This window comes from Mesocricetus auratus, unplaced genomic scaffold (genome assembly GCF_017639785.1).
Source record: "Mesocricetus auratus isolate SY011 unplaced genomic scaffold, BCM_Maur_2.0 Super-Scaffold_100022, whole genome shotgun sequence".
Classification (NCBI taxonomy): domain Eukaryota; kingdom Metazoa; phylum Chordata; class Mammalia; order Rodentia; family Cricetidae; genus Mesocricetus; species Mesocricetus auratus.
In genome coordinates, this window is record NW_024429203.1 from 35,801,998 (window position 1) to 35,908,562 (window position 106,565).

Consider the following 106,565-nt stretch of genomic DNA (forward strand, 5'->3'; position numbering starts at 1 on the left):
CAAGGAACAAAAGAATGACATGATTAGACATATAAACAAATTTCACAAACATATAAAATGTAAACATTGTGTTATACCATAATTTAAATAATAACTGCAGCAGCTTTGGCCTGAGGATATTTCTTGGGCATTCTGACCATTAAAAGTTGATAATACACTGCTTGTGACACCAATCTGCCTGAGTTGGCTTGGAGATTTTGTTTTGGTCTATTGTCCTTGTAGCCACAAAAGCTACTAGCCTAAGAACAGGTTGTCATATGCCTCTAGATTCTTAAAAATTGGGTTATGGGGTTAATGAGTAAAAATGGTTATAAAAGATAACTGTTTATCAATGATGTCAAAACTTGAGGAAAAATGATTGTAAAAGATAAGTTTATCAATGATAACTAAAAGATAAAGAAGAGAAAATGTCCACCAACGAAAATGTTGTGACCTATGTTGGAACAATAACAATGAATGTGTCCCTGCTTACTAAACTCTGTATAAGTAAGAGAAGCACTCTGGCCACTCGTCAGTCAGGCTGTAAGATTCTCCCGACCACCATGCCTGGCTCACTCCTCCCTCGCCTTTTCCTTCCATCTTCTCTGGACCTGTCTACCTCCAGCGCTGGCTCACTGCACATTACACATGCACATCACATATGCCTTATACACTCACACGCATAATCATACATACACACGCATATGCAGACCTCACACACATACACAGCACATACACATACATACACACATCAAACACGTGTACACACATCACACACATACACATCACACACAGCATAGACACAGACACACATGCACGTCACACACAGCATGCACACACAGACACACATACACATCACACACACATACACATCACACACAGCATGCACACACAGACACACATCACAATTTAAAGAAGCAGGAAGAAGAGAAGGGATGGATGATAAGGAAGCAACAGAGCCAGCAGTCCTCATCTGCGTATGGTCCAATCTGTCATTGACCCATCGTTGACTTAACTCCGGTGTGACAAGTTGCCAGACTGTGTGAAATCTCTTCGAGTTAGAGAAGTTCCCTCCTTTGACTGGCCTCAGACTTCAGTCTTTCCTTCTCCCAGCCTGGAGCTCCTAGAGCAATAACAATTCTGCGGGGTCTATTGTTTCAATAGTTGAATAGCATAATCGCGAAACCCAAGTGTCTCTTTAAAATATTCCTGCCAGCATGATAAAGGGCCTGCAAGGGAAGGAAGGTTCCTGCTTTTAGAAGTGACCAGCCTGCCTAGCGCACCTCATACTGTTGGGGTACCCCGAATTGAGGAGGGGTCCCCAAGCTGGATTTGTCACCCCAAGAATCAAGAGTCCACAAACCAATTGATGCAACACACAAGAGGATTTAATTAGGCTTCTGCAGATGGGCCTCTCAGTCAGCTTTTAGACCGATTGGCCCTGAGGTTCAGTTACAATCAGCTTTTAAAGACAAAAAACACAAGCTTTTGGGAGGGGTCCCTATCTTGTGATGGGGGGAGGGGGGTACATGACTCCTGACCCAGGGAAGTAGATGTCTTCCTGACATACATGTTGTAAATTCCTCAAACCTTGGTATGAGTTAATTATCTCTCCCTAAGTAAATAGTGTTATCTCCTTGTTTCCCACTAATCTTGTTTGCCCATCTCTGATGCCCTGGTCAGTTCTTCACAGGTGGTCGGCAGCCCGGAATTGGCCTTTTGTGGGTTTACAGCCCTTCTGCAATTAAGGTTGCTAAACCATACATTCCATTCTGTGGTTTGGCCAGTTCCTGAGATGGGGTCCTTTGTTCACTTCCCAAGTTCTCTAGTGGGGTGCCCTCCCTGTTTAAGCTTATATTTTATTTCTATAAATTCGGGGTCTTTCAATACCAGTACAACAGTCTGAGATCTTCACTTCAGAGATTCATAATAAGGGTTGATCATGTTTCTCCAGTCATTAAAAGATTTTAAATCAATAAGCTATTTTGGAGCAGTATTTTTGTATTTAAGTGTATTACACCAAGTCCAGGCAGCTCATAGCCCTCTTATTTTTACACACATGTGTAAGCTCTATATACGCATGAATTTTTCAAACTCTGTGTTCTAGACTTGGCTCTGGACCAAGGCCCAGCATTGCCTCAAGCATTTTCAGCTCAGTGAAGTAGACATGCCAGCCAGGGGCAGTGGGATGTGGGGGGTATTCTTGGACAGAGGTGAGTGAGCCCAGGCTGCCAAGGCCTGCAGGGCACTCCCTGAGGGAGGGTGCTCTGGTTGGTCGGATTTTTGTCCTAGCTTGCTTTCTGTCACTATGATAAACACCATTATCAAAAGCAACTGGGGGAGGAAAGGGTTTATGTCATCTTACTTACACTTTCGGGTCATAGGCCATCACTGAGAGAAGTCGGGGCAGAAACTCACGGCAGCAACGTGGAGCAGAGACCTTGGAAGAACATGGCTTACTGACTAGCTCCCTCTGGCTCTTGTTCATCCAGCTTTGTTATACTACCCAGGACAGCAGCCCAGGGGTGGCACCATGCAGATCCAGTGTCCTCCTACTGGCTCAAACGTCACTGGAAGGGGTCCTTCTACACCAATCAATGTACATGGCCATTGGCCAATCCCTCAACTGAGGCTTCCTCTTCCCAGATAATCTTTGTTGTCTCTAGTTGACAATAAAAACTAACTAGGACAATTCTGAAGGAGCTATAGATGTTAGCTAAGAACAATGAAGGCAGAAAGGTGCTCTGTGTGTGTGTGTGTGTGTGTGTGTGTGTGTGTGTGTGTGTGTGTGTGTGTGTGTGTGTGTGTTGAGGACTGGCCAAATAGCATGTTACACACAAGATCTCTGTCTGGTTTAAGACTGAACTTTAGCAAGTGACCTCACCCCTACCAGCTTCAGTTTACTCGCTGGGGAAAGTGCCTGTAACTGGTCGCCTCACAGAGTGACAGGTGAACTGTACCTCCATGTGTGAAACAGAAGGTGAGCCAGAACATTCCCAGTCAGTGCTGTGCTATGTGCAGAGAGAGGGAGGGCTAGCTGGAGGGCCTGAGGGAAAAGCTAGGAGCAGAGCAGAGCACAGTGGGTGAGGAAGACACGGTGGACACAAGCCCAGTAAGGCAAGGACTGGGGGCTGTGGAGAAACCCAAGAACCCATGAGAGCATCTCCCCCTCCCGCCAAGAAACCAATGAGAGCATCTCCCCCTCCCGCCAAGAAACCAATGAGAGCATCTCCCCCTCCCGCCAAGAAACCAATGAGAGCATCTCCCCCTCCCGCCAAGAACCCATGAGAGCATCTCCCCCTCCCGCCAAGAACCCATGAGAGCATCTCCTCCTCCCGTGAACTCAAGGAGAGCCACACAGGATGTAAGTTTCTAATACCTCTGGGTACATTAGCAGTACCATAACTTCCAGGTAATGGGAGGTGATTGTCCCCCCACTGGCTCAGACTTCACTGGAAGGACTGTGATTCTTTGGAGACCGTGCTGAAAGAAAGGAAACTCAGTGTGGTGGTGCACGCCAGTAGGACTTGCTGAAGGAGATGGAGGCAGGAGGATCCCAAGTTGGAGGCCAGCCTGGGCTAGATATTTAAAAAAAAATAGCCCAGCCGTGATGGTACATGTCTTTAATCCCAGTACTTGGGAGGCAGACACAAGTGGATCTCTGTGACTTGGAGGCCAGCCTGGTCTAGAGAGTGAGCTCAGGACAGGCTCCAAAGCTAACAAGAAACCCTGTCTTGAAAAACAAAACAACAAAAATCTGTGGGGCAGTCAAGAATTCAGGGATTCAGGGTGGTAGCAACATATGCACTAAACATAAAATAAATCTACTTTAAAATAAAGTAGAGGGCCAGTGAAGTGGCTTCCTGAGTAAAGGCACTCCCTGCTGAGGCTCAGTCTCAGTTCAGTAACTGGGACCCACCCATATGGCAGGAGGAAAGGACCTTCTTTCTCTGAGCTCCACACAGAGGCTGTGGCACACATACAACATACAGATTTAAAAAAAGCTTTTCTAAAAATCACTTTTGTTTTGCCCACATGTATGTATGTGCACCACAAGTGTGCAGTACACATAAAGGCCAGGAGAGGGCATCAGATCCTCTGGAACTGTAGCTATTAGATGGCGGTGGCCTGCCACGTGGATGCTGAAGTCAAATCCAGGAGCTCTGTAAGAGCAACAAGTGCTCTTAACCACTGAGTCAGCTCTCCAGTTTTTTTTTTAAGTGAAAATGTATTTTTTAAAAGAAATAAGGTAGAGAAAGATAGTGGAAAACACCCAATGTCCTAATCACTCTTCTATTGCTGTGAAGAGACACTAAGATCAAGGTAATTCTGTGGGAACAATAGACCTTGACCAGAGACCCACTTCCCCATCAGCCTGGGAGCAGGCAGCTGTAAGACAATGTTTACTAAAAACATGTTTACTGAAAACAATCCGGTGTCCATAAGAAATGTTTACCAGAGCTATAAGTTCCTGAAAAGGGCTCGTCCACAGGAACGCCCTGACCTCGACCTTTTCCAAAACTAACTGTCTCTTCCTGACTCACCTACCACTGCCTCTGGGGTCAGAGCAGAGCCAGCCAGGGGTAAGGAAGGGAGCAGAAGCTTTTCTTGAGGGAAGCCTTTCTTGAGCCTTCTTGTGGCCTGCTTAAAGTTTTCTTTGCACCACCAACTGGTCTCGTGTCATCAATCCCGACACCCTCCACACATTCTCAGATACAGGCAGCACAGTGGGCGAGGCAGTTGGAGGTCCCACCAAGATCATGATAGTGAGGTAAGTGGACAGGGTTGTCCCTTTTACCGGCCAGGGACAGATTGGGGAGAATAAGAAAAGAAACGATGGGGAATAGTCCCAGGAAGCTTGAATTACAGTATCAAGTAAAAAAGTTACTTGAAGGACAGGGGAATACAGTCAAGGCTAAAACCCTAGAAGGTTTTCTAAAATTGATGGAACGAGCGAGTCCATGGTTCATTACTGGGGGAAGCTTAAATATCCCAGATTGGGAGGAAGTTTGCTGTGATCTTCATCGACTTTTACGAAAAGAGGGATCTGAGTCCTTGCCCCCATCCACATTCTCCTTATGGAGATTAGTGAGGGGTGCACTTTTGACAGATAAGGTTCGTCACTGCCAGGTAGTTCAGGCCACAAAAGAGGCTTTTTCAGAGTTACAAGAGACTGAGACTCAAGCCTCCCTGAGTTCAGGGGCAGAGAGTGAGGATGAATCATCTGAAGATACCCTGCCCAAAACTAGAGGCTCCATTGTTAGTGAGGATGAGGAGGAGTCTGAGAAGGAACGGTTACTTGCTGAGATCATGACCCTTAAAAAAGCACTAAAAAAGACTTGAATTAAGAAAAAACAGGACAGGGAGAGAAACCCTTCTCCACACTCTGAAAAAAGGGACTCCTCCTATGATATGACCCAATCCTTCTTGGACCTTGAAGGAAGACTGTTGGGCCCCAACCCCATGGGGTCTCTGTGAGTTGCTGGTCAGCCTACAAGTGCAACTTGTTTTCCAGTCCAAGTGCTTCCTGTTTTCTAGTCCTGGCTTACTGCCCTGGCCTTGACCCTCTGACATCAACATCTAGCAGGAGGAAAACATGCTCTCTTCTACCTGGGGTTTTTCCGCTGTGCTGTAAGCCTGTATATAAAGCTCCTCCCTCCTACAAGAGAAAGACCTCTTAGCACTTGCAATGAAGACACACACACACATACACACACACACACACACACACACACACACACACACACACATTCTCCTGGCAATAAAGGCAACACACACATGCATTCTCTTAGTACAAACAAGTGGATGATTTGTCTCTCTTTTCTTGATACCTCAGAGTTGCTTGTGGCGCAGGTGCCACAGAAGACCCAAAGGAGGGGTCCAATACTGCCCGGTGGTGGTCCCGGTAATGGAAGCTCCAGACCCGAACAATTCCAGACAGGTCATTCGGCGTCATGACCTTTAAGTTTCAAAGACATAAAACAACTTAAAGAGGCAACTCTAAATTATGGAGCGCAAGCTCCCTTTACACTTTCCTTAATCGAATCTTTTGCGTCTCTTAACTTGACACCTAGTGATGGGCAGCAGCTTTGCCGAGCGACTCTCTCTGTGGGAGATTATTTGATTTGGAGAGGTGAGTTTCAAGAAAAATGCAGCCAGCAGCCCAAAGAAATGCACAGGCTGGACAGCCCCAGAGAAATGTGGAGATGCTTACTGGGAGTGGTCAATATGCCACCATTCAACAACAAATGCGATATGACATCGCAGTCTATGCCCAAGTGGCAGCAGCGGCCCAAGGGGCTTGGAAAGCATTGCCTTCCAAGGAAGGAGGGGATCACCTGTCCAAAGTCCTTCAAGGACCCTCCAAACCTTTTCAAGACTTCGTAGACCGCCTCAGTAGGTAGCAGAAAGAATATTTGGGGGCATTGGGCCTGTGATGCCAGTCATCAAGCAGATGGCTTTCGAAAATGCAAGTAAGTACTGTAAGGAAGCCTTTTGCCCCTATCGCAACAAAAGTCTAAACGACTACATCCGGATCTGTAGGGACATTGATGGTAACTTCATCCAGGGCCAAGTGTTAGCTGCTGCTATTCGACCCCAAGTGGGGAAAGAAAGACCTAATGTTTCAGCTGTGGTAGGGAGGGACACTTCCGTAGAGAGTGCCCTCAAAATAGTATTACCAGTCTCAAGAGACCTGGCTTATGCCCTCATTGCCGAAGGGGATATCATTGGGCCAATGACTGCCACTCTAAAACTGACCTGGAGGGCAATTTCCTTCCTGCTAATAATAATCAGGGAAACTGGAAGAGGGCCCACCCCAGGGCCCCAAAACCAATGTGTACGGGGCAATGGCAGGAATTGTTTTCTCCCCCAGAGCAACCCCTTCATATCTCAGACCTCCTTAGAGCCACCTCAGGGAGTGCAGGATTGGACCTCAGTCCCTCAACCCAGGCAATCCTAACACCCAAAATGGGGATCCAGGCCCTCCCTACTGGGGTGCATGGACCATTGCCCCCAGGCATGGTTGGACTACTCTTGGGACAGTCCAGTACTATCCTTCGAGGCATCCAAGTACACCCTGGTGTTATACACCAGGATATCGAGGGAGAGATTAAAATAATGACATCAGTGGCCAGTGGGGTTGTTGCCATCCCAGTAGGAGAATGGATTGCTCAATTGCTCCTCCTCCCTACAGCTCCTTGTGAGGCTCGAAAAATTAAAGAGAAAGGGGCAACCAAGGTTTTGCAAGTACTGGCCCAGCAGTATTTTGGGTAGCCACCATGGCGAACCAACCCAGCTTACATTAAGGATAGAAGGCAAGTCCTTCAAAGGCGTTTTAGATTCTGGGTAGGATGTTTCTGTCCTCTCAGACAAATTCTGGCCCCCTGCCTGGCCTAAACAGGAAGGGACAGCGACCCTCCAGGGAATAGGACAGGCTGTGCCACAAAAAAGTCTCAGAATTCTAAAGTGGCAAGACTCTGAGGGCCACACAGGGCTTTTTCAACCATATATTTTGTCTGGCCTCCCTATTAACCTCTGGGGACGGGACCTCCTGCAAGAAATGGGAGCAGTCCTCACCACCCAGGCACCCAAGTCCAAAAACAGGGGCCCCCAGATGATGCAAGGGATGGGCTGATGTCCAGGGAGGGGACTAGGTAAACTAGAACAGGGAGAGGTTCACCCGGTGGCATCCCTTCCTTTGGAGACCAGGGCTCTGGAGGATAGGAAGGGTTTTTGGTCATTTTTGATGAGGGTCACTGTTGCGCCGCCAGCCCCCATACCCATCACATGGCTATCAGATGATCCGATATGGGTGGAACAGTGGCCCTTACCAGTGGAGAAACTTTGGGCGGCTCACCAGCTAGTTCAAGAACAATTGGAGGTGAGTCATTTGGTCCCCTCCACATCCCCCTGGAATACCCCGATATTTGTAATTAAAAAATCTTCAGGGAAATGGAGGTTACTACAATGCAACCATGCAGCCTATGGGGGCTCTCCAGCCTGGCTTGCCCTCACCTGTGGCCATTCCTAAAGACTGGCATTTGATTGTCATTGATTTGGAGGAATTGCTTCTTTTCCATTCCCCTGCATTCTCAAGATAGTTCTCTGTTTGCATTTAGCCTTCCTGCGATTAACTTTAGGGAGCCTGCTCTTTACTTCCAATGGGTAGTGCTCCCCCAAGGGATGGCTAACAGTCCAACTATATGCCAGCTTTATGTAGCTGCCTGTTTAGATCCCCTCAGACGTAAGTTCCCTGCTCTTTACATTATCCACTACATGGATGATATTCTTTTGGCCGCAGCCGAAGAAAGACAATGTTACATAGCCTTTGCAGAGCTACAGGAGCTCCTGGAGGCCCGCAGATTTATTTTGATTCCCAAAAAGATCCAAAAGAGACTCCCTTATACTTATTTGGGTCATCAAATTCAACAAACTGGCCTCCGGCCACAAAGATTCCAAATTGATTGTTCAAATTTTAAAATGCTTCATGATTGGCAGAGATTTTTGGGAGAGGTACAGTGGATTCACCCTTCTTTTTCTATTAAAACAGCAGCTCTTAAACCCCTTTATGATATTCTTCCTGGGGATCCTGCTCCGACTTCCCCTAGACAAATTACCCCAGAGGCCAGGGATGCCCTACAATTGTTGTTAAAAAGTATAGAGCAAGTCCACCTTCGGTGCATAGATTATGGGCAGCCCCTTGTTCTGGCTGTATTTCATCTAGCTTTTCGCCCACTGCTGTGTTTTGGCAGACTGGTCCTATTTATTGGATACATTTGTCAGCCTCCCTTAAGAAGGTAGTGGCCCCCCACTATAATCTGATTTTGCGATTGTTGTGGAAGGCACACAAGTTTAGCATCCAAACCTTTGGAAAGAGTCCTGATAAAATTATCCTTCCTTATGATAAGGAGGAGGTGGAATATCTACATATCTTCCATGATGGGTGGACCCTGTTTATTACACCTACAGGCGCCAAGTTTGATTACCATTATCCCAATAGCCCCTTGATGTCTTTTTTTTAAACAACACCCTGTGATTTTTCCCAAGATTTTAAAGGAGAACCCTCTAGTTGGAGCTCGCTCAGTCTTTACAGACAGCTCCTCCAAGAGTTTCACAGTGGTGGTTTCTTCTCAGGTGCAGAAGAGGGTACCCATAGGGCAGATGTCATCACAAGCCGCTTGTTTGCTTGCTTGATGGCCTTCCAAATGTTTGAGGGGGAGCCCTTTAATTTATATACTGATAGCGTTTATGTTGCCAACATTGTTAGACCTTTAGAAACTTCTCCATATGTTCTTCCAACCTCTCAAGTTCATTCTTTATTAGTTCAGCTCCAACATCTTATTTGGCAGCCCATCTACCCTGCTTATGTGGGATTTGTTCGTGCGCATACTAACCTTCCAGGGCCCCTTGCCCAGGGCAATCAAATTGCTGACTCCTTGACCCGCCCTAGGGTCTTATTCACTCAGGAGCAGATTGCCCACCAGCTCCATGAGCAGTATCATCTAAATGCCCGCTCCATTAAATTTCATACTAGGTGCCCCTTATCCATGGCTACACAGATTACATCTCAGTGCCCTGATTGTGCCCCTTATCATAATTCTCCCAATGAGGGGTTAAATCCCCGGGGCCTCAGGGCCAACCATCTCTGGCAAATGGATGTAACTCACCTGCCGCAGGTAAGGAAATTAAAACACATGCATGTCTCAGTGGATACATATTCTAAACTGATTTTTGCCTCTCTCCACTCAGGAGAGAAAATTAAAGATGTTATTTCTCATTGCCTGCAGGCCTTTGCCTACATGGGTGTTCCCAATGCCCTAAAAATGGACAATGGCCCTGCCATGCCAGCAATCACTTTGCTGCCTTTTGCAGGGAACATCACATTGTCCATTCTTTTGGTATTCCTCACAACCCCACAGGACAGGCTATTGTGGAGCGCACCCATGCCACTCTCAAACAATATTTTAAGAAAATAAAAAAGGGGGACTATGTTACCTCGCCCAATATTCAATTTTAAATTTTTTGACCATAGACAGTAATAATTTGTCTGCTATGGAAAGGTCCTTCCATCTGACTGGGATGGGTCAGATGGAAGGACTTGATTACAGGAAAATGACAGCCACCCACTCCCCTACTAGCTACGGTTTGAGGGGCTGTTTGTATTTTCCCTCCAGGAAGTGGGAAGTCCATTTGAGTCCCCAAACGGTGTATCAGGCATGTCGGCCCCGATACTAGGAATGCTCACCATGATAAAGATGGTCCAACCATCGCCGAACACTCAAGTAAGGGAAGTATGGGCGCTGGTGAGGATCCCCCCATGTTGATGCCAGTTAGTCATTCCAGCTCCCTGTTCATCACTTTTTATAGCACCAATAACACATTGGGAGTTGCTGCTGCCAATGAGAGATTAAAAAGTCAGAAACTAAACATTCTGAGTTTCCCCCTCCTAAAGGGGAATCTCTGTTTTATTAAAAATATGCAATATCTCCTGGATTAAATCTCCAGGCCTCTGCCTGACACCAAGGCCAGGAAAGAAAGGGGAACCTGAGAGATCGCCCTCAGTTGGAGGGTTGATTGAGTAAATTTAAGGCTTTTGCCTGAGGGAGCACCCTCAGTTGGAGGATGGATTGAAAATGGGTGAATAAAAAAAATTGGTAACAGTAAACAAGGTACTGGTATTAAGTAAAGAAAAAGGAAAAGACAAAGGTATATGGAATGGAAAAAGTTTGTTTGCATTTCAGGTCAATTTTGTGAGTCATCTCTAAAAACTTTTGGCCAAAAGCCTGGCCTCTCCACTTTGCATCTACAGAATTACAAGGAGTAGGTATGGCTGTACCCCATGACTGTAGCTAAAATGGAGGAATGATGAAGGGCATACAGGACTTTTTAACCTTTTTAGTTCAAGGATTGGCTGGAGTTGTTCTTTTACATAGATTTTAATTAAGGAAGTTTCATTTCAACAGACTAATCATGACCTAGGGAAAAAGGATGACCAAAAGATGTATGTATGTTCTGAATGAATGGTGTGGCCACACTGGTATATATGAAATGTGATTGTGAATGCATGAGTGGGAACTGCTTATATGATTAAAAGGATACTTAAATCCCTTCAAAAATAGTTAAAAAGCTACCTAAATTGCTTTAGATATAGCCAAAAGGAACATCCAGCCAGTCGGTTAATGTCTTAACAGAAAAATTAAAAGATTAAGTCTTCAGAGCCAGTTGATTTTTTTCAGGCAACTGCTGCTTGGTCAGGCCCCACCCACGAGGTGTCTGTGTAGATGCAAATGAGGCCTTGGCAGCTAGTGAGAGCTCTACCGGTTAGATTGGGAAAGACTGCTCACAGACTTCAAATAGGCAGCTAGTGAGAGCTCTACCGGTTAGATTGGGAAAGACTGCTCACAGACTTCAAATAATTTTCAGAAGTTATTTGGGACACAGTATAGTTTACAGTCTTTGAGTGATTTTCAGAACTTTTTGGGAAATACTTAATGGAGATGTCCTTTATAAAGGGCATCTACTAATAATCTTGATAGTGATCCCAATTCACCTAGATAGTTAACTAAGGAGGTTAGACAAATCCTTCTACTGTTATAGTCCAGCATCAACAGATGTTTGTAAACAGTTTAAACAAAAAAATAATAAAATAAAAAGGGGGGAGTAATGTCCCCAGTCCCCACATGACTCATTAAATAATACACTCCTCATTTACAAATTTTTAAAATGTGAATGCCAGTGCGCAATCTGCTTCAGACAGATTCTGGCATGATGGAACTTGAGCGACTATTGCTCAGGTCAAATGGAGACACCCATGCACTAGACAGTGGAGAAGACCCTAATTTGGGGTCGAGGGCATGTTTGTGTTTGGTTGCAGGAAGAGAATAAAGTTCGGCAGTTGTCCAAACATTTGGTGAGATGCATGGAGCAGAGAAAAACTGGACCTGAGACCGTGGGAGCCTACCTAAGCCAGTTTGAGAGAGATATCCTAAATCAGTGTTCCTGACCCTTGATGTCATCGAATCTACAGCCTGACAAAGAAAGAATAGTCTGTTCGAGATATCCAGTTTCTCAACAGGCCTGCTGCATCAGCCTCCCGGACCCGTGAGTTTTCATCCCAAAGCCAACAGAGAACTGGAAGATTGACAGTCTGCCCTTGACACATCTTGAAACAACAGAATTCATTTTGCCAGTTTTCCCTTTGGGAAAAAAGGACCCATTTAAAACAATTGGACACTGGTATGTACCCTGATGAGTGGCAAAAGCCCCTTTTCAGTATTTGAACAGGACTTGGCCACTTAAAATATCAGCCTTGGGGTATCCTGTTTCTGGAATCGCGCCTATGCCAGTGTATTTTTCTGGAGAAATGCAACTTGTCCTAATGCGACAAAAAGGAGACTTTGGCTCAAGTCGCATATTCAGCTGAGGCTGCTGATGTTAAATCAATAAACTGCATCACCACAGGAACAAAGTGGTGCTCTGTGAATAGTGCAACAAGCCTCTTGTTCATATTTTTTATCATGCTACACGTGTAGCATCAATGAGTGTACCTAATGTATCTGTGCAAGTACACTTTCTAAATGCTTTCCTGAGTGGATCTTGAAACGATTGTAAACTTTATCACTGTCTTGACCATCAAATTGTAACTGTAAATCACATGAGGGTTACCCTTGTAACAGAGGAAGCCTGGTAGAATGCTATGGCCCAGATCAGGGGATGGGTACGGCGATGGAGAGGCACTACGTCAATGGGGGTCCTGGGAATGGTGGCAGTGGCAGTAGGCATTCTGGCTTTATGCTGAGTTCAAACGTGCCTTGTTCCATAGGCAACAGATCCATCACCAAGTATTGCTCATCTTAGCCCATGGCAATCCTGGTAGCCATGAAGTCTGGTTACAGATGATTCAAGGATGAGGTTCTCTGATGACGGACAACCTGTGGGGAAGAGACCTCCCGCCTAAGACAGGGGTCATCAGGTGCCCTAAAGACGGCTAAGGGAGGGTGACCCTACTTGACCTAAGACAGGAGTGCCTCATTAGAAAATAAAAAAAGGGGGAATTGTGGGAACAACAGACCTTGGCCGGAGACCCACTTCCCCATCAGCCTGGGAGCAGGCAGCTGTAAGACAATGTTTACTAAAAACATGTTTATTGAAAACAATCCGGTGTCCATAAGAAATGTTTACTGGAGCAATAAGTTCCTGAAAAGGGCTCGCCCACAGGAATGCCCTGACCTCAACCTTTTCCAAAGACTAACCATCTCTTCCTGACCCACCCACCGCCACCTCTGGGGTCAGAGCAGAGCCAGCCAGGGGTAAGGAAGGGAGTGGAAGCTTTTCTTGAGGGAAGCCTTTCTTGGGAAGTTTTCTTGAGCCTTCTTGCGGCCTGCTTAAAGTTTTCTTTGCACCGCCAACCAGTCTCTGTGTCATCAATCCCGACACCCTCCACACATTCTCGGATACAGGCTGCGCAGCAGGCACGACATAATTCTTATGAAAGAAAGCATTTAATTCGCATTACTTACAGTTTCAGAGGTTTAGTCCTTTATGATCATGGTAGGGGAGCATGGTGGCATGCAGGCAGGTGATAGAGCAGTAGCTGAGAGTTCTGCATTCTGATCCTGAGAGAGAGAGAGAGAGAGAGAGAGAGAGAGAGAGAGAGAGAGAGAGAGAGAGAGAGAGAGAGAGACTGGACCTGGCATAGCTTTTGAAACCTCAAAGCTCATCCCCAGTGACACACTTCCTCCAACAAGCCCACACCCACTCCAACAAAGCCATACTTCCTAATTCTTCTAATTCTTTTTAATAGGGCATCCTGGTGACTAAGCATTCAAGTATATGAGCCTATGGGGTCATTCTTAGTAAATCACCACACCCAATATTAACTGACCTCTGCCTCCAAATAAATATGCATATGAAGACTCTCTCTCTGTCTCTCTCTCTCAAACACACACACACACACACACACACACACACACACACAGAGGGAAGGATTTAGAGGGAGATGATCAAGGCAAAAGAGTTCCCTTTCTTAAATATTCAGCCTTTGATCATTGATTCCAGAAGCAGCGTGACAAGAGGATGGACAGCTTTGTTACTTAAAGCTAGCCATGGCAGCCACCCTTGTGGTCTGAGGGATGGAACACACTACCCTACCTCTGGTTTGGGAAGAGGGGCTGAAGGTGTGACTTGACTACACTGAGGGCCAATGATTTAATCAACATGTTTAGGTAATGGACTGCCATGCAACCCAAGAAGACCTTGTTGAGACAGGCATGGTGGCTCCCACTTGTAATTCCAGCACTTGGGATGCTGAAGCAGAATTGCTTGGAGTTGAGGCCAGGAAGGGCTACAGGGTGAAACCTGGACTCAAATAACAAAACAAATGGAAACCAAAGTAACCAATGTAACACCAAAACATGGAAAACAAGCAAACATCTGGTATCTTCAAGTGGATTAGGTGTTGAGGGATTTTATGGAACTATAAGTGGAAAAGGCATTCCCACACTGTGCTAAACTCGTGTCCTCAGAATTCAGTCTGTAGACTGCTCTTCCTCCCTTCCTCCCTCCCTCCTTCCTTCCTTCCTTGTTCCCTTCCCTCCTTTCTTCCCTCCATCCCTCCTTCTCTCCCCCCTCCCTTCTTTCCTTCCTTCTTGCTTCTTTTTTGAGACAGGGTCTCTCTATGTAGCCCTGGCTGATCTGAAACTCTCTGTGTAGATCAGGTTGGTCCCAAACTCACAGAGATCCCCTGAGAATAAAGGTGTGGACCATAATCCTTAGCCACTTTCTAAGTTTGCTGGATCAGAGCCTTTCTGGGATTTTTTTTCTTTGCAAGCCATGTTAAGCCAGTCTCCTGGGCTTAGACAAAGGGGAGAATCACAGGCAGAAGATGCAGAAGCTGGCACTTTGCTTACATTGCATATCAAAATGACTACAAGGGAAGTGGAACCGTTTTCCCTTCTCTGGCAAAAACCCTATTCTGATGGCTTTATTTCTTATAGACTAGTCAGAGTCATGCCATTTTGTAAAGTACCTCCATTTTGGCTGAACTGTGACAATTCCAGTTGCTACAGTAATTTGCTTTCTAGAACTAAAGTAATTTGTTCCTCTAGATTCGTGCCTTCCCCATTCCTCTGATCCCAAATAACCACCAGCCAGGAAAGATGTTATCAATCATCTAGCATTCTTTAACTGAGCATTTACTGGTTACACCTAGCAACGGCCAACAGCAAACCAGAAAAAGAAACTTCTCAATCTACTTCCCACCCCATCCTTCCTGGTGCTCCTACCCCTGTCTGCATGCGTCGATTCTCCCCACCATGATGATCATGGACTAAGTTTCTGAAACTGTAAGCAAGCCCCCAATGCTTTCTTTTCCAAGAGTTGCCTTGGTCATCGTGTCTCTTCACAGCAACAGAATAGCAGTTTAAGATCTCAGTTGGCCTTGCTTTGTTTTCTAGAAACAGTTGTCATTGTCATTCTATAACCACTTTGGTATAACTGGAGTCCTGCCACCCTTCAGCCCCAAATAAGCACACAGAGACATACATTAATCTAAAACTGTTGGGTAGGGCTTCTTATTGGCTAGCTCTGTCTTAAATATTAAACCATTTCTATAAATCTATGTATTTTCACGTGGTCTTGGCTTACCCAAGAATGCCCGGACCTGTTACTCCTTTCACGGCTACATGGCGTCTCTCTCTGCCTACCTTTCCCAGAATTCTCCTCATTTCCTGGTCCCACATATCTTCCTGTCTCTATTGATCAAGCAGTGTTTTATTCACCAACCAATAAGAGAAACATATATACAAAAGGATATACCCTACCAATTTGGTGGGAAGGATGGCATTTTAAAGAGAAACATTTATACCTTTCCCTTTGGCTATCAGACTACAGAAACAATGGATCTCCCCCAAGAAATTGGAACTGTCCAGGAGTCTAAGTTAAGAGATTTATTTGGGAAGGAATGGTCCAGGAGAGTGGCTGCCTCTGCCAGAGTAGGAAAAGACAGCCGGCAACTGAGCAGGCAGAGGGGCTTATATAGGACTTCTTTGGGGCAGAGTTTTCCCAGGGAGAAGAATTCACTCGTCGATTGATTGGTTTTCCTGCTCAAGGATTTGTTGGTTTCCTGTTCAGTTGGTCAGGGGCAGAGTTGGCTCCAGTTTCAGGGGCAAACTGTGTTTCTTTCACTGTCCTTTTTAGCCTTCTTGCTCTATTTTTGGGATCAGGGTATATTTATTTTACTGACTCTGGTTCAAGGGCCAGAGTGTGTTTCTTTGGCTCTGGTTTCACAGTTAGGATACGTTTCTTTGGTTCTGGGTTCAGAGCTAAAATGGTTCTTCCACTGGCTCTGGTTTTGGGGTCAGGGTGGGTTTCTTTGGCTGGCCCTTTTACCCTACACCTACCCCCACGCTCCTCCCCAACCCTGCCAAGACCACAAAATCTATGGTCAGTCTTCTCAACTCAGGCCCAGCCTGGGTGAGCACTACCACCCACCCTTCCCTCCTCTCCCTCCCACCCCCCCCCACGTGAGTGGCCAGGTCTGCTTTATAGTTGTGTTACTATGCTCAGATCCACAATCCACTGCCTAGTGTGCCTGTATCCCAAATAAATTAGAAGACAGACATTGTTAACAGAAAATAAATTTAGTTACAGTTTGGTCAAACTAGGGAGACACAGATCCCCATTTCTCCCCATCATGTCCCATGACAGTCTTAAAATTCATGGAAAATCAGGAGACAAAAGTCAGATGATACATAGATTTCTCTGTGAATCAGTGGGAAAAGATCATCTCCATCCTCAGCACTAGACTGCTGGGGTGTACGTCTCCCTCTAAGTACCTCAGATTCTTCCATGTAAAAATGGGGTTAGCAACGCTCATCCTGAAGGATGGGGGGGAGGCATGAGCAAACACAGTCTGCCACAGGCCAGGTGCCAGGTAAGCCTGAGGTTCCTTCCAGCACTTTCTCTCCCTGACCCCCGTCATGCCAGTTTCTTCACAACAGTTCTGCTTCTGCCCTACCAGAAGAATGGTTTCTCAGTAAATTCAAGTGACATGTGAAATCCCAAGCCTGGGCTTGACCATGATCTCTCCCAAGTGCAAGAAGTGATCTTGGCCCCCCCTCTTAACTTGCATTGCAGGTCCTGGGATGCCCTTGCCTCTCCTTGGCTGTGTTCATGAGTTTCTGTCCACACTGGCTGATTTAAAGTCCACATGGCATCTGGGAACCTCTTAGCCCTCACTTGTAGAGCCCACCTAGACAGAAGGCACCTTTGAACTCTGCCTCTTCTAGGAATCTGGAGGGACTAAAGGGAATCTTCTGGTCCTCCAGTGCCCAGGGACCTGTTATCTGAGCTAGCAGGCAAAAGGTCACCTCCTAATCTCAGCAGATAACACCACCCTAAGAATAGCCCATTGCAGCAAGGGGTGGCACACTCCCAGAGCACACCTGCATCAGCTGTGAGTCTCCCAAAGGCTCAGATTTCCTATTGGCCCATTGCCCTCACACCCACCTATTACCAGCATTCCTTTGCAGTGAGACACTGGCAGTTCTTCTGGTCCAATCCTTTAGTGCCTTTGCTTTGCCCCAGGTAGTACCAAGCCTGGCTAGATTATTGGAGACTATTCACTCCATCATGAAGCTGCCAGTGTACACAACCTGCCAGTCCCTGGGGTCTGACTCCAAGGTGCTTTGTTTCAAGCCGACTGCATGGAAACTCTGGAAGGAAAGGTAACGAAGAAGCTATTAAATCAAGACTGGAAAAGCAGCTCTCTAGAGGTGTCCATTGCAGTGGAAGGGATGTTCCAGGTGACCCCAGGAGAATGCTAAGGACAGGTCTTCTTTGCAAGAGCATGCTGGGAGGCAGCTGGAAGGCAGGAAGAGAAACCCACACAACAAGAAGACATGCACTCAATTTCCCACTGTAAGAGTTCTATAAACCCCTTGACTATCTGGAGCTGCACTGTAAAGGTAGTTAAGTGAGATTGGGGAAAGCCTTAATCACACAGACCACATACACCTGTATAATCTGGGGTTCCACATGGTTGGGTACTGTAGAGCCAGAACCATATACTGGCAAGTAAATATACAAAGTGAGTCCAGCCCACAGTTCTCAGCAACATTTCCCCCCAATTCCTTCATTCCATACCCATCCATACCCTCTTAAGACAATGCCCCTGCCATCCTGCCCATTGTATTCAAGCCCCTCTCAGCTCTTTTGTAGTTAGCTGAGTCTCTTTGCTCCTTGGTTTAATTTCTTCCCTTCTACCCACTGCCAAATTTACCAGAACAAATGAGACCCGGACAAATCCAAGCAATGAGGCTTTCTTTGCTTTCTTCCCATCTTCCCGTTCCTGATCTGTTTTTCTAATGCCACACCTCAAAATTCCTATGAACACAACAAAAGACCACACAGTCCTAAGGGTCAGGAGAAGGGGAAAATGAAGCACAAAAATTCTCACTAAATTCCCTCTCTCCCACCCCAACTTGCCACAAAAATTCTGGGCTTTTGTTTCTTTTTATTGTTATTACTTATCCTTTTTCTTTTCTTTTTCTTTTTTGAAAGCAGGGACTCTTGTGGCCTTGAATCTTCCTCCTACGTGATAAGTTCCCTGAGACCAGGTAATAGGTTTTCTGCCCCTCCTTCCCACAATAGGTTTCTCTGCCAAATCAAGCCAAATTTAAAAAGTATAGCAACAGGTTTATTGGAGCAACACAACTCCCAGGCAGGGTCTTCAGTCCAGGAGATCAAGGCTGGAGAAGTCACATGCTCAAACTAAAGCAGGGATATTATATAGGTTGTAGACAAGGGGTGATGATGTGTCTGCCACAAGCTGGATTTGTGCCCAAGTATGGTCAAAAACTGAATGCTTTAGACAGGGACTTTGGTGGCCAGCAACTTCAGGGAAGGAGCTACCATAGCTGCCAAGAATGAGGAACTGGGCTTTTTGGCACCTTTCCTTTGTTCAGAGACTCTCTGAGTGGGCAGGATCTGGAGAGAGAGAGAGAGAGAGAGAGAGAGAGAGAGAGAGAGAGAGAGAGAGAGAGAGAGAGAGAGAGAGAGAGAGAGAGAGAGAGAGAGAATGGGCTTCCTGGAGGTTCAAAGGCTTGTTAAAAGTCCTCAGGGCAGTCATGTGATAAGAAAAGTAGGCTCATTTCTACTGCAAAGACCTTGATGAAAATCTCCTTTGTCCCTACCAAGTCTCCTCCCTGCTCTCACTTGTATTAACTCTCTGCCAAGTCATTCCTAAGAGTGTCTGGACAAAGGGCAGATGAACCATTTACTTAACTATTATTATTATTATTATTATTATTATTATTGTGAGTATATGTACAAGTGTGTGTGTGTGTATGTGTGCTACCACACACACATAAGTGATGCTGGAAAGTAAGCCTGCCAGAGAACAACTATGGACACGCTTTTTGTTTTTCGAGACAGGGTTTCTCTGTGTAACAGCCATGGCTGTCCTGAAACTCACTCTCTAGTCCAAGGTGGCCTCAAACTCACGAAGATCCACCTGCCTCTGCCTCCTGAGTGCTGGGATTAAAGGCGTGCGCCACCAACGCCCGGCTTTATATGGACATTTTTAAAGACAAAAAGAAAGTCTTTATTGATGGCTGGTGGTTACATGGGGAACTTGTCCAGATCATACAGCCCTGAGCCATACAGACCTTTGCCTTTTATGCACAAAAACCACATGCTAATTGTTATACTTTATTTAGCAAGAAGCAGATCTACAGAAGCCAAAAAGCAAGATTCATGCATTTAGCAACTTTCCTGGAATTAGGGACTAGGTCTTCAGTGGATTAGGTCTGTATTCCTGTTTTGGCTGGTGTTGGAGCCTAAATGCTGAATTTTAGCATCAGAATGGTGCCTCTAACATGGCATTAGTTGTACTAAGGTCTGGAAACCTATTACAGTAGAGGTCAGAGGTTTTATTGTGGAGTCAGTGTGAAAACAAAACAGGAACAATATACCTTGCAAGTTAAGGGCTCTGTTTGCAGTTAAGACAGTTAAGAATAAGTTCCTGTTCATCCTGTTCAGGTTAAGGTTTCTGTCTGTAGTTAAAAGTAACTTCCTGTTAGTCCTGTGTTATGTGCTTGCAAGTTAAAGTTTCAATTTGTAATTAATAAGTTGCTGTTTCTTAGATCTGATGTAAACTGAAAGACACAATTTCCAACCTACACTAAACTTGCGACCCCGTCACATGATATATATCCTTACCTTTGTTCCCTTTCATTGCATTTTTCTAACAATGTGTAACAGCCAACTCTCGACCCAGTGAACACCTTATCTCTCCTATTAAAAAGATCTCATGAGGCCAGCAGGGGCTGCTCTCTCAAATCCCGACTAAGGGTGAGACAGCTGGCTAGTCAGTCCCAGGTGTACCCCAACATACAGCTTTAATTGAACAATCATCGATTTGGCCTTCTCTCATGATTCTCAGGGTTAATCAGTTTTTTTTCTTTCCACCTTTACATAGGTTCCAGGAATCAAATCCAAGTTGCCAGTCTTGTGTAGCAAATGCCTTTATATAGTTAGTTATCTGATAGACTCTATTTATTTAGGAGTCTAATAACCCAGGTTGAACTCCTGATCACTCTGCCTCTACCTCCTAAGTGTTAAGATTTTATCACCATACTTAGCTAAGAATGCTTTTTAATTTTTATTATTTTTAAAAGAAAAGCAGGTCACTGAGCATAATAGTACATGACCAGAGTCCCAGATCTTTCAGAAGCAGAGGCAGGAGAATCCTTGTAAGTTTGAGACCAGTCTGGGGAGCAAAGCAAGTTCCAAGCCATCCAAGCTACATAGTTAGATCCTGTAGTGGTTTGAAAGAAAATGGCCTACAAAGGGAGTAGCACTATTAGGAGGTGTGGCCTTTTTGGAATATGTATGATCCTATTGGAGGAAGTGTGTCACTGTGAAGGCAGGCTTTGAGGTCTCCTTTGCTCAAGCTTGTCCCAGTATTTCAGTTCACTTCCTGTCTGCCCATGCATTGCAGAATTCTCAGCTACCTCTCCAGCACTATGCATGCCTGCATGCTGCCATACTCTCAGCTGCCATGCTCCTGGTCATGATGATAATGGGCTAAACCTATGAAACTGTAAGTGGCCACCTCAATTCAATGTCTTCCTTTATAAGAGTTGCCATGGTTATAATGTCTCTTCATAGCAATAGAAGCCCTAAAAGATCCCATCTCAATAAACATAGAATGAGGATGAGGAAGAAAGAGAGGAAGAGGAGGAAGTCATACTGTCACACACAGTGCCTCATTTGGATGTGTGGGAAGTCTTAGGAGTTCAACACTCTTACATTCCCCCACTAATGAACCCCGAGAGCTATTTTGGAGGCTCTAGGAAGGATGCACAGCTACTTGGATTCCCCTGACCATATGGTCTTCCTCTATTGGGAAGATCATTGTCTTCCACAGAACATGCAGCTCTGGGGGGAACTCACATGAGCAGTGAAAGAGGAGGACACTTGTCTGGCCATCCTGTGGTGCTGAAATTTGGTTGTCAATTTGACAACACTCTGAACTGGGCTGAAACCCAAGCAGACAGGCAGGGGATTTTCTTGACTAGATCACTGATATGGGAAGACCACCCTAAATCTGGGCCACACCTTCTGGTGACAGCCCACATAAAAAGAAATGAGTTTTGCGTTTTGTCTGCTTGCCTTCATTCTTGCTGGCAAGTTCACCTGTCCGGTTGCTGAGGCATTCCTTCATTGGTATGGCGACCTCCTTCTTCAGGATTTTGATGTGGACTAAAGACTAGAGGCTCTCCAGGAACCCTCTGGAACACTAACACCACATTGGGGCTGCTCAGACATCCAGTCTCATCGTGGACTGAATAACTATCAGATCCTTGTCCTTTCCAACAGGAGTCAGCCATTGCTAGACTAGGTGGCCTAGAGACTGAAAACCACTCAAATGAATCATATTTATACATATGTGCATATGTTCTATCAGTTCTGTCATTTAGTGAACCCTGACTACAGACAGCCATGTCAGTTGACTCAATCCTGGTAATCCTAGAGGTGACAAATTTGGCAGGACCCTTTTATAAATAATTTGCTAATTTTGAGGCAGATAGAATGTTCATCAGGCTCAAGATTTTAAAATGAAGTCTGCTTCTACTGCTGCTTCTCCACCTCTCCGGTCCCCAGCAACAGGTTTCTTACTTATTTCCAGTAGATATTGTTCCATAGAAAAGCTAATGTGACTCTATCCCCCATTTTTATACACAAGTGATGGGGAAATCCTGTGTATATGTCAATAAAGCACTATTGGCCAATAGGGAAACAAGATAGGTGGGACTAGGACTTAAGGAGGACTCTGGGTAGAAGAAACACAGGGAGTCATCATGTAGCCCGCCAGAGAAGTAAGATGTTCATCCGGTAAGAGAAATACTTAGATGGGTTAAATACTTAAGTCAGAGCTAGCCAGTAAGAAACAAGCAAGGCCAACAGCTTCATAATTAATACAGTGTCGTGTGTTATTTGGGGACTACAACGCGGCAGAGCCTAGGCGACTGGTGGGGAAAAACCAAAGTGGCTGGCAAGGAAAAGGCTTCACTCTGCACACAAGCTATCATGCCATATACTTTTTTCCTGTACTTTGCCTCAGAAATCTTCCCAAATCAGGAGTTCCCCTAATACTCTAATACTGTGTTTGTGTCTGTGTGGTAGTGCTCCAGGAGATGGACTCCTGATGTAGAAATGAATACTTTGCACTGGTATGGATTTGGGTTTATTGATACAAATTTAAAGTTAATTTTGCTATGTGTATATTGCTACTCTTGTTTAGATATTGTTTTTATACAGCTCATTAAAAATAATGTATAATTAAACACAGATTATAGGTAGTCACCTATAATAGTCAAAATTTATATTAATTAGGTTTTCTAGACATACAGAGATATATTTCAAGTGGATAGGTATTCCTCAAAACCTTTCAAAGACCTATAGAATATGGCATTTAAAATGGTTTATTAGGGGTTTCCTAACAATGAGATACAACTGCTCCTGGCAACATCTATTACATCAGAGATGAAGATGGGCATCAAAGAAACTAGTTACGGAGTTTGCCTTCAACATGGCAGGAAGAACCATTTGGACAAGAAACTGTTCTTTCCTGAACTGCTTGACAGCACACTGTCCAAACTGGATATGCAGGTTACAAAGAAAGGTAACAGGAATGTCCTTCAAGATTCCTGCTTCATCAAAAAGTCTGGCCGGGCGGTGGTGGCGCACGCCTTTAATCTCGGGAGGCAGAGGCAGGTGGATCTCTGTGAGTTTGAGGCCAGGCTGGACCGACAGCCTCCAAAACAATACAGAGAAACCCTGTCTCGTAAAACCAAGAAAAAAAGTCTGCCAGACACTATGGCCTAAGGGCTGAAGGGGGATGCCCCAACGGTACAGAGGAACTTTGAGTGACTGTTCAGGTAGTGAGGTGTCTCTGTTAACTCTGGAATTTATATATTATCCTTCTGTGGTCTTTGATGGAGTTGAAAACAGATGTTATGGTTATGGTTTTTCTTAGTTATGATAAAAGATGAATTACATATAAAACTGTATACTCACAAAGATGGGATAGATGATAGAATATTTTTCTTTAAATTTTGCCAAATGTTAATGAACTAAATATTGTAATTACAATTCTTGCTTGATAACTGTTTAGTTGTATATCATTTTACTATGTTAAAGTTAAAACCTTCCTTTTTATTTAGACAGAAAAGAGGAGATAATAGGGGATGTCCTTCTGTATGCTGTGAATATACGTTTCTCTTATTGGTTCATGAATAAAGCTGTTTCAGCCAATGGACAGGCAGTATGTAGCCAGGCACGGAGTATAGGTGGGGCTACCAGACTAGGAGAATGCTGGGAAGAGGAACGCAGAGAAGAGAGAAACACCATGTAGCTACTGAAGGAGTAACATGTTGGAGCATTACAGGTGAGCCACAGCCTCATGGCAATACACAGTTTAACAGAAATGAGTTAAGAGAGAGCTAGTCAGTAAGAAGCTGAGCCATCAGCCAAACAGTTTAGAATTAATATAAACCTCTGTGTATTTATTTGGGACTAAACGGCTGGGGGATTTGGTGGAACAGAAACGCTGTCTACAGACTCCAATTTATTTAATCAATCTAGCTGTTTCACAGTGGGTGGGGGGGTCCAGTCTGTTATTGCTATCCTAGTTTGCCTTCTCCTGCTGGATAAGCACCATGACCAAAAGCAACCTGGAGAGGAGAGGGTTTATTTCAGCTTACAATTGCAGTCTGTCATAAAGGGAAGTCAGGGAAGCAACTCAAGGCTGGAACCTGGAGGCAGGAACCAAAGCAGAGACTGCATGTAATTGTGGTAGATATTTCTAGGTGTTTCCTAGAAAAATTGCATCAATCTACAGTTCCTACCAGCAACATATGTGGTTTCCAGTTCCCTGTTCATTGCTAATCTAAGAGCAAAACCTTTCATTTGATATCACTCTTACCACAAAAGTGGATAGGTAGTTTAAGCACAATTTTTGTGGGGTTCAAGACAGGGCTTCTCTGTAAAACCAGGCTGGCTTCTAACTCACACAAATTCACTTGCCTCTGCCTCTCAAGTGCTGGGATTAAAGGCATATGCCACCACTGCCCAGTTGTGTGGTTGTTTATGTAAACTTTTTAAAAAGCCACAGTGTATGTATAAAGGTCAGAGGATAACTTGTGGAAGCCAGTTCTCCCCTCACAACATGTGGGCCAGTGATTAGACTTGGCCACAAGTGCCTTCACTGTCTAGCCATCACATCAGCTCCCCAGGTCTCAAAAACAATAGCTCTGGCTATTCTGGAACTCACTACATAGACCAGTGTGGTCTGCCTGCCTCTGCCTCCCAAGTGCTGGGATTAAAGGAGTGCCCTACCACACCCAGCTCCTAGTTTTGTTGCTAAGACAGAGCCTCATGTAGCCCAAGCAGACCTTAAATTCACTGTGTAGCTGAGAATGTCTCTGAACTGACTCTCCTGCCTCCAACCCCAAGTACAGGGATCATAGGTGTGCACCGCTGTCACGGTTTAGCATGAATTCCTTGTTTTCTTACCACTTTTCTTTGTGGTCTAGGTCTGTTTCTAGTCAATGAACAGTTCTTCGTACCTGAAATATGGAATACTTTAAAGAAGAATACTATAAATAGGAATGTGGTTCAGTCATGTAGCACTTATCTGTCATGTGTAAGGTCCTATTGTACAGACAAAAGCCAAAATGAGAGTTGAATTCCAATAATCAGACCATGGCCACCTGGACTCTGATCTCTGGTAACTTATCTTATACAGACATCTGTAGGCTGACTGCTATTGACCCATTCGACCTTACCAAAATGGCTAATCTCAAGAAAAGCCTGGGCTGTAAGGTTTACTACTTGACAGGTAACCTGTTCTCTCAGTAATAAGCCTACACACAAGTCTCATGGTGAAAAGACCAAGTACCTTGGGGCTGGAGAGATGACTATGTAGTTGAAAGTACTTACTCTGACTCTTAGCATGCATATAGAAGCTCATAACTCTATGCAACTCTCGTCCAGGAAATAAGATGTCCTTCTGCACACACACACACACACACACACACACACACACACAGAGAGAGAGAGAGAGAGAGAGAGAGAGAGGGAGGGAGAGAGAGAGAGAGAGAGAGAGAGAGAGAGAGAGAGAGAGAGAGAGAGAGAGAGAGAGAGAGAGAGAGAGAGAGAGAGAGAGAGAGAGAGAGAGAGAGGGAGAGAGAGAGAGAGAGAGAGAGAGAGAGAGAGAGAGAGAGAGAGAGAGAGAGAGAGAGAGAGAGAGAGAGAGAGAGGAGAGAGAGAAAGAGAGAGAGAGAGAGAGAGAGGAGAGAGAGAGAGAGGAGAGAGAGAGAGAGGAGAGAGAGGAGAGAGAGAGAGGAGAGAGAGAGAGAGAGGAGAGAGAGAAGAGAGAGAGAGACAGAATACCTACACATACAAAGTAAAACATAAAGGAATTTAAAAACCAAGTAACTTCCCCCTCAACTGTTCTCTCTGCTTGTCGCCATGTCCCCACGCAGTAAATTCTCAATTCCTACATTAGCAAATTCTTTTTAATGTCCCATCACTGGCCTTCCACACCTTGTTTCATGGCACTGAAACATAGCAGCATAAAATAAAAAGCCAGGTGTTATGGTGCATGCCTGCAGATCTTGGGCCTCTAGCTGGCTCCTGTCCACAGGGGCATGCATCTCCCTTAGGAGTGACAGGACAAGGCACCTTGAAGCTCTCTGCTCTCACAGCTTCTGTTCGTTTGGCACAGGCTCTCTCACTGTGTAGCTCTGGCTAGCCCAGAACTGAGATGTGCCTGCCTGTGACTCACAAGTGCTAGGGTTAATGGCATGAGTCACCATGCCCGGCCTCCCATCATTGTTATTTGAGACAGGGTCTTACTGTGTAGCTCTGGCTGGCCTGGAACTTGTTACACAGACCAGTCTGCCCTGACCTCAAAGGATCTGCTTGCCTCTGCCTCCTGAACACTGGGATTAGAGGTGTGCATCATCATGCCTTTTAAATAGCAATGTATAGTTACTGATGGCTAGTTTTATGTCATCTTGGCACAAACCTAGAGTCCTTTTGAGAAAAAATGACCCTCCTGGAGTGGCCTGTGATAAATCTTTAATGCATTTTCTTGATTGCTGACTGATGCTTGATGTAGGAGGGGCCTGCTCACTGTGCACGGTGCCATGCCTTGGCTGGTAGTCCTGGGTGCTAGAAGGAAGCGGGTTGAGCAAGCCAGGAGAAAGCCAGTAAGCAGTATTCCTATGCTTTAGTTCTGGCCTCCAGTCCCAGCACTTGGGAGGCAGAGGCAGACGATTCTCTGTGAGTTCGAGACCATTCTGGTCTACAAGAGCTAGTTCCAGGACAGGCTCCAAAGCTATACTGGGAAACCCTGTCTCAAAAAACAAAAAATCAGTCTTATCATCCATGGGCAGGTTCTGAGGTAAACAAAGGGTGAGGTGGCAGGAGAAGTTGGAAACTGTAAAATCTCTTGGAACTTGGTGTTATAGGGTCTCCTCCCTACATTCTGACTCTGAACCTCCCCTTCTGGGAGGAGGAGGGGAAAGATGAGAAAAGGTCTTACTATGTAGCTCAGGCTGGCATGGAACTTACTTTCCAGCCTAAACAGTTCTCAAACTTGATGTTGAGAAGCTTCTGGTTTTGCTTACCATCAGGGTCACACACATGCTAGGCAGCAAATACTCTTCCATTACTGCATCCCAGGCTGGTGAGATTTGTTTTTGTTATTTAATAATTCCTTATTTATTTGCATGTGTGTGGGTTTGCATGTCATTATTCCCATGTGGAAGTCAGAGGACAACTCCCAGGAACTGGTTCTCTCCTTCCACTCTGTAGATCCCAGGTATCTTACTCAGGTTATCAGGTATAGTGGCAGGCACCTTTTACCTGTTGAGCCGTCTTGTTGACTCTAAAGTTCATTCTTAACTTTACCTTCTCTCTACTGCCCTAATGCAATTTTATCCCAAAAGGTTACTTGCTGGAGCCATCCCCAGTGGTGGACAGTTCCCAGGAGGGGATGTAAGGAGTTGGCAGTTGGGGGGGAGGGGAACAGAAGTGAGCCAGGCTATGGTGATGGTGAGAATCTTGCAGCCTGACTGGCTAGCGGCCAGAGTGCTTCTCTATTTATACAGAATTTAGTAAGCAGGGATACAGCCATGTTGTTCCAAAACATGGATCACATAATTTTTGTTTTTGGACATGTGTTTCACTTCCTTTTGCTCATCTTTTAGTCTTCATTAATAAATCATAACAGAACAGTTATCATTTCCAATCATTTTCCCTCAGTTTGACATAATTGATAAAGTTATAAGCATTCTTACTCATTAACCCATAGCCCAATTTCTAAGAATCTGGAGGCATATGACAGCCTATTCTCAGGCTGGTAGTTTTTGTGGCTACAAGGACACTAGACCAAAACAAAATCTTCAAGCCAGCCCAGGTATACTGCCATGGCCTGAGCAGTGTATTATTAACTCTTAATGGTCAGAGTGCCCAGGAAAAATCCTCAGGCCAAAGCTGCTACAGTTATTTATTTTCTGGCATAATGCAATGTTCACATTTTATATCTTTATAAAATTTGTTATATGTCTAACCCTGGCATTCTGTTGTTCTTTGGTCATATGACACCATAGTGGCTCTGCATGAGCTAACTTTTCTAAGAAAGGGAGGTCCTGACGTCTCAAACTTGCATAGTCTTTCTACATCATTCTTTGCCCAACAATGTAAGTCTCTGTATAGGGCAGAGGTAACTTCAGTTAATCTGACTTTGTTGCTGTATAAGCCACGTAACTGCCTGAGTGTATAGTGGGAAGAGGCTTGCACTCTGAACTGTGGCCAGCTCCTCTAGCCCACCGAGTCTTGTTGGCCTTTTTGAGTTTACTCTGTTTTGATTATCTTGTTCCTGTGTAAGTATAGGGACAGATGTTTCAAGAGTGTCTCAGAGTCTCACAAAGAGACCTCTGGCTTCTTTATGTGTGTCACAACCTCCAAAGGGTAAGGAAGATCTTCAAGTAGATAAAGATAGCCCCCTAAAAGCGGGAGGGGTAGTGTGTTCAGGACTTTCCTGGGGAAACTTAGAAGCAGTACTCCTGGGAGAAGGCATAAATGATTCATAAGAAATTTCCCATCAATCCAATATCCCCAAATTGTACAAAAATTAAGAGTTCCCCAAGTATGATGGGGAGATGCAAACCAAAAGCAGCACGGTGGCCATCATGCAGCCCAGCTTTGCTGGATCTTTGTTAAACAGCTGTGCTGGCCTCATGACTTTTGCCATTACCGTCAGATATGGCTGTGCTAATCACTTACTCATTGAAGATAGAAGGACTCTTGGAGGCTGCTGGAGACCACGGTCTGGTACATCATCACCTGTACCCATAATACTTTCAGGACATCCATAGGATGCCTACACTGCTTAATCTAGGAGCCAGAGAAGACAGCAGGCCCCACTTCAGCTGCAAATACAGAGGGCCACACAACAGCCACGTCAGAGTTACTAGGTCAAAAGTGAGACAGCAAGAGGTTTCTAGGTCAGCATCTCTCTGGAGACTAGTCCTCCAGGCCATGTGAACCATAAATGGGGCAGGCGTCTCCAGGCAAGTGGAACAAGCTGAAAGGATGGGAACCAGAGGGCCAACATGGTGAGCAGGAGGCAAGTGGGAGGTGTGGAACTCAGGAAAGGCTGCAACCATGCCGATGGCTTACCTGTCACCTCCATGAACGGCCGTGCCAGCTTAGGACTGGGGGCTTATTTCCCTAAACATGAGATGTACTATTTCAGCAAATATTAGGGGAGTTCCTGAGATGGGCACACAGTTTCAATGCTTGTTTATGTGACGTTTACTACATTCCAGGTATTCAGCAGAGTGGCTGTTTCAGAAGTCTCCACTTACCTGCAATGCTGCTTTCTGTTACCTGCAGCCAATCACAGTCTGAAATATGAAAGTTTATTAAAACAGTTCATAGTTTAAAGTCACATAGTGTGCTGGAGAGTATGAAATATCACACCTGCAGCTCCAGCCTTGTCCAGCAGGTCCCTAATGTACATGACTGACAGTCAGTTACCACAGTTGTGCTAGCAGATCAACTGCCGCAGTATCACAATATCACAGTGCTAGTGCTCAATTAGCCTTTATCTCAGTAATAGCCCCAAAGCATGAGAGTTGTGATGCCAACAATTCAGAGAAGCCAAAGAAGCATCAAGTGCTACCTTTACGTGAGAAGGTCCAGTTCTGAGCCAAGCATGATGGTCATTAATCCCAGCACTCAGGAGGCAGAGACAGGTGGATCTCTGTGAGTCCAAGGCCAGCCTGGTCTACAGAGTTTGTTCCAGGACATCCAGGGCTACAAAGAAAAAAGAAAATCCCTATCTAAAAAACAACAAAGTCTAAGTTTTTTACTTAATATAATCTTAAAACTGTATGTTGAGGGCTGGAGAGATGGCTCAGTGGTTAAGAGTATTGGCTGCTCTTCCAGAGGTCCTGCGTTCAATTCCCAGCAACCACATGGTGGCTCACAACCATCTGTAATGAAATCTGGTGCCCTCTTCTGGTGTGCAGGAATATATGCAGACAGAACATTGTATACATAATAAGTAGATAAATCTTTAAAAAACTGTATGTTGCTAAAAGACCATGTTCACATGGTTTTTGTAATAGTGTTTTAAAATTTTATTACTTTTATGTGTGTGTGTGTGCAAACAGTGCATGTGCCACAGTGTGAGAGTGAAGATTAGAGGACAACTTTCAGAAGTCAGTTGTCACCTTCCACCACGTGAGTCCCATGGATCAAGCACCTTTATGAACTGAGCCGTCTTACCATCCCCTATTATATTTTTGATTGTTCTTTTATTTTCAGCATGGAAAATAGTTTATTACAGAAGAAAGTGAATAACTGTTCCATTGTTTTTGCTAATCTCTTACTAGGCCCAATTAATAAATTAGAATTTGTTATATGTTACGAATGTATAGGAAGACATCATATATATATAGAGAGAGTTATGCACTATGGCCTCAGTATTCTACTGGGAGCCATGCAATGTATTCCCTGTGGTTTTAACAGACCAATGTACTCTTCACATACACCTCACTTAGTCATCTCAACAGCTCTATTCTGGAAGAATAACCATACAGATGGGAAAGTGAGGGGCAGTCAAGGCTCATAGCTGCTTAGTGGTAGGACTGAGATTTGAATCCGAGCTGTCTGCTCCAGGAGCTCTGTCCTTAGTCGCCCATGTTGCACAGGAATGTGGGAGTGCTAGTCAGAAACTTCTCTGGCCTCACTTGGCCATGTGCCCATCTTCTGAGGCCACAGACAGGATGTAAAGGACAGAGTCTCCTAAAAAGTCATTTTTCTTTATTTCCCAGAACCGTTCCTGCCCTCCCTCTCAGTACAGTCTGAGAGGAAATGTGACAAGTCTTGCACCTCACAGGTTTCTTGACACTGTGTGACACCTGGCCACCAAAGAATAGAAGCTTCCAAGGCCTGATCAGGAGCCTGCTGTGCCAGGGATCTTGAACTACATATGGTGTTTCTTCTTGTTGCTTTGGTTTTGAAATAGGCTGTCACATTCACAGGCTCGGCTCACTATGTAGCCCAAGCCAACTGCAAAGTTGTGGCAATCCTGCTTCAGCCTTCTGAATACTAGGGTTACAGACATGAGCCACTATGCCCAGCATCAGCCATGGTGTTTCTAAGAGCAACTCCCAGGCAGGGGGCCCCTCAGTCATTCAATTATCCTTCCAGTAGAAGCATGTTTGCCTAGCTTGCTGGGCCTACCCCAGGAAGAGATGGGAGGGCCTTTGGAAAGCAGGCATCTCCTAGTGAAAGAAGGCAGGACCTGTGTCTGTAGTTCTGTTAAACTTGAAGAGGATCAGATCCCAGGGAAGCTTGTTGTAATTTATTAAAAAAAAAAAAAAGTGGTGCGAGAGAAAAAGATTCCATGCCACAGACTTCACATGGAGAGTATTTTTTGTTTTGTTTTTTAAATAAGGGGAAAGGAAATGGAAAAAGGGGGTAGGGAAGGGGGAAGACCAGCCTCTGGAGAGAGGAGCAGCAGAAGAGATAGGTGGGGGGAGATAGAGAGACAGGCAGAGAAGCAGAAACACACACACACACACACACACACCACACACCACACACACACACACACACACCACACAGAGAGAGAGAGAGACAGAGACAGAGACAGAGACAGAGAGAGAGACGGGAGGTGGACAGGGCCCTTTTAAAAAGGGAACAGAGTGAGTGTGCACAGGAGGTGCTCTTAGTGACTGCAGCTGAGGACGTATCCTGTCAGAATCCCAAGGGTAGGCCAGTACAGATGCCTGAATGCTACAAAGCTCTGAGAAGTGGCAAGCCAGTCCCTCCTCAGCTAACACAGGCTCTTCATACTGCACTGCCTTCCCTCTTCAACAGCTCAGGTTGAACTCACTGGGATGTTCAAATCTGTGAGGCGCTGCCGCGCTGGAAGAGCACTTCTTTCACCTTCTCCACAATGGTCTCCACCTCGGCCATGGCTCCTAGACCTGCAAGCAAAGTTCCTCTGTGACTGAGCGCCACCACACCAGCTAACCTTGCCTGTGGCCCCCACCCACATCCTAGGTCCAGGGAGCCCCAGTCCAGCTATACACGAGCTGGTCCCCCATATCCCTTCCAAGCTGGCCCAGGACAGGCTCTGGGAGTCATTTCATTAACAGTGTTTGTTCTATTGCCAAGGACCCCACCAGACACTTTACACATCTGTCTCACTTCAGCCTAATGATCATGAGAAACAGGAATCAGCACTCTCCATTGCCAGATGAAAACTGAGCTCAGAAAATAGTTCTGTCCGAAGTTACAGAACCACTGGACCACAGAACCCAAAGGTGACCCCAAAGCAAAGCCCCTTCTACAGCTCTGGGCTGAGTACGGCAAGAAGCCCACCTTGGTCTCCACACACCAGCTTTTTGCTCACACAGGGAATCTCCATGTATCCAAAGGCCTTGAGCTGGCCCACCTGCCACGCAGTGATAGGATGATCCCACATGGCAGTGTTCATGGCAGGGCAGAAGAGTAGGGGCTTGCTGCGGTCCCAGGCACGGATGACACAGGTCTGTGAGGAAGTGGGAGAGAGGTGATGATGCTCTGCCTATTCCTCTTCCTCAGTACCTCCAAGTCTCTCCCTGCTGTCCTCCAGCCATAGTCAGCAAAACAGTTGACTGGAGGTCACACATCTACAGAGACATGTTCTTGCATCCTTAACTGGGGAACAGCTGACTCTTCAGCCCACAGTATCCCCCCTCAGGCTCTGGCATGGTCCTAGACACAGGGGATACTCAACCAGCACCCATAACGCCCCAGATACCTCCAACAGATCTCCAATCTGTATGCAATCTCCCCAGCTAGGCCTTCACACAGACTCATAACTTCAGGGCTGGGAAGCAAACCTAGGGGCAGGAGGCTGGCTTCACTATCCACTGGAAGGCTAGGAACCAGATTGTTCATGTTCTACCTAGCAACAGCTCTACTTCCAGGCCAAATGGACCCTGAGAATGAAAACATCCAACACATGATACCTTTTCTCAGCCATTATCTCAAGTCCCTTACCTGTAACTCTATAAGGTAAGTGCAGTCCCTTGTTCACAGATGAGCAAGCTGCAACTCCCTGATAAACAGTTATCCAAGGTCACACTCAGACACAAACATGGTCCTGTGGAACCACCCATTGGACTGCAGTCTCTTCACCTCCCAAAGCTAGACCACACCCAAGTCACACAGCAGAGCAACTATGAAAGGGCTTGACCAATTCAGATCCTCCCTTCCTCCCTCTCTCCCTCCCTTCCTAGTTTCCAACTCAGAGTCTTAAGGTTGTGAACTCTGAAGTCATACAAGCTTGAGATCAAACCATGGTTGAATCCTACGTATGGTGGCATATGCCTGTAATCCCAGTCCTCTGGAGACTGAGACAAGACAATTTCAAGTTCCATACCAGGACCATATTTTTTTTTAAAGAAAGAACTGCCAGGTAGTAGTGGTGCACACCTGTAATCCCAGCACTTGGGAGGCAGAGGGAGGTGGATCTCTGAGTTTGAGGCCAGCCTGATCTACAGAGCAAGTTCCAGGACATCAGGGCTGGCTACACAGAGAAACCCTGTCTGAAAAGGAAGAAAGGAGGGAGGAAGGGAGTGAGGGAAGGGAGGGGAGGGAGGGGAAGGAAGGGAGGAAGGAAGGAAGGAAGGAGAAAGGAAGGAAGAAGAAAAGAAAAGGGTAAACTGGGCACGATAGCACACTCCTTTAATCCCAGCACTTGGGAGTGAGAGGCATGCTGATTTCTCTGAGTTTGAAGCCAGCCTGGTCTACATAGCAAGTTCCAGGAGAGCACTACATAGACCCTGTCTCAAAAAATAAAATAAATAAAAATAAGAAGGAATGTGAATGCTTTTGATGGTGATGTGCTATGGTAGTAGTCTTTTGAGGCAGCCTTGTGTAGTCCAGGTTAGCCTGAACTGGCTATGTAACAGACGACCTTGAACTCTTGGTCCCTGCTTTTCCAAGTGGTGGGATTACAGGTGGGTACCCCAGATCAAAGCTCTTAGCTGAGGGCCTAGCACTAAGTACAGGCTCCACGACATGGACTCTTCCATTACCCCAGGCACAGGCTCAGGAGGCCAGGGACCACCTCCCAGAGAAATGGGCTCCTATGCTCAGACTACTCCTCCTGAAAGCTCCTGGGGAGACAGCAACTGTGACAGAGTCCTTTCGGGAAAGGAGAAGGGAGCAGAGACCAATGCAACAGAGTCGATGCCTGCCTGTCCCTTAGTGCCATTACCCTCCTGGGACAGCAAACAGCCTCAGAATCTGGCTGCTTATGTCATTCCAGACACCAGAGTTGGTTTTCCACCAACTCCTCTCAATATGACAGCCTAGCTATGAGTGGACAATTTCAGTCACACTTCCCCTTGGCTCTGTGCCACCTGCTGCTTTTGCAGGAGTTGTGAGCAAGCCTAGAAGGGCCTTGATGTCTGGTGTTGGGGCAGACTGGGCTGGGTTCTAAGAACCCTCAAAGCACAGCACACGGACCACAGCAAACGCCCAACCGTCTGCCCTCAGCATGGCTGCTTCCCCAGCGCTGACTCGGAGCTCAGCACATCCTGGACAAACCACAGCTCCTCTGAAGCAACCAGCAGTGGGAAGGAGAGAGAAAGGACACTGGTTCCCACAGCCAAGGGGCTGGCACCGTGCTCAGTGTCTCAGCCTGGCCCCTGGGAACCCACTCAGGCAGGGCAGAAGGCTGGATCCTAGTCAAGAGACTAGCACTGAGCCAGACTGTAACCCTGGGGATTCACCCCCTTTCTGGACCTGACAGTTCAGCACAGAGGAAAGGCCAGAGCAGATAGAGACAACCATTCCCAGGCTGAGGGCCTGGAGACAAGGAATGCAGGACATGTAGCATGCTGCTCTCCAGCACCTTTCTGATGCTGGAGACAGGACGGTCTGGAAAGAGGGAGTGGGCTGAGCTTCCTTTCAGGGTTCTAAGACACCCACTGAGCAGAAGGTAGCCCACAACCAAGGATGCTTACAGTTCAAACCACAATACCGGAGAACTGTCTGCAACATCTGTGCTCAGGTGAAACTGTTTGAGGAAAATGGTTAGTTTGGGGACACATTCTACTGTTCAGCCAATTCTGGAGAAGACAACCTCAAAGATAGGGAGTGTGCCAGCCTGGGGGGAGGGGGAGCCAAGCTCTCAGGCCATGCCTGCAATCCCATCACTTGGGAAGGGAAAGCAAGAGGATCAGGATTTCAAGGCCAGTGGACTATATGAGATATTTGTTTTATATGTATGTAGGTGTTTTGACTGCATGTATGTCTGTGTGCCTGCTGTCCATGAAGGCCTGTGGTGATATAGTATTTATGATTTATTAAAGCTCGCCTGAGGATTCAAAAAAGCAAAGTCTGTCTCAAGCTATAGAGATCAGGCAGTGGTGATACACACCTTTAATCCCAGCAGCAAGAAGCTAGGAAGTGGTGGTACACACCTTTAATCCTAGGACTCAGGATTAAGGTAGATGAGTCTCTGTGAGTCCAAGGCCACTCAGATCTACACAACATTGATCCAGTACTTAAGAGAAACAGCTCACACAAAGATGATCTCAGTATCTGGGATTACACGCCTTTAATCCCAACATCAGGGAGGTATATAAGACAGGAGCAAGGTCTCAGTATCAGGCATTCATTCTCCAGCCACATTGAGAATAGGAATGTCCCAGCCCTGTCAGAGATAAGAGCTCTCTGGTAGCTTGGCTGCTTTGCTTTCCTGATTTTCAGGTTAAACCCAGCATCTGTCTCTGGTCTTTTATTTTTCATGTCACAAAGGCCAAAAGAAGGTGTCAGATCCCGAGACTAGAGTTACAGGCAGTTGTGAACCACCATGTGGGTAATAGGAATTAAAACTGGGTCTTCTAGAAGAGCATTCAGTGCTCTTAACCACTGAGCCATCTCTCTAGCTCAGTTACAGGCTATATTCAAAAAAAGCAAAGGCTTGGTATATAATAATAATTGTAACAACAACAAACAGAGGGGAGACCTGAGTTTTCAGAGGGTAGGAAAAACCCTCAGACAGCTGGCTGGGGCTCAGCTCTGACACCGGTGTGTTCTAGCACATCAGCTTCCACTAGCCCGCCAATGGGAGTCCAGGGATTTGGGGTACATGACTGAGCACCTCCCTCACCTGTTTCAGTGCCCTGCTCCCTGGTCCCAGTCCTACTGGGCAGTAAGGACCATGTTGTACGTGGCTCTGCTTCTCTGACCTACTCAATCTGCTCCTGGCCACAGCATCAGGTGGGGTTCCTCCCAGCCTAAGATCTTAGTCTAATAATGCTGAAGTCACAAGCTACTTCCCAGAGGAGGAGCTAAGACCCTCCTAATAAACAGACATGGACAGAAGGAACTCAAGGTTTCCCAGAGGAGGAGCTAAGACCCTCCTAATAAACAGACAAGGACAGAAGGAACTCAGGGTTTTCCAGAGGAGGAGCTAAGACCCTCCTAATAAACAGACAAGGACAGAAGGAACTCAGGGCTTCACACTCGGTACACAAGCATTCTGCCACTATGGGCTGCTACACCTCCAGTCCTCTTTATTTTCTACTGCACAGGCCTTGAACTTTTGATCCTCCTGCATCAGCCTCTAAAGATGCTAGGATTACAGGCTTATGCCACCGGGCCCAGGTCAGAGAACATTAACTTCATATGTGAGCCCCTAAAGCTCCTGGTGCAGTTTCAATACTCACTTCTTCACCATTTTCAACTCTAAAAATGAGCTGAGTATAGTAATACACACCTGCAATCCCAGTATTTAGAAGGCAGAGGCAGGAGGACTGCTAAAAGTTTGAGACAAGCCTACATTCTCATTCTCTCTCTCTCTCTCTCTCTCTCTCTCTCTCTCTCTCTCTCTCTCTCTCTCTCTCTCTCTCTCTCTCCTCTCCCTCTCTCTCCCTCTCTCTTTCTTACACACACACATTAAATTCAAACAAAAATATTTATGAAAGAAAAATCACCTCCTACCACATACAAGTAGTATAGTAAGTGCTTACTGAGTGTCCAGCACTGAGCATGCTCCACAGACTGATGGGGTCACTACAGTACTCACCAGTACTCCTCCTGCCTGCATGGGTGACCACAAGTCTCTCTCAGACCAAGCGCTCCCTGAGTCCTCACTATGAGCCTCCAGGACATGGGCAGTGAAAGATCAAGAAATAGAGGGAGGGGTGACCATAAGACCTTCTGGGGATGATCACATAAAAAAAGCAAATGCCATTTACAGGAGCAGCTCCCAGGAGGTCTCACAGGCATAAGCCAATCTGGCAATCTCTTCTCACCTGTTTTTTTTTTCCTTCTTTCTCTCCAAGCTTTCTCTGAAAACTGGGTTTTAGCTTTGGAGCCAAAAGGACTATAGAGAAATAAGTATGTGAGATGCGTGAGGAGTGGACGCCTTTATCAGAGTGTCTACATGTATTTCTAGATCCTGGGGGAGGCAGAACTGACGGAGAAGCAACAACGGCAGAGACGTCGATGGAGCTGCACGCAGAGGGCAGCTGTGGAGAAGGAAGGCGGAAGGGCAGGGGCCAAGGGTGGGGCACCCGGCTGACCTCTGAGGGCAGGAGAGAGTGGACACTCCCAGATAGCACTGGCAAAGCCAGCTGATCCATCAGACCCAGAGCCTCAGCCTCTTTGCTAAAGAGACAAGGGCAGGGGCCTGCTGGACAGACCTTCGCCCCAGAGTAACAGATTTCCTTGTACGGTGCGATCTGCAGCTCAGCAAACTGGGCGCAAGGCTGGAGGAGAGACACCAGGAGTCACTCACAAGTAAGTTGTCACAGATGCCACTGGCAACCTTCCCCAGAGTGTTGGCATCAAGGGGAGCCACTAGAAGGAGGTCAGCCCACCTTCGCAGGTCAATGTGGAGAACTGGGTCAGAGCGGCGCTTCCACATCTGCCAAAAGAGAGAATCAACCCAGTCACTCTCCGTGTGTGGGGGGAAGGAATGATGGCCAAATAGGCCAGGTACAATAAGTTGAAAAAACCCAAGGAAACCACCTAGCTCTCCCTCAAAGTCTTCCACTGTCCCCTCTCACAGTGAAGCTGGCAAGCTTTGGCCATGGAGCCAGCAGCTTGACAGAAACCAGGCCTGAGGAAACAAACGCTCCTTGTCTCTCTGAGCTTATTCCCTTTATGGTTTGGTTTTCAAGAGAAATGACATCTGGCAGGGAACTCCTGGCCTGTCTGCTTGAGGCGGATGCTTGGGTTGTCCAAGCCAGTAGAAGGGCTCTGGGGCGGTGAGAAATGAAGGGGGAGGGGAGGGAGGGGAGGACAAGCCAGCCAGAAATGTTCGAGGCTGAGAATGTTTTAAAATGCCTGGCAGGGAAGCCCTATGAGGCCCACACTGCTCGCCTGGCAAATCGGCTGATGCCCACCCCTCTGCAGGAGGGCAGAGGCATGGCCAGCAGCCATGAGAAGTGAAACACTCTGGATAGCCTTGACGCTGGGAGCCACATGGACAAGGGTGGTGGGAACAGAGCTCCTCTGTGGTTTCATCAGCCCAGATAAGTACAAGGACACTCAACCCCAGGCACTGGGCCAAAGCTGAGCTCTGCCTGAGGAAGGCGGGACTACAGGCCTCCCCACAGGCCAGAAGCTAGACAGATGTTTTCCTCATTGCTTCTACCCAGATGGCCCTGACCACTAACTTGAGCCCAGACTGTGTGCTCCAGCAGCCAGGACCATAGGCTGCAAGGAAGATAGCTCTGTCCTGCTGGAAGAAAAGTAATGGGCCCACACTGACCTCCCATTCATCAGCATCACTGTAGAGGGTGACAGGAACATCCTGAGGGCTATAGAAATGTTTGGCTCTCTCAGTTGTTACCACTGTGACTTCCAGCTGTCACCAAGAACGTGGAGGGAAGGAAGAAGAGAAAGAAAAAAGTTACTAGAGTCACAGGCCCACATGAGGGCCAGTGCAGGCAGATGTGCTCCTCAGCGTGGTGGTGAACAGGATTTCCCCTTAGCAATGAAGCTCATGTTTACACAGCTACTTCCGCTGTCACTCAAAGGTCAGGCCCTGCCAGGTGCAAACATTTCACTTCCCTATTTAAGGGGCTGCTGAGAAATGAGTCACCAACTGCCTCGCAGTATATAAAGCAGCAGCACTTGCCATTCGGGCAGGAGAAGCCAGAGGCAGTGGAAGGCAGACGATGAGAGAAAACTCAAGTCTACCATAGGCAGCAGAGGCCAGCCAAGGAGACTCACAGGACCAAGGTCTGCGCCAACAGCTTGCTAGCTACAGGCCAAGGCCCTGACAGACGCTGTGTGCATGCTATGTCGGTATTCTGTGTCAGTGAGAGAGCAGAGTCCCCTCACTCACTTCAGGAACAAAGCCTGGGTGTGGGAAAGGACCTCAGGCTACAGGAGTCTGTGCCCTCATATGGGGGAGAATGAGTATCTTCACCTTATCCATGACTGAGGAAGCACTGATGCAAACACAGAGGGTGACAGAACACGGCCTAGAGAAACAGCCCAGGAGGAAGTCACTGAGCGGGGAAGGGAGGAAAGCCACACCTTAGGAGAAGCCACTGAGTCAGGAAAAGGACATTCATCCAGGAGGACGACTAGTAAAGAGTGACAGCATCACTGACCACCAGGGCTGTGGGCAAAGGCCGCAGTGTCTGACCAGAGCTAGCCACATAGCCGGGACCAGAATATAAGCAGGGATATAAGTTGGAAGATTCCACACAGGAAATTCAGCTTCCTGCCCGCTACAGAAACACTAAAGGCTCGATGCTGTGGATCCACATTCCTGCTTGATAAGAACTTGGTGATATCAGGTCAAGGCTGCCTCTTGGGACATGGTCTAGTCACCACTCCTTCCCATCGAGGATGTTTCTCCCTGTTGCACAGACCAGGGCTCAATAAGTCCCACCATGAGAAGAATGTTACACAAACTCAATCATGCATAACTTTCCAAGTAGGAGAAAAAAATGAGTCTACTCAAGGAAAGAAAGAAAAGGAAAAGCAGCAGAGAGAAGATGCATTAAATAAAACGACAGAAGTGGCCGCATGTGGGGACACATTCCTGCAACCTCAGCACGCAAAAGGCAAAGGCAGGAGGATTACGAGTTCCAGGCCAGCCTGGGCTACATAGTGAGACTCTACAGAGGACTCCGGCTGTAGCTCAGTTGGAAGAGTGCTTGTCTAACTTGCACAAAGCCCTAAGTCTGATCCCCAAATGGCATATAGTCAGGCATGATGGTACACACCTATAATCCTCCACTCAAGAGGTGGAGACAGAAGATAGAAATTCAAGGCACTTTTGGCAATAGTGATATAGAGTTCAAGACCATCCAGAGATACATGAGACTGTATCAAATAAAAAGAAAAGGAGGAGGCTGGGGAGAGGAGGGCTAGGGAGTAGGCTAAGTAGTTAAGGCATGGGTTCAATTTCCAACACTGAAAAAATACAGACGGCAGAATTAAGTCCAAATGCAATAAGCATAAATATATAACAACCTATACTTCTGATCAAAATACACATTTTCTGGGCTGGCAGGATGGCTCAGTGGGTAAAGGTGTTTGCCACTAACCCTAGACATGAGTTCAACCCCTGGAATCTGTTGGAAAAAGAAAACTGACTCCCTCAAGTTCTCCTCTGATCTCCACATACATGCAATGCATGTACACTCACAAGATAAATAAACAAAAAAATGTAAAGACAAACTCATTCAGACTGGGTGCAGTGGCACACGCCCATAACATCAGCTTTTCAAAAGCTTTTCAGGAGGTTAAAAAGTAGCCTTGGGAACTTAGCAAAACTGTCTCAAAATAAGATAGAAAAGGGCTGGCAGCTCAGTGGCAAAGTATTTGCCTAGCATGTGTGAGCCCTTTGTTTGATATCTAATACTGCAAATAAAATAATAATAAAATAAGCTTTCAGCCAAGTAAAGTAAATTAAACTCTCAAGAACAGAGGAGGGAAATGACAGCAGTTAAGACTTGTCAACACAGTTTTGGAAAATTAATGTGGAAGGAAGCAAATGAGATTAGAAGACCAAATACTAGGCGCCCACAACACCACTGAAAACAAGCCCACCGGAGGAAAGGAGGGGACAGCTCAGAGACCAGGAGCAGGGTACCTTGGAGGGCAGGCAGGAAGTGGAGCTGAATGCAGGACTGTTCCACCACCTACAGGGCAGTTAAAGCCTCCCAGCCTCCATCCCAAGCCAGCAGTCAGATGTTAACAGCCATCTGAGCTGTCACACAGAGGCCAAGCAGCCCTGGGCTAGAAGTGCATCTACAGAATGCCCAGACACTGGAAGACTTCTCCAGCTGAGCACTCGACACTGTGTCTGCAGGCAGGAGACCTGTGAGGACTTTTCTGGAAAACTCAATGGTGCCGGGACTATTTGGTGTCTGAGGACCCCCAACACAATCATTCATTCTCAGCTGAGTCATGGCAATGGAGAGAAGTTTCCACCCAGCTTTTCACAGCCAAGTAGGTGCAGTCAAAGAACAAGAGACAATTGAAGAAAACCCTCTAGGTCAGAGAACAAGATTAAACAACTGAACAGAAAACAGAAACTCATAGACAATGCAGGGAGAAAACTTACAACTGAGGGATGCACCCAGGAAACAAGAACGCAGTGCTATTTTTTTTTCTTTTTATGTGTATGGGTGTTTTGCCTGCATGTATATCCATGTACCATGTGCATGTTGTGCCTTCAAAGACTAGGAAAGACTGTCAGATGTCCTAGGACTAGAATTGCAGACAGCTGAGAGCCACCGTGTGGGTGCTGGGAATTGAAACCAGGTCCTCCACAAGAGCAGCCAGTGTTTTAACTGATGAGCCATCTCCGCATTCAGGGAACAAAAGGGACTCTGGCAAATTAAAATTATAGTGAAATTTAAAAAAGTTCCGTGTAGCTGGGCATGGCAGCTCACACCTTTAAGGTTAGCACTTGGGGAGTCAAGGAATATCTCTGGAAGATCAAGGCCAGCCTGATCCATGTAATGAGTTCCCGTGCAGTTTACATAGTAAGACTGTCTCAAAGAGCGAAAAAGTAAATTTCAAAAAAAAATTCAATTCAATACAAAGCTAGGAGTGGTGGTGTGTGCTTGAACAAAAACATAAAACTATGAAAACAATCAGAAGACCAATGCAGGGGAGCTAAATCTGAACAATAAAGTCCACAGGGAAACAACAGAAAAGGGAGGCAAAAACAAAAATAAAAACACAAACCAAAAAAAAACCTGTTTAATCAAGCCAAATGTGACAGCCATGGAAAGCTGAGGCAGGAGAGCATGAGTGTGAGACTAGCTAGTGGCGCACAGTGAGACCCTATCTCAAAAGGGGTGGGGCGAAGGAGCAGGGACAGGAGGAAAAAAGAAAATGAATGTACTCAGGAAGCTGAAGCAGGAGGACCATGAGTTCCAGGAAAACCTGAGATACAGAGAGAGCCTGTCTCAAAAACAAATGCACAACACAAACCATAGCCCTAAGAGCCTCCATGCGCAGCAGCAATTTGTAATTGGCAAAAACTCACAAAGGCCTCATCCATGCTACTGCTAAGTCCACATCCAGGCTTGTGATGCCTCGGGTTCTTGTAAGACCCACACTAACCAGAGTTGGCTCACGGCTTGCTTGCTCTATGGCAGCTCCTAAAATCTTAACCCTGCTGCTCGTCCTGGCCTACTCTCAGCTTGTACCACCATTAGCAGCCCCCAAAGACACTGATGAGTACAAGAGACCTTCCACAAGGCCCACAAGCTAGAGGAAGGGAAAGAGGGATGAAAGAGAATCAAGAATGTACCCCTTGTGTGTGTGTGTGTGTGAGTGTGTGTGAGTGAGTGACACGAGGTCTCAAATATCCCAGTCTGGTCTTGAACTCCCTATGTAGCCAAAGATGAACCTGAACTTCTAACCCTCTGAATGCTGGGACTATACTTATATCATCACACACATTTTACGTGGTTCTTGGAATTGGCAAAGGCCTTTGAGCAGGTACTCTATCAACTGAGCTATATCCCCAACAAGAATGACCTCTTTCACTGGTTATAAACAGCCTCACAACATCTCCAGATAGTCAAGGAAGATGTCCGTTACAGATGCCATGTAGGGTTAAGAGATACAGCCAGTGACAGAGAGTTTACCTAACATGTATGAGATTCTAATCCTAGGTCCTAAAGCAAAAGAAAATACACAAACAAAACTTCACCTAAACCCAAAAATGCTGTCTCAAATCTTAAATTTAAGATACAACTAAAGGTTAGAAAGGGTTTGCTGCTCCAGCATGGCATCTCACAACTACCTGTAACTCCAGTTCCACAGGATCCAATGTCCTCTTCCGGCCTCTGCAGGCATATGCACACACTAAGACATGAATAAAATGGACACTGCCATGCCTATCCTCAGTGAGCACCTATAGAATCTACCTACTTATTTATTTATTCTTTTTTGAGACAGTGCCTCACTGGCTGGCCTGGAACTCAGGCACCCACCTGCCTTGTTTCAAGACGAGGTTTTGGGGCTGGAGAGATGGCTCAGAGGTTAAGAGCACTGACTGCTCTATCAGAGGTCTTGAGTTCAATTCCCAGCAACCACATGGTGGCTCACAACCATCTATAATTCAATCTGGTGCCCTCTTCTGGCATGTATATGTAATAAATAAATAAATCTTTAAAAAAAAAAAAAAAGACGAGGTTTTGTGCAGCCCAGACGAGCCTCAGACTTACACATGTGGTAAAGGCTTTTGGCTTCCATCTCTTAAGAGCTTACCACCCATCCTGAACACTGGGTCCACCTTTCTCTACTCAGAGCTCTTGGAAAGCTGCTGCTTGAAGCTCTAAAACCCTAACCCTAATACCCAAGCCTCTTGCCAGCTCTAAGGAAAACCCTGCCTAGGGCTAGCTCACAAACATTCCCAAATCGGCACTGTCCTTGTTCAGGTCTGCTGGCTCTGCTGGCTCTTCACTTGCTTCCCTCTCTGCAGGGCATTCAATGTCCCGGAGCCTTCATGGTGCCCCCACTTCCCCACCACCTCCTGAGGATCTCCAACCAGGCATCCTTGAGGCCTCTTACCCTAAGCAACAAGTCTACTTGAGACTGTGAAACCCTCCAGGGTATACAGCCACACTGCTGGGAGCCTCCTGGGACAATGCATTCATCTAAAGAGTAATGTGAACAACATGTGACAGGAAGGTCCTCCACATGCCCTTCCCCAAGCCTAATGCTATTGGGCAAGCCCAGGCTAGTTTTCTGGTTTTAAAGAGATGCCATTGGTCTGACTCATCAACCCTATGGGTTTGGTTATTTCATTTTCATTCAGAAGGTCCTGAGAGCAAAACGCTGGGTATGTTCTGGATCAGCACTACCTACACACACACACACACACACACACACACACACACACACACACACACACACACACACACACACACACACAGGACTACTCACTCATTCATTCATTTGCATAAGGCAATAAATGCCAAGGAGTTCTGGCAGGGCAGAAAATGCCCTAAGGGCAGGAACCCCGCCAGTGCTTTCTCTGAAATCTTTGTGGGTTCTAGTGGAATAGAGCTGGGCATTAAAGTCTTCTCTCCCACACTGTATAACTCCCGAGTCAGCTCTGTGCTTGGTACCCACTGAGATCCCTCTAAGATTAGGTTCATATTGAACATTTTAACCTGTATTTCTTTGTGTGATGTGACTGAAGCCTGGCCAGACACAATTGCATAAGCTGTCTACATCTTGTCTAGCCTTTATAGAGATTCCTTCCTGAAACCAGTTCTCAGGTCTGGTTTCCTTTTCTCTGCTGAATCTGGAATCTGGGGCTCCTGGAGAGTTGGGGGCCAGAGGTAATGGGAACAGAATTTTGCAGTGATGTTTCCACCTCTACTTTAGGCCCCTGGTCTTGTCCAGGTTATGGTAGAGGTCAAAGAAGCCTGTGTAGAAATACTTCACAGTCACAGCCTGAGAGAAATCCCATGGCCAGAGTCTCCACCTCTATCTCTGTTCTCTACTAGAAGCCAGAAGCAAGACCATCCCTAGTTATGACAACCAAAACCTGTCACATAGGTTAGAAAACAAAAATTTAACAGAATGATACAAAATGAAGCCCATCTCCCTCCACAACTACCTCCAAAGAGAAAAAACTGCAGGTAGTCCTAGATACGTAAACATTTAAAGGCATCATGTTACATATATTAAGAACCAACAAATGTTTTTTATCATGGTTGGAGACTCTGAACTGTGTCCTAACTGACACGCTCAGAGGCAGTCACAGGCAATGCATAGGTTGGTTATGCAATTATGAAAAACAATGCATGAGATGGGGACGTGCTCTGTATATGTGTGTGGTCAGAGGACTTTATGGATTTGGTTCTTTCCTTCTACCTTTATAAAAGGATTGAACTCAAGGTGTCATCTTGTATTGTTGGGCCATCTTACCTAGACCATCACTTTTAAATTTGGTGGGGGTTTTTTTGAGACACGGTTTCTCTGTGTAGCTCTGACAGTCCTGGAAATTGCTCTGTAGAGCATGCTGGCCTTGAACTTGGAGATCCGCCTGCCTCTGCCGTCCAAATGCTGGGATTAAAGGTGTGTGCCACCACCTCCCAGCTAAATATTTTATTTTAAAATTTTTAATTGTTGGGGCTTGAGAGATGGCTCAACAGTTAAGAGCACTAGCTGCTCTTCTAGAGGTCCTGAATTCAATTCCCAGCAACTACATGGTGGCTCACAGACATTTATACTGGGATCTGATGCCCTCTCCTGGTGTGCAGGCATACATGCAGATAGAGCACTCATACATAAATAAATACAACTTTTTAAAAAGCTTTAATTGTTAACTCTGTGTGTGTGTGTGTGCTTGTGTGGGCGTGGGCGCGCACACGCTCATGCAGATTCACAGAGGCCTGATCTGATCCCCAGAAGCTGAAGTTACAAGCAGCTGTGAGTCACCCAACATGGAAGCAAACTCAGGTCCTCTGGAAGAACAGTGTGCACTCTTAACCAATGAACCATTGTTTGTCCCAAAGATATGAGGAGAAAGACCATTGACCCAAATCATCACAGCCAAATTAGTTAAAGCAAGCTTCTTTATTCATGTACATGGGCTGCCTCCCCCTAAGGCAGGGTTTGAGGTGTCAGCATTAGATGTGAGGAAGACAACCTTTTGATAGCTCAGGAGTAGGGGACTTCCAATGTGGGATTTAATGGGCAAAATAGGCGGGATTACAGGAGCAGACCATCGTAATAGTCCTAATGACCTCCTGAAACAAAGATAGGGTTGCAAGGTGGCCTTAACAAAAGTTAGTCATAATAAGGTTGCTATAAGAACCCTTTTGAAACAAAGGTAGGGTTGCAAGATAACTGGTTATTAACTTTTTGAAACAAAGGCACAATTTCTGTTCCTGGAACAGGCAGTATATAGAACCACTTATGGTTAAAGGTGGGGCATAGCCCAATCCTATTTTCCTCCTCCTATCGCTGGGATCATTTCACTGTTCTAATCCACTTCAGTAACCCACTGAGAGTCTGCACCATGAGTATGCCATAACTCTGTGCTCAGGGTTTGTTTTCAGTTGTTTTGAAATCACCAACAATGCTATAATGAGCATCCTTGAACTTCTGCAACCATAGAATGTAATTGTAGAAACGAAACAAAGGCTACGAGCATTTAAAATGTTTCTGCATATTGACAAACTAGCTGGAAAGGCAGAATCTACTTCATAAGGTTACTTCCCATCTTCGGCCCTGGGTGTCCTGATGGGAATGCTAGAAACTTACCTTTCCATAAACCCAAGGACTACCAACTCCCTCCCTCTGGCTCTCAATCCTGATGCCACCTGCACAGAAAAGTAACTCTGCTGTCTGTTTCCTCTTCCCGGATCAGGTCAGACTTGCCCACCAAGGTGCAAACATAGAGCTGACAACCTGAATGAAAATGGTGCCCACATACATAACAACTATGGAGCTGCAAAACATTCTCCTAGATGGCCTTTGGGTCCTAGTCCCTTTTGTCTTCACATCTAGAATCTTCTAATACCAGAGCCAAAAAGACCCTCAGGATAAATTACCTGCAAGCCTGCCTTCTCGTCACTGCATGGATAAAATGACTAAGGCTAAGAAAGGAGACAAAAACAGAAGTAAACCGGCTCAAAGTCCCAGTGCCAGGAACTTCTATGCTTCTTTCCTCTTTTTTTTTTTCCTTTTGAGACAGGGCCTCACACAGGCCTCAAACTGGGTATGTGGCTGAGGATGGCCTTGAACTTCTGACCTTTGTGCCTCTGCGCTGGGATTACAGGCCTGTACCACTACTCTTGGTTTTATATGGTGTTGGAGACCACAAGTCCAGGACTCTGAGCATGCTAGGCAAGTAGTCACCTGAGCTACATTTCTAGTCTTTTTTTTTTTTTTTTTTGAGGCAGGGTCTGAGTTGACCCTCAGTTCTTTTCCCTCCTGCCTCCACCTCCCAAGCGCAACAGGTGTGTGCTCCCAGGTCTGGCTCAGAGCCTCTTTCCTCCTACCCCTTACTGTTTTACTCTTCAGCCTCACAAAGGTGCCTGGGCTTTGCTGGTGACTTCTCTCAACTGTTTATGTGGAAGACCAGCAGCTACGTCCACCACTTATGCCTGCTTACTCCACTTGGCCAAGGCCCTCACATCCCTCTGACCAGCTGTGGGATGACAGCACAGCCTCCAGGCCAGCGGCTCTCCAGGACACCTGCACATGCTGGCACACCAGGTGTGTACGCAGAATGGCCTGGCTACCTGCAACCCACACAGATGCCTGCTGACTAGTCACAAGCTGATTGTCCTCCAGAGAACCGGGAAAACCTTGTTCACATGAATGATCAACCCAGCAAAGAGCTGAGGGCGATTGCTCCAAGTGACCTAGACTCCACTATACAGGGGCACTGGGAAGCTCAGTACCCCCAGGGAAGAAACTGGAGGGAAGAGCAAGCGCTGGGAAGGCGGGGAGTGGCCACCACATACACTAGGGTCCACCCGATTACCATGGGCAAAGCTAGGTTTAGCCAGCTGCCAGCCTTCAGGATGAGAACGTGGGGAACTTCACGTACAAAAAAGGGGCTGTAGTTCCAGGGGCTTTTCCCATGTTGGAGTCTCAACAACGTCAGTAACTCAAGCCATTTGGTGGCCCAAAGGCTATGACACAGAGCAGAGGAGGGGTGCCAGACAGGAAACACACACTGTTAAGTGCTTCCACGTGTCAAGCTCTGAGCCAAGTTGTTGTCAAACTGTGTCAACGGCCCACCCCTTCCACACCTGGGGGTTGGGCAGAAGGACTCATCCCTACTTTTGAAACAAGAAAGGCAGGAGAGGTTGGCCTCCACAGTTCAGTGCCCTCTGGCTGCCTCTCTTGGGCTCTAACCCCAGCCAGAGAAAGAGTCAGCGGGCAGAGGCCTGCTCCAGACATAGCCTGTCCTCCCTCCCAAGGGCCCAGGCTAAAAAAGCCTGGGGTGGGTGGAGCCACCACCCAGCAGGCAGCCCTTTCCTCACACCCTCACACAAGCGTGGGCTGGGAGGAAATGGCGGAGTTGCCATTCCCTTGTGCTCTGAGGCTGCCCATCTGTTTCCTGGGATAGGACTCCCCACCCCCACCCTCCTACCCGGAAACTCACTTGCTCTAGGGCTATGGGAAAAGGAACTATGAGTTCCTCTCTCCCCAGGGGGTGGTAACCCTGTCAGAACCCCTTTCTTTCCAGGCCTCCTGCCCTCCAGGCTCTAGCTATTCAGCTGCTACCAACAGCCCTGAGCTCATGAAGTAGACAGCAGCCGTAAGATTCTCCCTTTCCCTGACTGTGGCATGGTTGGCATCTTCTTCACTTACTTCAGCCTAGGAGGGGAGGGGCTTACAAAGAGGAGGTAACATTCTGGGTAGAAGTTAGTAGAAAGTAAAGAAACAAGTCTTTCCAGTCTCCCGCTGGAAGGCCCAACAACATCCGTGTGAAAGGAGTGCCCTCTGCTGGACATGAAGAAAACAGCCACTGGGTGGCCCCGCCTCAGGGGCTATGCTAACACAAGGAAAACAATCTGTCTTAATGTCTGCCCCACAAAACTAGAGTTGGATTAACATAGGCTGTGTCCAGTGCAGCCTCTGGTTCTATGTCAAATGAGTTTAAAAAGAGAATAAAACGACCTAGGTTGGGACAGGCAGGGAAGGTGTATTGAAAGGTGAAATGGGCAGTTACAGGCAGGGGACAACCCAAAGCAATGGGCATTAGGAGGAACACAGGAGCAGCAGGAGGCTACACAGCCCACAGAGGACTCTGGAGAAGTGAGGTATCTACCCGCTAGAGCTGACAATATTCCAGTCTTTGAATTTCTGCCCCTGAATCCTAACATATAAAACTAGTCAAAGTGGACGTGGCCTGGCCAAGAGGGAGAAAATCACCCATTCTGCTGCACTACGGTGGCTTCTGGAATATCTCTGAGCACCAGAGGGAACCAGGTTCAAAACAACAAGTTTGGGCAATGAATGGCCCCTGAGGCTTTCAGTGCATTTGGCAGGACAAGCAACATAGCTAACAAGGATGGAGAGCAGAGCCTGGGAGCTCAGGGAAGAATGAAAATGGAGTGCTGAAACCCTTAGCCCTTCTCCAGACCACTTAACTACCACAGGGTTTCGTGGATCCAAACTTTCCATCCACAGTGCCCGTCCCCTGTCTTCCTCACACTGTTCTGCCCGCACTATTTCCTTCTTACACACCACGCTTAAGGAAAAGAACAGGTCAAGCACTGCAGAAGTAGGCTGGCCCAGGGGCACTGACTCCCTAGTGCCCGAAGCCACTAGGCTTGCCTTGAAAGGTACTCACCCCAGGAATGTCCAAAAGCTTTGACACCAGAAGAGGCAGCTTCAGGGCAGCGACGCTTCCAGTGACACCCACAAGAACATGGAATTTTCTCTCCGTTGAGGGTATGGCAGCTGGGCATGGGGGCCGTGGTTCCATGTGGGGCGTGGAGGTTTTCTGGGAGTGTAGAAAGCGTGGGTTTAGAATCTAAAACAGAATAAAGGGCACCCTCTTCACTCGCATACAAGCAGTCTGTGGAATGCCCTAGACCATCTAGATGCTGGGGTTGCTGTGGCTTTCAACAGTCCCAGCTTCTGGGAGAAGACACTGTGATGATCAAGTCAGGCCTCTTCCCCACATGCTGCTGTAAGCGTACCTGTGCCATGGCTGCCCAATGACTGTCCCAGAGATATGTTACATAAAGATGTCATTCAGGCCGAGTCCTGAAGGGTGAGCACTTTTCCAGACAGGAGGAAGTTATTTCAAAAGGAATAACCCTGCCAAGTGAAGAGGTCTGAAGGAGAATGGCGGACCTGGGGAACAAGACATAGGTTGAGTGAGAAGCTGAAGACCCGTGAGAGTGTTAGAAGAGCCAGTCAGGCTGCATGATCAGATCTGCATCAGCCATGGTCACTGAGGGTTGACCTGTGGGCAGAGAACCGTGGAGGACAGCTGCCTTTAGAGACTCTGGGGATGAGTCTGAGATGACCCTTTTCTAGAATGAACCTATCCAATGATTTCTTACTCAGTTTACACATCGGTTCCCTTGGCCTCTTCCCCTACCAGAGACTTCCCTAAAAATCACCAACCACCTCTCCCCTCACTTTCACAGTCCTGAATATCTGCTAAATGAATAAATTGCATACATACTCCTGTAAGGCAGGAGGCCTGGGTTTTGTCCAAGGTAGTACTCCTGACCTGCTGTATGACCTTGGGTCAGAGTCATTCCCTCCCCAAAACTCTTTGCTCATGTGAAAAACACAGGGATAGAGGGGCTGATTCTGAAACTTTCTCCAGTACAACCTGAGTCAATGCAAAAGACAGCAGTGAGTGGCCCTTTCTACAAGACAGACAATCCTAGAAGACATACTCCAAAAGGTCAAGACAGCCATAGAAGGAGAACCCAGTAACCCCGGCTCCCTCTATGCCTGAGTACCCACAGGAGCCTGTTTGGCACTTGCCTGTAACATTTAGACATAATTCATAAGAGCTGAGGGGACAATGGCTACCCCTCTCAAAGGTCTCAAGCACAGACTGGTTCCCTGGGCACGATTCCCACCCCTAAAGTTCAATTTACCAGCATTCTTTAAAGATTTACTTTACTTATATATTGACTGTTTATGCATATGTGTTTTGACTGCATGTATGCTGTGTACAGTGCCCACAGAGGCCAGAAAAGGATGTCAGTTCCTCTGGAACTAGAATTACAGATAGTTGTGAGCTGCCATGTGGCTCTAGGGAATGGAACCCAGGTCCTCTGCAAGAGAAGTATGTGTTCTCTTAATGACCGAGACTTCTCTCTACCCCCACCCCCAGCCACCAACACTTTAAATCTTTTCTGTAATTTGGAGCCTCAACTAGGACCAGGCTTGTTACAGAAATGAGTCCACCAGAAAGTTAACAACTGACAAAGTCCACGGGACCTACTAGCCAGCTTCCCAGAGCACATCACTAGTAGGTGAGAGACACGTTTGAGGTTTTGTTGTCTAATTATTTTTAACTATGTGTATGCATGTGACTATGTGTACTTGAGAGCAGATGCTGAGGCCAAAGGCATCCCATCACCTTGGAGTTGGAGTTTGGGGCAGTTGTGAGCTGTCCGGTCCAGGTGTGCACACGGGTGATAGGAATGAACTGGGGTCCTCTACAAGAGCAGCACGTGCTCTTTGCCACTGAGCCACCTCTCCAGCTCCCTGAGAAGCACATGCTTGACTCTCCAGCAAACTTACCTGTCAGTCCTCAAACCTTGGCCCTCTCCTACTTCAGTCAAATGGTGAAAAACAAGGAGAGTCCTGCAAAACAGAAGCACAGCTTCATCTCCGCAGTCCCTGAACCTCAAGATAAAATTCCCAAGAGTCGTGTTACAGAAAGCTGTCAATCAAACTGGAGGCAGGACTCTGCGCTGCTCATTCCAACCCAAGATACACTGCTTCATCTGCTAACCAAGCTTTGCTCAGGAGCAAAGCCATTCATCTGGGGGGTTGGGGGAGAGGGAGAGAGACTGATTTATAGTTGTAGAATAGAAACTAGATTATTTAACCAATATTTGGAAGCGAAGTCAAATATGCCCAACCTGAGAGTCCCAGAGGAAGTGACAGCTGGCCAGAGTTTGCTCTCCAAGGTCAAATTCTACGCCAATTAAGTCTCTTCCTCCACCTAGATCCTATTACAGACTTTTGAAATTTTTATTCATTGATAGTGAGGGTGACTATAGGCAGCACCTCACTTCCCTGGCTCCTGCCACTCACAGGAACTGTGAGCAGCAGAGCAGAGTGGACAAGCAGGCAGCAGGTCATGATTGAAAAGCCATGACTTATCCAGAGCTCAGGGCACCCAGCCGTGTAGAAGTGCCGCCGCCAGAAAACTGCACTTTCTTTGTCCTTCAGAAAGATAGGAGGATCTTTTGCTTCCATAATAAACATAACCTCCAAACCACAGCAAGAAGAGAGCTCTTTTTACACTTTAAAATGGCTCACATTTGTGTTTCTTGCTAGCTGGTGGATGCTGCACCTCCTGACGCTCTGGTGTCTGCAGCACAGGTTTTCCAGCACAATTCTTGTGGCTCTGGAGGGAAGCCAGACAGCTAGCTCTCCATCCTAAACACGGACCTCACTGGAGGGCAGTCAGACAGCTAGCTCTCCATCCTAAACACGGACCTCACTGGAGAGCAGTCAGGACAGCTAGCTCTCCGCCCTAAACACGGACCTCACTGGAGGGCAGTCAGGACAGCTAGCTCTCCATCCTAAACACGGACCTCACTGGAGGGCAGTCAGACAGCTAGCTCTCCGCCCTAAACACGGACCTCACTGGAGGGCAGTCAGGACAGCTAGCTCTCCGCCCTAAACACGGACCTCACTGGAGAGCAGTCAGGACAGCTAGCTCTCCGCCCTAAACACGGACCTCACTGGAGAGCAGTCAGGACAGCTAACTCTCCATCCTAAACACGGACCTCACTGGAGGGCAGTCAGACAGCTAGCTCTCCGCCCTAAACACGGACCTCACTGGAGAGCAGTCAGGACAGCTAACTCTCCATCCTAAACACGGACCTCACTGGAGGGCAGTCAGACAGCTAGCTCTCCGCCCTAAACACGGACCTCACTGGAGAGCAGTCAGGACAGCTAGCTCTCCGCCCTAAACACGGACCTCACTGGAGAGCAGTCAGGACAGCTAGCTCTCCATCCTAAACACGGACCTCACTGGAGAGCAGTCAGGACAGCTAGCTCTCCATCCTAAACACGGACCTCACTGGAGAGCAGTCAGGACAGCTAGCTCTCCATCCTAAACACGGACCTCACTGGAGAGCAGTCAGGACAGCTAGCTCTCCATCCTAAACACGGACCTCACTGGAGAGCAGTCAGACAGCTAGCTCTCCATCCTAAACACGGACCTCACTGGAGGGCAGTCAGACAGCTAGCTCTCCATCCTAAACACGGACCTCACTGGTTTGAACTGACGAGTCAGTACATGTCTGTGTTCCCTGACCTCTACATCATGCTTGTCCAGACATGTATAGGAGCTGAACAGTGTAATATCTAATTCTCTCCCACCACTACTAACTTCCTGAGAAAAGACTCAAAGACAAGCTTGTTTTATCATATGGTTCAGCGTTCCCTTTAGACCTCCAGAGCCAAACTTGAGTTTCTCTTGGCTATCCTTGAACTCAGGGTTAATTTTTCTTTCAACTCCTCACAGACTGAAGTGCAGGTACAGGGAGATGCCTATATTTCCAATGTGCTGTCTACAGCTTATTGCTAGACCAGTCTTTACTTTAAGCAGCATATGCAGAAAACACGTTTTTCCCATTCTTACTTGACCTGTATTATAACCACAGAACTTAAACTTACTCCTATGTGTATTTAATAAAAAGTGGGGTGTGATGGCACATGCCTTTAACCCCAGCACTTGTGAACAAGCAGGCAGATTTCCATGAATTCAAGATCAGTGTGGTCTACATAGTGAGTTGTGGGCTAGCTGGGGATACACAGAGAGACCCTGTCTTGAAGGGGGGAAAAGAGGAAAAAGAGAATTTAAGACAGTGAAAACACACACACACACACACACACACACACACACACACACACGAGAGAGAGAGAGAGACAGACAGACAGACAGAGACAGAGACAGAGAGAGAAAGGGCCTCAGCGTATGACATGTAAATCTCTCTGTTTAATCAAGGTCAAAGTTTAACTAAAGTTTCAGTTTCATGGATATCTGCCAGTAACAAAATGGGCTATGTAGCCAGGAAAATGTAACCACCCTACACCAAAACCCATACCGCCCAGCACCTAAACAAACCCCTTTCAAGGTGTCAGGAAAAGCAAGGAGTGCTCGTTCATTCAAAAGGCTTGGCATTCTAAGGGACTTCCCTCAGCCCCAAGCAGGCATGTTCGGCTTTAAAGCTCCTGCAGTTCATTTGGGTACCTCCGGAGGGAAAACGTCGGAGCAAACCCCCCAGCTCCCAAGCACCCACCACTTCCTGAGGCTCTCTCCTGCCCATTAGCTAGTTCTGGCTCCCAATATTTGATCAGGAAATTTTGTTCTGACAAAAAACTGCCCTCACTCTAACTTTTAAATGCCGCTCGGCAAGTTTGGGGATTCAACTAAACACTCCCAGGGTTTTCTTTCTCTAGTTTATTAGTTTAAAATAGTTTGAGGAAAGTTGGTTCAGTAAGGTAGCTTGCAGCCAAGCCTGGGACCCTGAATTCGAGTGACAGGACTTACATAGAGGAACTGAATCCCACAAGTTGTATGATCTCCACACGCAGGTCGTGACAGCACCCCATCCAAAACAAATGTGATTTTAAAAAAAAGTTTTCACCAGCTTATGCTGCAGTTTTTCAAAGGTAAAGCGTCAAGTGTGGGTGTCCTGATTGCGTCGCCTTTAAGTAAATTCAACAACTCTTTCAAGGATAGAGCATGTCAGCGGGCTCAGGTGCCGATGCTATCCCCAACCCTGAGCACGAGGGCACACCCGTGACCCCACATCGCACACATAATAACATATCGACCCTCACTCCGACCCACAGCCAGAAGAGCTTCTCCCCACATAACGCCGAACCCCGGGACATGGCTTTCCAGCCCCTTGCACCGCTCACCCGCGCCAGCTGCCCCAAGTATCGCGGTATCTAGGCGCCCTTTCCCTCCAAGTCTAAAGGACACGCGAGAAAGCTACGTGATCGCATAGCCTTCTGGGAGTCGTAGTCTACTCTGCCTTCTGGGAGTTGTAGTCACTGGAGCTCGCGCCAGCACCGACATAATTGTGTGATTCACCAACTACCCCGCGCACCCTGTTCAGAACTTAATTCTATTTACCACGCCTGTTCTAAAAGGCAGTTCGGCTCTTGAGACAAACAGGAATGCAGAAAATTCGAGGCTAAGAATGAGGAAGCTGCAGGATCTAAGCCACAACTCTAAGCAGGAAAGCCATGTCATTGAAGTGATCACTTGGAGAATTTTTTTAAAGCCCTGGCTGGTCTGGAACTCAGAAATCTGCCTGCCTCTGCCATAATGTAATTAAAGGAGTGTGCTAGGGCACCCATGGCTACTTGAGAGGTATCTCGAGGAGTGACCAGCACAGAGGATCTATCTGGACAGCACAGCATTCCTAGTAGGCACACTTTTGGCAAAGACTCGGCACATTGGAATAGTTGTCGTCACCCTGAAGCAATCACAGGTCTCAAGAACCTGTGTGCATTGAGGCCGCTGAATTAACTTCAGGTGACCCACCATGGGAGCTGAGGAAAGGCCTGTGTTCCGATCCTACCGTGGCCGGCAGTAAACCATCAGGACCCTTCACTCGCCGTTACAGACCACTTTATTTCTTCTTCTTAACTGGTAGCTGTGGCATTTACTTCATGGCCCTACTCAAGGCTGCTTTAGGGAAAGGATCACAGAGAAGCATATGGTTTTGGGCATCACAGAATTCCAGGCCACAGATCCACTCAACCCAGCGCTACGCCCCTGCCTCACATCCCACACCAAGGCTTCTTCATTAGGCCCCACATGAAGACAAGAAACACAGCAGAACAGGCAGGGTCAAATGATCCCTTTTATTATGGTTCATCCAGTTACCACAGATAGACACATTGGCTCAGGCAGGTCAACTGCCAGCTAGGGAAGAGTTTGTGTCTCTCAGAAACAAGGGGCAGTGGGCACCAGGAGAATGCAAAAGCAGGTCACTGGCTGGCAGCTGTCAGGAGGATCCCCAGAACCAACTGGGCCCTCCTCCCAAACCCCAAACTAAGCCATCTGTGCCCAGCCCCCTTTCTCATCCTGGTTCCCTCCTCGTGAAAGTGCATAGTTGCCTGGAGATGCAGCATTCCAGGGCCAGACACTGGTAACAGGCTTTCCCAAGGGCAGCGCCAGGCACGGCCAATAGGTCTGAGCCAGGAAAGAGGAAAGGGTAGGTAGGGCAGGAAACTGGAGGTAACATCCAACAGCTCGTGGATGCTGGGCTGGCAGCTGGATCATAGCCCTCCTGGAACTTCCAGAGGACCAAGAGAAAGGGGAAAAAGAAGTCTGGGGTCAGGAGGAGGGTAAACAAGGGAGGGCATAGCCCTGGGGTCTCTTTAGGGTACCAAGGCATGTGGCAACTGCTCTCCACAGGGAAAACAGTGGGGGAGAGAATCAGCTAAGCCTAAGGGGTCATTAGGAAGGGAACTTTCCAGAGATTCTTGGCTTCTCTTACAAGGAAGAAGCTAAAAATCGAAGCTCAAGGTGACCTGGAACCAGGTAGGTCCCAAGATAAACCAGCCTAGAATGGCCGGGTGGGGTCTGGCTCTCCAGTCTATCTAGCCCAGGTGAGTTTCTGTTGGAAGGAGGTGAGAAACAGGTAACTGCTCCTTGTCGAGGCCTACCCACCTCAGGCCTCACACACAACCAGATCCTCGACCAGGCAATGTCCACCCACTGCTTGGAAGAGACAGTCCTGGGGACTGAGATCAGTCATCAAGGAGAGGAGGGTTCTAACAGAGCTAAGAAAAGGCCAGGAACCAAGTCCTGTAGTTAGTTCTCAAGAGAATGGAAGAGGAGGGAGGGGCCAAGCCCACAAAACTAAAAACTAAAGGCAGAATCCTCCTTCCCTCCCTGTCAAACAGGAACCCTGCTCAGAACATTGTGCTTGGAGCTTCAACTGGGCCTGGGAGCATCCACACAGAAATCTGTCTTGTAGCCAAGGGCAAGTGGGACTGGAGAGGTAAGCTACCCTCTCAATGGGCTTCTCTTTGACTTCTCTTTTGATCCCTGGCTTCAGACCTGGCCCTCTAAGCTCTGTCCTTTCTGCCATACTCAAACAGAGCAGCTACTCCTCCCAGGATTCCAATGGTTACTCTGAGACACCTAGAAGCCCTTGTGGGCTGGGGCCAGCCACACCTCCCCCAGGGGCCAATAATAAGTTCCATGCCCCCTGTTCCAGCAGTGGCCATACAGCTAACAAGTCACAACCCAGCTCCACAGGAAATGCAGAGTGGCTAAAGGAGGATCAGGGGAGAAAGGGGAGGGAAGTCAGAGAGGGAAAAGAGGCAGCCTGCCTCTTCTAGCCAGGCTTTCAGAACCAAGGAGGAAGGCCTGCATTTCCATTCCCTGGGAGTCAAGTACCAAACAGGCTCTCCATCTCCAAGCGGTGTGCCCCTTCCACATCAGGCCTGGCTCATCTCCCATGTCAGCTTCCCTGAACTGGGGAGCAGATCAGAATTGGGGATCTGGGCAGTCTTGGAAGCAGACATAACTGGGACACTCAGCCTTAGGAAGACAAAGAAAAGTTACATGGGGAGGAGAAAGATCCTGGAAGAGTCAGCTAGGGAGGAGAGAACAAAGAGTCTAACAGAGAGGCAGAAACAAGAGGAGAAAAAGGTTGAGGGGAGCAAGGAAACATCCTCTCCATCCCACGCTCTAGAACCTACTTATCACCATGAATGCAAAATACTGTTGCTTCCCAATGGGACCAAAGGGGGATAGCTTCAGCTCATAACCCTGCACAGGGTGCCAGGCTCTCTGCTAGGCCTCCCCCTGCCCCACAAGGAGTCCCTGGGTCAGGGTCAGAGGGGGCAACCTGGTGGACAGGGTGGAGGGGAGCTGGTTTAGTTCTAAACATACATCTAGCACCACAACAAGAGATCTCCACTGCACATTATTTCACAAGGGGACGTGAACTCAGCTACCAATGCACAGGACCACTCCTTGTGCAGCCCACAGCTCTCGGAGTGTCAAGAGCAGGACCCAAAAGGTGGGGGCAGGGGATAGACATATACATATATACACACACACACACACACACACATATATATATATATAACTCTGATTCTTTGTACAAAGTTGGGGAGGAGGAAAGGGAAGGGGGAACCCTGCTTGGTCACCACACAGACGATGTGGCTTGAGCCCCCTGTCCCACTGGCCCCCAGCCCTGCCTCCTGGTAGGCTTGGCTGGCTCACATCTCATTAGAGTATGTGTAGTTGGGGGTGGCAGAGTACTGAGTCTGCGGCTGGTTCATGGCACCCTGTGCAGCCCCCATGGCTGCATTCTGGGCTGCCTGCTGCACATGTGGGTTCTTCCACGCTCCAGTGGTCCATTCCTCTTGAGCTTTGCTGAAGCTGCCCCCACTGCCCCGGTAGAACTTGTGAACCTGTAGGAACAAAAACATAAGGAAGGGTTAGTCAAAGAGGAAAGCAAACACGGTGTTACTGCATGCCTGCAATCCCCGAAGAGGCAGGAGAATCATGATTCATGAGGCTGTCTAAAAAACCAAAAACAAAAAGCCAGGACAGTGGCACACGCCTGTAACCCAAGCAAGTCCTTGGGAGACAGTGTGGGATGATCAGGAGTCCATGGTTTTCTTCAATACATCTTGAGTTTGGGGCCAGCCTGGATTTCATAAGTCCCTATCTCAAAAAACAAATAAATAATTAAAGCCGAGGGTGGTGGCACAAACCTTTAATCCCAACGCCTAGGAGGAAGAGACAGGCAGATCTCTGAGTCTGAGACCATCCTGATCTACAAAGTAAGTTCCAGGTCAGCCAGGGCTACAAAGAAATCCTGTCTTAAAAAGTCAAAAAGAAATAATTTTTTAAATGGAGTAGGCAGCCATTCAGGAAACAGATGGGATCCTTCTGTGAAAAAAATCAGTCCCCAGAGTATAAGTAAGTCAAAAGACTTCTGGGCCCTCCTTTTAAAAAAAAGTGTGTGTGTGTGTGTGTGTGTGTGTGTGTGTGTGTGTGTGTGTGTGTGTGTGTGTGTGTTCATGTGACTTCAGGTGTCAGAGGATAAGAGGTGTCAGCTCTTGCCTTCCACCTAGCTTGAGACAAGGTTTCTTGTGGTCCTGCCACTGTATGCATCAGGCTAGCTGGCCCACAAGGTCTCCTGTCTCCATTTCCCACCTTGCCATAGGAGCACTGGGATTACAGATGCTTATAGTGCCTAGTTTACATGGGTTCCTGGTATTCACACTCAGATCCTCACACTGATACAGCAAGCGTGTTTTTACCCAGTGAGGTATCTCCCCAGAACCCCACTTGTGCGTGTTGTATGCAAAGCAGGAAGGGGTGCACTTGCCTGTGCATGACATGTAGAGGTCAGAGGTCAACTTCAGCTACCTTCTTCCACTGTTCTCCACCTCATGTTTGGAGGATGCCCCTCTCTCCAAATCTGACGCTTGCCACTTCAGCTAGACTGGCTGGCTGGCCTCTAGGCCCGGAATCTGCTATTTCTGCTCCCAGCTCTAGGGTTGCAGCCATCTGCCACCATGTCAGGCTGTGGGTTCTGGGGAATCTAAACTCGGGTCCTCTTGCTTACGCTGCCAGCACTTTACCCACCAGATCCCCAACCTCCTGGATCCTCTTTTTTCTTTTCTTTCTTTTTTTGTTTTGTTTTGTTGGTATTTTGTTTTTGTTTTTTGTTCTTTCAAGACAGGGATTTTCTGTGTAACAGCTCTGGCTGTCCTGGAACTCGCTTTATAGACCAGACTGGCCTCGAAGTCAAGGAGATCCTCCAGCCTCTGTCGCCGCCACCACCCAGTACCTGAATCCTCTTATAACTTGAATGAAGGGTAGTTTCAAATCACAGAACCCTCCCAAAGCCACCCCCTCACCCTGGAGGTTTTTACACATACCATGCTAAGGGCGATGAAGGAAAAGACGGCCACAACTGTAAACATGACCGTGGGAATGAGCATCACCACCGCTGAGCCAATGTTTGTGCTGAAGAAGGAGATGGTGGCGATCCAGCCACTGTAGGAAGAAGCCAGTTGTGGAACTATGTATGTAGGGAAAGGGGACCCAGGAACCACCCCCTTTGATGTCGCATCACCACAGGGAGGACTACACCACTAGCCACAGAGGGACCATATTTCTGATACCCTTTAGCCTGTGCTCCCAGAGATCATGAGCCAGAAGGCTTTTCCTCCCCAACTTTCACACAAAGTCTGGCTCTCCTTGGCCACCCACACACCCCTTCCCAGTCCTCCTTCCCCTCTAAACCTATGGTGAACACTACTCTACTACCCCCAAACCCCATATTCTACCCATAACAAGCCACTTGGTGTCTGTAAAAGCAAATCATCTTAGTACAAAGGTAAGCAAACAACCCAAATGTTACTCCTCCTAGCCCCAGATCATCCCTTTGCCTCTTACCAGACACCCCAGCCTGGAATTCCCACAGCCTGGATGATGCTGATGACCAGCTGGGCCATGAAGGTGAAGAAGAAGGCCATGAAGCTGAAGGAGCTGTCTGTCCTGTGGCAGAGAAGATGGAATGTCAGCTGGGCAGGAGCACTGGTCTTCCCTGAACTTATGAACCCAAAGCTCCTTGGGGCATAAATAACAAGGGTATTTAAAGGCTTTAACTGAGAGTCCAAATAGGATGGCCCTCATCCATAGATCTTTTAGGGTTTTGGGGAGTTATGCCTGTGTATAAGAAAGGTATGTTCTCATGAAAGGACCACCCATGACACATGGATCAATGATCCTATTGGCATAGAGACAGACGGTTCCACTGTGGGAAAAATAAACAGCTCCATCATCAAGGGACTGAAACAGGGACGGATGGCTCTATAGACATAGAAAATCTCAGTTGTACTAATATAGATACGTTATTGGCACCACAACAGTAGCTAATTGGCACATAATGGTTAGTCCTATTGACAAAGAGATTTAAGGCTCCACTGGAACTGAAGTGTATATTCTGCTGGCATCAAGACAGCCTTGTTGCTATGTGTAGCCTTAATGGTACAAAGATTGAAAATCCCAGTTGACACTAGGTAGACACTCACTGGCACCAAGACAGTTAGCCCCATCAATACATAGATAGGTATTCCCTTTGGCACAGAATTGGATGACATCATTGGACATGAATAGTGTCAGTGGTTCTTGGATGGCTGGTTCCAGTGACACATGAATAAAGGGTCTTCTTGGTACCAAATCAGTCATTCCCCACTGGTACATGGATAGGCAGCTCCACCAAGACAGCCCCATGGGCAAAGTTTGACAAGCACGATAGACTGGAAGGAAGGAAATAAGAAGGGTCCCACTCCCAACCCTTCCAACCCAGCCTGGAATTCCCAGGAAGCCCACGCCCCACCTGACAGTCCAGTCAAAGGTGAACAAGGAAAACAGCAGGCAGAGTTTGGAAGGCAGCAGACAGAGGGAAGTAGGGGTAGCAGCTGGGGTCAGCACCAACCACTTACTTGAAGGCCTTGTAAATGGGCCGAAACCAGCAGACGTAGGAGCAAGGTGTGAAGAGGATGAGCCAGAGAAAGGCCAGGCCAAAGTTGGTGGCTCCCCCGCCTCCGATGAGCCACGCGAGACAGCCCACCAGGTTCACGGCCAGCGTGACGCTGTTCACTGCAGACCCAGGAGCACAGGCACGCACAGAGATAGACACCAGATACACAGAGACCAAAGTCCATACAGAGATGTGAGTATCCAGACATGGAGACACACACCCAGGATTCCATAAAGGCTCACAACCAAATACACAGCAACAACACAAACAAGCAGCAAGACATAGACATACACACACAGGTGCAAACACACAAAGATGACCCACAAGCCATACCAATGAACACACAAAGACACGTGCGCGCGCGCGTGCACACACACACACACACACACACACACACACAGAGGGAGTACAGACTGTAAGAAAGAAAGCTGGGAGCTTGGGTTCACCCTTCCCCAAATCCACCCCTAGGAATCTGAGAAATCCCAACAGCCAAGAGTCTCTAGAGCAAGAACCCAGAGTTTCTGCCCAGAAAGCCCCTGGAAGGATCTCAAAGCCTCAGGGTCCTGTCCTTGTAAGAAAGGCTTCCAGGTGGGGGTGGAGGTGGCTCAGTATTAGAATTGAGCTTAGCATGCAAAAGGCTGGGATTCATTGCCAAGACTAGAACTCAGTCCTTGGTCTTCCCAGGCCCACAGCAATCACCAATCACCAGCCCCTAGGCAAGAGATCCATTATATATTTTCTTACGAAGTAGGGACATGAAAGCAGGGAAGAAAAAGAAATTCTGGAAGCTTCTCTTCAAACCACTGGACCATGTGCCTGGTGCATCAAAGGGGGCAGACAGCGGAGGCTGGGAGTGCAGTCCTCATTTAGTCCTTTTTCAGACTATCACTGCTCTTCCTCCTCTAAGGTACCTTCCTCACCTGTCTCACTCTCCTCTGACCTGTGTGTCCTGTGCAGTCCCCAAATATAATTCCAGTCAAGCATCCAGACTAGATATCCCTCGGCGGTGAGACCCAGACCCCTCTCCCTCTTCTCCATCCCCCTAGAAGATCACAGGACTCATGAGATCACCGAGTCACAGCCAGCAGAGGTCTAAGGACTCTTCATTTTACAGATTAAAGACAGACATTGGCACTAACATACACCTAGATCTTATGACCCCAGGCATCTCCCTTCCTTGAACATCAAGCTGAGTCCCCCAAAGACCTGCTGAGTTAACCAAGGAAGGTGGGCTCAATCTTGGCTTCAAGCAGTTTAGATTCTACACTATCTCCTCAATCTCAAACCTTAGATACATTGTTTCCGGACCAAAGAACCTGACAGTCACCTAGTAAGGACTTAAGGAGGTATTTATAGCCCTTAAATCCAGCTTCTGGGCCAGATCTTCTCATAAGGCGGAGTTCCAGGAGCCTAGGGTCAGGCAGAATGCTCCCCTAAGCTGGACCTGGCCTGATAACTATGTCACCTGTGCAGCTACACCCATCTCAGCCCTCCCCCTCCCCCATAACAAACATGGATACTTCTTGTATATTTCAGGTGTTTCCTTCCATTCCAGTTCATTGCTTCAAAGTTTCCTAGAGCTGTTGTTCTTTCTGAGTGTTCTTTAAAAATGTGTTTGTGCCCCCCTCTGTCCCTGTCCCTGTCTCTGTCTCTGTCTCTCTGTCTCTGTCTCTGTCTCTCTCTCTCCCTCTCTTGTGTGTGTGGGGTATGATGTGTCTCTGTCTGAGCCTGTGTGTGTCTGTATGTGTGGTGTATGTGGTATGTATGATGTGTGTATAGTGTGTGGAGTGTGTATATGGTGTGTATCTGTGTATGTATATGGTGTGTGTGAGTGGTGTGTGTGGTGAATCTGTGTCTATGTTTGCCACAGTGCACAAAGACAACATAGTGCACAGAGGACAACCTCCAAGAGCCATTCTCTCCATCTACCCTACTAGTTTCTGCACTTTGTACTCCACACTCAATCAGGCCTTCCTAGCTCCCAGAGGCTTGTCTCCTGTCTGGGCCTCCCATCTCACCCTGTACTGGGACTACAGGTATATCCCACCACATCCAACTTCTTACACGGGTTCCAGGTATTGAACTCAGGTAATCAGGCTTGGGGCTAGCGAGTCCACTCCACATTCATGCACTGAGACACCACACTAGCCCAAAACAGTGTTCTTTCCTTCCTTCTTGACACAGCTGAGTGCAGGTCTGAGTCAGGGCAGTGTCACCTCTAACAGATGTCCTGCAGTCACCCCACTCCGCTCCACGCCTAAGCAGCGTCTTCTGACTACCCTGAGCCAAGTCAAGCCCGCACACCTCCTGATGGCACCACTCCACTAACCTGCCACAGAGCACCAGAAACAGGCCCCTCTGAATTCTCATCTTTAAACCCTTAGAACTCTGGGCCCCTAGACCATACAGCTACCTGGAACTGCAGCTCTCAGTGAGCCATGCCCTCTTTTAACAACAGAGAACCCACTGTTGGGGAACTAGAACAGACAAACTGGACTCCATGTCTCCTAACTCCCAGCTGAATGCTCTTCTCTTTGAGCAAAACATCAAGAAACATGAGGCTTTAAACGAAGGATTCTTCTCTAAATCCAGAGTCTTGGCAGTCACCACGGGCTCCCTGGAAAAGTACTCCAGTGGGTCAGGGTAGAGAAGCAAAAAGACAAATAACACTGCAAAAAGAAACCCTGCTCGGAGGCTCTGTGAACGAGAGAGAGCAAGGAGGGGAAGAAGAGAGGCCTGTCTGAAAGAAACTGGGGCCCAGCTGTGGAACCCACCAGTGGCAGTGAGCTTGCCGAGGACCAGGGGACCAGCAGGGGAAAGATTTCCCAGGCGATGCAGATGCTACAGTTGAAAAGCAGGATGTGCAAGCACCCCCACCCCCAAGGCCAGCACCTCCCGCTCACCCCAAAGTACTCACACATCCAGAGGTAGTAGAGGCGCTTGGTCAAGCTGAGATGCTGAGGAGGGATGTCTGCCTCAAAGTCTTGGTAGAAACATGGCTTCAGTGGGATGAATTTGGGCAATGGTGGGAAGTTGTTCACTTTTTCTGTGGGCGAGATACACTGCAAGCATCACCTCGGATGTCTCTCCTGGCCTCCCTTCTTGGTCCTATAGGTTCTATATGTGACCCCACCCCCAAGCCAGGCTGCCTTTATCTCCTATATACTCCTGGCCCTATGCCCTGGCTGCTTTGCTATCCCCACCCAACTGTCTCTATTTCCTGAATCTCCAAGATTTGATCCCAAAGTGATCAAAGATGCTAAAACAGCATCTCTCAAAGAAACACAAAAATCACAAAAGCTGCCTTCAGGGTGAGGTGCTCTCCACAATAGAGAGCAAGTTCTATGGCATGGGTGAGGGTCTGCTGATGTAGGTCTTGGCCTCCACTCCACCATTAGTCATTCAATTCACTGGCCCTCTCCAGACCTCAGTTGCCCAGGAGTGGAATCTGGGCTACATGGTCCTTAAAGTTCCCTTCAGCTTTGGCACCGTGTACCTCTCGGCCTTTAGAAACGGGAGGAAAACGTCTGAGTACAGTGGTGACACCAGGGACATGGACAGGCCATCCATGTTGCTACTCTGTCAGCTCAACTCAGGTCCCCAGGCTCAAAATCTGACATAGGACTAGATGGTGCTATAAAGTCCTCAGGTACTCAAGCCACAATGGGGGTGGGGTGGGGTGAGAAACCAGGAGACAAGAGTGCATACAGAAAGAGCAAGACTTCTGACAAGGGCCAGCTACTTCATGCTTTTTTCCATGTCTACCCCGACGTGGCCCATTTCTCCTTACCCGCCATGATGGACCAGCCAGGCCAGCAGTCTGCTCACACTTCCTTGTTCTGAACTGGAAGGAAAGAAAAACTAGATGAGAATGAGGATCAGAACACTGTCTACTGCAGTTCCCCTTTACACTTGGGCTGTGCTTCACGCTTTCTAAGGCACGACAGACTCCTGTTCCCACTGTGGAATGAGCCCGAATGGAGCAGCTCTTCGCCTGGAGGAGTCAACACAGCATCATCCACACCCTTCTAGCTATTTCCACCATGCTAGCTAGTTTTGAATGTCAGCCTGCCACCCTCTATAGTCACCTGGGAAGACAGCGTCAATTGAGAAGTTGCCTAGATCAAGTTGGTCTACGGGCATGTCTGTGGGGGACTGTCTTGACTGTTAATTAATGTGGGAAGTCCCAGAACGTTGTTGGAGGCACCATTCCCAGGGCAGGTGATCCTGGACTATATAAGTGAAGAAAACTAGCTGAGTACAAACTAGTAAGCAAGAAGCATCTATGTGCTTCCTTCTCCCTGACTATGGATGGAATGTAACTGGCTGTTTAAGATCCTGCTTGACTTCCCCTCAGTGATGGACTATAACCTGGAACCATATGCATCACAAACTCTTCCCTCCCTTAAGTCACGTTTGGCCAGTGTGTTTTGTTTCATTGTTTTGTTTTGAGAAAAGGTCTGGTCTGGTGGAATCCCCTCTGTAGACTAGCCTGGTCTGCAACTCATAGAGATCCACCTGCCTCTGCCTCCTGGATACTGAGATTAGGGGTATGCACCACCAAACTCAGTTGAGCAGGGCATTTTAACAACAGAAATGAAACTAGAACCACCTTTTGCCTCAAGGTACAGTCTATCCACAGAAAACCCCACCCAGGGCTACTGAGATAACTCATCTGGGTAAAAGCTGCACACATCTGATAACTAGTTAGATCCCTGAGATCCACAATGGAAGAAGAGAACTGACTCCCAAAACTTGTCCTCTGACCACATGTAGCACGCACAATAATAAATAAGTAAACAAAAACAGAAAGAAAACTCACAGAAGATAGGAAAAGACATACCATTCTCTGACCCTCTTATGCTAAATTGGCCTTCCTCCTGCCATATGTTCACTTATTAGAACATCATTATCTGCCAGGAAAGACACTGAGCAAGGCAGATATGAACCATGTCCTGCACATGAAGCCGTCACAGGCCCTGCAGTCAGTCACACAAGGGAAACAATCCTGCCAGGCTGGTATACACTTGCAGCCCTGGCACTCTGGAGTTTGGTGCAGGATAACCACAGGCTCAAAGCCAGCCTGGGCCACGAGAGTGAGTCTGGGATCCCTAAGGCTATTGTGAGGCAAGTTACAAGGGACCTGGAGGAGGATGTGTGGAATAGAAGGAAGCCATCAGGCAGACTCCCAGCCACTTAGACCACCGGGCAAATGATAATGGCCCACAACCAGCAGGGTGTGTGAGAAGAGGTACAGGGCTCAGGAAGACCAGCTGTGTCTTGGGCACGGTGGGAAGACTGCCAAGCAGGACTGCGTGCCAGCATTTGGAGCACACAGGGTCAGAAATCCAGCAGAAGTCTCGCTGGCACACACATTAAGGAAGAGCACAGGAGAGAGTCAGCTTGGGATACAGGAAGAGCACAGGAGAGAGTCAGCTTGGGATACAGGAAGAGCACAGGAGAGAGTCAGCTTGGGATACAGGAAGAGCACAGGAGAAAGTCAGCTTGGGGTATAGGAAGAGCACAGGAGAAAGTCAGCTTGGGGTACAGGAAGAGCACAGGAGAGAGTCAGCTTGGGGTACAGGAAGAGCACAGGAGAAAGTCAGCTTGGGATACAGGAAGAGCACAGGAGAGAGTCAGCTTGGGATACAGGAAGAGCACAGGAGAAAGTCAGCTTGGGATACAGGATGAGATGGGAAGAGATAACGGGACCTTGGATAAAGCTCAGTGGTGGATCACATGATTAGAAAGGTACAAGGCTTGGGCAGGCAAGATGGCTCAGTGGGTAAAGTGCCTGAGACCAAGCCTGCTGACCAGAGTTCAGTCCCTAAGCCCCACACAGTAGAAGGAGAATCGACTCCCACAGTTCGTTCTTTAAACTTCCACAAGTACTCCATGAGGTTAGCCTGCCTATGTGCCTGCACACACACTAAATAAATGTAAGAATTTTAAAAGGGGGCTTGGGAGATGGCTCAGTGGTTAAGAGCACTGGTTTCTCTTGCAGAAAACCCAGGTTTGGTTCCCAGCACAGACATCACAGCTCAATACAGTGTGTAACTCCAGTTCCCAGGGATTCAATGTCCTCCTCTAGCCTCCATAAGCACCAGGCAGGCACACGGCACACAGTACCCATACATACATGCAGGCGAATCATCTAGACCCATAAACTACAACTAAATCTTTCTTTAAAATAAATGATGAATAGAATGTGCAAAGCCCTGATCTAATCATCAGCACCTAAAAAAAACAAAGTGAGTATTGGGTGGGGGAGGCAAGGTCCCTTTCTTCTTTCTTTAAATGTGTAGTATTTTATGTGTCTAAAAGTTTCACCTGAATGTAAGTCTGTGCACCATGTGCGTGCAGTGCCAGAAGAGGGCGCTGAATCCCCTAGGACTGGGGTTATAGATGGTTGTGAGCTGCCATGTAGACACTGGGAATTACACCCAGGTCCTCTGGAAGAACAGTCAGCACTAACACCACTGAGTCACTGCAAAGTTCTTTTGATGAAGTAGAAGGAATAACAGAATTCTTAAAAATCACCAATCTGGGGCTAGAAATATCACTTGGTGGCTTTCTGCGCAAACACGAGAGACCTGAATTTGAATTCCCGGTATCTAAATAAAAAGCTGGATGTGACTACGTGCACCTGAAACCCATTGCTGATGGCATCAGACATCAGGGGATCACTGGGGTTGCCAGTCCGCCTAGCTGAGAACAGTGACCTCCAGGAAGAGATCTTGTCTCTAGGGAATAAGGTGATAGAGTAGGACACATGACATTCTCCTCTGGCCTCAGCATGAACTCACATGAGCATGCATGTGAGCATGTGGGCATGCACACACACACACACACACACACACACACACACACACACACACAGGTAAGGATACACACCAATATATCACACATACTACACAGAAAGCTCCTCCACTCTGCAACCCCTTACACAACAAGGGGAACAGGCAGGGATTACTTGGCTACCAAAACCACTGTGTGAAGGTTGCTGTGGAAAAGCAACAGTGTGAGTGTCACATTTCAGACTGCTATTGAATCTTGAGAGAGAAAAGATATTTCTAAATGAATCTGGTAGATCAAATGATCAAACTTAGCAAGCAATAACAGAAGAAAAAAGCAATGTGTACACAGGACACATACTCTTCTGTGTAATATTATTGCCAAAAAAAAGTTTAATTTGAAAGTAAGTATAAGCCAAGCATGGCTGAGCATGCCTGTAGTGCCAGCAATAGAGACAGAAGCAGTAGGATCAGGAGTTCAAGGCCAACCTGAACTACCAAAGGTCCTGTCTCACAAGGGGGGAAAGAGGGGCAGTGGTTATTAGAAAAGAAAAACAATTGTTCACAAAAAGATAGCTCCCTTAAGGGTCTACTTACATGAGATACTGAGTCAAATTCACAAAAATAGAAAAAAAAATTAAAGGAGGTAATAACCAATGGAGGAAGAAAAACCTAGAAGGGGGAGTCTTGGGGGGACTCTGGTGCAAGACGGTGATATGAGCCATGAACTCAGTAGGTGGAAAGCAGCAGGCGCAGGCAGGCGTGGGCACTGGAATACCTCAGGAGAAGGCCACATGCTCCCCCGATACTGTAGGACAAGTTGCAATGAGAGGGAGGAGGCAAGAACAGAGCACGCAGTTAATGGGCAATTGCAACACAACCTAAGTGCTCTGTGACAGCACACACGGGAAGCTGGGGGAAACAACACCTCGCTGGTACCTGCCAGTGATGCCAACAAGGGCTCCACAGAGGAAGCAAGCTCAGATCTGAATATGCAAAGGTCAAACAGGCGTTAGCTGGGCAAAAGGAGTAAGGGAAACAGAAGAGGCCAAAAGAGCAACACGTCCCTATCCAAGGACTACAGAGGCAGACTGAGCAGAAAGCCTGACGTGGAAGGAGGAAAGGAAAGGCAAAAGGGTTGCAAGGGCTGGAGAGAGGGCTCAGTGGAGCACTTACTGTGTTGAAGAGGACCCAAGTTCCGTTCCCAGGCAGCTCACAAACATCTGGAACTCCAGCTTCAGGAGATCCAACATCTTATTCTGGTCATTCTGGTCTCCTTGGACACATGTACCCTCATGCACGCATCCATACACAGACACACACATACACATAATTAAAATATTATTAAAGATAGGGAGAGGTGAAAAATAAATGGGCTTATCCCTTCCTTGAAGGCCATGGGCAGGATCTGGTTTTGCTCTTAAAACCATGGGACACAATGAAGGATTCTGTCCTAATAACAACATCAAAAACTCCTCAGTCTACTTTGGGGGGTTAGGTGGGTTGGTTGGTTGGTTGGTTGGTTGGTTGGTTGGTTGGTTGGTTGGTTTGACACAGGGCCTCACACTGTATCCAAGACTGGCCCAGAACTATGTATCCTAGGATAACCTAAATCTCATGACAATCTTGCCTCAATCTCATGTGTGATGAGATAACAGACATTCACCAACAGGCCCAACTCGGACATTGTTTTATATATATGCCAAAAAACCTGTAATTTTCATCATAATAAATAAATAACGCTTTGAGGGCTGGGGAGATGACTCAGTGGACAAAGCATTAGCTGTACAAGCCTGCAGACCCAAGTTCAATTCCTGGACCCCTTACAGCCAGATGTGATGGCTCACACTTGTGATCCCCTTAGAGCAATTGGGGAATAGAGACGGAGGAATCTCTAGAAAGCTTGAAGCCCAGCTGGTCCAAAGTAGGCAGAGCAGAAAAGCAGGAGAGACCCTGTCTCAAAAACAAGGTGGATGCCAGGTATGGTGAGGCAGAGGCAGGCAGATCTCTGTGAGTTCGAGGCCAGCCTGGTCTACAGAGTGAATTCCATGACAGCCAAGGCTACACAGAGAAACTCTGTCTCAAAAAACCAACACAAATAAATAAATATAAAGGAAAAAGCCTTCTGTGCTGGGGCTACAGCCCAGTATATGAAGCACTTACTCCAGAGCTTGAGGATCAGTTTAGACCTCTAGCGCCCATGTAAATACCAGGCAGAAGTGGTAGCTTACCTGCTCCCCAGCTCTCCCATAGCAGCGAAGGGGGCCCCCAGAGCAGGGTGGCCAGTGAGTGCAAGCAAAAGACCTCAATACATGGAGTGGAGAACAATCCAGGAAGGCATCTGATGCCAACCTCTGCCTCCAAATGCATACATGTGTGCTCCCACACAGGGGTACACAGATACACAAGCACATACATATACATGCCAGAAAGTTAATAATGATAACAACAACACTCTGAGCTGAGTATAGTGGTGCAGGCCTGTAACACCTGGACTTGGGAGACTCAGGCAAGAGAATTGTCATTATTTCCAGGCCAGTCTGGAATACATATTAAGATTCTGTCCTCCCAACCCTTCCAGAAAAGTAAAAATAAAAATATTGAAGCTAGAGAGATGACTTTGAGAATAAAGTATTTGCCACACAGACAAAAGGAAAAGAGTTTGGGTCCCCAGCACCCATGCAGAGCAGACTGGATGAGGGGGCATGCATACAATTCCCGAGCTAGGAGGCAGAGACAGGCTAACGACCCTGAAAAATCAGCAAGACCCTGCCTTAAGTAGAGAGGAAATGAGGAGAACACCTGATATCAACCTCTGACCTCCACACACATGCACACATGTGCATCCACATACGCGCACGCATACTCAAAAAGAAACCCTTCAAATTATACAGTAGGGGAGCAGTGCTCACCTATAACCCCGGTTCTTGGAAGTAGAAGCAGGAAGATGCAAGTGCAAGGTCTCTGGATATATCACTGTGTTTGAGGCCACACTGGGCTCTGGGAAACCCTGTCTTAAAAAACCAAAACGGAAAAGAGCAGGACCAGAGAGATGGCTCAGAGGGTAAGGATGCTTGCCACCAAGCCTGATGATTTGAATTCAGTCCCCCAGAGCCACAAGGAGAGAACCAACCCTCTCAAGTTGTCTTCGAACCTCCACACACAAGCCAAGACATAAGCATACATACTCCCCCCAACACACAAATGAATAAATCTAACTTTTAGACATAGTCTTACTATACAGTCCTGACTAGCCTAGAATCACTATGTAGACTAAGCTAGTCTGGAACTTGCAGAAATCTGCCTATCTCTGCTTCCTAAGAATTAAAATTAAAAGCATATACCACCACACCGGGGTAAAAAAATGTTTTTAAGAATTTTATATGAGTACTATATTTACATTAGTCCCTCTTCCCCCATACCCCTTTATGTTTACAGCTTCTGGAATCTGGAGTTACATAGGGTTCTAAGCCTCCTTGTGTGGATTCCAGAAGTCTGGCACCTCCAGCCTCCAAAGGCATCTATGCTCACACACACACTCACACTCACACTCACACACACACACACACACACACACACACACACACACACACACGAAAATTGTAAGAAGCTCACACCTATAGTCCCAGCACTTTAGAGAGAGGCTGAGGCGGGTGGTGAGTTCAAGACCAGCTTGGACAACCGCAACTAAGAAGCAAGACACTGCCTGAAAAGACATTGAAGAGAGACAGAGAAAAAAGAGAAAGAACAAATAATGGAGAAGCTGGGCATGGTGGATATCTCTTTAATCTCAGCACTAGGGAGGCAGAGGCAAGTTGATCTCTGTGAGTTCAAAGACAGTTTGTCTACATAGGGAGTTCCAGGTCAGATGGGGATACATAGAGTACCTGTCTTGAAAACAAACAACAGCAATGGAGTAATGCGGAACCCAAGGATTTCAACCCAGCTTCTTCGGTCATTGAACATAGCCAAGTAAGCAAAAGACCCAAGATGCACCACTGTCCATAATGGACCTCACAGCCGATTCAACCCATACGTAAGCTCCCCTGCCACACTGAGATGATTCTCACTGGGGAGGAACAAAATGTCCCTAAGCCAGGAAAGGAAGCAAAAATGTCTCCCTGAAGAAACAAAACTTTATTGCATGCAAACAAATTCAATGTAAAATAAATACAAAAGTAAAATAAATATAAATCCTAACTTGGCTTCAAAAAGGAAGAGGAGGAAGGAAGGAAGGAAGGAAGGAAGGAAGGAAGGAAGGAAGGAAGGAAGGGGCTTGACATAATGGCTCAGTGGATAAAGGCACTTGTCCCCAAGCCTGACAGCCTTGGTAGAAGAAATGAACTGATTCCTAAAAGTTGTCCTCTGACTTCCATAAGTACATGATGTAGCACATACATGTACACACAATAAGTAAACGAATGAAAAGAACTTATTTCAAAGTGATTTATTTAATGCTTGGTGTTTTGCCTGCATGTATGCTTGTGTGCCATGTACATACAGTGTGTGAGGAGGTCAAAGTGAGTATCGGATCCCCCCTGGTGCAACAGTTACAGATGGCTGTAAGCCACCATGTGGGCACTGGGAACTGATTTGCTACGGGTATGCTGTATACCGCATGAATGTCTGGTACCTTCCACAGTCAGAAGGCAGCACTGGAACCCCTGGAACTGGAGTTACGGATGATGGTGAGCCATTGTGTGGATGCTGGGAACTGAACCGAGGTCCTCTGGAAGAACAGCCAGTGCTCTTAACTGCTAAGTCTCCTCTCCAGCCCCAAGAAAAATATTTTTAAAGAAGGAAAGGAAAACTTTCCTATTAATAAGTACAGATCTATCTTAAATCTTTTTAAAGACTAGGTCAACAACGGCCATGGCCATGGAGTAGTCAGGTGTGACATGGGCTGACCTAACAGTCAGAAGGTCACTGCTTCAAGGAAGCAATAGAGTAAAAGCCATGCTGCCAAGAAACTAGGAAAACATGAGTGAGGAGTAAGTCTAGCAGCTGAAGGCTGGTGGTTAAGAATACACCAACTGGCTCACAACCTACAACTCCAGCTCCAGGGGATTGACACCTCTGACCTCCACAGGCACCTGCACTCACGGGCACATACACATGCAGATATACACGCCTCCACATAATCAAAAATAAATCTTTTTTTTTTTTAACGTCCAGGCTTGATGGTGCGTGCCATTCACAGCAGCACTTGGGAGGAGAAAGCAGGAGGCCAGCCTGGGCTACAGAGCAAGATCCCATATCAAAATCAAACAAGATAAGGGCCGGGGCTGTACCTCTTTGTCTGTATGCACAAGGTTCAGAGTTCAATCTTCAACACCCTACAAAATGGGTGTGGTGGAACACACCTGTAATTCTAGCACTTGGGAGGTAGAGGCATGAGGATCAGTTCTAGGTCATTATCGGTCACACAGTGGGTTACAGGTCATCCTAGGCTACACGAGACCATCTCTATAACCCCCCATCACCTGCAGAAAAAGGAGACTAAATTTAGCCTGAGCTACAGTGTGAGACCCCATTTCAATAAATGAACAAAACTACAACAGATATGACACTGGGCTAGAAAGCTTTTTTCCAAGCCAAGAAACTTAACCACATTTACAAACCAGGAGGAAGATCGCAAAGGAAGCAGTAGAGAGGTTCGAGATGCTGTAGAGGAAGGAAATGAGTGATGTGCAGTGGTACTTCGGGAGACACAAAGGGTCAGTATCCACAGTACGGAGTACAAGGACATTCCTTACTAGAACTCCAGAGAAGTATGAGGGCGGTGGTGGCGCACGCCTTTAATCCCAACACTGGGGAGACAGAGGCAAGTGGATCTCTGTGAGTTCAAGGCCAGCCTGGTCTACAGAGTGAGTTCCAGGACAGCCAGAGCTACACAGAGAAACCCTGTCTTGAAAAATTCAAAAGATAGAGACAAAGAGGAAGGTGGAGAAAGAAGGAAGGAAGGGAAGGAGGGAAGGAAGGAAGGGATGAAAAGATGATGCAGATGTTAAGAACAATGCTGCTCTTCCAAAGGACCAGCACCCACAGGGCAGCTCACAACCACCTCTAAATCCAGTTTAGAAGATTTAAGACCCTCTTCCGGCCTCCTAAGGCACCAGGCATGTAAGTGGCACACAGATACATATGTAGACAAAATACTCATATACACAAATAAAATTTAAAAATTTCAAAGCTCTTATTCTAAAAAAAGAACACATGGACAGGGAGAGGGGCAGGAACACAGGTATGGCTCTGGCTCTCTAGGCACACCCCGGTCACCCTCTACCTGAAAAAAGGACTTTGAGACAACAATCAGGTTGGAATATTCCTCCCATGGCACAGAATGCAGAGCAGATGAGAACGAGGGAAGAGTTTCTAGGCTTTTTAGGTGACACAGAGTGACAACTAAGATAGGCTACGCTGCTGGAAGCAGTCAGACTGCCCTGGTCTGATGGTGTCTCCAGCAGTTTTCCTCATCCTGGGTGCAGAATCCAAACTGAGGTCTTCTGGGCAGGGCACGCAGACAAAACAGCCCAGTGATGGAGGGAATGGAGCCTGAGGACACAGAGCAGCACTGCTCATGCAATAGAGACGTTAGAAGACAGTAGGTCCCCTCTCTAGCCCTGACACCCACAGCAGGTAAGTCCCTGAGGTTGGGGAAGAAGTCAAAACTGCGCAAGTAACCCTATGCCAATGATAACAAGACTGAAGGAGGCGGAAGGAGGCACTACCTTCCCCAAACAGAATGGGATATGGAATGAGAGTCTGCTTCCACAATGAAGTCCTCCAGAAAAAAAAATGTGGAAAAACAAGCAGGAAGAGGAGGTTAAAAACTAAGTTATAGGAGCTCCCCTATTTCTGGCTCCAGCCTGACCCTTTTCACAGACCCCAAAGGAAGAGGAGGTTAAAAACTAAGTTATAGGAGCTCCCCTATTTCTGGCTCCAGCCTGACCCTTTTCACAGACCCCAAGTTGCTTCTCAAAGGTGAGCTCAGTGACAGAGAAGTCAAAAAGTCACATGGAAATGGCCCAAGGCAGAAGTCTGGTTTGCTGCTGAAGGTAAAGGCAGAGGTAATTTAGGGCCCAGAAGGGTTGCAGGAGGCTGAAATCACAGAAATGGAAGTCTACAGGGTTCTTTGTGCTTATGACAAGGCTACCTTCTTCTTGGGGGAATGGGTGGTATAGGAGATGGAAGAAATGGCTGGCTTTTGTAACCAAAGTTCTTACGTGGAGAAGCAGCAGCAGTGTGTTCCCCTTTGCAATTGGGACCATGTTAACGTTGCTCCTGAAAAATACAGGCTTAATAAAACATCTTACTATCAAATAAGATACCATATATAATCTGAAATTTTTTGTTTTTTTTTTTTAGCTTGTTTTGCTGGCTGGTCCGAAACTCACTATTAGGTCGAACTGGCCTTGAAATTCCAGCAATCCTACTTCAGCCTTCCAGCTGCTGAGATTACAGGTCCATACCATTACACCTGACTCAAATAACCTGGACTGTAGCTTATTCAAATCCTTACTGTGACTGGTTCTGCAGCAGGATAGATAGAAGGAAGTCAAACCTGGCTTCAGGTCCAGCCAGGGGCCTGAGATTACCTATTTCCAAGCCCTCTCAGCTTGCCAGCAAGAGTCCCTCATCTTCTGGCACAAAAACAGTCATTCTTCTACTCGACCACAGCCTACTGGCTAGGATGGAAGTTTCTCCTTCCTGGTCTGCCTCTACCCGAGCATCCTTATCTGTAGTCTATCTAATCCATCTGTAGTCCCAAAGCCCCAAAACTGTGAATCACCCTCAGCAAACAGCACTCTCCTGGCCGCACTGCCATGCTGATGATGATGCTGAAGTAGCCTCCTACAGATCCCTCACCTGGCACTGGAAGCCTTATGCTAATCAGCTACAAATACCCCCTCCTGATACACTGTTTCTCTACCACAGGCTGACCAGTTTCTATACACCCAACTTTACGCAGATTATCATGTCTAGCCACCTCTGTGGCTTCTCACACCTCCTCCGTGAAGCCTTCCTAGACATGCCTGCTCCGCAGCCCATTGCATAAGTTCTAAAGCAGTCACTGGATGCTTAGCTCACTCATCCAGTCTCTTCTTTATGCCTCACAGATGGAGGCTGTTTCTGATACAGCCTTGCTCTGTCGCCCAGGCTGACCTTAAATTCCCAGCAATCCTCCTGCCTCAGCCACCCAACTGCTGGGATTACAGGCATGTGCCATCGCCATCCTACGGAGTTCCATACAATCTGGAGGTTGAACCCAGATGGTAATTTGTTCCACCCCTTAGTATGAAGTTAGTGGAAACAGGTCCTGCAGCAGGGAAGATCAGGTCCATGGTGGAGTGAAGGTTTCAGATCAGGCACAGTCAACCCATATTTAGTACTCAAGACTTGGATGCCCTCCCAAAGTATAAGAGTGGGAGGATGAATGCCTTCCCCTAAACAGGCTAAGGCCAGCACTTCTGTTAACCCAGGCACATCACACTTCCTTCAGGAAACTGTCAGACTCAAGACTAACAGCAAGGCAGGAAGTGTAGCATGGAGAGGAAGTCTGGTGGGGAAGCAGCCAGATAGGCAGAGAGACGAAGGAAAAGGAGGTTCTTCTAAAACACACACACACACACACACACACACACACACACACACACACACACCATCTCCTCAAGAGAGGTCACTACTTAGTCCATTTTGTCCCTAGAGTAAGTGTTAGCAGAAAGATACAGAGAGGAGAATCAAATTGTTCAGCAGTGACCATTCTGAGAGGGGGCTACAGAAACAGCTACACTGGGGCTGGAGTGATGGCTCAGCTGTTAAGATCACTGGCTGCTCTTCCAGAGGACCCAAGTTCGATTTCCAGTACCCACAAGGCAGCTCACATCACAACTGTCCATAACTCTAGTCCCAGGAGATCCAAAGCTGTCTTCTGAAGACATCTCACACACACACACACACACACACACACACACACACACACACGCACGCACGTACACACACAGTGCACATACATGCAGGCAAAACACCCATGTATAAAATAAATACAATTTTTAAAAAACTTAAAAGAAAAAGAGTCACAAAGCCCAGGACTCCCAATACAGAGTTCCCCTCCACTAACACTCCATTTTCTGTGGCCCATTCAGCAATAGAGAGTTGGCTCCCAAATTCCCACACAGAACCTAAACTAGCAAAACCAAGCAAAATCTCTCTGCAAAATGTGCCCCTGCCAGAATCATCTCTCTTTCAAAGTCCTGATGCAGAAGACATATAATAGGTAAAGCACGGGTTGCAAATTTCTCTAGACCACCCCTCCCCCAGACACACCACAGACAGGCTGGGTGGAGCACCTGTGCTTGGTTCCCACCTCCGGACTTTGCCCATACCACCTCCCCAAGATGCCCTCTCTTGCCTCTGCCTCCGTCCAAACCCCACCTCCAGGCAGTATCCTACTGACAGCTCCTGGTTCTCCTCTTGTCTCCTGCCCAGGCCTTTGCTGATCTCCTCAAGCGGAAACATCACAGGTTTAAGAGCCTTCACAGCCAATTTTCAGTCCTAGCCTTACTTGACTCCCCCGGCCTCCAGATCAGAAGAACCCCAAAGCAAGGACAGAGATTGCTTCCTTCACTTCTCCCCTCCTTCCTCGTGACCGACTGATGACAACGTTTGGATGCACTACATTCAGCAACCTATCCCACTACCCAAAGCTCGGACAGTATCTGGGCCTTAGCCAGTGCACCCATCCCCCCCTCCGAAAATCAGGCTGCTCAGACCCGCGGTACAAAGGTCGGCCGCCCAGGGGTGAGTACAACTTGGTTCCACCTGCAGGCGCCTTTGGTGACACCACGATCACCAGATTCCAGTCGCCCCCCCATCCCTAGCTGCATGCGCCATCCCAAAAGGAGGAGACCGGTTTCCAGGGAATACCAGGTGGGACTGGGGGGTTGTGGTGTGGAGGGCCCAGGCTCAGACTCCAGCATCCAAGGTCTGACGTCACCCAAATCCCGGGCTCCCTATGCGGGGACAGAGGATGAGGAAACAGGGGCTGGGGAGGAAGGTTTAGGAGTGCCCAGGGAGCTCTTCACCTCCCCGAACAGGGAAGGTCACCTCGACCCCCCCACTTCTCCAGCACCTCGGCCTGCCTACTCAAAAGCAAAGGGACGCTTTAAAGGCAGAAAACTGGAGCCGCGGACGCTTCTCCAGCCCAGATTGCAGTTTCCCTGCAGAACCCTCCTTGGGTCTCCAGACCCAGGACTCACCAGCCCGGATCGCTCAGCTGCAGGAAGGAAGTCACGTTGCACCGCGCTGAGATGCTGTGCACCCGGCGAAGAGGCGCGGAGCCGGCGCGGCTCCCGGATTGGGGACGGGGAGCGTGCGCGCGCGTCCGAGGCGGGCCCTGCGCGCTCCCGCGCCGCTGTGCCTGCTGCAACCACTCTCGCGAGATTCCTACTCAGCTCCTAGGGCCAGTCCACTAGTGCTCGCGAGAAGAAAGACGCAGGCGTTGCCCCCGCCCCACCGCCCGCCCACCTCACCTTGCAGGAGCTGTCCAAGGTGCTAGATCATCTGCCACTTCTCGTTCAGGTTGTAGGTGGGCATCTTGGGGGACAAGAGCATAGTGAGTGCATAAAAAGGAGAGACCCAGAGGCGGGAGCCTGATACCAGCAATCAATGCCTCAGCTTCCAAATCTGTAAAGTGGGGAGAATCACCCTCCTTCCAATCTCAGGAGCCTCTGGGATGTACTTGGAAGGAGTAAGAAACAGCTTGATGAAGGGCTGAAGAGATGGTTCAGTGGTTTAAATGTCCTTGTGCTTTTGTGAAGAATTAGAGTTCTATTCCAAGCACCTATAGGGCGATTCCAAAACCCCAGTTCCAGGGGATCCAACAAGAATGCACGTGGTGCACACACATGGATGCAAGTAAAACATTCATACACATAAAATGTAATAAATATTTTTAAAAGAACCAGATAGCTTGATGAAATAAGAAATAGAGATAGGTGGTGTATACCTTTAATCCCAGCACTTGAGAGCCAGAGACAGGCCGACCCCTGTGAGTTTGAGGGAAGCATCATCAACATAGTGAGTTCCAGGATGTTTGGAGCTACATCGTAAGACCTTGTCTCAAAAGAAAAAGGGGGGGGGCAACAAGTATAGAAAGTTACCTAAAGAAATAGAAAGAAAGCAGGTGTGTTGATTCCCACCTACAATCCTAGCCTTTGCAAGACACAGGCAATGCAATCAATGAAGTTTAGAGTCAGTTTTACCTACACAGCAAGTTGCAGGCTACCGGGATACACAGTGAGATACTGTCTCAAAATAGATAAAATAATAGGAATAGAAAGATAGGGAATGGCTTTGAAGAAAGACTGAAAAAAAGAAAGATGATGGTAATATACAGATGTGAACAGCAAGAATGAGAAAAGACCAAGGTAAATGCTTAGGAGAGCAGGACTTGTGTGGCTAGGAGACTACTTGGAGACGGGGAGCTGGGAGTAGGAAGACAGGCGGTTATTGTGAGTGGTGTTTACATAGTAAACCCCTGTGGGTCCTCCACAGCCAAGGCCATTCCCCGTCAACCAATTGCTTCTGCCCCTCACCCACACCACCCTGGGACTGGAAGAGGCGTCAGTGGGGTGGGTGGAGGGGACACACTGCAAGGATTCTTTGCCCAGAATAAGGGCCCATTGTCTGGCTCTGGGCTGCCAGAGCCGGGGCCTCACTCCCACAGCTGGCATGAAAGGGGAGGGAGAAAAAGAAGAGCAGACAAGAGCAAGTGCAGAAGAGACAGATGGCTGATGGGGACTGAGCAGGAAGAATATGAGGTCAACCAGAAGGCAGAGTCCTGGGCTACAACTGGTTTCTCTTTTAGTTCTGTCCTCAGTCCACCCACATGGCCCCTTATTCTGTATAGCCCAAAGAATGTTCTATGATAGCCACGCCCGTGTGTGTGTGTGTGTGTGTGTGTGTGTGTGTGTGTGTGTGTTGTGTCTGCATTGCATCATATACATGCAGTAGCTGTAGAAGTCAGAAGAGGATGTGGGATCCCCTGGGACTGGAGATGGTTGTGATCTGACACTAGGGTGCTAGGAATTTGACCCTGGACCTCTGGAAGAGCAGCCAGTGCTCTTAACCACAGAGCCATCTCTCCAGTCCCTGTACTTTCAGTTCCAAATGAGTGAGTATATTAAGCAGGTAGCAAGCAAAAGTAAAAGAAGAAATGGCAAGCTTCAGAAGATAGGGAGTAAAACATCATGAGATCAGACGATGACAATATCTAGCAGAGACCTAGGGGAAAATGGCCATGCTACAGCTTGCCGCACTGACAGTGTTTCCATCAAAGAGCTTCTGACTTCCTGGTCACATTGTAGGCAGATTTGAACCACTGGACAAACAATGGTAAGGTACATGGGGAAGGCTTACCTTCCAGCTGTTCTCGGGATCACAATGTTTTAACTCTTGGACTGTTTTACTCTTCTCTCTCCCTGTCACAGAAGCAGGGGCCAGCCTGACCCAGATGAGAGTCTTTGGAAGACACTTTATATAATAATGCTTGGGTCAGAAATGCTGCAGGGGTGTCTACCTGCTTCCAGTTCCTCAATAAAGTTTAACAGCACATGACAGTGTATCAGTATGCTATATATTACATTGCTGCTGTTTATCTCTGTAATACAGCAAGTTTATGCAGGTTTTCAAAGCCATGGGGAAAACCAATGAACTTGTGATAAAAGGGAACCTGTAGAGATGATAAAACACTGCTCCCTCAGGAGAAATACCTAGAATCCACATGGAATTTGTAAGCAATAACTTGTGGCTCATGTGGGCCCTACAGAAAAAATGTTGGTGTTCAAATATAATAACTACACTAATAAATATTTATTAACTATGCAAAGATGTGTTGCATTTGTTAATTATGTAAAGATGTGTTACATTTGTTTCATTATGTAAAGATGTGTTGCTGTTTGACCTTTCTGCCTGATCTAATAAAAAGCTGAATGACCAATAGTGAGGCAGGGGGTATAGGTAGGACTTCTAACCAATGAGAACAAGTAGGAGGAGAAACTTAGGTAAAGGAAGAAAGAAAAAGAGACACCAGGGGCCATCCAGCTGGACGTGGAGGAAGAAAAAAATAAGACATACAGAATTTAAAAAAGGTATTTTTGTTGTGAGCCTAGCCTTTAATGGCTGAGCCATCTAGGTGGTGATGCATGCCTTTGATCCCAGCACTCAGGAGGCAGAGACTGGTGGATCTCTGTGAGTTCAAGGCCAGCCTGGTCTATAGAGCGAGTTCCAGGACAGCCTCCAAAGCTACAGAGAAACCCTGTCTGAAAAAAACAAAAACAAAGGTAAAAAACCCCAAAGCAAAATGTAGATGAATAGAAACAGATTCAATTAAGTTAAAATAGCTAATGGGACAAGCCTAAGCAAAGGCCAAGCACTCATAATTAATAATAAATCTCTATGTCTTTATTTGGGAGCTGATTGCTAGCCCAAAGAAAATTCCAACTACATAAATAATTTTCCTGACCTATAGAGACAGATCAGTGATTAAGAACACTGGCTGTCAGCTGGGCGGTGGTGATGCATGCCTTTAATCCCAGAACCCGGGAGGCAGAGGCAGGTGAATCACTGTGAGTTCGAGGTCAGCCTCGTCTACCGAGCGAGTTCCAGGACAGCCTCCAAAACAATACAGAGAAACCCTGTCTTGAAAAAAACCAAAAAAATAAATAACTCCCCCTAATCCTGCAATGGAGACTCTTATCAGTTTAGAAAAAGTGAGGGCAGATTGGGATGGAAACATAACCAATCAGGTTGGGGTCGGGCAGAGGGGAGAATTCTGAAAGGAACTGTTGGAAAGGGAGGCATTTCAGGGCCAGGTAAAAATCTGACACAAGGGAATCTCCCAGGAATCTAAAAGAATGACCCCAGCTAAGACTCCTAGCAATAACAGATACATAGCCTATACTAACCATCTCCTGTGATCAGATTGGTGCTTAGTCTAATTGTCTTCACAGAGGCTTCATCTAGCAACTGAAGGAAACAGATGTAGACCCACAGCCAAACATTAGGCAGAGTTCTGGGAATCCTGCAGAAAAAAGGGTGGAGGAAGGATTGTAGGAGCACACCACAGAATCAACTAACCTGGGCTCATAAGGGCTCACAGGAACTGAACCAACAATTAGGGATCCTGCATGGGACTGACCTAGGCCCTCTACATGTATGTGACAGTTGTGTAGCTTGGTCTCCTTGTGAAACTCCTAACAGTGGGAATAGAGGCTGCCTCTGACTCTTTTACTGGCTTTTGGGTTGCCTTGCCCATCCTTAATATATGGAGAGGTGCTTAGTTTTACTGCAATTTGATATGCCATGTTTTGTTGGTACTCACAGGAGGCCTGCCCTTTCCTAAACAGAAACAGAGGGGAAGTGGACTGGGGTGATGGGAACAGAGACTTGGGGGGAGGGACTGGGAGGAGAGTAGGAAGGGGAAACTGCAGTGCGTGTAGAATAAATAAATAAGCAAATTTACTAAAGTAAAAAAGAGAGAGAAAATAAAAGAGGAAGAATGACCAAGCCCAAATTCAGAAAACAAGATAAAATAAAAACAAAGTCAGAAAATTGTACCCTCTGCACTTATGTGAACAGAGGGGGGAAATGGTGTAGTGATGACAATCACTTAAACAAACACTTATCTGCAATGTGAAATATAACCACAGGGTCACACTTCAGGGTTTTGTGAACATAAAATGAATTAGCACACTGTCTCAGTTCCTTTGCTTGTTGCTGTGATAAAATACCATTCAAGGACAAGAGGGATGGACCAGTCAGTAAAGAACCTTGCCACCAACCCTGAGGACCTGAATTCAATGCCCAGAATCCATGGAGTGGAGGGAGATGACTGCCTCCCAAAAGTGGCAGCACGTGCATGTGCGCACACACAAATAAATAAATGTTTTAAATATGTATTCTGAGAAGGGCTAGAGCAATGGCTCAGTGATTAAGAACACTGGCTGCTTTTCCAGAGGACCCAGATTCAATTCCAGCATCCATATGGTGGCTCACAACCATCTGTAACTCCAGTTCCAAGAGATCTGATGCCCTCTTCTGGACTCAGGGGGTGGTAGGCAAGTATGTGGTACACAGACATACATGCAGGCAACACACACACACACACACACACACACACGCGAGAGAGAGAGAGAGAGAGAGAGAGAGAGAGAGAGAGAGAGAGAGAGAGAGAGAGAACTGGACCACAGTTCAAGGGTACCTTCCATTATGGCAGGGAAGTCAAGATAATAGGGCTTGGAGCGGCTGCTCACTCATGAGCACAGCCTGAGACCGCTCCCCTACAGAGATCTCCTGGACCCTCAGAGATCAGGTACCTAGCCTCCTCTTCATTGGCTGCATATAATAAATATGCTAGATTTCTAGGCAATTGTTGGTGTGTCTCCAACAGAATGCACAGCCTACTAATCCCAGCTTCTCTGTATGGGTGTCTGTCATTTCTTCATTCCCCAGTTAGGTCAGTCTTTAAGCTGTGCAGGTCATGACACATGTAAATAAAAATAACTAAAATAAATATTTTTAAAAGAAAGTAATTCCCCACAGGCATGCCCAGAAGATCATTTCCTGGAGAATTCTTGGTTCTGTCAACATGACATTAACACTAACCATTACACACATGTAGACATATGTTACATGTGAGACAATGTCTGATACATAATATTCAATATTTAACTCCTACCGTGTACCAGCAGTGGGGATGTGTGTTTTGTATGGGCAGAGTGGGATAGCCTGAGCCAAACCAGGTAATCACATTAACACTTCAAGCTTGAGGGACGCCACACCTGCTCCCATACCTTTACTCAAAGGGTGTCATAAAGTTAAACCCCAAATAGGTCCAGATAGGAATGCTTTCCGTACAGGATGATGAGGAAAGTCACACGACAAATGGTGATGTTCAATCCCATTATAGGAAGATATAAATAAACGGGGGCAGTAATCTAGCCAGTCACCCACACGGCCAGCTCCAAGTTGCTTGTGTTCCCTGTCTACCTATGGCCAAATAAGGCATTTCCACCCAAGGATCTCCAGGACAACATCTAGGTTACAGGTCAATAAACAAGTGAGAATATCAGCTTGTACCAAACCTTTGATTCATCAAAGGAGATGCTAAGTCTTGTGACTATCCTATGAAGCAACCACCATTGTCCCTATTTATAAATGAAGCCAGTGAGCATCAGAGATGTAGTCAATCCACCTAAGGAAGTAGAATGGATGGATCTAAGAAATGGATGATGTGTTATGCTTATTTAGATCTTTTTATTTTATTGTATTATGTATATGTGTTACCTGCATGCATATCTGTTTATCACATACATGCCTGGTGCCCTTGAAGACCAGAAGAGGAGGGCATCAGATACCTTGAAACTGGAGTTACAGATGATTGTGAGCCACCATGTGGGTTCTGAGAATCAAAACAGGGTCCTCTGGAAGAATAGTCAGTGCTCCTAACATCTGAGCCATCTCTCCAGCCCTAAGATCTGTTATCTTTAGGCCGGGTGCAGTGATTAGTGTTACTCGTCAACCTGACGTGGTCTGAAATCACTCAAGAAGGGAGTCTCAATGAAGGATTGTCTAGACCAGCTTGGTCTATAGTCATGGCCATGGAGGAGTGTCTTGATTCTGTTAATTGAACTGGGAAGACCCATACACTTCGGCACCATTCCCTAAGCAAGGGATCCTGAACTAAGAGTGGAGAGAGGCAGCCAAGCAGTAGCATACATGCATTAATTCGTTGCTTCCTGCTCTTGAATGTAATGTGAATAGCTGTCTCCCTTAAATTGCTTATGTCCTGGTATTTTTATCACAGCAACAGGAAATGAAACTAAGATGCAGACTCTGCACTAAAGGAGTAAATACAAATTATCTGCTTTAAACAAAACAGTGAAATGAAGGAAACAATGTAGGAAAAAATAATGAGCTTGTTACTAATGTGGGCAACCAGGGTCTTCAATACAGGAGACAATTCCTGCATCCCACCAAAGGAGTGTGCACTCCTGGCACTTCAGAGTGGAGAATGTTCTCAGGCACAAAGTACCAGGAACTTCAGTAAAGAATCATGAGGAATGACTAAGGGTTTGGAGCGGGAACTCCACTCCCTTCATGGCAATCCTTGAAAACTAGCTATTACCCATACCCTTAGATGTTTGCACTATGGAGTCTCCTCTCTCTCTCTCTCTCTCTCTCTCTCTCTGGGAAGGAGCAAAAATGCTCATTCACATAAATAAAATAAAATAAATCTTTAAAAAACTCTTTAAAAAGTGGAAAGAGGACTGGAAATATAGCTCAGTGGTGGAGCTCTTGTCTAGGACACACAAGGTCCTAGGTTTAATTCCGGCATTCTAATATATTAGGTGTTTAATTAATTAAAGTGGACAAATGGGCAAATAAGAGGCCTGGGAATGTTGCCTAGGTAGCCCAATGACTTCAGATCAATTTCCAGCACTGCATAAAATGAGGTGTAGTGGTTTAGACCTGCAATTCCAACACTGGAGAGGTGATAGCAAGTCAGTCAGAAACTGAAGAGGGTACTCAGAGCACAGCAAGTTCGAGGCTAGACTACACAAGCTCTGTCTCAAGACATCAAATAGAAATAAAGCTGAAGGTGTGTATCGACGGTAAAGACCCTGCCTTGCATGTTCCAGGCCTTGAATTAAATTCCCAGAAAGGAGGCATCAAGAACAAAGAATCCAAGTAATCTGAATAAAAATCTATCCAAAGAAGATATAGGGGGCGCTGGAGAGAAAGCTCAGTGCTTAAGAGCACTGGCTGGTCTTCCAGAGGTCCCAAGTTCAGTTCCCAGCAACCACAGGATGGCTCACAACCATCTGTAATGAGATCTGGTGCCCTCTTCTGGCCTGCAGGGATACATTTGATCAGAACACGGTATACATAATAAATAAGATATAGGCTGATAGCCGTATGAACACATGCCCAACTCACACTCACTAGGATGGTGCTAGCTCACAATCATGTAACTCTTGGTGGGGAATGGGGTAACCACACATGCGGGGCTGACAACAGTAAAAGTGGCCCACCACTCTGGAAGATGGTTTCACTATTCCCTAAATTTAATTATTTCTTTGTGATGCTAGGAATCTAACCCAGGGTCTGGTACATGCCAAGTACATGCTTTATCACTGAGCTGCTCTCCCAGCCTACCCAAAAAGAGTTAACATAGGGTCAGGTATGATGGACACCTGTAATCCCAGTAATTGGAAACAAAGGCAAGAGGATCATCAGTTTGAGGTCTATCTGAGCTCTAAAGGAAAACCCTGTCTCAAGAAAGGAAGAAAGAGCCAGGCGGTGGTGGCGCACGCCTTTACTCCCAGCACTCGGGAGGCAGAGGCAGGCAGATCTCTGTGAGTTTGAGACCAGCCTGGTCTATAAGAGCTAGTTCCAGGATAGCCTCCAAAGCCATAGAGAAGCCCTGTCTCAAAAAACCAAAAAAGAAAAAAAGAAAGAAAACCATTGACCCAGTAAGTATAGTGCCAAGAGAAATGAAAGCATAGACAAAACTATCATTAATAATCATTGCAAATTTTTAAATAGTACTTAAAAACCAGAAACAACAATCAACAAAAGAATCAGTTGTCACATATTATTTAAAATATGAGTCATTGCTCTTGCCAAGGACCCAGGTTCAATTCCCAGCACCATATGGTGGTTCACAACATCCATAACTCCAGTTTCAGGGGATCTGATGCCTTAATGTGACCTCCTCAGGCATCAGGCACACATAGTGCACATCTATGGATGAAGGCAAAACACTCGCATACGTAAGATAAAATAAATAATCTAAATTAATTAATTAAATGTGGATCAGGAATTGTGGTTCCTGCTTTTAATCCCAGCAGAGGAAGGTGGATCTCTATAAGTTCAAGGCCCTTCTGGTCTACATAGTGAGTTTCAGGACACCCAGGGACTCATAGAGAGACACTATCTCAAAATAGAGCAGTGGTGGCGCACACCTTTAATCCCAGCACTTGGGAAGTAGAGGAAGGCAGATCTCTGAGATCAAGGCTATCCTGCTCCACAGAGTGAGTTCCGGGACATCTGTGGCTACACAGAGAAATATTGTTTCAAAAAACAAACAAATAGATAAATAAATGATAATATAAAATAATAAAATAATCGTGTATTATTGAAAAGTAGAATTCAATGAACAATGACACAAAATATAACTGAATTACAAAACCAAATTGGACAAAATAAGCCGAATCACAAAAATAAATAAATGAAGGATTGAGGGGTGAGGCTTAGTGGCAGGACACTGGTCTGGCATGTGCATGGTCCAGGTTCCATGCCTAGCATTGCAAAAAAAAAAAAAAAAAAAAAGAGGGAGGGGGAACTCTGAATAAATAGAGCTGAATACAATGGCAAACACCTATAGTCCCAGCTATTTGGGAGGTTGAAGCAGGCAGATTGCAAGTTCTTGAACAATCTAGGCTACATATGAGACCTTGTCTCAAAAGACAAAAAACCAGAAAGAAAAAGAAGCTGGGAATCCTGCTCACTTAGCATAGTACTTGCCTAATATGAATGAGGCTCCAAGTTCTATCCCCAGCACTGTAACCAGGCATGGTAGTGCCTACCTGTAATCCCGTCACTCAGAGGTGGATGAAGAATTGGAGGCGATGCTGTGGTAGTCCTAAGCCAAGTCAGGTTATATGAAACTCTGACTCAAAACAAACAAAAAAGATAAGTGCATTTTACTGTAAGTTAGTCTTACCAAAGTAAGACTGCTATTAAAAAAAAAAAAGTGGCCTCCAAACAGCAGGAACCTAGGAAACAAGAACAACCCCAATCCCACCTCCTACTTATTCAACAGTGTTTCCCCTCTACTAGCAGTGCCCACAGTGAACCACTTGGGGGCATGCAAGCCTACAGTGATCAATGCTTGCAGAGCTAAATCTCCACTGTCACATCTACTGCGCAGGCAACCAGAAGTGCACGGTGTTAGGCAGGATCCAGATTTACATGCAACCAACCATAATCACCATCATGTTTAGCCAGCAGCTCTGATCACGGAATCCAGAGCACAGCCTGCTGCTCACACATTCAGTTAGAACAGGAATCCCGCAGCTAGCAGTGTCCATCCAAGCCTGGTCCTACAAACCTCCCACACAGAAAGAATGTCCTCCACACACCCTATCCTACCTTGGTAAGCACTGACTTTGGCCACCAGGCGAGCTCGGAGAGGTCAAAACCACAAGATACATTCTGGTCTTCACCTGCCTGATCATTCCCGCCCCCACTCTATCCTCCCTTCTCAGCCTGACTGACATCCTCTGACAGCGCTGCCTCACCAGGTCTTCAGAGTCATCAGCAGACCCCAGCCCCGTTCCTCTGGCCAGAATGTCTTACTTTTTCATCCTTTAAAAATATGTTTGCATTTGTTTATTTATATGGGAGAGGTGAGTGTGCCACAAGACACAGCTTGCAGGAGTCCATACTTTCCCTTTCACTTTGTGGGTTCCAGGGATCAAACTCAGGTCATCACGCTTGGCAGCAGCCACCCCCCGCCCACGAACCATCTTGCCAACCCATGCCCTACTTTTCTTTTAGGAATAGTGTGCAAATACCCTCAGAAACAGAGCTGCTTCTTCTCTACCCTCCTGTAAGAGCCACAAGGCTCCTGGGAGTACCACACACAGATCCCTGTCCCTGAAATGTCTTCAGTTCCTTTTCTAGACCTGAGTGTTCTCTCACTGCCCATACATTAGGTGGGGGAGAGTTCATGCAAGTTCCAGCTACAGAGGGAACTCCAGGCTTCTTGGGTTTTGAGTGAGAACACCTGAGACCTGGTCAGACTTAAACATTCGAATTGTTAGTTTATGGTGTCTACAGCATGGGCATGCAGAATACAGAATCTGGTCTCCTGGATGTGGGAGCTGGAATTGAGGCTGTGAGACCTAACCATCTCCCCAACCCACAGGGTCAACTTTTAACCTTAATGTTTAAAGGCGTTTTTAAACCTAATGTTCAGTTGGCCATTTTGGGTTGGCACATTAAAGAGTAATAAAGTGGTATTCTCTTGGAAGAGCACGGGGGGGGGGGGGAGGGATGTGCTGACCAATGTTTTTGTTGTTGTTTTGAGTGCCCTATTGTGCTTGCTTTTTTTTCTTTTTGTCAACTTGACACATCTTGGAAGTGGAAACTTCAACTGAGAAAATGCTCCCTTCAGGTTAGCCTATAGGCAGCCTGGTGGTGGAGGTGCACATTCTTTAATTCCGGCACTCAGAAGGCTGAGGCAGGTGGATCTCTGTGAGTTTCAAGCCAGCCTGATCTACAGAGCTGTCCTCTACAGAGGACAACCAGGGCTACACAGAGAAACCTTGTCTGGGAAAAAAATTAACCTCTAGGTCAGTTTATGAGGTATTTTCTTGATGTGGAAGGGTACAGCTCACTGTGGGCAATTCTGTCCCTGTGCAGGTTGTTCTGGGGTGTATAAGGGGAACAAGCCAGTAAGAGTGTTCCTCCATGGCCTCTGACTCTGGATCCTGCCTCCAGGTTCCTGTCTTGACTTTTCCACAGTGCTGAAGAGACCTGAAAGCTGTAAAATGACACAAAACCTTTTCCTCCCAAAATTGCTTTTGACCACCGTGTTTTTTGCAGCAACAGAAAGCAAACAAGGACACTTCCGCACTTGAATTTTGCCTGTGACAACTGGGCTTTTTCCTCGGATTGGCTGATTCCTACTCCCCCTTGGGTGTTTGCATGGGTTTTCTTGCTCAGCACACCCCCCCCATGAACTGGATGCCTTTGCTTGTTCTTTGCCTTTCCTTCCCACCCCCCAGCACCATGACTTAAGAATTGAGTTTAGAATCAGGCATGAGGCTCAGTCCACATCAGTATCATTCTCTGTCACAATGCCAGTCTCAGACAATGGAGATTGTGGCCATGACATGTTGGTAAGCGTCTAAAATTGGTTCTTCAAAGGAAACTTTAATGTACATAAATAGATGTGTATTTGTTATTAATCTTCCTGATATAAAAACATTTAAGGCCAGAAATATAGTATATGCAAAGTCCTGAATGTGGGAGGTGTGTGTGTGTGTGTGTGTGTGTGTGTGTGTGTGTGTGTGTATGTGTGTGTGTGTGTGTGTGTGTACACCCAAGTACTTGATTACAGGCATGTGCTGCCATGCCTGGTTTGAGATCAGTAAAACAGTATCTTACTTATTAGGTGTTGTGTTTTCTTTTTGTCTTTTTTTGGGGGGAAGGGAAGTAGGGTGACAAGGTCTCATTATGTAGCCCAGGCTGGTCTGGAACTTGATATGTAGACCAGGCTGGCCTCAAACTCAGAGACCCACCTGCCTATGCCTCCCAAGTACTGGAATTAAAGGCAGTTTGTTTTTTGCTTGTTCCTTGCTTTCTAGACAAGGTCTCATGTATCACAGGTTTCAATGCTATATAACCAAGGTTGACCTTGAACTTCTGACCTTGAACTTCTAGTTTCTGAGAGCTGGGATTATAGGCATGTTCACACCCAGTTTGGGGACTTTTACTAATCTCCAAAGTGTAACAGACTTCCTCTACAGATGATTAACTTCAAGAGAATGAGCGATGGTAGCATGTGGGCCTGAGATGGAACTCAGTTGACAGAGTACTTGCCTAGCAGGCACAGTGCTCTGAATCTGAGCCCTGGTAACAAATAAAACCAAGAGTTTTGGTTTAGTATGTGTAATGACAGCACTCTGGAGGTAGAGTCAAGAGGATCAGAAGTTCAAGGCCATCCTTGACTATATAGCTAATTCAAGGCCAGCCTGGTTAGTATGAAGGAGACCCTGCCTTAAAAAAATAAAAATAAAAAGTAAGAAAGTTATTAGTGTGATGAGTTTCAAATATTCATGTACTAAACTTTGAATGTTTGTTTTAATATATTTTATTTAATTGTAAGCCAATATAATTAAATTTTTAATAATGTCTATGTTTAACAATCAGATCATAAAATTAAACATTTAACAGTTGATCCTCCCGAGCCATTATGAGTTGCTGAAAGCATACCACAGCTTGGTCCCAGGTTCTTTCCTAAGCCCAATTCTACTGAGAATTCAAGAGATTCTATTTTTCAAACATTTATTTAGTTTACTTTTAGATAGGAGCTCACATATCTCAAACTAGCTATGTATCCAAGGATAACTTTGAACTTCTGTTCTTCCTGCCTGTGATGGTTTGTATGAAAATGGCCCCCATAGGTTCATAGGGATTGGCACTATTAGGAGATGTGGCCTTGTTGGAGGAAGAGTGTCACTGGGGGTGGACTTTGGCGTTTCAAATGCTCAAGCCAGGCCCAGTGTCTCTCTCTTCCTGCTGTCTGCAAATCCAGGTGTAGAACTCTCATTCCTTCTCCAGCACCACGTCTGCCTGCCCATCGCCATGCCTCCTGCCAAGATGGTAACTGACTAAACTTCTGAACCCGCAAACCAGCCCCAATTAAATGTTTTCCTTTATAAGAGTTGTCATAGTCATGGTGTCTCTTCACTGTAATAGAAACCCTGACTAAGATGCTGCCTCCATTTACAGGCTTGTAAATCCTGTAATCACATGGCCAGTTTATGTGACTGGTTATCAAACCCAGGGCTTCATGCATGCTAGGCAAACACTCTACCATCTGAGCTACATCCTCCAGCCCTCAAGAGATTTTTCTCATTGGATACCTACACAATGCCTTGGGTTTATGATTCCTCTTTAATTCCAGAGGTCCTTGTCTCTCTGCCCGACCTGAGCTTCTCCCCTGACCTCACCTACGAATCTAAATCCTACGCACTCTCTTTAGACTATGGCATCCTCTCCTCCCAGCCTTTGAATAATGCCTTGTGTGTCTTTCCACCATAAGAACATCATTCCCTGAGCACTCACTAAGCCGCCTGGTCCCTGAAACAGCTCTTCCTTGCTTGTCCTTCTGCTAGATTGACTTTCAGGACTTTTACCTGGACATAGAGTAACTGCATAGTGAAGCGATTTATGTTTACTAGTATCATCTATTATTTGTATGTCTATGGGTATTTTACCAACAATGTATATGTTCTACGTGTAGGCAGTGCCAAAAGGGGCCAGAAGAGGGCCTTGGATCCAATGGGACTGGAGTCACAGACAGTTTTTGAGGCACCATGTAAGTGCAAGGGATCAAACCCAGGTTCTCTGTAAGAGCAGCTGGTGCTCTTAACCACTGAACCATTGCTCCAGGCTCACTAATATTTCAGTAGATGTCCTCTTACCTGCTGCAGATAAAGCAGAAGTCGGTCAACTAAACAAAAAGGAAGTTTAATTTCTTCAAAATTAATTTATTCTTTAATTATGTGTGTATCTGTTGTGGGGGAGTGCATACATGTGAGTGGAGTGAAGGTGCCCTCAGAGTCTAGAAGAAGGCATCAAGTCAATCCCCTGGAGCTGGAGTTACATGTGGTTGTGAGCCAATAAATGTGGGTGCTTGGAACCGGATTCAGGTCCTCTGCAAGAGCAGTACACACTCTTAACCCTTAACCACCGTCCTAGTTAGGGTTCCTGTAATAAGACACCATGACCAAAGCAAGCTGGGAAGAAAAGGATTATTTGGCTTATCACAGTTCATTGAGGGAAGCCAGGCAGGAACTCAAATAGGGCAGGAACCTAGAAACAGAAGCTGATGCAGAGGTCACAGAGGGGTGCTGCTTACTCGAGTGTTTGCTCAGCTTCTTTCTTTTAGAACCCAGGACCACCAGCCCAGGGAAGCACCACTCACAATGGGCTGGGCCCTTCCATGTCAGTCATTAATTAAGAAAATGACCTAGCGTTTGCTTGCAGCCTGATATTATGGAGACATTTTCTCAAGTGAGGTTCCTCCTCTCAGATGACTTCAGCTTGTGACAAGCTGACATGAAACTAGTGAACACAACCACTGAGCCATCTGTCTAGCCCCCCAAAAAACTAAGTTTAAAAGGATCATTAAAAAGTTATGTATACTTGGGAGTCATGCATGGTGGCTTCCAGCACTCAGGAACTGAAGCAGAGCATTGCTAGTGTTTGGTGAATGGCCCAATGTTTTCAGGCTCTTGGCCTCTTAGCCCAATAGTTGAAAATAAGGACTCACACTGACTTGCCAAAGCAGCACAATCACTTTATTTGGAGTGAAGCAATAGACAACGAGACAGGGACAACTGGGCAGCATGACTGAGGGTGTCCAGGATAGCCAGGGCTAACACAGAGCAGCATGACTGAGGGTGTCCAGGATAGCCAGGGCTGTGACACTGAGAAACTGTTTGAAAAAAATCTGATTTTAGCCAGGCGTTGGTGGCGCCCGCCTTTAGTCCCAGCACTCGGGAGGCAGAGGCAGGCACATCTTTGTGAGTTTTAGGACAGCCCAGTCTACATAGAGAGTTCCAGGACAGCCAGGGCTACACAAAGAGACTCTGTCTCAAATATATATATATATATTTTTTTTTTACATGGACCCTTGGATTGGTGGTTCATCTTCATTGGCTCATTCAGATCTGGCACCCATTACCTCACCAGAAGCTTTTCCAGACTAACCGCCTGCACCACAAAGCTCTGTGAGTTTTCCCAACTCAAACAATTTAGGGCAGGGAGGGATTCCAGACAGGGTTTCTCTGTGTGGCCCTGACTGTACTAGAAAACACTCAGTAGACAGGCTGGCCTTAACCTCCCAACATCCTCCTGCCTCTGTCTCCTGAGTGCTGGAATTAAAGGCGTACAGTACCACTGCCCAACTGAATGTTTACTTTTCTATGGAAGATATCATGAAGAGAATAAATGGACTGGCAACCCTCATCTATACTTTCCCAGGGCTGTATGGAACCATTTTACTAACCACCTCTCTCAAGTCATTTGTCTGTACTCCTTGGGTCATGATTCCCATTATCTTCTTCTGGATCTGGCAGATCTGTTGGTGTGGGCATACAACCCTATAGCCTGGGGTGGTGGTGTATATCGCAATTTCAGTACAAGAGAGGGAGAAACACAGGGATCAGCAGTTCAAGGCCACCCTCACTTTACAGTGAATTAAGGCCAGCCTGGGCTGCATGAGACTGTGTCTCTAAACTCAAAGGCTTCATTTCTAATAATTTAGAAATAAAGGGACCAGACCCTCACTCAGGCCCCTGTTGTAGCAACCATGATAGGCTACAGAAAAGACATATAGGCCTCCAACACAAGGAAACTCCAGAACTTCAGGCCTCCTGGAGCCTAGGGCCAAATCTGAACACAAAGAAACTCCAGCCAGACCCCACCGGCCCCCAGCCTCCTAGATACTTGGTTCCTGGGAACTGTTTGGCCACAAAAGAAACTAGGGGAGACCAAAACCTCCCCTGTAGTCTCCAGGATGTAGTTCTGAAAACTATTGATATCTATGTACAATAGGCCACCTACAAATAACAAGACAATGCCATAGAAACCACTGAATGCTCCCTCTCCGCACTGACCAATGAAAATAATTGGTACACAGGTATTTCATACCAAAATATGACTTTGAGAAATTCTCCTAATTGTTCCCAAATGTCAAACAATCAGCAACCAGCCTGTATCTAATGATGTAATCCTGAAACTTTTGTTTTTAGAACCTAGCAGTAGACAGGGAACTTCACTCCCTCTTGGAGGCTGCTGTGACAGCTAGCCAGACAGGGTCCCTGTCATGGTTGGATGAACAATCAATACAATTAAAACCTTGATTTTACAGTTTGGTGAGTCTGTCTTCCTGGTGGTCTCTGGGGGACCTTTGCAACTTGGGCACAACACCCTGAAAGCTTGCTGAGTTCAATTTAATCTCCAGAACGGACCCTAAGATGAAGACAAGAACAACCTCCACAAAGTTGTCCTCTGGATCCTACATGAGTGTGCAGAAGCACGCACACACATACACACACACACACACACACACGCACACACACACACACGCACGCACGCACGCACACACACACACAAAATGAATGATCATTTCTTGAACAATTTATTGAAAAAATGATAATTTTTGAACAATCAGATGAATAACAAAAACAAAACATGCAGTCAAATGTGTTGCTTCCTTCTCCAGGTATATCCAGTGGGATACTCCTCCTCCTCCTCCATATTCCCACGTCACATTCTCTTGCAATGAATACCTTCAACTCCCTCAGGGAGAAACATTTACTAGAATACTCCTATATCCCTCCCTCCTACTTGTCTCAAACAAAAAAGGTCTCTCCCAGCACCTCCTAGGCCGAGGCCAGTCTCCTGACCATGCTAATCCCCACCTCTTCTTACTGGTCTGTCCACTGCATTCTTTCCCCAATGACTTCTAAACTCCTTCATTCTTTTATTAATACTTCAAGCCTCTCCCAGTAGAAAAAAATAGTTATTCCTTAGTCTGTAGCTCAATTTAAGCCATCACTTAAATTCTGAAAGGGGAAAGAAACCAAATCAAGCTGGGCATGATGGTACCTACCTTTAATCTCAACTCCTGGAAGGCAGAGGCAGGCGGATCTCTCTGAGTTCAAGGTCAGCCTGGTCTACATCTCCAGTTCCAGATCAGCTAGAGCTGCATAGTAAGATCCTGTTTCAAAAAAAAAAGGAAGGAAGAGTAGGAAAAAGGAGAAAAAGGAGTCGGAGAGAGGGAGGGAGAAGAGGAGGAAGAAAGGTCTCTTGTAGGTCATAAAACTCCCTTCCTCTGACTCAAGGCCAATCACTCACAGCTCAGCTGTTACTGTCATTGTAAGGACTCTTCTTATGGACATGGATACTCACGACATGACTCCTGGGTGCTTTAACAAATTGTATCCATTTTATTCAAAGGTCAATTACAAGGTAGTTTACTATGCATCATTCTCCTTTTATGAGACTGAAATTGCACTGGAGCCTTGGAGTAGTGAAAACCAAGCACTTTGTGAGTCTGCAAGGCAGGTATCAATCCAGCATAACCGTCATGCTAATTGAGTGCAGAGAAGTTTGTCTTGCCCTGAACTTAGGTCCCATCCCCTCTTTCTTCATTGGCTGAGTAATCAATATACATTCTTATGTTTCATCTAAGTTAACTTTCCTTCTGACACTTACTTTATCTGTTTCTTGCCAAAAGTCATGTGGGTTCATCTCTGTTTTACATCCCATTTATTTTAAAGTTTGTCAGGTGCATAGTCTTGTCATGTGTGCAAGTCCCTAGGCAAGCTTGACTGTTAGTTATTTTCTGTCCTAAACTTTTAGTTTGGGTGATGGGGATAGCAGAACAGTAGAGTTTGAGTGAGGGTTCTTAGCAGGCTGTGTGTTTCTTATTTGCCTACATTGGGCCTAAATCAACTCAAGGGACTTTTATTCTGAAAGGAAGCATCACATGTTATTTGTTATGCCTTTGTAAGCATCCATAATCTAAGGAAAAAGAATATCTGTTTGTCATTTTCTATTTGGTGGTGGTGGTAGACTTTTTGTGTTGAGTAATTTCCTGGGTCAGATTGGAATGTGGACATGTTTATGGGGATCACCTTAGTTGTTAATTGATGCGGGAGAGCCCAGCCTGGCTGTGGACAGCACCATTGCCTGGGCAGATGGTTTGGGGATCTATAGAAACGATAGATAAGCATGAGGCTGTGAGCAAGTCAGCAAGCGGTGTTCCTCCATGACTTCTGCCTCGAATTCCTTCTTGAGTTCTGCTGCAACCTCCTCAATGATGCACTGTGTCCTAAATAAAAGTCAAATAAGTCCCTTTCTCCCCTAAGTTGCTTTTGGTTGGAATGTTTCATCACAGCAACAGAATGGTACAATGAATAGCCAAAAATAGCCTGGAATTCCCCTAACTCTAACTGCTTCTATTACAAGCTGGCATCAGTGTGCCATGCTTTCCTGTTTGGCTTTAAACCCAAAAGCTAACTAATTTACATCAATATCAATGGCAGGTGGGTAGACGGGCATGCGTGTCTGTGTACACATTCATAAGCGCAGGGAAGCCAAAGATTGATAGCAAGTGTCTTCCTCTATCACTCAAGACCTTTTTGTCTTGCTTTTTTGAAATAGGGCCTCACCTTGGCAGACCTGACACTTATTATATAAACCACACTGGCCTAACAGGGGTCTGCCTTCCCCTACCTCATGTGTGCTGTGATTAAAGGTGTGTGCCACCATGCCTGGTTAAGACCTGTTTTTTTTTTTCTGAGACAGGGTTTCTCTGTATTGTTTTAGAGGCTGTCCTGGAAGACCTCTGTAGACCAGGCTGACCTCGAAATCACAGAGATCCACCTGCCGCTGCCTCCTGAGTGCTGAGAATAAAGGTGTGAGCCACCACCGCCCAGAGAGACCATATTCTTTCAGATGGGATCTCCTACAATCAGGAGCTCCCCGTTTTGTGTAGGCTAACAGGGATGGCTTATGAGAGAGTGGCAAGTGGGATCCTACACTTGCCACTATGCCTAGTTTTTACACGGGTTCTGAGCGCTGGGGCTCAGGCCCTTGAACTCACACAGCAAGTGTGTTACCCACTGAGCCACCCCTCCAGTCCCCAGTATTGTGTTCTTTGATTCTGTTTTCAGCTGTGATTCTTTTATTATTACATTGCTATGAATATTGCTCCACGAAGCTGGCTCTTTTTAGATAAGTCAGGGAAGGAAATAAAGCAGGAGCGGAGGCAGCGACCATGGAGGAATGCTGCTTTCTGTCTCCTTCTTCATAGTTTGCTCAGTTTGTTTGCTTACACCACCCGGGACCACCTGCCCAGCACCGTCCACAGTGGGCTGGGCCCTCCCACAGTCGTCGTTAATTTACAAAATGCCCCACAGACCAATCTGATGGAGTCAAAGTCTAGGCGACTCTAGGTCCTGATGAGTTCACTAAAGGCCCTTGTCATGGAGCTTGAGATGCATCCCTGGGATCCACATGGGTTGTCCTCTGACCCCTCTCTCTCTCTCTCTCTCTCTCTCTCTCTCTCTCTCTCTCTCTGTCTCTCTCTCTCTCTCTCTCTCTCTCTCACACACACACACACACACACACACACACACACACACACACACACACACACACAGGTAAATTTTTGAAGAGCACTTACTACCGTGGAAGCCTGGCAGCCTGGGTTAGATTGTTAGATTTCTGGAATCCACATAAGTGTGAAGGAAAGGACCAGCTCCAGAGAGCTGTCCTCGGACCTCCACATGCACGCCATGACAAGCACGTACATCATACTGTAATATACATACAATAATAGTAAATTTAAAAAAAATGATGTCTCTCCTGAGGTAGGAGTGAAAGTCACTGGGTAGACCATTAATCACCAGGCATTTTGGGGCAGAGAGAATTCTCCCAAGAATTCTGTAAACAAAATATGTTTTTTCCCATTGATGAAATATATAAAGCATACTGTCTGCCAGAACAGGTCAAGGTGCTTGGTGATTTTCTTCAGAACAGTAGGCTTGATTAACTTCATCTTTCACTAGAGAGAAGGAAATACAATTAATTACGCGCTGGTGGCTGGAGACACTCACTGCCATAAAGGAGACCTGAGGGAGGATCCTCCTGAACTAGGAGGAGCTTGCTTTGGGACTCTGCCCTCGGGTGGCAGGCTGTGAGATGGGGCTGTCAGGGATGGCTTATGAGAGAGCTGTCTCCATCCTCAGTATCCAAGAGACAGGGGCAACTGGAATGGAGAGACGTGACCCCCATGAGGGAGACTTTTTTTTTTTTGCAGGTGTCGTCTCAGTACAGCAGACCCTGAGGGTCTGTGCAGCAGTGAAATGACATTGTTTATCATGAGCCTGACTCAACAGGATGTGAAGGAGAATGCTACACATAGAGCATTCAGAAAAGCTGATTCTGCCACTCTACATTGAAATGAAGCAGAAAATGTTCAATCACGCAATCAAAATAAAAGCACTGGGCCTGCATTCCAGCCTGTCAACAGCAGCTGGGCCCTGGGCTCTGAGTGCCGGGTAGAGCCACCCTGCTAGGCCTTAGCTTCTTATTCCCTATCCCTCACCCCTCACCCCTGCCAAAAAAACAACTGTATTCCAGGCTTGCTTACAAGCTTCACTGCTCCACAGCTAAGCCTGTGGGCCAGGTACCTGGAAGGAAGAGTATCCCGGCCTCCAGAGGCTAGGGGAATAACATGCGACAGTTCTAAGAGATAGGCACTGTAATCATTTCCTTTGGGGGTTGTTTGTTTTTAATTTTTATATTTTGTTTATTTTGTGTATGGATGTTGTGCCTCTATGCATGTCTGTGCACCACGTGTGCCTGGTGCCTTCAGAAGACAGACGAGAGACTTAGATCCCTGAGGACTAGAACTATAGACAGTAGTGAACTACCATGTAAGTGCTGGAAGTCAAGCCCAGGTTCTCTGTAAGAGCAGTCAGTATAACAGCTGAACCATCTTTCCAGCCCCCATAATTTTGTTGTTGTTTTGTCCTACTGTGTATAGCAAAACCTGGCTTTGAACTTGCTATGGTTCTTTGTTTTAGTTTGGTTTGGTTATTTTGATTTTTCGAGACAGCATTTCTCTGTAGATTTGGAGCCTGCCCAGGAACACTATCTGTAGACCAGGCTGGCCTCCAACTCACAGATATCCACCTGTCTCTGCCTCTCAAGTGCTGGGATTAAAGGCATGCACCACCACCACGTGTTAAACTTGCAATGTTGCCTGTCCTGACCTTGAACTGGAAACCCACTTGCCTTGGCACCAGTGTTGGGATTACGTGCATAACCATTTTACCTGGCATCATTCCCATTTTACAGGGGAGGAAACTAAGGAACAAAGAAGTTCCTTATGGGCTGGAGATGTGACCTAATTGGTAGAATGCCTACTTAGCATTCATGAAGCTCTGAGTTGTAGTCCCAGAACCACATAAAACTGGGTGTGATAACACATACCTGTAATCCTAGTGTTTAGGAAGTGGAAAAAGAAGGATCAGAAGTTCAAATTCATCCTGGGCTACATAAGGTATTCCAGCAAAGGGCTTGCCTCAAAAGCCTCATAATCTGAGTTTGGTCCCCAGAATCCACACAGAGGTCGAGAAAATGGACTCCACAGAGTTGTCCTCTGCCTTCCACAAGTGCACTATTATAACATGTGCAGACAGTAAATAATAAAAAAAAGTTTAATTGAAACTCCACCAAGGCTCAGGGAACGTGGAGGAAGAAAGAGTGTAAGAGTTGCAAGATGGGAACGATTGCTGCGAAACACTGTCTTCAGGACACGGCCTGGATTTTGCACCTGTGTTACCTGCACAGGATCAGACCAGTCACTATTTTCAGCATGAGTGAGGCAAGAACCCCCAAGACCCCACGGGGAGCTGGGGCGCTTTTGGCAGTTGATCGCTGCTGAGAAAGGGGGTTATTTTCAGTCTTTATGTTGGGAGGAGGGATAGGTGTGGCTGCAGATAGGCTGCCTCACCCTGGTGCAGTACAGGCAAATCCAGTTTGTTACTTTTCGTGTGTTTTGGTTCAGTTTTTTGAGACAATGTCTCACTATGCAGCTCTGGCTGCTCTAGATCTCAATATGTAAACAGGGCTGGCCTCAAACTCACAGGCATCTGCCTGCCTCTGCTCCCCAAATGTTGGAATTAAAGCTGTGTGTCACTATTTACTCTTCAGGTGTATGTGGATGTCAGGTGTGCATGGGTGCCTGAGGAGGCCAGAAGAAGGTGTTGGACTTCCTGGAACTAAAGTCACTTGTGAGTCACACAGCCTGGGTGCTGGAAACCAAGCTCAGGTCCTCTGGGAGATTAGCAAGCTCTGAGCCACCTCTCCAGTCACTGTGAAAATAATTTATCACAACAACAGAAAGGAAAACTCTCACCTACCAGCTCACATCTTTCCCCCAAGGTTTTTCAAACATCTGGTTCTTTTGTCTTCCATTTATACCTTGGAGCTAGGAGTATGATTTTCTTCAGAAGGACAGGTTGCTCTGAAGATAGGAAGCAAGGCTAGTATGGGCCACACACCTGTAATACCAGCACTCAGAAGGGAGTCACAGAATGAACCCTGAAAGTTCAGTGTTAACCTGTTCTACATAGTGAGTTCAGACCAGCCAGAGCTACAATAAGCAGGGCTGGAGATGTAACCCCATTGGTGGAGTGCTTGCAGAGTGTGCACAAAGCCAAGGTGAGATCGCCCAGCACCCAGGAGGCAGAAGCAGGAGGACGGAAAGTTCAACATCAATCTGTGCCACACAGTGAGTTAAGGAAGCCCAGTACTCTCCTCTGGGGACTCAACTTTACTCAGGTGAATGGCGCTTTAATGTACCTGCCTCTGGAGTCTGGAAAGATGACTGCATCTGCCTCCCTTTCTGCCTCCCACAACCCTCCATTCATGTTAGGCCCCACTTTTCAGTACCAGGGACAGCAGAAAAATAGGCACTGGCTGGTGGGTGGGTCCTGTCATGGCTGTCTCAAGAAGAAGCAATGCACAGAGGCGCAAGACATGAGCCAGAGAATGAGCTGGGACAGAGAGATGGAATCAGAACACCTTTGAGCCTGAGACTCTGTAGTACAGGTCAAGGAAAAACCTGGACTCCGGTAGGACAGATCCTCCTGGCCTCCCAGGCCACCTCTGCCTCTAGGCATCATCTTAGCACTGTTAAATTGATACAGCTCTGATATCTGTAGTCCTGCTGAACCCCCACCAAAGCCCTGCAAAATACACCACTTTTGTGTCCATGGAAATAATCTCTGTATGTCAGGAAATAAATTCAGCTCTCCTGATAGAGGGCAGTGCCCTTCTACACCTTTTCACGAATCATCCCCTGCTTCCCTCCCCTCCCAAATCTGCTTATCAGACGTTTCAGATCTGTTGGGATTTTGGGATATCCATAAATATTTTATACCTTCTCTTGAAGAAGAGAGTTATTTCTCCTTAAATGTAGGTTAGGCTAAGATGACCCCTAACTAATTGAACTGTTAGGTAGTTCTCTCTCTCTCTCTCTCTCTCTCTCTCTCTCTCTCTCTCTCTCTCTCTCTCTCTCCACTCATCTCTGATGCATCTTGAGGGGGTTAGTAGAGGGGATGGGGGGCCTATAAGCTTGGAGTTAATGCCCCAGCCTAGTCAACAGCCTGACTGCAGCTTCATGTGAGATGCTGAGTTGCGAGGTCTACCTTTACTGGCTGAACTTGAATTCCTGACATTCAGAAATTGTGTGACATGATAAGTGCTGATGGTTTTAAGCTGTTAAATTTGAGGGAATTTTTAATGCAATAACAGATATCTACTACATTTTCCTTGCCCTGAAAACCTTATCCCTTCACAAAGTCAACCCACATATTTCTTTTCTTTTTAAGGTTTATTTATAATTATGTGCATTGGTGTTTTGCCTGCATGTATGTCTGTGTGAGGGTGACAGGTCCCCTGGAACTGGAGTTATAGACAGTTGTGAGCTGCCATGTGGGTGCTGGGAAATGAACCCAGTTCCTCTGGAAGAGCAGCCAGTGCTCTTAAACCCTTAGTCACCTCTCCAGCCCTATTTCTTTTTAAATAAATTAGCTGGATGTGATAACATACACCCTTAATCCCAGCCCTTGAGAAGCAGAGACAGAGACCTCTGAGTTAAGGCCAGCTTGATCTATACAGCAAATTCCAGGACAGTCTGACTTACATAGAAATATCCTGTCTCAAAAAGTTATTTTATTTTTAATTGTGTCTTTGTGTGAGTATGTGCACATATGTGTAAGTGTTCATGGAGGCCACAGACTTCAGATCCTCTGGAGCTAGAGTCACAGGTATTGTGAGCCCCATGATATGGGTTCTGGGAGTCAAACTCAAATCCTCTGGAAGAGCTAGCACTCTTAACTGATCCATCTCTCCAGCCCCCATTTTTGCTTGCTTTGCAGTAGGGCTGGTGTGTCCCAGACTTCCAACTATGTAGCCAAGACTGGCCTTGACACTCCTTTTTTGCCATCTCTCCAGAATTATAGGTATGAACTAACATACCTGGCTCTCAACCCATACCTTTCCTACCTGGGTAGCTACAGTCATTTAGATTGTAGGTGCCAAAGAAATGGCTCAGTGGGTAAAGCGCTTGTCACCAAGCCTGATGGTCTGAGTTTGATCCCCTGGAACTCACATGGTAGGAGGAGAGAACCAAATCCTGCACATGTGTCTTTGACAATAGAAAAAGTTTTAGGAGGTACAGATGGCATCTTACGGTAATCGAAGCAATCAGTCCAGAGGGCATTTGGAGGATTTTGAGTTTTGGGCCAGCGAGGACTACAAAGTGAGATCTTTTCTCAAGATAAGTATTTATTTTTTCTTTTGTCTGGAGACAGGGTCTCACTGTGTAGCCCTGACTGACTTGACTTGCAGCTCTCTATATCGATCAGGTTGGCCTTGAACTCACAGAGATATGCCTGCTCTGCTTCACTAAGTTAAGGGCCTCATTTCTTTCCTGCTCCACGAGCCAGAGGAGGATGTGCTGCTGGCAAGGGCCTTTGCAGAGCACAGTCTGATTCAAGATCCTGGGCTTGGCCTCCACAGGAGGGAAATTGCTTTATCTAAGGCTTTCCCTGCCTCTGTTCTTCCCCACCAGCTTTGTTTCCCCTCATGGGCCTTTCATGCTTTGTTTTGTTTTATAATATGGGGTCTTGTGTAGCCTACGATGGCTGGAATTCACTCTATTGAGAAGGAAGACCTTGCACCTCTGATCATCCTGCCTCCACCTTCTTAGTGCTTGGATTTCAAGCACAGACCAACCCACCTAGTTTCTGTGGTGCTGGAGAATCAAACCTAGGGCCCTATGCATGCTAGGCAAGCACTCTTACCAACCAAATTACATTCCTACCCCTCCTTTTGCAATTTTTAAATTTTATTTTAATCACAACTTATGGAAAGTAATAACAATCATTATGTCCCTAGAACTCAGGAGCACCGCACGCAGGTTACTATAATTAGCCTCCTTTCACAGGTGACAAACCAAGGCACAAGGGTTAAGTCGACTGTCCGAGGTCACAAGAGGCAGAAAGAGGCTAACGATGCTTGGGCTGCCGGGTCAGTACCTCAATTATACACTCTTCCAGGACTATACGCTTCGTTACTTAATTGCCTATTCGTATTTTGTAATCCTTTCCTTAAAGAGAGCAACAAAATCTGGATGTGGCTGCAGAGGTAACAGATGCCAGTGTGCAGTTTTCTTGTAAGTATTTAAAAATACATTTACATATGCAAACGTATCCGCAGGGTTTGGCGGGCACCCAGCTTTTTTCAGCGTGCCGTCCTGACTGCCTTTTTAACTGTGGTGTCGTGTGCAGCAAAGATAGTACCTTTATTTGCCCACTTTACCCAATTGAACCCTCTCTACCCTCCCTCTGTCATCCGTCCCCTTCCGAAGGTTCCTGCCCGTTTATCACGCTTTCTCTTTTGGCCTTCTTCCCATCCTGGTTTCTTCTTTCACACTACCCCTTCCCCTTTATCCTCGCTTCCTTCCCGCGTTTCTCCCCTCTCTAACACCACGGTTTCTTCACGGTTCAACCGATTTCCTCAGCTCACTGCCCCTCTGCTGGTTCCCGGCCTTCGGCTTCCTGGCAACGCGCAGTCCCCTCATCCTTCCACCGCCACCCTCCACCCCCGCTACTATCCCCCTCTCCGGCCGGGAGGGAGCGCACAGCCGGCGGGCGACGCGACGGAGCTAGCTGACAGCGTAATGAATGGCTTCAGCTGTAATTAGCGACCCCGCGGCTAATCACGATGTGCATTTACATTTTAAGTGCTGCAGAGGGAGCTGGAAAGGAAGCGACGCGAGGGCGGGGAACCGGGCCTTTTCTGCGTTCTCCCTCTACAGACTCCGGAATAAAGTGAGTGGGGGAGTCTATGGCAGAGGGTAGTGGTGGTACTGGGAGTGGGTGGCGGTGTAAAGACCAGCTTGCCAGCCTGGGTGGAACAAACCCGCAGCCCCCAGGTCTCTGCCCACATCCAAGTTGTTTTAGCCCAGGTTTGAAGACTCCTAGGGACACAGCTTCTTTTCCGACCAGTCCAATCTTTCACAGCTTCTAGTCTTTCTGGAACTTTGTCTCAGGCCAATCCGAAACCGCCAAAGCAGGCTGCACAACCACAGAGAGCAAGCCTGTATACAGAGTTCTTTGTGGTTTCTGATTCAATTCCCAGTTTCAGGTTCCTGCCTTGATTTCGTGGCCCGCGTACACTGCGTGCAGTCTTGGTGTCTTCCCAAGGCGGTGCCTCCCGAACCTGCTTCTCCCTGTGAAGCCTGCAAGAGCTGAGACCAGGCCAGAGATCAAGTTCCGGGCACAGTCCTAGGGTACCAGCAAGAGATTAGAGTCAGTCACTCACACTTCATTAGAAAAGGGTCCAGGAGGAGCATGCTGCAGACACCCTCCAAAAAGAGATGAGGAACCCGGTGTTGTGAGCTGCGAGGGGCCGAGAACTGTCACGGACGGCTAAGAGTTAGAGGAGGGCCGGGCAAGCCTGCACCTAGACTGAGGCTGTGCCACCCAGGTACTATTGTGCTCACGATACTGATACTCTCGGGGTCACCTCCTCCCTACAGCCTTCGGGGCTTCTTCCTTGCCCGCGCTTTAACAGATCTGTCTGGATTCCTGCATTCTGCAGAAGCCGGGATGGAGACTGAAGGACATGGTCCCTCACTCCTTATTAAAGCATCTTCCTCCCACCAGTCCTTTGTCCCTAACTTTATCTTTCTATTGTTCATCTCACTTTGCAGCAGAGCCCGAGCCTCTTCCTAGGTTCCCTGGAGTTTCCAGAAGTTACCCAATATCCCAAAATCCGCCCCCAAGACTTAACAACTCCACCCTGCTTCCCATCTCTCAGGACCTCCTCTCAGTCTCCTTTCAGCAAAAACAGCCCTCTGGATTGCTAGGAGCCAAGGTTGATCCCTCCTGGGTTTGGAAATGATAAAACCGCGCCAGCAGGGATTGAGCCAGGCAGATAAGAATGCGTGCAGCTCTATTAAAGGACCTTCAGGCATGAATATAAGAACGCACCGCCTTGGAAAAAATGGTCTCGT

The 106,565-nt window shown here is 46.8% G+C and overlaps 2 protein-coding genes and 1 long non-coding RNA gene across 8 annotated transcripts; 1 reads left to right on the forward strand and 2 right to left on the reverse strand.

The window, feature by feature from the left end:
- Positions 1 to 31,739: 31,739 nt before the first annotated feature.
- Ppcdc (phosphopantothenoylcysteine decarboxylase) lies at positions 31,740 to 55,263 on the reverse strand. 6 transcript variants are annotated; one of them, XM_013112792.3, is made up of 8 exons: positions 55,186 to 55,263; positions 51,820 to 51,882; positions 50,247 to 50,403; positions 49,895 to 50,047; positions 38,852 to 38,947; positions 37,874 to 38,002; positions 32,455 to 32,623; positions 31,740 to 32,057 (listed from the first exon to the last, which is right to left on the reverse strand). In XM_013112792.3, the coding sequence occupies exons 3-8, from the start codon at positions 50,253 to 50,255 to the stop codon at positions 31,972 to 31,974; spliced, it is 642 nt and encodes a 213-aa protein (XP_012968246.1). In that variant the 5' UTR covers positions 50,256 to 50,403; positions 51,820 to 51,882; positions 55,186 to 55,263; the 3' UTR covers positions 31,740 to 31,971. The 6 variants fall into 6 exon arrangements, with proteins under 6 accessions (XP_012968246.1, XP_005069642.2, XP_012968247.1 ...); XM_005069585.4 differs by lacking the exon at positions 55,186 to 55,263 and adding an exon at positions 54,812 to 55,179; XM_013112793.3 differs by lacking the exons at positions 38,852 to 38,947; positions 55,186 to 55,263 and adding an exon at positions 54,812 to 55,179.
- An 857-nt stretch (positions 55,264 to 56,120) lies between these two features.
- Positions 56,121 to 78,999, reverse strand: Scamp5 (secretory carrier membrane protein 5). Its single transcript, XM_013112859.3, has 7 exons — positions 78,856 to 78,999; positions 65,593 to 65,646; positions 64,720 to 64,848; positions 61,765 to 61,921; positions 60,713 to 60,814; positions 60,193 to 60,310; positions 56,121 to 58,710 (listed from the first exon to the last, which is right to left on the reverse strand). Exons 2-7 carry the CDS (start codon positions 65,597 to 65,599, stop codon positions 58,516 to 58,518), a joined length of 708 nt encoding a protein of 235 aa, XP_012968313.1. The 5' UTR covers positions 65,600 to 65,646; positions 78,856 to 78,999; the 3' UTR covers positions 56,121 to 58,515.
- Positions 78,009 to 81,485, forward strand: LOC121133411. The gene is made up of 2 exons (XR_005870237.1): positions 78,009 to 78,397; positions 78,726 to 81,485. It is a non-coding gene; the product is annotated as an uncharacterized LOC121133411 (long non-coding RNA).
- Positions 81,486 to 106,565: the final 25,080 nt, after the last annotated feature.

Coding starts and splice junctions, on each gene's coding strand:
- Ppcdc (XM_013112792.3), bottom strand. Junction 38,948..49,894: donor AGCTTTTGGACATTCCTGGG/GTGAGTACCTTT, acceptor TCTTGGTGACAG/CTGGAAGTCACAGTGGTAAC. Junction 32,058..32,454: donor GCTGGTGTGTGGAGACCAAG/GTGGGCTTCTTG, acceptor CTTTGCTTGCAG/GTCTAGGAGCCATGGCCGAG.
- Scamp5 (XM_013112859.3), bottom strand. Junction 60,815..61,764: donor CCCATTTACAAGGCCTTCAA/GTAAGTGGTTGG, acceptor TCTCTGCCACAG/GACAGACAGCTCCTTCAGCT. Junction 58,711..60,192: donor CCTTCATCGCCCTTAGCATG/GTATGTGTAAAA, acceptor TTGTTCCTACAG/GTTCACAAGTTCTACCGGGG.